The sequence below is a fragment of the Schistocerca serialis genome, chromosome 4, assembly GCF_023864345.2.
Source record: "Schistocerca serialis cubense isolate TAMUIC-IGC-003099 chromosome 4, iqSchSeri2.2, whole genome shotgun sequence".
Lineage (NCBI taxonomy): Eukaryota > Metazoa > Arthropoda > Insecta > Orthoptera > Acrididae > Schistocerca > Schistocerca serialis.
The window spans coordinates 11,551,805-11,695,983 of NC_064641.1; the positions used below are offsets into that span (position 1 = coordinate 11,551,805).

At 43.3% G+C, this 144,179-nt stretch overlaps 1 protein-coding gene across 1 annotated transcript; it reads right to left on the reverse strand.

Annotated features, from left to right (window-relative positions):
* Nucleotides 1–1,675: 1,675 nt before the first annotated feature.
* LOC126473709 (troponin C, isoallergen Bla g 6.0101-like) lies at nucleotides 1,676–91,842 on the reverse strand. Its single transcript, XM_050100951.1, has 6 exons — nucleotides 91,785–91,842; nucleotides 75,024–75,051; nucleotides 73,982–74,125; nucleotides 51,553–51,672; nucleotides 42,315–42,446; nucleotides 1,676–1,871 (listed from the first exon to the last, which is right to left on the reverse strand). Exons 1-6 carry the CDS (start codon nucleotides 91,785–91,787, stop codon nucleotides 1,843–1,845), a joined length of 456 nt encoding a protein of 151 aa, XP_049956908.1. The 5' UTR covers nucleotides 91,788–91,842; the 3' UTR covers nucleotides 1,676–1,842.
* Between the last annotated feature and the right edge of the window lie 52,337 nt (nucleotides 91,843–144,179).

Sequence of the window (144,179 nt, forward strand, 5' to 3'; positions counted from 1 at the left end):
GAGAATGGCGATGTACTTCCAACATGATGGATGTCCGGTTCAAATGGTTCAAATGGCTCTGAGCACTATGGGACTTAACTTCTGAGGTCATCAGTCCCCTAGAACTTAAAACTATTTAAACCTAACTAATCTAAGGACATGACACACATCAATGCCCGAGGCAGGATTTGAACCTGCGACCGTAGCGGTCCCGCGGTTCCAGACTGTAGCGCCTAGAACCGCTCGGCCACCCCAGCCGGCTTAGATGTCCGGCACATAGCTCGCGTGCGGTTGAAGCGGTTCGTCCCCGGATTTCTTTCTGTTGGGAAAGTTGAAGGATATTTGCTATCGTGATCCACCGACAACGCCTGACAACATGCGTCAGCGCATTGTCAATGCATGTGCGAACATTACGGAAGACGAAATACTCGCCGTTGAGAGGAATGTCCTTACACGTATTGCCAAATGCATTGAGGTTGACGGACATCATTTTGAGCATTTATTGCATTAATGTGGTATTTACAGGTAATCACGCTGTAACAGCATGCGTACTCAGATATGATAAGTTCAGAAAGGTACATGTATCACATTGGAACAACCGAAATAAAGTGTTCAAACGTACCTACGTTCTGTATTTTAATTTAAAAAACCTGCCTGTTACCAACTGTTCGTCTAAAATTGTGAGCCATATGTTTGTGACTATTACAGCGCCATCTATCACAAAGCGAAAAAAGTGGTCCAACTAAAACATTTCTTTACGTACTACACGAATATGTAATAAAAAATGGGGGCACCTATTTAAAAACAAACGCTGTTGATACCCGTTTGACCTATGGCAGCGCCATCTAGCGGGTCAACCATAGCGCCATCTGGTTTCCCCCTTCAAGCTAGACAGGTTTCGTTCTTTGTAGTTTTTTCGTTTGACGCTTATTTCGCTTGATATTTGGACCGGTCACGATCAATGGACCACCCTGTAGATGTGTGGTAGAAGCAGGTGTAGATGCGCGCTGGATGTAAGGTGCACGTGTGGATGTAGCTCTAGCTGTAGATGTGCATATTTGTGCAGATGTAAGTGCTTGCTGGTTCAGATAATCTGAACAGACAGCCTCTACATGATGGACCATAGTCCTTCTTGATGCAACATCATGTGTCATACTCCACTCTTCGAGGAATGTGCCAGTCTTCTCAGGATAAAGAACGGCACCATTGCTTCTCTGGATCCCACATTAGCTTGACTCACCATCCAAAGAACTGCTCTAGGATTTGGTGGTTGACAGCTTTCTCGTCAGAGTCGTCCACCTACAATTATTTATTGTTTGTCGGCTCGCATACGCAAGGCGTGGATCAGTCCTCCTCAGGATACGTGTCACAGCTGTACTTGGCTCCTGCATCAATATATAGACGCATGGGAGCATCACACAATTTTGTATTTCCAAAGTCAGAGATCGTGTTCAGTTCTAAGTTCCTAGTCACTTTTACAGTGGAGTGTACCTACTATGGTACAGGTCATTTCCGACACGCATATTCTTTAATTCTGTTGCATTTGTCACACAGTTGGGAAACAAATGATAAAATAGGATTGTAGTCGGTTCGGAAACATTAACAATACAGTGTATTTGACGGTTAGAATAAGTAAAACAAGAATTTGTATAAGAAAATGCTTATTTTCATAACTGTGTTACACAGTGAAGTCACCAGCACAAGAATAGACACTATATGGTTCTGCTGATTAACAAAGTAAAAAAATAATGAAATATCTCGTGTTTCCTGGTAGTAGGGTGTACTGCAGTGCTTCATACAGTTGTGACCGTAGACCCTGGAACAGGACGACCACAGACGCCGCCCGGAATGTGTTTCGTGTAATTACTCTCCCGTCATCACCTCCATAAACTCTGCAACCAGACAGACAAAAAAAATCATTAAAATATGTTCCACAAAAGTGAGCCTAACTCTCATGAGTAGAGAATGACAAATTCACAATGTTAAAGAAAATACACACGAGTGCACACATACACATTTTTATTTTTGTGTGCGAAATGGGCATATTTGTCATGGAAAAAAAAATTAAAATAGCTGGTACATTCCGGTTCCGCCGGAAGTCTTCTGGAGGTTTCCTTGGTTGTAAGGTATACGCTGAAGCTGGTAATTCCCTACCGACTACTCCTAACTGGGAGCCAAATAGCGCCATTTCCAGCTCTTGGGGATTTGTCTGAAAAGACTCAGCCCATCCTGCTGTCATGAGAAGGAAATGAAACATGGTAACACCATCAGAAAGCGGAATAGAATGCGCCACACGATTTACATGGGCAGATCTCAATGGACTGTCCTGAAGTTTGGACAGGACAGCTGAATCACAAACATAATACGTGCAATGAGATGATATTCAGACTATGTCGCGTATTTCCCATGGTCAGTGATTGGCTACTTCAGCCGCGCGTGTTACGTTTATAAACCTTTGATAGAGTAAATAGCTTGCGTATCAATAAAATTCGGATGCTTCTATTAAAGCGAAACGTTCACTTTAAACCTTGCTGTCGACAAGACATTCAATGCTACAGTAACCAGCAACTAATTAGTACGCTTTCAGCTTTTTCTCTACACTCACAGCAAGAATACCATTTTCCCAGTAAGCACGAAATATCATCTGCAACAAATGCCAAAGCTCGAGCGAAGAACAAATACCAGAAAAAGCGCCGTTATAGTCTTTTATAGTCCTTCTGAACAGTACAACATTTGGGGATTAATTTTTCGGGTTAGTGTAGTTGAGATCTGCAATCAACCGCTGTCAAATATGACCATTCCTTCATTCTTGGTTGTGGTTTTTACTGGTGTTCGAGTTTTGATCACGCTGATTGTCGAGTTGGTGCCCAGTCTACAACTCAGATACCCATCACGTCACGAGTTAAAATAAGGAAGTATGCAGGAAGTTTTGTTAATAATGGCCACACATTATTTCTTCTTCTTAGCTGATATTTTACAAGTAAGATAACACTCGAGGCGAATAAACATACGAAATCGTTTATAATTACCGACTCATCATAAGACATACAATTAAGACAAGGGATAATCATGCAAAGAAGTCATATTATAAATGTCTCCAGTGCATCAAGTCCGTCGGAATGCACAATGGACATGAATGAATGGATGCAGGTGATCAGACAGGATGCTTACGTACGTGTCACCTGTCAGAGTCGAATCTAGACGTATCAGGGGTCCCATATCACTCCAACTGCACACGCCCCACACCATTACAGAGCCTCCACTAGCTTTAACAGTCCACTACTGACATGCAGGCTTCATGGATTCATGAGGTTGTCTCCATACACGTCCAACCACTCCATTAAATTTGAAACGAAACTCGACCGGCCAGGCAACATGTTTCCAGTCATAAACAGTCCAATATCGCTGTTGACAGGGACGGGCGAGGCGTAAAGCTTTGTGTCGTGCAGTCATCAAGGGTACACGAGGGGGCCTTCGGCTCCGAAAGCCCATATCGATAATGTTCCGTTCAACGCTTTGCACGCTGACGTTTGTTGATGCCCCACCATTTAAATCTAAAGCAATTTGCGGAAGGGTTGCACTTCTATCATGTTGAACGCTTCTCTTCAGTCGTCGTTGGTCCCCTTCTTGCAGGATCTCTTTCCGGCCGCAGCGATGTCGGAGATCTGATGTTTTACCGGATTACTTATATTCACGGTACACTAGTGAAACGGTCGTACGAGAAAATTCCCAATTCATTGCTGCCTCGGAGATGCTGTGGCTCATCGGTCGCGCACCGACTATAACACCACGTTCAAATCCACTTAAATCTTTGACAACCTGCCACTGTAGCGGCAGTAACCTATCTAAAAACTGCAGCAGACACTTGTTGTCTTATACAGGCGTCGCCGACCGCAGCGCCGTATTCTGCCTGTTTACATATCTCTGCCTACACCAGTTTCTTTGGCGCTTGAGTGTATAACGGGACTAATTCGATTCGTAATTTTAAAAATGGTTCAAATGGGTCTGAGCACTATGGGACTTAACATCTATGGTCATCAGTCCCCTAGAACTTAGAACTACTTAAACCTAACTAACCTAAGGACATCACACAACACCCAGCCATCACGAGGCAGAGAAAATCCCTGACCCCGCCGGGAATCGAACCCGGGAACCAGGGCGTGGGAAGCGAGAACGCTACCGCACGACCACGAGATGCGGGCTCGTAATTTTAACTAGGACGGTATGAATCATTTTGCTGGTCTCTGGATGGAAGATAAATGACACATGACAGGTTCTTCCTACTACGTCTATGTTCACATTGAGTGGAAATGTTTTAACTAGTAGGAAATATTCTCAGTGAGACAAGCGCGAAGTAACTAAATGCAATCGTGACGATATTTTCATTTAAACAACTCAGGGCGAGGTTCTGTTTACTAATGTGGCACTCGCCGCAGTTGAGTACACCTAGAGCACGAAATGGTTCATTTGGCTCTAAGCACAATGGAACTTAACATCTGATGTCATCAGTGCCCTAGACTTAGAACTACTTAAACGTAACTAACATAAGGACATCACACACATCGATGCCCGAGGCAGGATTCGAAACTGCGACGTAGCAGCAGCGCGGTTGCGGATGCAAGCGCCTAGAACTGCTCGGCCATAGCGGCCGGCCTATAGCACGAATGATCACATTAAAATCGCATGAATTGCGAAAGGAAAGAAGTTTATAATTTCATGAACAAACACTTTGCCTACTGACCATTAAAATTGCTACATTAAGAAAAAATACAGATGATAAACGGGTATTCATTGGACAAAAATGTTATACTAGAACTGATACGTGATTACATTTTCACGCAATTTGGGTACGTAGATCCTGAGAAATGAGTACCCAGAACAACTACCTCTGGCCGTAATAACGCCCTTGATACGCCTAGGCATTGAGTCAAACAGAGCTTGGATGGCGTGTACAGGTACAGATCCCTATGCAGCTTCAACACGATACCACAGTTCATCAAGAGTAGTGACTGGCGTATTATGACGAGCCAGTTGCTCGACCACCATTGACCAGATGTTTTCAATTGGTGAGAGATCTGGAGAATGTGCTGGCCAGTGCAGCAGTCGAACATTTTCTGTGTCCAGAAAGGTCCGTACAGGACCTGCAACATGCGGTCGTGCATTATCCTTCTGAAACCTAGGGTTTCGCAGGGGGAACTGGTACTCACTGCCAAGTTGTGGACAGCGAGGCTGAAAAGGAACGGAAGGTAGCTGACACACCCTGTGTTTATCGCTAGTGCCAAACACTGTAAGGTTCGCACAACTGATGCGTTCCGATGTAGGTTGTCTTATTTCCCAGCGGAACTTTCAAAACAAACTGATTCATCCATTAGTCACTCAAGAAAAGTTCCAGGATGGGAGGTGGATGAGAAAGATGGCTTTGTATAATAAGTAAACACATTCTGCCGTTCATCCTTCCCCCCGGAGGTTCCTCGTAAGAGAGTAAGGTTGAATGTGACTCACGCATTAATACCATGCTTGGAGATGCCGAGCGACAAATCTTATGAAACGAAACTAACAGTACCGTTTCAGTAGATTACGGTATAACTTTTCACAGTGATGACCGGAATACTCTCTTTGAAATTGTGAAGAGAACAGGGACGAAATACAGGGAGCGAAAGGTTACCTACGAGTTAAATAGAATCCCGACAGCGGTTTTATAGTCGAAAGACATGAAAGGGAGGCAGTAGTCGAGAATGGAGTAAGGGTTGTAGCCTCTCCCATTGTTATTCAATCTTTATATTGTGCAAACTGTGAAGGACGTCATGTAACGTTTTGGAAAGAGAAAATATGGTTCAAATGGCTCTGATCACTATGGGACTTAACTTCGGAGGTCATCAGTCCCCTAGAACTTAGAACTACTTTAACCTAAGGACATCACACACAGTCATGCCCGAGGCAGGATTCGAACCTGCGACCATCGCGGTCGCGCGGTTCCAGACTGAAGCGCCTAGAACCGCTCGGCCACCCCGGCCGGGTTGGAAAGAGAATTGAAGTTCAAGAAGAAGGAATAAAAAAAAAACTCTGAGGTTCGCTGATAACTCTGTAATTATGTTAGAGAAGTCAAATAACTTCGAAGAGCAGTCGAATGGAATGAATAATGTCTTGAAAAGCAAGTATAACATAATCATCCTAAAATATAAAACAGGTTTCACGTAATGCAGTCAAATTAATTCATAAATGCTTTTCTTGCTGTTCATCTGAAAAGACCGCCCATCGCCACTCAGTGGGAGCGCAGTTGCCTCATTGGCGTGCAAATTCCAGCGTGTGAACAGCAGTCGTCATTGGTATAGAAGCCAGGCACCTGGTGCAGGAGCCCATACGCAGTAGCGTGTGTTGAGCGATCGTTGAACATTCACTGTTGGCAGCCATTTGGTTCGTCTGGCGGTCGGTTGCTCAACAGCTGCACCTCTGCACATCTCCGCAGCTGCCATTCACCCCTGTGCACCACAGTTACTTCGGCGCCGTTTTTGGATAGCGCCATTTTTTCATCCACGGTAAATGTAACCCAAAGCGGCACGTTGTTTACAGACTTCACCGTTTGGAAAATTCTTCCACTGTAGGCGCGAAAGCCAATGATTGTCTCCTTTTAGACGTCAGATAGCTCGCTCCGTTTCCAAAATACGACAACGACTGCACTGTTTTCTGCGTCTCCCCGACATACTTCACACAGCTTCCACTGCTAGTGCTTGCGCCTGCCGTTTGTGAGTGGCTATTGAACGTTGACGTCGATCATAGGCAGTGGCCACGTTAATGTGACTGGACCGTGTGTTTACGTAACGTGACACGAAAAGACGTGCTTCGTTTAAAAATCTTCCTTTTTTTCTCACAACAGTAAAAATACACTGAAGCGCCAAACAAACTGGTATAGGCATGCGAATTCAAATAGCAACGCCTGCATAAGACAACGAATGTCTGGTGCAGTTGTTACGTCGGTTACTGCTGGTACAATGGCCGGTTATCAAGATTACTGAGTTTGAACTTGGTGTGAAGTTGGCGCACGAGCTACGGGACACAGCATCTCCGAGGTAGCGATGAAGTGGGGATTTTCCCATGCGATCATTTCACGAGTGTAGCGTTAATATCAGGAATCCCGTAAAACATCAAATCGCCGACATCGCTGCGGCCGCAGAAAGATCCTGCAAGAACGGGACCGACGATTACAGAAGAGAATCGTTCACCGTGACAGAAGTGCAGCCCTTCCGCGAATGCTGCAGATATCTATGCTGGGCCGTCAACAAGTGTTTGCCTGCGAACCATTTAACGCAACGTCATCGATATGGGCTTTCTGAGCCGAAGGTCCACCGGTGTACCCTATATCACTAACGTCGATTTGCAGTAGGGTTTTCAAAAATGGATCAAATGGCTCTGAGCACTATGGGACTTAACATCTATGGTCATCAGTTCCCTAGAACTTAGAACTACTTAAACCTAACTAACCTAAGAACATCACCCAACACCCAGTCATCTCGAGGCAGAGAAAATCCCTGACCCCGCCGGGAATCGAACCCGGGCGCGGGAAGCGAGAACGCTACCGCACGACCACGAGCTGCGGACATTAGGGTTTTGGAACATATACTGTATTCAAACATTATGAAGTACCTCGAACAAAACGATTTATTGACATATAGTCTGCACGGATTCAGAAAATATCGTTCTTTTGAAACACGACTGGCTCTTTATACTCATGAAGTAATAAGTGCTAACGACAGGTGATGTGAAATTGATTCCGTATTTTTAGATTTCCAGAAGGCTTTCGATACCGTTCCTCACAAGCGTCTTCTAACTAAACTAAGTGCCTACGGAGTATCGCCTCAGTTGTGCGACTGGATTCGTGATGTCGTGTCAGAAAGGTCACAGTTCATAGTAATAGACAGAAAGTCATCGAGTAAAACAGAAGTAGTATCCGGCGTTCCCCAAGGAAGTGTTATAGGCCCTCTATTGTTCGTGATCTATATTTACGACATAGGAGACAATCTGACAAGCCGTCTACGATTGTTTGCAGATGATGCTGTGATTTACCGTCTTGTAAAGTCATCAGATGGTCAAAGCGACTTGCAAAATGATTTAGATAAGATATCTTATGGTGCGAAAAAAGTGGCAATTGACCCTGAATGAGGAAAAGTGTGAAGTTATTCACATGAGTACTACAAGAAATCAGCTAAATTACGATTACGCGATAAGTCACACAAATCTGAAGGCTGTAAATTCAGCTAAATACTTAGGGATTACAATTACAAATAACCTAAATTAGAACGATCACATAGATAATATTGTGGGTTGAGCAAACGAAAGACGGCGATTCATTGGCAGAACACTTAGAAGGTGCAACAGGTCTACTAAAGAGACTGCTTAAACCCCGCTTGTCCGCCCTATTCTGGAGTAATGCGATGCGGTGTGGGATCCGTATCAGATGGGTCTGACAGATGACATCGAAAAAGTACGAAGAAGACAGCTCGTTTTGTATTATCGCGAAGTAGGGGAGATAGTGCCACAGACATGATACGTGAATTGGAGTGGCAATCATTAAAACAAAGGCGTTTTTCGTTGCGACGGGATCTTCTAATGCAATTTCAAAGACCAATTTTCTCCTCCGATAGCGGAAACATTCTGTTGCCACCCACCTACATAGGGACAAATGATCATCACGATAAAATAAGAGAAATCAGAGCTCCCACAGAAAAATTTAAGTGCTCGTTTTTCCTGCGTGCCGTTCGAGAGTGGAACGGTAGAGAGACAGCTAGAAGGTGGTTCACTGAACACTCTGCCAGGCACTGTATTGTGAATAGCAGAGTAATCACGTAGGTGTAGATGACTGCGCGACACAAAGCTTTACGCCTCACCTGGGCCCGTCAACACCGATATTGGACTGTCGATGTCTGGAAACATTTTCCCTGGCGGGGTTATTGTCGCTTCAAATTGTATCGAGCAGACGGAGGTGTGCGGGTATGGAGACAGCCTCATCCTGCCTGATCACCTGCACCCATGCATGTCCACTGTGCATTCCGACGGCACTTGGGCTATTCCAGCAGGACAATGCTACACCCCACACATCCATAATTGCTACAGAATGGCTCCAGGAACAGTGCTTTGAGTTTAAACACTTCCGCTGGCCACCAAACTCCCCCAGACATGAACATTATTTGAGCGTATCTGGGACGCCTTGCAACGTACTGTTCAGAAGAGATCTCGACCTCCCTCGTACTCTTACGGATTTATGGACAGCCCTGCAGGATTCATGGTGTCAGTTCCCTGCAGCACTACTTCAGACATTAGTCGAGTCCATGCTACGTCGTGTTGCGGCACTTCTGCCTGCTCGCCGGGGCCGTACACGGTATTAGGAAGCTGTACCGGTTTCTTTGGCTCTTCAGTGTATATGATTTAAAAGAAATACTGCTGTCAACCGGTGCTGTACATTGAATTAAATTCAGTGGCAACAAGTGAAATACTATCCTGAACCGGGGCTCGATCCCAAATTTCCCGTTTTACGCGAGCGGTTGCCTCAGTCGCTTCGGCTATCCGGACATGCTTCCCTTCCAATCCTAATTCCAAACCTATCCCTCACTTAATGCAGGGTGTTTATAAATGAATATTGGGGTTTTAACGCTTTATAATATTTATTGTATTAAACTTACCGTTATAAATGATGTGTGAAATGAAAGAGCAACTCAAACAGTTTTACGAAGAACCTTATAAACCTCACTGGCATAGCGAAGTGCGCGATTGGTTGAACTTCACTGTAGCCAAGCGCTGGATAGGCCGCAAGGGGCCCAGTGACAGGGCTGGCATTGCATGGCCTCCACGTTCACCCGACCTAACGCCATCCGATTTTCTACATCTACATTTATACTTCGCAAGCCACCGAACGGTGTGTGGCGGAGGGCACTTTACGTGCCACTGTCTTTACCTCCCTTTCCTGTTCCAGTCGCGTATGGTTCGCGGGAAGAACGACTGTCTGAAAGCCTCCGTGCGCGCTCTAATCTCTCTAATTTTACATTCGTGATCTCCTCGGGAGGTATAAGTAGGGGGAAGCAATATATTCGATACCTCATCCAGAAACGCACCCTCTCGAAACCTGGCGAGCAAGCTACACCGCGATGCAGAGCGCCTCTCTTGCAGAGTCTGCCACTTGAGTTTATTAAACACCTCCGTAACGCTATCACGCTTACCAAATAACCCTGTGACGAAACGCGCCGCTCTTCTTTGGATCTTCTCTATCTCCTCTGTCGACCCGACCTGGTACAGATCCCACACTGATGAGCAATACTCAAGTATAGGTCGAACGAGTGTTTTGTAAGCCACCTCCTTTGTTGATGGACTACATTTTCTAAGGACTCTCCCAATGAATCTCAACCTGGTACCCGCCTTACCAACAATTAATTTTATATGATCGTTCCACTTCAAATCGTTCCGCACGCATACTCCCAGATATTTTACAGAAGTAACTGCTACCAGTGTTTGTTCCGCTATCATATAATCATACAATAAAGGATCCTTCTTTCTACGTATTCGCAATACATTACATTTGTCTGTGTTAAGGGTCAGTTGCCACTCCCTGCACCAAGTGCCTATCCGCTGCAGATCTTCCTGCACTTCGCTGCAATTTTCTAATGCTGCAACTTCTCTGTATACTACAGCATCATCCGCGAAAATCCGCATGGAACTTCCGACACTATCTACTAGGTCATTTATATATATTGTGAAAAGCAATGGTCCCATAACACTCCCCTGTGGCACGCCAGAGATTACTTTAACGTCTGTAGACGTCTCTCCATTGAGAACAACATGCTGTGTTCTGTTTGCTAAAAACTCTTCAATCCAGCCACATAGCTGGTCTGATATTCCGTAGGCTCTTACTTTGTTTATCAGGCGACAGTGCGGAACTGTATCGAACGCCTTCCGGAAGTCAAGAAAAATAGCATCTACCTGGGAGCCTGTATCTAATAGTTTCTGAGTCTCATGAACAAATAAAGCGAGTTGGGTCTCACACGATCGCTGTTTCCTGAATCCATTTTGATTCCTACAGAGTAGATTCTGGGTTTCCAGAAATGACATGATACGCGAGCAAAAAACATGTTCTAAAATTCTACAACAGATCGACGTCAGAGATATAGGTCTATAGTTTTGCGCATCTGCTCGACGACCCTTCTTGAAGACTGGGACTACCTGTACTCTTTTCCAATCATTTGGAACCTTCCTTTCCTCTAGAGACTTGGGGTACACGGCTGTTAGAAGGGGGGCAAGTTCTTTTCCTTCGGGGCTTCATCAAGGATCGTGTGTACGTGCCTCCACTACCAGCAGACCTCCCTGAATTAAGAAACCAAACTGAAGCAGCTGTTGCTACAATCACTGAAGACACACTTATCAACTTTTAGGAAGAACTCGGCTATAGACTTGATGTGTGCCGTATGACAAATGGTGCTCACATTGAACATTTATAAGGTTCTTGGCAAAACTGTTTGAGTTGCTCTTTCATTTGACATATCATTTATAACTATAAGTTTTATACGATAAACATTATAAAGCGTTAAAACGCCGATATTCATTTAAAAACACCCTGTATGTAGCGTCCGTCGTCCAATATTCTCATAGCACATAGTGCGCATCTACACTACATCTACATACATCTACATAATACTCCGCAATGCGTGGCGGAGGGTACCTCGTACCACAACTAGCATCTTCTCTCCCTTTTCCACTCCCAAACAGAACGAGGGAAAAATTACTGCCTGTATGCCTGTGTACGAGCCCTAATCTCTCTTATCTTATCTTTGTAGCCTTTCCGCGAAATGTAAGTTGGTGGCAGTAAAATTGTACTGCAGTCAGCCTCAAATGCTGGTTCTCTAAATTTGCTCAGTAGCGATTCACGAAAAGAACACCTCCTTTCCTCTAGAGACTCCCACCCGAGTTCCTGAAGCATTTCCGTAACGCTCGCGTGATGATAAAACCTACCAGTAACAAATCTAGCAGCCCGCCTCTGAATTGCTTCTATGTCCTCCCTCAATCCGACCTGACAGGGATCCCAAACGCTCCAGCAGTAATCAAGAATAGGTCGTATTAGTGTTTTATAAGCGGTCTCCTTTACAGATGAACCACATCTTCCCAAAATTCTACCAATGAACCGAAGACGACTATCCGCCTTCCCCACAACTGCCATTACATGCTTGTCCCACTACGTATCGCTCTGCAATGTTTCGCCCAAATATTTAATCAACGTGGCTGTGTCAGGCGCTACAATACTAATGGAGTATTCAAACATTACAGGATTATTTTTCCTATTCATCTGCGTTAATTTACATTTATCTATATTTAGAGTTAGCTTCCATTCCCTACACCAATCACAAATCCTGTCCAAGTCTACACTGAAGTTATCGTTATCGTCAAGGTACATGTATCTTATTATATACGTGGCGCCTGTTTTCTCGAACATGTGCGACGGAACAGACACTACAAACGTCATAATCAAACTACATGTTCTGTAGTTCTTCCCTTTTTGACCGTTTGATGTCATCAACTTCCATAGTTTCTTAATGTATCAGATAGAGACACGACCGAAAGGATTTAAAAAGGCAGATCGTATCACTATTCAAGGTTAAATCTAACTTTTGCTCAGAAGGGGCTAAATTATGCTGCACAGAAGTCTTTTGTCACTTACCTAATAGCAGCAATAGTCTGACAGATAGCCATATAGCATTTAAAAGGAAGTTAAAAGAATTTCTTAATGGCAACTCCTTCTACTCATTAGATGAATTTTTGGATATAGTAAGTGGGTAATTTCCCCATCCCCTACAAAAAAAATTAAAAATATTAAGTGTCATGTAATATTTTGTGTAATGTAATATCTTGTATAGACACCTTTTATTAACCTGACACGTTCCACATTATTACGAAGTGTCGTATTCATGCTCGATGGGACAAGTACTAATCTAATCTAATCTAATCACTACAAATCTTCTCGTGGGACCAGTGACAACTCGGTAGGCTGCTATTGAATCGTGTCCTGGTTTTCTCAGCCTTGCACCGGAGTGAATGTAAGGACTTCGGTGGCGATCTCAATACGTTTGCGAAATACAGTAACGAATGAAATAACTGCACCGACGACCTCCGAAAATTACTGGATGTGTTCTCCAAGCAGTCGAATATCAAATGTCACCACGGTATATTTCTTTCGAACGATTTAGTATGTGTGGTATCGAGGACATAAGAAACGAATTGCCCAACGCACATTAGCCTCAATCGAAAGTAGGAAAGCTTTCAGCGCCATACGAGGACACCTTTGAAAAATAGCTCGTCTTTTGTATTTGCATTTGGACTATACAAACAGAAATACTGCCGCATTGTCCATGTTGATACACCCGAAAGCGAAAAATCATTATAGAAACGCTCACGAACATAATGACACGTCAGATGGCATACTAAGCCAGTTAATGCTGGATCGTCAAAGGTCGATGAGACGAACATTGTTTCATAGACGTCGAAATACAGAAATGAAAGCATGGCTTGAAATATTATAAATAAAAATAAGGGCCACCTAGAACTAATACTGAATGATGAAATAGATTTTTCTTCCTCCCTGTTTTCGGATTCTCCTAGATTGGCTACCGTGAAACCAGATTGGTTTTTCCCCTACTCAAACTCTATTTTCTATCATAATTATGTGGTTTGTGCCAAAAATTCACTTCTTGAACACTGTGAGAATTGTAGCAATCCATTGACTTCCTGTTGTGCAGTACATAATGCAACACAGACAATACTGTAAAGTGGGAAAAAATATATTTACTCTGAAAATTTTAGTTAAATATTACGCCAACAATCTTTCTCGTCTTTCATTTTATTTCTTTTGTACTGAAATATCTCGTTGTACTCCTACCTGCCAATACCTTTTTAATGGTAGTATAACGGAAGCTATAAGACTCAGTAAATGAAGATGGCCTAGTAAGCCGAAGACCGGTTAACAATAAAAGTAATATTGTAGAACAAAAGCAAACTGGTGCTTTTCATTTGTTATGAAAGAAAACTTTGAAATATTAACAGAAGTAAATGAGTTTGCGATCAGAGGCCTAGATCACGTGAAATAAAACGTTGGTAAACATAGGCAAGATTTTATTTATGGTGCAATAATTATCATGTTTCGCCAGCAACCCAATGTCACGTCAATTTAAATGCAACTTTTTTTAGTGTATCGTTTCTTGCAAGTCTTAAATACCCTAAGAAAGAAATTTCCATATGTGAAACAAACTTGCATTAATTTTACTGACTGACTAGCTTCGGGCGTAAGTCACTTTTACAAGTCAAATGTTTTTTATTCCAGTCTTTGATCACAATATCAATTCCTTAAACGATGACCGGTTTCAGTCCGTAATGACCATCCTCGGATCTTTTTTACACCATGTAATCAGCACAGCATCGTCACATAGATCTAAAATAAGCTGTAGAATAGGTTCTGTTTTTGTAATTGTGCGTACCTTGTATGGACAGTTATATTTCTGACACGGTACTTTAAGCTCAGATATCAAAACATATAGAGAACTATGTATCCTAGTACAAAATAACAAAGACGATTTCTTTAATAATGCAACGATTCGTAAAAGTTGATTCATCTCAGAACAATACACGGCGGAAGAAATGTTTGAACAGAATCCCATTGTAGAACCATGAGGCAGTTCATTTGAAATGGGATGATAAAATAACAGTTGTCCACACAAATTACACATAGTTTCAAATACAGACTATTTGTCTTGTCAAAATATATTACGCCTGAAATCAGCCACCTTAAAAAATAAATAATGGAGTCGGTTCACACGTGAAAATATCTTCTTCATCTGTGATCGCATTACAGTTTTATCCAGTGTTTGTCGTAAAGGATGAGCTATACCGAACACGAACAGGTACACAAGAATTTGGCCAAAACACAGCATTCCTCTAATTATTAAGTTTCATAAAATCTAGGATGAACAGTAGAGTCAGATTTAAGAGGGTCTTGAGGAAGTGCGTTCAGAGTTATCTGAAACTATAGATAATGCGATACTCAATCCCACAGTAGCTAGTTCAGTTCAGTAGGAGTGAACATCTCTGAAAAGAGTAATAACAGAAGTTGTAAGGTCAGACATAGTTATAAGAAGGTTAAATGCAAAGCAAGTGAGAGTAATACGGCATGTAACTCACATATGAAAGCGATCAATAGTGCAAGGAAGCTTAAATCGAATGGCTGCAGGAAAAGTGTGAGGAAATCTAAAAGGTCGTTGGACAGATAGATTCGGCATACGGAAAAGCCAAAATAATTCTCGGCGAATTTAAAAGCAAACATGTCAACACTGGCACTGCAAAATCCCCTACAATTGCGCAGCGCAATCTGAGTGGGGCTGTTCCCATGTCCTCCACTTGGGAGGAAAAGACGAAAGGTGAACGTGTTCAAAGCAGTCGATATCTGTAAACATCTAACAATCATTGTTTGGTTTTAAATGCTCGAACGCAGTTTGCAGTTCCGATCTCTTAGACTTTATCGAAACAACTACCTCTCTGTTCTTTCCAGCCTACTTACCCCTTTGAATTTGCATTTGTTTTTCTTTAATTTTTTAATGTACTAGAAATCACTAAACAGTTTTCTGAGGGCATGTGCAATACTTTAATTATTTTACAGCATCTGTCCTAAATATATAACATGGGGAATAATTGTATAAATTCAACATAGTTGCAGTAGAATTTTTAGCTACGTACCAGTTTCACCGTTCACATGCACTCTACTTCCCCAGAAAAAAAAAAATCGCTACACTTTCTACTTGACTTATTTTGAACAGGTTCTGATCTCTCTGTTGACCTATCTTCTATGGTTTCATTCTACGAATATTTGCAATATGCTAGGTTTGGTGAAAAATAACGTGAATAATTGTATTAGATACAAAGTAATTAGCTTACATAGAATTTCATTTAATCTCCTTCAAAGTTTTGTCTTTGGCTAGTAATGCACTTATCCCAATGTTGAATTCATGACTGGAAACATTTCTGGAAGGCTTCTTTTTGGAAGGGCTTTCAGCAACTCTGTGGTGGCCCTCACAGTGTCAGGAATGGTGTCAAAACATTGTCCTTAAGGAACGGTTTTAATTTTTGGGAAGAGCCGGAAGTCGCATAGTGCTAAATCGGGTAAGGCGGATTTGGACCGACAGGAACACACTTTCCGGCCCAAAACTGGCGAATTAAAAGCGAGATCTGGAACGATGCTTTGTCTTCATGAAGAAGGAACACATTGGTCCTTTTTCCGGTACATCGTCTCGCAAACGTTGCAGTACGTCCTTGAAAAATTCGGCGTTTACAGTTGTTTCACTTGGAACGAATTCTCGTCGCACTATGCCCTCTGTATCGAAAAAACGAATGAGTTTGACTTTGATATCCGTTTCAGACCGACGTACATGTTTAGGGCGAGAAGATTCACTGGTTTCCCATTGAGAAATGAATTTTCGTCTCAAGGTCATACCCACAGACTGAAGTTCATCTTCAGTTCCGGCCGAAGTGGCCGCGCGGTTCTGGCGCTGCAGTCTGGAACCGCGAGACCGCTAAGGTCGCAGGTTCGAATCCTGCCTCGGGCATGGATGTGTGTGATGTCCTTAGGTTAGTTAGGTTTAACTAGTTCTAAGTTCTAGGGGACTAATGACCTCAGCAGTTGAGTCCCACAGTGCTCAGAGCCATTTGAACCATTTTTCAGTTAAAATTTTCAACATGAAGTGCGGATCTGAATGAAGACGATCCTTCAATTCTGTGAAAACTGACACACGATTATTCTTCTGTCTGGAAACAAATTTGGCACTAACTCGTGTGATTTGCAATTTATCGATTTTGCACGAATCCATACAAGATGCTAAGTTCTTCGATAAGCTCTCGAGCAGTCATTCGCCTGCTTGAACGATCAATTTTTGTGTTTTTTTTTGGCACGTTTTCTTCTGTTTGTTATGTTAATGGACATCCAGAACGTTGCTATTTATATTAAAACATCTACATTGTACTCGTACCTTTTGATGATTCCAGGTCCTTTGGAAAATACTTAAAGAACTCATGCAAACAATTCTTCCTGAATTAATAACTGCAAGAAGTTATTTAGCATTTTTTCAGTCTCTGCAAAGCGAGCAACGGTGATCTTTGACTGGCAACAATTGGCCGGCATTACGTTGCGTATTTAAATTTATTTTTTTGTGTAACATATCACCACAGCCGGAGCAGAAAGAATCGTTTCAAGTTATTCAATTAACTAAAGTGCAAAGCTTCACTAATTTTATTTCGTCGAAAAATGCATGCTTTCCAAGATACGATTTATTCGAGGTCAGTGAACTTAGCCTGCACTATATTTCGCCGAAAGCATTTGAAATAATTTTTAGGGAGCCTGGTGCCCATTTGAAAAATAATTTAATGTTTATTTTGGCCACCTACAAATCAATATATATATATATATATATATATATATATATATATATATATATATATATTTCTTATATTATCTTTTTCTTATGTTTCACTTAATAATAATAATAATAATAATAATAATAATAATAACAATTAATAACTACAGAAAGGAAGGGATAGTAACTGTCCTCCATTTCAACTATGGACGTACGAAGAACGTTGCTCGTCTCCTAACGGCTCATTTCCATTGTTAATTCGCTCATATCACTTAGAAACAGTCTTTAGAGTTACAGAATTATCGCTATACACCAATTTCAACATTTCATGACTTTATTTGGCACTTTCTTGCAAGCTGAAACAGGATATATTGTCCTCGCGTTGTCCGAAATTCACGATGCGCGCCAGAAACGGTCAAGTCGTTTAAATATTTGCACAAACCGCTACAAAGCAATACGAAATGGAACGAGCGTGTGATAACTGTGGTAGGGAAGGTGAATGTCGACTTCGGTTTACTGGGAGAATTTTAGGAGAGAGTGGTTCACCTGTAAAGGAGACCGCATATAGGACGCCAGTGCGACCTATTCCTGAGTACTGCTCTTTTGTTTGGGATCATTACGAGGTCGGATTGAAGGGAGACGTCAAGGAGTTCAGAGGCGGGCTGCTAGATTTGTTACCGGTAGGTTCGAAGTGCTATGGAGCTGCTTCGGGAACTCAAATGGGAATCCCTGGATGGCGGGCGACCTTCTTTTCGAGAATCATTTTTGAGAAAATTTATGGAACCGGCATTTGAAGCTGACAACCAAATGATTCTACTGCCGGCAACATACGAGTACACTGCGCGTAAGGAGCACGAATGTTAAGATACGAGAAATTTGGGCTCTTACGGCGGCATGCAGACAGTCGTTTTTCCCTCGCTCTGTTTGCAAGTGGAACTGGAAAGGAAATGACAAGTTGTGGTACAGGGTACCCTCCACCACGCACCGTACGGTGGCTTGTGGAGTATCGATGTAGATGTAGAACAGAACGTTGCTCTAGCGTCGCAGGTTCGAATCCTGCTTCGGGCATGGATTTGTGTGATGTTCTTAGGTTAGTTAGGTTTAAGTAGTTCTACATCTACATCTACATCCATACTCCGCAAGCCACCTGACGGTGTGTGGCGGAGGGTACCCTGAGTACCTCTATCGGTTCTCCCTTCTATTCCAGTCTCGTATTGTTCGTGGAAAGAAGGATTGTCGGTATGCTTCTGTGTGGGCTCTAATCTCTCCGATTTTATCCTCATGGTCTCTTCGCGAGATATACGTAGGAGGGAGCAATATACTGCTTGACTCCTCGGGGCAGGTATGTTCTCTAAACTTCAACAAAAGCCCGTACCGAGCTACTGAGCGTCTCTCCTGCAGAGTCTTCCACTGGAGTTTATCTATCATCTCCGTAACGCTTTCGCGATTACTAAATGATCCTAAGTATGATTCTAAGTTCAATGGGACTGATGACCTCAGATGTTTACTCCTATAGTGCTCAGAGCCATTTGAACCGTTTTGAAATCTAGCGTCCCCGGACGCTGACTGAGAAATATGAAAGTGTTCCAACTTGACACTGCCTGTCTCAACCGGTCAGACTATCGGACAAATGACATCAAACGGTTGTAGCGTCAGCAGTTGCTGCTAAAGAAATTCATTCGCCCTATTTTTTTTTATCATAACACGTATCTGTAGACGTTAACATATGTTCCAAAGTTGTTCAGTTGAGCATCGTCTTTTACGCTATAGTCATTTATTGAATGCCCACGAACTTTTAATCAAAACATTAAACACTCCACAACAATCACAGCTTGCGTTTTGAGCATTAATACTTAGTAAAATGTTTTCTCCATAAAAGTGTGTATACTACGTTTTGTATACATATGGTCTTTACGGGCCTTTCGCTGTCCACTTCTTTGTATTATATTAGCGCTGTCTGTACAACGTTCCCAATCTGTCCTGACGGAAAATTATACGCCGAGTCTGTAAAATGCTCCACATTTGTCAAGTACGTCATTCGGACGTGTTTCAACACAGACGATGTAAACGTTTTTCGTGCTGCCCTGGCGTTATTTGCAGTAGGCACACATAATTCGTCTCGAACCTCCGAGGAATGCGTTTAGCGCCAGCAAAATGGAAGACGTAAATGTCGCCGTCTGCAATTTCGAGAACCGTTGGCAGGGACTCGAGCCGGTGCAGGAGTGACTGTTATTGGCAGGTATTATGAGAGGACCGCCCTCTAATTCTCGCAGGAGGAACTGGTTCCCTAGCACTCCTTTATATAGCACGCTCATACGGCTGTAGCTGCTGAAATAATTTAGTGCAAGAGAAAAACGACGTCACCTCGAGGCTACAGAAGGCGGGCAGTATTATGACAGTGGATGCTTTGTGTTTTGAGACATCTCTCGTCGCATTAGCATCAGTAAGCAAAATAAATTATCCAGCCATGGTCATGTTTGCCATATTTGGCGAAGGCATCGATTCCCAACTGGGGAGTTTAGTTTAGTGCAGTCAAAACTATCGCGATAGTAGCCACATTATTATTACAGGAGTTTTGATTACAGTACACTTTATTTCCCTGTTATAACCTCTAAGATTAACCTAGAGCTTCGCTGCTAGTCTTATGAAATAATAATTCGGAAAATGTATTTCGTCCTCTTTTGATGAAGCGGAGAGCCAACAAAGTTCAGGACACGTGTCTTCTAGTAACACATGGTAACATGTGGTTGTCGAGGCCCACTGTACAGGGTGGTTATAATTAAACTTTCGGTACTTGAGGCAGTGTAGACTGAAAACTATTTACCCTTGCGTACCCAGACTGTGCGCTTCAGGATTTGCGTTGCTAGTAATGATAGAGTCATTACTTACCGTTAGGCTGAAACACAAGTATCAGCGTGCATTTACAATTGCAGACAGTGAACATGGGTCTGGACAAGGTGAACACGGCTTTATTCGTAAAGCTGTTTTACCAAAACCACAGCTATAGTGCTGTTCCATGAGTATCGACACGACCTCTTTTGGCACCGGAGTTGAAGAATGTGATTCGGAGGTTCGAGTTAACTGGCGACTTGGGAAGTTCTCCCAGGACAGACAGACCGTTGCCCAATTGCGCCTCAACTTACTGGAGACGTACTGTTGCCAAGGCTAACAATGCTGGACGCAATGTGCGAAAAAGCAGTGCACCGGCTGTGTCACGACACCTGAGTATTCCGTGGCCCACCGTTGCTTCGGGCAGCAATAGAGCTATCTCTAGTGCAATTTCAGGCTTCGTTGATGCAAATGGTCGTCACATTGTAACCTCGAACGTAAAGATGGTACGCAATTAAACAATGTTACCCTTTCATGTGGAAGTTAAAATGTGTTTCTTTCAGTGGTTTATTCGTTACTTCTCTTCCACACGTCTTTGCAAACGTTTGGAAAACGTTTCTTTGTCGTATTATCACCAGTTTGTCTTGGGAACCCTCTCACGTTGAGAAAATTTAATTCTAATCACAATATATATGCTCTAAGCTTTACAGCCGTGCTCAGCTTATTAGTTTCAGTGTTTAAAATACACTAGAGCGCCAAAGAAACTGGTATAACATGCGTATTCAAATCCAGAGATATGTAAACAGGCAGAATACGGCGCTGTGGTCGGCAACCCCTGTATACGACAGCAAGTGTCTGGCGCAGTTGTTACATCGGTTACTGCTGCTACAATTGCAGATCATCAAGAGTTAAGTGAGCTTTAACGTGGTGTTATAGTCGGGGCACGAGGTAGCGATGAAGTGGAGATTTTTCCGTACGACCATTTCACAAGTTTACCGTGAATGTCAGGCATTGTTCCAATGGCTCTAAGCACTATAGGACTTAACATCTGAGGTCATCAGTCCCCTAGACTTATAACTACTTAATCCTAAGGACACCACACACATCCATGCCCGAGGCAGGATTCGAACTTGCGACCGTAGCAGCAGCGTGGTTCCGGACTGAAATAATCAGGCATCCGGTAAAACATCAATTCTCCGTCAACGGTGTGGCCGGAAAAAGATCCTGCACTAACGGTACCAAAGAAGAACGAAGAGAATCGTTCACCGTGACAGAAGTGCAACCGTTCCGCTGATTGCTGCAGATTTCAATACTGGATCATCAACATTTGTCAGCTTGCGAACCATTCCACGAAACATAATGGGCTTTGGGAGCCGAAGGCAGACGCGTTTACCCTTGATGACTGCACGACACAGAGCTTTACGCCTCGTCTGGGCCCGTCAACACTGACATTGGACTGTTGATGACTGGAAACATGTTGCTTGGTCGGACGAGTCTCATTTCGAATTGTATCGCGTGGATGGACTTGTACGGGTATGGGGACAACCTCATGAATCCATGGATTCTGCATGTCAGCAGAGGATTGCTCAAGCTGGTGGAGGCTCTGTAATGGTATGGGGCTTATGCAGTTGGAGTCATATGTGACCCTTGATACGTCTAGATACGACTCTGACTGATGACAAGCCCGTAAGGATCCTGCCTGATTACATGCATCCATTCATATCCACTGTGCATTCCGACGGACTTCGGCAATTCCAGCAGGACAATGCGACACCCCACACGTCCAGAACTGTTACAGAGTGGCTCCAGGAACACTCTTCTGAGTTTGAGCACTTCCGCTGGCCACCAAACTCCCCAGGTATGAAAATGTGGAAGTGCTGTTCAGAAGAGATCTCCACCCCCTCGTGCTCTCACGGATTTATGGACAGTCCTGCAGTATTCAAGGTGTCAGTTGCCTCCGGCCGTACTTCAGACATGAGTCGAGTCCATGCCATCCCGTGTCCTTCGCGCTCGCGGGGGTCCTACGTGATATTAGGCGGGTCTACCAGTTTCCTTGGCTCTGCAGTGTGACACTGCAAGTCAGAATCGTTACCGGTCTCATTACAACAACGTTCAAAGACTGCTGACAGATTTAGGTCACACAGCAACACATCTTTGTTGCCGCATCTTCCCATCATATCATTGTGTAACAGCTTGTGTGTGAGAGCTCGACTTATTTCGAAGCGCGGTGATGGAAGTAATTTCTTCGTCAGTACCTGAGTGGCCGGTGGAGGAGGGATGGTGGCGAACAGTTCGTAACCGCCGGACACGGTGATTGTGCATTGTTACGGAGTTGTTCCTAGTCTCTGATGGAGCGAAGATATGTGTCACTGTCGATGTTTATCCGTGCATCGATTGGGGTATTAAACTCGGCAGCCATTTGGTGTTATTCAAGTAGCGCACAGGTAGACTGTGTGATGATGCATAGGGTCATCCTCCGTCTTCTCTCATCACAGTCAACAACGAAAAAAACACATTATTCTTCCCACGCACCTCTACCTGTCACAGGCAGCAGCTACGTTGAAACGTTTAATCAATACACGAGCAGATATGGTAGCGTTAAGCGAAAGTCTTGCACCAGGCAATGAACCACAGGAAGGAGATCCATTATATCCACAACAGACTGATAATGGATAACTTCAGTCAATGAAAACACACAACCACTTAGTGTCTTTCACTTTTTCTGGAGCACTGATTTTTGTTTCCCTGTGCTTTTCTTCCAGACTGTCCTCACTGCTTGTTAACGTTTATATTTTTTTGAACTATGACTCCCTCAGGAGTTGCGTGCATCACGACTGCCACAACAGAATCAGTAACGGAAGGAGGTTTAGCACTGGTCGTTGAAGTAGAAACGTTTATTTCTGTTGCAAATCGATTTCAGTCACAACGTGACCATCATCAGTGATGTAGATGACACAAGAATAAAAAGAACGAGACTTCACTATTACATAGTACTATATCTGCCCAACTATACAAGTAAGAACTTACGGAAGAGACCATTTGCATCAACAACCTAGTGTTGAAGTCCTGTGGACTTACAAACACACGCAGTGAAACTGCAATGTGCGCATACACCAATGAAGAGCACTTGTCACACCCAAGGTGCGAATTCAGCTGGGCTACCTGCTTACAATGTTAATTGCCAGACTTGGACGCAACAGCGCCCTCTTTAATGACCATTATTGCAAAATCTTTTGTTAGTAAAATGAGGAGACATAATGAAATGTAGTACCTAATCCACGCACGCAACAAGAACATTAAACATGAAATCTGTAGGATGAACAGCAAAATCATAAAACTGAATTGCTCACGCCCACTAGTGTGTGTTTCAGGAAACACGTCCCAACGTACATGGTGTGGCAAGAACCATTCTAGAACATAGTATTGCAATTATTATATTAAGACAACACTGAAATAAATCCAGCTAAACCAAAAGAATTGTTTACATAGTTATACTCTTACAATCCCAACTGTCTACAAGACAGACAATTTTTAAAATATACGTCATTTAAAAGTTATATGTATAATCTTTTAAAAAACAAAAAGAAAATTCTATTAACCATATTTAGATAAAGTGACATTGGCATCATGTGTTGCCATATCGCGCTCTTGGCGTTTGAAGAATGATTACTCCCGTTTCAAAGCAATATATATATATATATATATATATATATATATATATATATATATATATATATATATATAACTCCGCTAAAGCCGATCCCAAGCCCCTGTTGAAAAAGGAGGAGGGGGAGGGGTAACACCTCGTTAAAAAACCTTGGTTCACCTTGCATGAAAGTTGGAAAACTAAAACAACTAACAGACACTCTCAATCAACGCAACATACTAATATTAGCACTTCAAGAAACAAGGTATCTGGATGAAAATGCATTTGAGAGTCAGGTGCATACAGGATCTACGAAGGAAAACCAGCCATTAAAAATTCCAATAATACGACTATATTAGGGACCGCATTTAAGGTCAAACAGCAATTTACGGAATCAATAACTAATTTTAGCTCCCCATCAGAACGAATTTCATTTCTGTCGTTCAAGTCAGGCAATAAACGTTACCCTATTATTAATGCACCTATCAACCAACACAACAGAACAAATTTTGACAAAGTGGAAGATTTTTGGGAAATGTTAGAACACGAAAGATCCATATTACCAAAAGAACATATAAAAATTTTAGTGGGTGACTTTAATGCACAAGTTGGCAAATAAATAAAATTTAAATCAGTAGTTGGAGATTATTCAGTACATGCAAGAACCGACAGAAATGGGGATGACTCACAGATTTTTGATCTAAAACTAATGTCGACATGTTTCAGGAAATTTGCAAGAAAGAAAAAAATGTGGGTATCACCTAATCCAAACCAAGGTGAATATCAATTGGACCATATGGCAATAACGACACGCAACTATAAGGAAATCTTGGACGTCAGAGTGGGGAAGGGCCGATACACAGACTCAGCCCATTATCTGACTGAAATAAAGACAATGTTCCAACCGAACAAATCTAAACCAAAACCAAGAAGATTTCCAAGAGTAGACACTAAATTTGTCATGCAAAATCAGAACAAATTCTGTGATTTACTAAACACAAGAAAAATGGATGATTGGGAAGAAATCAAAGAAACAATACTAGAGTCAGTTAAAGAAATCGGACAACCACGAAGAATACCTAGACACAGATGGTGGAACGAGCTGTGTGATGAAGCAATTGGCAATCGATTTAAGGCATGGAAAAAATGGAACAGTAATAAGAAACATGAATACTGGGAAGAGTTTAAAGAAGAAAGGAAAAAGACAGGAAAAATCATCAGTTCAGTGAAAAGAAAATATAAAAAAGACAGATTAGAAGAAATGGATTCAGACTTTAAATGGAACAACACTAGAGACTTCTATAAGACTTTCAGAGAGGTTTTAACAGGATTCCAGTCACCAAGGTTACATTTTAAAGATAAAAATGGAAAAATGTTTTTAAGCAATAAAGAGAACTACCAAATTTTAGCTGAATACTTTGAAACTCTATTAAATTGTGAAGAGCCTAATGACGATTACAATTACAAAAACCACAACATGAAAATCGGAACCACCTACAGTAGAAGAAATACAGAAGTTTATCAAAGCATTGAAGAATAATAAAGCACCAGGAGAGGATGGGATAGTAGCAGAAATGTGGAAACTAGGGGGCTTATCCGCATGGCAGAAACTTCACAAAGTAATTAAAGACATTTGGACAAAAGGAATCATACCCAGTGACTGGAAACAAGCATTGATCCATCCTCTCCATAAAGTAGGAGATAAAACAGACACCAACAACTACAGGGGTATATCCTTGTTACCAGTGAGATACAAAATACTTTCTAAAGCAGAGAAAGAGAAACAAGCGGGACCTAATATAGGGGATTATCAAGCAAGATTTAGAAAAGGTAGATCATGTGCAGAACAGATTCTTAATTTAAAAACAATTTTGAGAGTGAGAGCTATACAAAATAAAAATACAGTAGTTACTTTCATAGACTTCAAGAAGGCCTACTCAGTTGACAGACAAACACTATTCCAGATACTTTGCGAATCAGGGATAGACGAAAACACCAGAAGACTTGTTGAACAAACGCTCACAGATACAATATCAAGAATTAAGTTTCAAGGCGAAATTTCTGAACCATTCAAAATCAAAACAGGAGTTCGACAAGGAGATGGACTGTCCCCAATTCTCTTTAACTTGGTTTTAGATAACATAGTAAAAACATGGGAAAGCACATTGTAAAACAGAGGCACAAAGGCTATAAGCATGGGCCAAGGAAAGAACAAATTTGAAGTGAAATGTTTAGCCTTTGTGGATGATACGGCATTGATAACTGAAAACTGAACAGAGGCAACAGTTATGCTTGACCTGTTACACGAGACTGCTGAAAAGACTGGGCTAAAAATATCCTATGAAAAAACAGTATACAGAACACAAACATAATACAGAAAAGTTTATGAAAACAAAGCATGGAAAAATTAAAAGAGTTGATAGGTTCAAATACCTGGGGGAGTGGATCCAAGCCAATGGACTGGATAACACAACAAATAAAGAAAGAATAAAAAAGTTAGAATTTGCATATAAATGAACACAAAACGACTACAATAAGAAATCAATATCCATACAAGCGAAAATTAGACAAATAATGCCTAACATTGAATAAGAAAGGTGAATTAAGAGAACTAGAAAAAAGAGAAAAATACTAAGAAAAATTCTAGGTCCTGAGAAAAACAAGGAAAATAGGTGGATTAAAAGGAGAAATGAAGACTTGTACAAAAATACAGAAAAGATCACAGATACAATGAGGATGAGACGGCTAAAATTTTATGGACATTTAAAAAGAATGGAAGATACACAGATTACAAAGAAAATTTCTAATTACGTTTGTAAGCTGAAAAAAGCTGTAGGATGGATTGAAGCAGTAAAGAAAGACGCCAACAAAATAGGTGTTACAGAAGAAATAATACGTGACAGGAATCACTTCAGGCTACTGATAGAAAACGCAAACTATGAAGAAGATGAGCCAAAACCGGAAGCCAGAAGAGTGTGGACATACGAGCAGAGACGAGAAGTTGGCGAGAAAATGAAGAAGTACTGGGAAGAACGGAAGAATATGCGGTCCATAGCTGGCCAAATTCATATATGTATATATGATTTTCTACGTCATTTCAAAATGTATGAGTGTCAGAATTAATGACAGAAGATGTGAGTACAGTCAGTCTACCAAGATACGAGGGGCGTTCAGAAAGTAAGCTCCGATCGGTCGCGAAATGGAAACGACTATGAAAATCCGATAAAGCTTTGCACAGATGTGTTGGGTAGTGTCTCTAGTATAACCCCAGTTAGCATCACGTCGCTCTTCTCATTTCTGAGCTCGCAGTGAGTGCGTAAAGATGTCTAGAAAATAGTGTCTGCCGCCAAGTACGAGGGCCTGGTGAGAAATTTCGCCTGAAGCTATGCAGCTAACATTACATAACTGTCGTGCTGTTTCGTCTTCACGACAATTCTCAGCCGCATTCTGCAGGGGCAATGAAGATGCTCCTGCATCGTTTTCAAATGGAAATGCTAGATTACCCACAATACAGTCCGCAATTGTCTCCCCCTGAGTTTCATCTCTGGTCACATGAACCGCTGTCTTTGAAGACAACATTTTGACACAGACAACGAGGTGTAGGCCAGCGTGGAGAATTGGCGGAAAGCACTGGCGGCTGCCTTCTATGATGAGGCTATTGAAAAGTTGGTACAACGCTATGACAAAAGTCTAAGTCAGAACGGCGACTACGTAGAGAAGTAGCTGAAAGGTGTAGCTAATTGTTACAAGTAAAACATTTCTGATGTTCACTGTGGTTTCAATTTGGCAATCAATCGGAGCTTACTTTCTGAACAGGCCTCGTATGAATAATGACGAATTTGTCATTTGGTTTCCAAAATTTTTTACACGGTGTTGTATACTTTTTCATACTTACATTATATTTTAAACATTGTCTGTCATATAGGCAGTTGGAACTGTATGAGTATAAAAAGGCAATGTCAAAGAGATTAACGGTATAACCCAATTCTTTTGGTTCAGCTGGAATTATTTCAGTGTTATGTTAATATAATAGTTGCAGTGCTATTGTAATCTAGTACGTTCCTTGCTACACCATTTACGGTGGGACATGGATCCTGAAACACACGCTAGAGGGCGTGAGCACCACCAGTTTCATGATTTTGCAATTCATCCTAGAGATTTTACGTTTAATGTTCTTGTTGTGTGCGTGAATTAGGTACTACATTTCATTATGTTTTTTATTTCATTAATAAAAGATTTTGCAGTAATGGTCATTAAAGAGGGCACTGTTGCGTCTAAGTCTGGCAATTAACATAGCTGCATAGGTCCTTGTAAGCAGGTAGCCCAGCTGAATTCGTACCTTGGGTGTGACAAGTATTCCTCATTGTCATGTGTAGTCCGCAGCCGGTGGTCATGAGGTAGCGTTCTCGCTTCCTGCGCACGGGGTCCCGGGTTCGATTCCCGGCGGGGAATCTATCTCGTGATGACTTTTTGTGTTTTTGTGCTTTTTTTTTGTTTTCTACCCTCCATCGTGTGCAATCGAGAGGTGTGCGTAACTGTGAGTACCACAAAACTATTACAGGTCTATCAGTACAACAAACTAGTGATTCACATGCTTATATATGTCTGTCGTTCCACCACGATTAGTTTCCTCCTTTCAGTCTTCTTTACTCTCACGCACCACCTATAATAAACTAGCTCTAAAATTGCACTATATAATGCTTCCTAGTGTATTGCTCTTTTCTCAATCGAAAAAAAATTGGTTTAATAATTCGCTAAAATAGTAATGTCCTTTTTCTTTTGTCATGGATTGTTTAATATGTTAAGATAGTTTTTCATGAGTGTTTCCCCTTTGGATAACCACTTAACTCATCAAACAACAGCTGACAACTGATACACTCGTTAATGTTTCTGTCAAACAGATTTCATGCCTAGTGCATGTCCCACTAAGGTCTCGTTTTCAAGACCCAACGTAAAATGCCTCCCCCTTGTTTTCTAACACAAGATTTAATAAGAATATAGTAATAACTCAACATTATTTTAAAATCAATAGAGCACATCCACAACTTAAAATATCTACAAAAATAATAACAACAATAATAATACCATAACTAGCAATAAGTAAAATTCCATAAAATAACCTTTTTATACTAATTATTCTCTGTAAATAACTAGATCGTACAATCAATGCTTATTCCAAATTCACTCTGCCATATGTACAAATGTAGCGTACAAAAACTCAGAAAAGCTAAACTGCTAAACTACAACAATAAACGGTGCAAGAAACAACTAACAATCTCTGACTGACAGACTCTCGAAAAATATTTAAAAAAAAAGCACCAAATGAAATAATTACCAGAACAGTACAGTAACAGAAAAATAAGAGCAAAGAATGGACTTTCTCGTCTTTAAAAGTAAAATGTAAACTGTATCTGTAAAACGAAATTGGTATTTTGTAAATAAAAGTCTATATACGTTAAAAAAACTGGGTGTTGTGTGTTCATCATCATTTCATCATCATTGACTCGCAAGTGGCCGAAGTGGCGTCAACTAAAAAGGACTTGCAATACGGCGGCCGAACTCCCTCCCAGCCAACAATGCCATACGATCATTTCATTTCATTGGTATATGCAGATCTTGCAGTTTTACTGCTTGTAAGTCCACAGGTCTTTAATAGTAGGTTGTTGATACAAACGATATTTTCTGTATGTTCTTACTTGTATGGTTGGGCAGATGTAGTACCTGTGTAATAGTGCAGTCTGATTATTTTATTCTTGTTTTATCGATAACACTGATGAGGGTCATGCTGACTCAAATCGATTTGCAACTGAATAAATACCTACTTCATCGACCAATGCTGAGCCTCCTTTCGTTATTAATTTCTATATTTCTTTCCAGCAGTATGTGATACTAACTTCCAGATATATCTTGGCCTAAGCTATCTCGTTCAGCCATTTATTTTTTGGGATGTCATGGTAAAGGAGTCACATCAAGTATGTTTAGTGCTCGAAGATTATACGGGAGTATCGTTTTCTTCATACAGAATCACAAATATTATAAATTTACTCGGTTGCAAACCACTGCCGGCCGGAGTGGCCGAGCGGTTCTAGGCGCTTCAGTCTGGAACCGCGCGACCGCTGCGGTCGCAGGTTCGAATCCTGCCTCGGGCATGGATGTGTGTGGTGTCCTTAGGTTAGTTATGTTTAAGTAGTTCTAAGTTCTAGAGGACTGATGACCTCTGATGTTAAGTCCCATTTGAACCATTTTTGGCAACCACTTATGGCCTTTGATGCTTTTACACCAAGGAAAACAGTGAATTTAGCTAACCTTCATTACATTGTTGTTCCAGTTACGATGGTCTCATTATTTCATCCCTCACTAGCTAAAATTGAACAGATAATTCACTATCAAATGACAACTTTTTTAACAGAACAGATAATTCAATATGAAATTACATTTTTTTTCTATACTTCCACTGTACAAACCAACACTCGTCACATTTCCTGTCGCCATGGGACGGTTTTTAATATGTACTTTCCACAGATTCCCTGTTTTCGAGGTATCTACACAACTGCTTCCAGGGCGACTCGCATTAAATAATGCTCTTCTCCAGTATCCTTTTCCCAGTCAGTCTAAATTGCCCGCACAGAACTGGTGGTGACATTCGAGCTTCTTAAAACTCTTACTAGTCGCCCTTAAATGGAGAGCATGTTGCAGAGTGACTGTTATAACAGATAATAACAAATAGGAGAACAAAATAATGAATTATGCCTGCGCTCAATGAAAGAATAATAACTGTGAGATGAAGAATTATAGGGCCCTTCTAACAAGGGAAGCTCCCCATCACAACCCCCTCAGGTTTCATGGTGAGATGACCCAGTGGGTAGGAGGTGTGCTGAACTGTGAAAAAAAGGCGAAATACAAACAGAGAATAGTCCAAGAACAAGATGTGCAATTTAGAGTACCGGAAAAAGAAATGGCGTCATGGCTAAGTGGTTATGGTGATGGATTGTGAAATTGGCGAGCCATGTTCAATCTTCCCTTTTGCATTTTCTTTTTCTTCGCTCTTCGCTTTATTCAGATTTGTGCCTGTGTCGTGGTGTAACGTCCATTTGCAGCAGCGAGGTAGGAATCTATAATGACAGTTGATTCTGCAAAACTATCTATTAGCAGCCGAAAGGAAGTGGTTTTCGAATGGGAACCGCAAGCGTTTGATGATGAGGCGACAATTCAACAGAATCCTCCACCGGAAAACCTGTATGGTGTGTCACACACAGCATTAGTGACAGCACGTGTGTCACATAATGGGAATCTCTTATCGACGCACCTAATTTGTACGCCTGGAAAGTGAGTGATATATGCCTCCTTGCCCGATATAGCTGTTCGTATGGATGTGAATGTGATCACTCCCAAGGAAATGATGAAAACATAATAGTTTGTCACATAGGCTGCAACAAATAAACGCAACTGTTTCACTATCACACAGCTTCTCTGTGCTCTGTCAAAACATGTTTTTAAAATTTTTGAAGTTGCGTTCGGTTTTGGAAGTCTTGACTCTTGAATTGCTTTCTTTAACATAGTTCACATCCTTGATTTGTTATTTTCATTTCATCGAGATGTCCATGTGACATCTCGGCTGCTCTCACTATTCACCACATTTACAGGCGACGGTAACGCATTCTGACCACATGATTCATATTCTATAACCAATGTATAATGTAACAACTGTCAATACTACAGGAAGAGAATAAACATTTCAATGACCGGACGGACAGTTCATAATGTCGTGAAAAAAAAGTTAAAAATAAATGGCACTAGAGGGTTTTGAATCCCGATCAACCGCTTCGCAGTCCACCACCGTTAATACCATTTTTTTTTAATCTCATTTTGTTGTTTATTGTTCGTTCCATTAGTTCCTGGCAGACATCCCCTGCCACCCATTACTTTTTTTTTCTTATGGCGACTGAACCTCTGACGGAACACGCTGAGCTACCGTGCCAGCGTTAACCACGGGACCATGGCTTCAAAACTCCACTCAATGTTTCACTTGTTCAGCTTGGACCGTTCACCATCTGTAATTTGCTTTTTTTTTTCACAGTACAGAACACCTTCTCCATGTTTTCATGCTTGATCTGTGTTCAGCTTTTGACGGGCTGTCCATCTTATCACTAAATCTGAGGGGGGTGCCATGATGTGAAGTTTCCCTTGTAAGCAACATTTGTGCACACGCCCCAGAAGAATGAAGAAAGGAACATACAGCTTCGTTCTATGACCAACTGTGAGAAACAATCAACAAAACAACAGACCATTCTTTTTCATTTGCAGGGATCTAGATCCCCATCTTAGAAATCTTCCAATACCAGAAATAATGGGAAACTTAGGAGAAAATCGAGTGAACGATAGTGGAACTAAAACTCTCTTCCACAAAAAAGATGCGTATAATACACATGTTCAACAGGCAGGTATAAGACGACTCTGATCATTTGAAAATGTAGTCACGGTTTTCGTGCTATTTCCAATAAAAGGATAATATTTACCTGAGCATTCAACTCGTGGTATAGCCTTTTGTCCACAATGAAGACCCGAAATCTCTTGGATTTTCATAAGTGCAGGAGAGTAATGAAAAGATACCGGCTTTGGTATCCAGTTGCCTCGGAAGAACTGTTCAGCATCAGATAACGTGAACTTGAAGTATATGTCAGTAAAATTAGAGCCGGCTAGTCGCGGCGGAGGTTCGAGTCCTCCCTCGGGCATGGGTGTGTGTGTTTGTCCTTAGGATAATTTAGGTTAAGTAGTGTGTAAGCTTAGGAACTGATGACCTTGTAACGCCGGAAATGCATATCCTCCTATTTCCATCTATTGTACTATACATTTTTTCCTTATTTTGTTACCTGAATATATGACATTTCTGTGCCTTTATATATTGTAATTGTTTTACTATTTGTATATATATATATTTATGCATCTATGTCGATGTATAATTGGTTTGTTTTGTAAATATTATTTGTATTTTACGCTGGGTCTTGCCTAGGGAAAACTATGCTGTCGAACGAATACATCGATAGGTCGTGTGGAGAACCAAAGTGTTTAGGATCTTTGGTAGTGTTAACTCTGCCGCGTGGAGCGCGGGCAGAGAGAGAGAGAGAGAGGGTCTGGCTGAAGTAGTGCAGTGGAGCAGGTGTGTTGTGTGACGCTCCCGCGAGTTGCCGCGCTTTCGGGGTTTGGCAGCATGTAATTGCGCTCGACTTGCTATGTCAGTTTCTGACATGGTGTCGCGGACGGAAGGCGTTAGCAGGCACACATGAAGAGCCCGTTTCGGCTGGAGACCGTGTCGAGAAGAAGGCGCGCCAACATCCAGCTTCTGCAACAGCGACGACCGACAATAAGTGACTGTCGCCACCTCCTCGATCGACGACTTCAAACCTTCAATCAACCAGCAAGGAAGACTGGAAGCACGTAGAGTTTTAGAACTGTATGGCAGACCTCAGCTTTTAAAATTGTTCAAATCACAAAATTACAGCAACGTAGCCTGAACCTTTGTTGCTCATTGTCCCAATTGCATTACCAAGCAGGGTCCCTTCCTTTTCCGGAATGAACCCGAGTGTCGTTGAAATTCATACGCCAGCATTAAAGTAATATCATTCCATTTCACTACTTTAAGTTCAAAGTTCAGTTAAAGTATTCATAGCTGGCTACAATATTTAGATTACTCAAGCACAAATTAAGAGTGCGAGTTTTGTTACCATATTTTAGCTTACCTGTGACTGCAGCTCAGCTTGGTACGTACTAAATTTTACAATTTTTATTTGTTCAGAATCATTTAACTCAAGTTCAAAGTTAAATCTCTTATTTCTAAATTGCGTAGATTCAAGTAGCTTTTGAAATGATTGTTGAGGTAGCCCAAGACTGACCGTATTTTACTGAATTTCGATGTGCTTCAGAAACAAAGCTCACTATTAATTTCAGTCACTAAATTAACTTTCAATTTTCCGGTTTTATTAATTCTTTTGCTAAATTAAGTCAGAGTGTAGCGAAATTTATTACTTCTTACAAACTTTCAGTTTTCACACTACACGTGTCAACCTTCAGTTGCCATGCTTCTAGTGCTAATTATATGTGTAATAACCTTTCTTTTTCAGTTACTATAGTAATTGTACATAGGACTGGCGACCGTAATTTCCCCCAAATCTCAAATATCTAATTACCGCTAGTTAATTGTTAACGTAACGGCCACACATTTACTTTCTTTATTAACTTTACCCCTTTTCAAAATTAATTTCCACCAGTTTGATTTGCATTTTTCCTTTCATTTAGATGTAACCCTTTCCTCTCTCTTTACCGACAAATTAACTTCGGTGACGATTGTTTTTCCCAAATTTCCATTAGGTGCACGCGGTTTAATTTTTCACTGTCATTAAGGTCGATAAGTGAGGGGGAGGGTACAACCTTAGCAATTAAGTCCCATAAGATTAAAAAAAAAAATTGAGCGTAGTGTTCTGTCGATGGCAGAGTCCTTGGAGCACTAACTCGGCTTGGACAACGATGGACAGAGAAAACATTTTTGCTCTTGTTGTAAAAAGAGATCCTCACATTTCCCTCATTCGATTTAGGGAAACAAAAGAAAAGCGAAATCATGGTTTTCGTTCGGATAGTTGAATTGCTCGCCTCACGAATATTAGTCCACTTTCTTAACCACTGTGCTTCCATGCTCGGCCACCTCTACTCTGGTCCTTCTAAAGACTCCTTGGGGAATGTTAATACCACGCTTATTCAAAGACCTTCACTTTATTGAAGTTGACAAAAATATTGTCTCTATTGGATTGCGACAGTGAGGTCGTCTGGTTGCGTATAACGGATGTAGGTGAAACCAAGTCAAGTGTTGGATGTTTTTACCGGCCACCCAATTCCGCTGTGAAAATTCTAGAATAATTCAAAGAAAGTCTGCAGTCAGCAGCACGTTAACACAGATCATGCAAAACCAGTTGAAGACGACGTTAAGCTATCAGGTATAGACTGGGGTATCTATGGACTCATTGAGGGGGGGGTTACATACGGAAAGTCATACGAAATAATTTTGAACACGTTTTCTGAACATTGTCTTGGGTAGCTAGCTCGGCAGCCCACACGCAATGGAAATATTTAGGCCTTGTAGCTACAAATAGGCCAGATTTTACCGACAATGTCAGTATAGACACGGGTATTAGCGATCACAATGTCTTTATAGCAGGCTACTGTTACGAAAGTTAATAAATCAGTCAAGAAGGCTAGGAGAGTGTTTCTGGTAGACAGAGCTGGTAAGAAGTTCTTAGCATCTCACTTAGAGAGTGAACTGAAGTCACTTAGTTCCAGTAACAGGGACTAAAGTGATTATGGACAAAGTTGAAGCAAATTGTAAATCGTCGTCTGGAGAAGTATGTGCCTAGTAAGTGGATAAAGGGTGGAAAAGATCCACCATGGTCTCATAACGAAATTCGGAAGCCGATGACGAAGCAGAGGCTGTTACCACCCTCGGTTCAAATGAGAACGCACAAATGACAACAAGCGACGGTTAGCGTCTGTGAAAAGATATATGCGCGAAGCATACAGCTACCACCGTCATACTTTAGCAAAAGATCACCCAGAGAACACGAGAAAATTCTGGTTCGATGTAAAATCGTTAAGTCGATCTAATGTTTCCATTCAGTCCCTTGTTGACCACGCTAGTGTGGCAGTTGAAGATAGCAAAACGAAAGCCGAAGTTTTAAATTTCGCGTTCAAGAAATCGTTCACACAGGAGAATCGTACAAACATACCATCATTTGAAACTTCCTGGCAGATTAAACTGTGTGCCCGACCGAGACTCGAACTCGGGACCTTTGCCTTTCGCGGACAAGTGCTCTACCATCTGAGCTACCGAAGCACGACTCACGCCCGGTACTCACAGCTCTACTTCTGCCAGTAACTCGTCTCCTACCTTCCAAACTTTACAGAAGCTCTCCTGCAAAACTTGCAGAACTAGCACTCCCGAAAGAAAGGATATTGCGGAGACATGGCTTAGCCACAGCCTGGGGGATGTTTGCAGAATGAGATTTTCACTCTGCAGCGGAGTGTGCGCTGATATGAAACTTCCTGGCATATTAAAACTGTGTGCCCGACCGAGACTCGAACTCGGGACCTTTGCCCTTCGCGGACAAGTGCTCTACCATCTGAGCTATCGAAGCACGACTCACGCCCGGTACTCACAGCTCTACTTCTGCCAGTATCTCGTCTCCTATCTTCCAAACTTTACAGAAGCTCTCCTGCGAAACTTGCAGTTCTGCACTTGCCCGCGAAAGGCAAAGGTCCCGAGTTCGAGTCTCGGTCGGGCACACAGTTTTAATCTGCCAGGAAGTTTCATATCAGCGCACACTCCGCTGCAGAGTGAAAATCTCATTCTGATACCATCATTTGATCATAGGACAGACTATTTGGTTTTACAAAGAGTACTCTATGGCATTGGCCCTTACCTAGCTTGCATGTATAACGAATGTCTCACCCAACACAAAGCCCCACAAGCGACTGGAAGAAAGCGCAGGTGACTCCTCTATATAAGAAGCGTAAAAGAACGGACCAGCAAAATTACAGACCAATATCATTAACTTCGGTTTGCAGCGGAGTCCTTAAACATATTCTCTGTTCGAATATAATAAATTTTCTTGAGACTAAGAGCTTATGTCCACGAATCATCATGATTTTAGAAAGCGTTGCTCGTGCGAAACTCAGCTTGACCATTTCTCACATGATATGCTGCGAGCTATGCAACAGGCAGATACCATACTTTCATATTTTTAGATTTCCGGAAAGTATTTGAGACGGTGCCCCATTTGCAGACTGTTAAAGAAGGTACGAGCATACGGAATAAGTTCACAGATATGTGAGTGGCTCGAAGACTACGTAGGTAATAGAATCCAGTACGTTGTCCTCGACAGCGAGTGTTCATCAGAGACAAGTCTGCCCCCGGTAGCTGAGTGGTCAGCGCGACAGACTGTCAATCCAAAGGGCGCGGGTTCGATTCCCGGCTGGGTCGGAGATTTTCTCCGCTCAGGGACTGGGTGTTGTGTTGTCCTAATCATCATCATTTCATCCCCATCGACGCGCAAGTCGCCGAAGTGGCGTCAAATAGAAAGACTTGCACCAGGCGAACGGTCTACCCGACCGGAGGCCCTCGTCACACGACATTTCATTTCATCAGAGACAAGGAAATCGTCAGGAGTGCCCCATGGAAGTGTGATAGTACCGCTGCTGTCCTCTGTATATACAAATGATTTGGCGTAAATGATGGGCAACAATCTGCGGTTGTTTGCTGATGATGCTGTGGTGTGCGGTAAGGTGTCGAAGTTGAGTGAGTGTAGGAAAATAGAAGACGAAGTAGACAAAATTTGTAGTTGGTGTGATTAATGGCAGATAGCATTAAATGTGAGAAAGTGTGAGTTAATGCGGCTGAGCCGGCTGGGGTGGCCGAGCGCTTCTAGGCGCTACAGTCTGGAACCGCGCGACCGCTACGGTCGCAGGTTCGAATCCTGCCTCGGGCACGGATGTGTCTGATGTCCTTAGGTTAGTTAGGTTTAAGTAGTTCTAAGTTCTAGGGGACTGATGACCTCAGAAGTTAAGTCTCATAGCGCTCAGAGCATTTTTTTAATGCGGCTGAGTAGAAAAAACCAACCGGTAATGTTCCGATACTGCATTAGTAGTGTCCCGCTTGACACAGTCATGTGGTTTAAATATCTGGTCGTAATGTAGCAAAGCGATGTGACATGGTACGAGCATGTGAAAGACTGTGTAAGGGAAGACGAATAGTCGACTTCAGTTATTGGGAGAATTTTAGAAAAGTGTTGTTCGTTTGTAAAGGAGACCGTATATAGGACGCTGGTGCAACCTACTCTTGAATACTACTCAAGTGTTAGGCATCCGTACCAGGTCGGATTGATGGTGGACATCAAAGCAATTCAGAGGCGGAGTACTACATTTGTTACCGGTAGTTTCGAACAATACGTAAGTCTTACGGAGATGGTTCAGGAACTCAGATGGGAATCCCTGGAGGGAGAGTGACGTTCTTTTCGAAGAACAATTCTGAGAAAATTTACAGACCCAGTATTTCAATCTTACTGACGAAAGATTCTACTTCCGTCAACGTGCATTGCGAGGAAGCTCCACAAACGTACGATACGGGAAATTAGGATTCATTCGGAGGCATACATACAATCGTTCTCCCCCGCTCTATTTGCGAGTGGAACAGGAAAGGAAATGACTAGTATTGGTACAGGATACCCTGCGCCACGCACTGCACTTGGCTTGCGGAGTATCTATGTAGATGTATAAATTCGCACTACTACAGGGAGGTCCAGTGACTGCAAAGAACAAGCACAAACTGTCGTAAAATTACCCTCCTGAGACAATACAACATTGTCTAATACTACTTCGAAATTACTAATATTGCTGTAATTAAACAATTTTCTAACTTCATGATCCTTATAAACATAGTTATCCGTCAGTTAGATAGGAATAAATTGCTCTGTAATGAAAAATGGGTATGAAGACAAATACAGGCGTATTGGAGTGAGTGAAGTATGATCCAGGCAAAACAATGCATAGGGGAAAAAACGGGTGCAACCAGTTTTCCGGAACACGACTTTACACCGTTATTCAGAACGGAATATTATGACCATCATCATCATCTGCATTGGATTTTTAGCATTTTGCTAAATGCCAGAATCATAACCGCCAAAATGGACGTTAAACTTCCTGTAAGTCAGGCTCGTCCAAACTGTGCCCCTGGGGCGCTAGCGCCCGCGATCGCCCGCGGCCAGCGCCCCGGGCGAATTCGTATGTTGTCGCAGTGGCCGAGCCGTCTCGCTTAGCTGGCCGTGCGGACCGCCCGAACGCCAGCCGATAGATATACGAGGGCAGTTCAATAAGTAATGCAACACGTTTTTTTCTCGGCCAATTTTGGTTGAAAAAACCGGAAATTTCTTGTGGAATATTTTCAAACATTCCCTCTTCGTCTCGTATAGTTTCATTGACTTCCGACAGGTGGCAGCGCTGTACGGAGCTGTTAAAATGGCGTCTGTAACGGATGTGCGTTGCAAACAACGGGCAGTGATCGAGTTTCTTTTGGCAGAAAACCAGGGCATCTCAGATATCCATAGGCGCTTGCAGAATGTCTACGGTGATCTGGCAGTGGACAAAAGCACGGTGAGTCGTTGGGCAAAGCGTGTGTCATCATCGCCGCAAGGTCAAGCAAGACTGTCTGATCTCCCGCGTGCGGGCCGGCCGTGCACAGCTGTGACTCCTGCAATGGCGGAGTGTGCGAACACACTCGTTCGAGATGATCGACGGATCACCATCAAACAACTCAGTGCTCAACTTGACATCTCTGTTGGTAGTGCTGTCACAATTGTTCACCAGTTGGGATATTCAAAGGTTTGTTCCCGCTGGGTCCCTCGTTGTCTAACCGAACACCATAAAGAGCAAAGGAGAACCATCTGTGCGGAATTGCTTGCTCGTCATGTGGCTGAGGGTGACAATTTCTTGCCAAAGATTGTTACAGGCGATGAAACATGGGATCATCACTTCGAGCCTGAAACAAAACGGCAATCAATGGAGTGGCGCCACACCCACTCCCCTACGAAGAAAAAGTTTAAAGCCATTCCCTCAGCCGGTAAGGTCATGGTTACAGTCTTCTGGGACGCTGAAGGGGTTATTCTGTTCGATGTCCTTCCCCATGGTCAAACGATCAACTCTGAAGAGTATTGTGCTACTCTTCAGAAATTGAAGAAACGACTTCAGCGTGTTTGTAGGCACAAAAATCTGAACGAACTTCTCCTTCTTCATGACAACGCAAGACCTCACACAAGTCTTCACACCCGAGAGGAGCTCACAAAACTTCAGTGGACTGTTCTTCCTCATGCACCCTACAGCCCCGATCTCGCACCGTCGGATTTCCATATGTTTGGCCCAATGAAGGACGCAATCCGTGGGAGGCACTACGCGGATGATGAAGAAGTTATTGATGCAGTACGACGTTGGCTCCGACATCGACCAGTGGAATGGTACCGTGCAGGCATACAGGTCCTCATTTCAAGGTGGCGTAAGGCCGTAGCATTGAATGGAGATTACGTTGAAAAATAGTGTTGTGTAGCTAAAAGATTGGGGAATAACCTGGTGTATTTCAATGCTGAATGAAACAACCCCTGTTTCAGAAAAAAAAAATGTGTTGCATTACTTATTGAACTGCCCTCGTACTTGTTCGCCCGTTTTCCCTTCGGGCTGAGGACGGGGCAGAGGACGTCTCACAAGAGTTTTAACTAGAGCTGATTTACCTGCAGTGCCATATCCGCCTGACGGACCGCTTTCTCATGTGTTAAACTTTGGGTGACTTTTACAGTTGTCTTCCACGAGAGAAATATCCTCTGTTGCACAAGCACATGGTCAAAGTTCTCTCAATGTTTGGTCTCACGTATATTGGTGAGCGCTTTTTCTCTCTTTTAAAACTTGCTAAAACTAAGAACCGTTCATTCCTTGGCGATAAAAATTTGACCAATTCTTTGAGGTTAGCAGTCCCACAGAATATTGTACCAAGCCTAGACAAAATCGTTTCCTCGAAAAAGAAAAACGTGTAAAATGTTAATTGTCATCTTTAACAATGTTGACTGTAAGAATTAAGGAGCTTTATAACCTTAATTCTATTTTAATAAGTTTTCAAACTTGGTCAGTTAAAATTATTACGTACAAAACAGCAAACTAAGGATCCGATTTCTAAACTGTGAAAAGGGATACAAAGAATTGTAGCACGAAGTATAACAAAAAATACTTACTTGTAACCACCAACAGTAACAATGAGACTCTGTATCCCGTACATAAAATTAATTCTAAAAGAGAATATTTTGTTTACGTTAGATCTGACCGCGTGACAGTCCAGCGCAGAGCAGTGCTGTGCGGTCTCACTCGCTCTGCAGCTCTCTCTCTCTCTCTCTCTCTCTCCCTCCCCTCTCCTATGGCGACACTAGCGACAAACGGTGGCGGACGGGGCGTTGAACTACATTGTATTGCGCCCGCTGGGCGCAATTCTTGGATGAGCTTGCTGTAAGTACGAGGTGCATTCAAGTTCTAAGGCCTCCGATTTTTTTTCTCCGGACTGGAAAGAGATAGAAACATGCGCATTGTATTAAAATGAGGCCGCATTCATTGTCAATACGTCCCAGAGATGGCAGCACCGTACGGCAGATGGAATTTTACCGCCAGCGGCGAGAATGAGAACTGTTTTAAGTACTTAAAATGGCGACGTTTTCCTTACTTGAACAGCGTGCAATCATTCGTTTTCTGAATTTGCGCGGTATTAAACCAATTGAAATTCATCGACAGTTGAAGGAGACATGTACTGATGGAGTTATGGATGTGTCGAAAGTGCGTTTGTGGGTGCGACAGTTTAATGAAGGCAGAACATCGTGTGACAAGAAAGCGAAACAACCTCGGGCTCGCACAAGCCGGTCTGACGACACGATCGAGAAAGTGGAGAGAATTGTTTTGGGGGATCGCCGAATGACTGTTGAACAGATCGCCTCCAGAGTTGGCATTTCTGTGGGTTCTGTGCACACAATCCTGCATGACGACCTGAAAATGCGAAAAGTGTCATCCAGGTGGGTGCCACGAATGCTGACGGACAGCCACATGGCTGCCCGTGTGGCACGTTGCCGAGCAATGTTGACGCGCAACGACAGCACGAATGGGACTTTCTTTTCGTCGGTTGTGACAATGGATGAGACGTGGATGCCATTTTTCAATCAGAAACAAATCGCCAGTCAGCTCAACGGAAGCACACAGATTCACCACCACCAAAAAAACTTGGGGTAACCGCCAGTGCTGAATAAATGATGGTGTCCATGTTCTGGGACAGCGAGGGCGTAATCCTTACCCATTGCGTTCCAAAGGGCACTATGGTAACAGATGCATCCTACGAAAATGTTTTGAAGAACAAATTCCTTCCTGCACTGGAACAAAAACGTCCGGGAAGGGCTGCGCGTGTGCTGTTACACCGAGACAACACACCCGCACATCGAGCTAACGTTACACAACAGTTTCTTCGTGATAACAACTTTGAAGTGATTCCTCATGCTCCCTACTCACCTGACCTGGCTCCTAGTGACTTTTGGCTTTTTCCAACAATGAAAGACACTCTCCGTGGCCGCACATTCACCAGCCGTGCTGCTATTGCCTCAGCGATTTTCCAGTGGTCAAAACAGACTCCTAAAGAAACATTCGCCGCTGCCATGGAATCATGGCGTCAGCGTTGTGAAAAATGTGTACGTCGGCAGGACGATTACGTCGAGAAGTAACGCCAGTTTCATAGATTTCGGGTGAGTAGTTAATTAGAAAAAAAAATGGGAGGCCTTAGAACTTAAATGCACCTCGTACTTTGATAATGGCGCAAAAGTCCATACCTTCGAAATCAACGGTCCCGGAGCCGTCCGAGTCGATCTCCTCGATCATCATGTCGAGCTCTTCCTGCGTGATCTTGTCGTCCAGCTCTCGCAGGATCTCCCTCAGGACTCCGGTCGTGATGTAGCCGTTACCTGCAAACAAAAGGACTCTGTGACCTCGGTACACGGCGATGCGTAGAAGCACTGGAAAATGCACTGTGTGTAATTTGATGGACCGTATTGACAGTATTTTCTGCATCAACAAATTTGTTCAGCAAATCGCAGAAACAGCACGTGGCGATGGGTACTTTACATGCCTACCAAGATTTACTACTATAGATCGTCGATGTTTAGGCATCGAACTGTTTAACTAAACGAGTGTGTCCAATAGCAAGTAAACTTCAGAAAATCGCTTGCAAAAACTACTTCTGAAAAGTTGTTTGACATAGAAACATCCCCGGCAAGCCGACTTCGCGCAAAATTCGTCAACTTGCAAAAGTAAGTTCCGTAAGCTTCTTGCTACAAGTACTTGACGAACTGGCCAGCTACTGGAAGTTTTTCTCAAACTTGCAGAAGTTTAGTGTGCTCATTACCGGCAAGAAAATGTCAGTGTCGAAAAGGAGAAGGGCGCAAGGACTGACGGCCCAAAACAGATGTACCACTGCAACCCCTAAACGTATATAATCGACCACCACAATCAAAGAAGCCCGAAATTAATTTACAGATTTCCTTCTTTCACGAGAAGGGGAAGCAGAATGGCAGTAGAGAAGTCTTTAAATTTTGGCTGATTTTTAATTGTAGCATAAGCAAATATGCATTGCGTTTGTAATAAAAGTAATAGGCGAAGAGAAATTAAAAGGCCACATATTAAAGGCCATCTCTTGGTGGTACAAGTTGCCGCGTTTTTGTATCCTGTTATCAAATATTTGATTCCACAATTAACAAAGGATGGTCGAAACTAGCATACTACATTCTCAGAAAGATTTTAGTCTGATCGAATTTCTCTGATTTCGCCAGCACGAGTCGCTGGCATTCTCAAAGGTTCATCCTCCATCAACAGTCTGCCACCGGCGATGGAGCGTGGATCTCTGACAAACTGCTGGCTAAACAGTAGAAAAATCGTTATACACCGTCCGAAAATCGCGAGACAGAAGCCAACAGGCAACACATCAAACTAAATCATTTTCATGTATCTTACACACTGAAGTGCCAAAGACACTGCTATAGACATGCGTATTCAAAGAGAGAGATTTGCAAACAGGCAAAATACGGCATTGCGGTCGGAAACGCCTATATAAGACAAGAAGGGCCTGGCGCAGTTGTTCGATCGGCTACTGCTGTTACAATGGCAGGTTAGATTTAAGTGAGCTTGAACGTGGTGTTATAGTCGGCGCATGTGCGATGGGACACAGCATCTCCCAAGCAGCGATGAAGTGGGGATTTTCCAGTACGACCATTCCACGAGTCTACTGTGAATACCAGGAATCCAGTAAAACATCTAATCTCCGACATCGCTGCGGCCTCAGAAAGAACCTCCAAGAACGGGACCAACGACGACTGAAGAGAATCCTTCAACGTGACAGAATTGCGACCATTCCCCAAATTGTTGAGGATTTCAACACTGGGCCATTAACAAGTGTCAGCTTGCGAGCCGTTTAACGAAACATCATCAATATCGCCATTCCGAGCCGAAGGTCCACTCGAGCACACTTGATGACTGCGCGACACAAAGCTTTACGCCTCGCCTGGGCCCGTCAACACCGACATTGGACTGTTGATGACTGGAAACTTGTTGCCTGGTTGAACAAGTCTCGTTTCAAATTGAATCTAGCGGATGGACGTGTACGGCTACGAAGACATGGAGCCTGCATGTCAGCAAGGGACTGTTCCAGTTGGTGGAGGCTCTGTAATAGTGTGGGGCGTGTGTAATTGAAGTGATATGGGATCCCTGATACGTGTACATAAGACTATGACAGGTGATACGTACTTACGCATCCTGTCCGATTATCTGCATCCATTCATGTCCATTGTACATTCCGATGGACTTGGGCAATTCCAGCAGGACAATGCGACACCCGACACGTCCAGAACTGTTACAGAGTGGCTCCAGGAACACTATCCTGACAAGGGAACCTCCCCATCGCACCCCCCTCAGATTTAGTTATAAGTTGGCACAGTGGATAGGCCTTGAAAAACTGTACACAGATCAATCGAGAAAACAGGAAGAAGTTGTGTGGAACTATGAAAAAATAAGCAAAATATATACAAACTGAGTAGTCCATGTGTATCATAAGCAATATCAAGGATAGCGATAGCTCAAGAGCGCCGTGGTCCCGTGGTTAGCGTGAGCAGCTGCGGAGCGAGAGGCCCTTGGTTCAAGTCGTAGTCTGCCTTCGGCAGTGACACAGTGCGGACCGTGTTGCCTGCCGGCCGCGCTGTGGTGCGCGCGCCTGTTTGTTTACGTCGGAGCAGCTTCGCGTGTGCGGTGTTGTGAGTCTAGAACGAGATGGCACACTCGTACAGAAAAACGACTTTGAAGTTCAGTTTTGCGAACGACTATACACGACCAAAGGCACACGAGATTGAACGTTTCTTCAGAGAAGAGGTAAAAATCGATCCACAGGAAATCGTGGGAATCAATTTATCGCTCGTTTCAAGCGTCGTCTATGTCAAGCTTGTTGACGAGGCTGCTTGCGAAAGACTTCTACAACGATCACCGAACGGGTATCGTTTCTGTCATGCCGATGGGAATGTTGGTGCAGTTACAGTCGATCACGCGGGAATGGGGATCCGCACTATACGAGTCTTCGAACTTCCGTTTGAGGTACCGTCTGAACTTGTTACCGACGCCTTTCGACCATACGGTACAGTTCTATCCCATGTGGCCGAAAAATGGACGAGTTTTACCACGTACCCCGTTTTAAATAGGGGTGAGACAAATACGGATAGAACTGCGCAAGCACGTCCCCTCTTATTTGTACATTGGAGGTTGTCGTGCGATTATAATCTATGATGGGCAACCTCGCACTTGATCGGGGTGCGGGAAAGAAGGTCACGTCCGCTCGGAATGCCTCCAGCGACGTTTAGTGCAAACTCCACGGGATGACGTTCAGGCGCCACAACAGACGACTGTCTTACCATTGACCTTTGTGGAAGCCCTGAGAGGCGACGGGAGGGAGATTTCCGATGGGCACCAGCAGCTGCCCCCTATAGAGAACATGGACACCAACGGACTGGAACCCCGACCACCGGTTCCACCACAGCAGACACAGGACACCACACAAGAGACGCAGCTGACGGCCGCTCCAGGCTCATCCGTGGTGGCTGCCAGTGCTTCCACCGAGAGCGTGATAGGCCAGGCCCAAGACGGAGGATACGCAATCCAAACAGCCGATGCGGAAGCAAGGCAACGGAAACAGCGTTCGCCGAAGAGAAGAAAGAAGCGTCGACTGACTTCTGCTGACGATAGCCATAGTCCCGAGGGGACAGTGGACGACAACGACAGTATCGACCTGAGACCAGTGGATTCAACGGATACCGAGATGACGATGCAGGAACTACACAGCGACGATAACTTGAACTCTCCTTCTGGTGACCGGAAGGCGGAAGTGGAGATGACAACTGTCCGACATCAGAGCGATGACAACGTTACCTCCCATCCTTCGACCAGTTCCGGAAATATGCTGGGGGACTGGGAGCAAGAAATGGACCAACAGGAACAGGATGAAAATACGAACGCGACGTTTGAGGATAGTCCTGGCCAGAGGCCGGGAGGGGTCGGGAAATGTTGACCAACTTTGTGTGTTGAGGAGCGCCGGGGGTGCAGATGGACGCTTAATGACACCGCCCTACAACTGATGAACACAAGCCAAGCGTACCGCATTGCCACGATAAACATTAATGGCATACGGACACCGCTTAAAATTCAAATGCTGAAAGATATGTTACGCGCTGCGGACGTGGATATTGTACTCCTACAAGAAGTGCGTTTCACATCGCCGCCAGAGTTCTACGGTTACGAGGCACATTATTCAGTGCACGATGAAAGTGGATGCGGTGTGGCGATTCTCACCAGGGAAGGAATAGGAGTGGAGGACGTCAGGTCTCTCCCTTCGGCACGTGGCATAGCGATCACTGTCGACGGCGTTCGTTTCATCAATTTATACGCACCATCTGGCTCCACAAAACGAAGAGAAAGGGCGACTTTCTACACCGAAGAGATAGCACCGTTGTTCGTTGGACGCTTTGATAACCATATAGTGGGCGGCGACTTTAATTGTGTCGTCGACAAAAGGGACCAAGTACCTCATTATGTGCCATGCATGGAACTGCGTGCGTTGATTACCGAAATGGCGCTTCTGGATACCTGGGAACTGCAGCACGGTGACAGACCGGGTTATACGTTTGTCACGGGACACTCGGCCAGTAGACTTGATAGAGTGTACGTGACACGAGCTCTACGGACGACGATACTGGATGCCGAAATCTGGCCAGTGGCTTTTACGGATCAGAAGATATGGCGGAGTAAGGGTCACTGGAAAATGAATTGTGCACTTTTACGTGACACTGAATGTCACCGGTCGATAGAGGCGGCCTGGGAGACCTGCGTTCGCCGCCAACGAGCATACACCTCGGTTCTCCAGTGGTGGATTAAATGCGCAAAACCAACGTTACGGAGAACGTTGATACGATACGGGCAGGACAAATCGCAGTGGAACCGCACGACGGCTGATTTTTATTTTACAGCCCTGAGGGAGCTGATGACCCAACAACCATCGCCGGAAAGGCACACGGCCATGCGCAGGATAAAAGCCAAGTTATTACAGCTGACGAGACTAAGAATGGAAGGTATAATGGTCCGGGCGAGATTGGCGGACACAGTTGCTGCCGAAACCCCCTCCATGCACCACGTGGTACGTGAACGCCAACGACGACGCAGGACATTGATCAGGGAACTAATCTCTGAAACTGGCCAGCAAGTTGTGCACCAGCGTGATATTGCGCATGTGTTTACCGACTATTTCCGCCAGTTATATGGACCTGTACATGTGAACCACGAGACACTACATGATGTCATCTCGGAAATGCCAGATAGAGGACCACCACTGGATGCAGAGACTTTCATCACAGCGATAACAGAGGACGAGCTGACAGACGCAATTGCCAGGGGGGCTCCGAACAAGTCCCCAGGACAGGACGGCTTCCCAATTGAATTTTACCGCGCCTTTGCATACCTCATGGGACGGACCTGGATTCAGATGTACAACGAACTCCTGTTACCGAAGACTGAGATACCTGCCGAATTCACGGAGGGTATCATCGTCCCAATACCCAAACCACGCGGTGGCAGAAATCCAGGAGATTATAGACCACTCACTCTCTTGAACTGCGACTATAAGATTTTCGCGCGCATCCCTGGGGGCTCGCCTGCGGTCTTCACTTTCTGATAGACTCCTCATAGATCAAACTTGCCTCAGCGGTAAGAGTAACGTACATACGGCGCTCGGTGACTACCGCGATATCATCGCATTAGCAGCGGCATGCCGAGTGCGTGGGGCGCTCGTCGCTATTGACTTCGATCATGCGTTCGACAGAGTGGATCATACCTTTTTGCGTGCGGTGATGGGCAGATTGGGAATCCCACAGGCCTTCATCCTAGTGATCATGCGACTGTTACACGGCGTACGATCAAAGGTCTCGGTGAATGGGCGGGGCACTGACTACATTGTTATTTCAAGGTCAGTTCGTCAAGGTTGCCCCCTTTCGATATTTTTGTATGCAATGGCTTTGGAACCCTGTCTATATGGTCTTCGAAGACGGTTGGAGGGAGTGCCGTTGCCACAACTGACCTTTCATTGCCGCGCTTATGCTGACGATGTGATGCTGGTGGCACGGACAGGCGAAGAAGTACGTACGGCGTTGGCATGGATACAGCGATACGGGATAGCGGCAGGAAGCGTGCTTAATCTACAAAAATCACGCTGCATGAATGTCGGTCGAGGATTACAACCGGGGGAGGAAGGCCCGCTCATCTTAGTTAAGACCATAAAATGCCTAGGCATTACGTTCCACACGGATGTGCAGCGGACAGCAGCGGATAACTACCGACGCATATTGAAGCTGATGCGGACAATGGTGCTGTTACAGAAATTAAGAGCGTTGGATATGATTCAGAGGGTGACCTATGTTAACGTATACCTAGTACCGAGACTCATCCACGTAGCGCATGTCCTGCCTTTAACGCGCACAATGGCATCACGGACACAAGCAACTTTCGGAACCTACGTGAGTGTCGAACACCTGTTTAAGATCCAATACACAACGCTTACGCTACGATCTGGAGAGGGTGGACTTGGTCTAGTGAACGTATATGAAAAGGCACGGGCGTTATTCGTCAGTACGATTTTCCGACAGTGGCGCGGTCAATTTCGCAATATCTAGGGTGCGTTGGCCGATGTACTAGAGCCCACTTCAATGCTGCCCCCAGTCAATGTGGGCCATATTTCACCGAAGCTGTCACATTTCAAGTATTTTTTTTTTTTTGGAGCTTAGCTATGTCAGAGATTCCTTCCCAACAACACGACTACCGACGACGCGAGACGTATACCAACTCTTACTGCGCCGGTGCCCCAGGAATACCCTGGAAAAGAAGTACCCAGACAAGAACTGGCGACAGATATGACGCGTTATACGGAACGTTTATCTCCCAACGTCGGTACGCTCAACATGGTATGTGGTGATAAATAGGAAGTTCGCAACGAATCAACGGCGGCACGCGATTCATTTGGCAGACACTCCACTATGTTTAGGTTGCGCAACAGTGGACACTGATGAACATCGTTTAGCATGTAGTGGGACGGCTCCAGTGTGGCACTTGGCACAACAGATATTGGCGTTCCTGTTACGCTCCGCCCCTCACACAATTTCATCAGACACACTTTTTTTCCCCCGAGAATCTTATTTCACGGTCCAAAAAACCAATGCAGTGACATGGGTGCGGGGAATGGTGGTGGGCTACGTGTATAACGAATCGGAAAAGGACAAAATTGATTTTTGGCATTTTCTCCTGGATGGACACACGAAGCTGCAACGGCATAAGAAATATAGGCAAGACTTCGCTAATTACTTGCGACTTACATTTACCGACCCGCCGGCCAGATGGGGTGTGACGGGTGAGAGATGAGATAGACGAAGAAGCCGAGATAGACATCGATCACACTTACGGACCCTTAGTTAATTTTGAGAAGACGACCCAGTATTACACCAACGTCTAGAGAACGAGTCGATAGATGGCTCTCTTGCTCTATCGAACGTCGGGTCGTGAGCAGGTGTCGCCCCCGACAAGAATTTCATTTCATTGCTACAGGAGCATGTTTCTTTTGTATTTGTACTATCCGCAATGTCTTCATGTCTTTCATTTGGGCATTTTCAGTTTTATTCATTTCCTTAATTACTTAATTTTCTAATTAGCCACTATTTGTCAACATATGGACTTTGTAGACACTATTTATGCGATAGTACAACAAAATGTATGTCAGCAAAGGTGGTAAGCCTGACATAGGATACAAAAATAAAATAAAGAAAAAAGGATGGATAGAGTGTCTGCCATGTAACCAGGAGATCAAAAAACCCCGAGTGAAAATTTTAATTTTTTGTTTTCAGACAGTTATTATCTGTCAGTCCGTCCGTCCGATGCGAGGTAACTGCGCCGTAGTATGCGGACGCTACACCTAAACAAACATCGAAACATACGACGTCAGTCGACTACAGCGCACGGAAGGGAGAGTGTTGCTGCTAACGAGGATCCCTCCCTGGCTGGCAGTTGACTGTTCGCTACTTTGGACGAGAGTGCATTAAATACGTGAGGTGTATTCAGTGGGCAATATGAATCCAGCAAATATAGCTCGCGACTTCAATAACAATCGCACGGTTTTGCGGTGCGGTAGCAAAACACAGGCGCTAAACTTATTACAATGAACAGAGACGTCAATAAACGAACGGACAGGTCATAGCTTTGCGAAAATTAAGAATGTAAACTTTTCGCTCGAGCGAAGACTTGAACCTAGGACCTCTCGTTCCACAGCTGCTCACGCTAACCACGGGACCACGGCGCGCCTGAGGTCAGACTGTCCTTCATGTTGCCTATCTTGCACATGGACTACTCAGTTTGTATTTTTGCTTATTTTTTTTCATAGTTCCACACAACTTCTTCGTGTTTTCTCGATTGATCTGTGTTCAGTGTTTCAAGGCCTATCGACTGTGCCAACTTATAACTAAATCTGAGGGGGGTGCGATGGGGAGGTTCCCTTGTGAGAGCGGCGCGGGGTAGCCGCGCGGTCTTGGGCGCCTTGTCACGGTCCGTGTGGCGCCCCCCGTCGTAAGATCGGGTCCTCCGTCGGGTATGGTTGTGTGTGTTGTCCTTAGCGTAAGTTAGTTTAAGTTAGATGAAGTAGTGCGTAAGCTTAGGGACCGATGACCTCAGCAGGGTGGTCCCATAAGCACTTACTACAGATTTCCAAATTTTTTACTCTTCTGAGTTTAAACACTTCCACTGGCCACCAAACCCCCCAGACATGAACATTATTGAGCATATCTGAGATGCCTTGCAGCGTGCTGTTCAGAAGAGATCTCCATTCCCTCGAACTTTTGCGGGTTTATGTACAGCCCTGCAGGATTCATGGTGTTTATTCCCTCCAGTACTACTTCAGACATTAGTCGAGTCCATGCCATATCGAGTTGCGGCACTTCTGCCTGCTTTCTGGGGCCCTACACGATTTTAGGCATTTGTACCAGTTTAATTGGCTCCTCAGTGTACATACAATGGATTTCGTAATTGATTTACTTAAAGTCTAATGTAACAAACAACAAGTCACTTTTGTCTGACTTCCGCACAATATTTCAGTAATTAATTGAAGGGCTTATTTCAATAGTGGTACAAGTCCATTACCTCCACGTTTCTGCCTATAATGCTTCTGAAATTAATGATCCAAACAAACAGAAAGAAAGGTTCATCTCCAGCAGGAAGCCATATGCTCGAATATTTCTGGTATGTCAACTGCAGGTGTTTCAGCGCTCGTTTAACTTTAGGACTCTGTATCTCAAAATGAACAAAAATGGTCTTGTACCACTATTGAAGTAAGCTCTTCAATTGTCCCTTTGTGTTGAATTTGAATGCAGTCTTTGAACACAGTGTCTGCACATCGAAAATAAACTAGGTTGATTCCTGAGGGTGGGCGCGCCGTTGCGGTGCACAACTCACCCTCCTTGTCGTACAGGCGGAATGCCTCCCGCAGCTCCTCTTGCATCGCCTCCGCGTCCTCCTCAACCAGGAACCTGGCCGCCAGGATGACGAACTCGTCAAAGCCCAGCTGGCCCAAGCCTGCAACCACAGGAGGGGTCACTCTAGCTGAGGAGAGACCAGCAAATCATGCAGCCGCGCGTGTGTGTGTGTGTGTTACTGGAATGTAAACATTGGTGAAAATTACCGAACTATCAGTTTAATAAGTCACAGCTGCAAAATACTAACGCGAATTCTTTACTGACGAATGGAAAAACTGATAGAAGCGGACCTCGGGGAAGATCAGTTTGGATACCGTAGAAATGTTGGAACACGTGAGGCAATACTAACCTCACGACTTATCTTAGAAGAAAGATTAAGAAAAGGCAAACCTACGTTTCTAGCATTTGTAGACTTAGAGAAAGCTTTTGACAACGTTAACTGGAATACTCTCTTTCAAATTCTGAAGGTGGCAGGTGTAAAATACAGGGAGCGAAAGGCTATTTACAATTTGTACAGAAACCAGATGGCAGTTATAAGAGTCGAGGGACGTGAAAGGGAAGCAGTAGTTTGGAAAGGAGTGAGACAGGGTTGTAGCCTCTCCCCGATGTTATTCAATCTGTATATTGAGCAAGCAGTAAAGGAAACAAAAGAAAAATTCGGAGTAGGTATTAAAATCCATGGAGAAGAAATAAAAACTTTGAGGTTCGCCGATGACATTGTAATTCTGTCAGAGACAGCAAAGGACTTGGAAGAGCAGTTGAACGGAATGGACAGTGTCTTGAAAGGAGGATATAAGATGAACATCAACAAAAGAAAAACGAGGATAATGGAATGTAGTCAAATTAAATCGGGTGATGCTGAGGGAATTAGATTAGGAAATGAGACACTTGAAGTAGTAAAGGAGTTTTGCTATTTAGGGAGTAAAATAACTGATGATGGTCGAAGTAGAGAGGATATAAAATGTAGACTGGCAATGGCAAGGAAATCGTTTCTGAAGAAGAGAAATTTGTTAACATCGAGTATAGATTTAAGTGTCAGGAAGTCGTTTCTGAAAGTATTTGTATGGAGTGTAGCCATGTATGGAAGTGAAACATGGACAATAACCAGTTTGGACAAGATGAGAATAGAAGCTTTCGAAATGTGGTGCTACAGAAGAATGCTGAAGATAAGGTGGGTAGATCACGTAACTAATGAGGAGGTATTGAATAGGATTGGGGAGAAGAGAAGTTTCTGGCACAACTTGACTAGAAGAAGGGCTCGGTTGGTAGGACATGTTTTGAGGCATGAAGGGATCACAAATTTAGCATTGGAGGGCAGCGTGAAGGGTAAAAGTCGTAGAGGGAGACCAAGAGATGAATACACTAAGCAGATTCAGAAGGATGTAGGTTGCAGTAGGTACTGGGAGATGAAGAAGCTTGCACAGGATAGAGTAGCATGGAGAGCTGCATCAAACCAGTCTCAGGACTGAAGACCACAACAACAACAACAAACATTGGTTGGCTAGCGGGTAAGCAGGGGTGATGCTACAGATACGAAGAGCTGAGGGTCATTTCTCGGTCGGTTCTGCGATTTTATTGAGAGTTACTTTTTGCTTCTTTCACCTGAGGCCATGGTTTCTTAGTGCGAAAAATCTGATTCCTCTGTGTTTCGGAGTCCACGTTTAATTTTATGTTTCCACGTAACTAACTATATACTCTTTATCGACTAGATTTGCTATTTACAGAATAAGATTTTCACTCTGCAGCGGAGTGTGCGCTGATATGAAACTTCCTGGCAGATTAAAACTGTGTGCCCGGACCGAGACTCAAACTCGGGAGCTTTGCCTTTCGCGGGCAAGTGCTCTACCAACTGACCTATCCACGCACGACACACACCCCGTCCTCATAGCTTTACTTCTGCCAGTACCTCGTCTCCTACCTTCCAAACTTTACAGAACCTCGCAGAACATCCCCCACGCTGTGGCTAAGCCATGTCTCCGCAATATTCTGTCTTTCAGGAGTGCTAGTTCTGCAAGGTTTGCAGGAGAGCTTCTGTAAAGTTTGGAAGGTAGGAGACGAGGTACTGGCAGAAGTAAAGCTGTGAGGACGGGCCGTGGGTCGTGCTTGGGTAGCTCAGTTGGTGGAGCACTTGCCTGCGAAAGGCAAAGGTCCCGAGTTCGAGTCCGGCACACAGTTTTAATGTGCCAGGAAGTTTCATAGATTTGCTATTATTCCTACCTTTCTCACCTCAAAGTGATTTCCTGAATTACCATCCTCGACGAAACATCCGTACCCAAAGACTAGAAAGTTGCACAGGTCACACCAATATTCAAGAAAGGCATTATGAGTAATCCACTAAGTTACAAGCCCATATCATTAACGTCGACATGGAGCAGGCTTTTAGAACATATATTGCGTTCGAACATTATGAATTACCTCGAAGAGAACGGTCTATTGAGACATAGTCACACGGATTTACAAAACATTGTTCCTGCGAAACACAAGTATCTCTTTACTCACACAAACTTTTGAGTGCTATCGACAAGGGATTTCAAATTGATTCCGTATTTCTAGATTTCCAGAAGACTTTGGACACTGTACTCAGCGGCTTGTAATCAAATTGCGTGCTTATGAAATATCATCTCAGTTATGCTACTGGATTCCTGATTTCCTGTCAGAGAGGTCACAGTTAGTAGTAACGGGCGGACAATCGTAAAACAGGAGTCATATCTGGCGTTCCCCGAGCTAGTGTTGTAGGCCCTGTGCTGTTCCTTATTTATGTAAACGATTTAGGGTACAAATGGTTCTGAGCACTATGGGACTTAACATCTGTGGCCATCAGTCCCCTAGGACTTACAACTACTTAAACCTAACTAACCTAAGGACATCACACACATCCATGTCCGAGGCTGGATTCGAACCTGCGACGGTAGTAGTCGGGCGGTTCCGGACTGAAGCGCGTAGAACTGCTCGGCCACTGCGGCCGGCTAGTGTGAGGTCATCCACATCAGTCCTAAAAGCAATCCGTTGACCTTCCGTTATTATTATGAAGGTGGTGCGACGGAGTATCTGCCGGGCACTTATGTGTCCTTCTTTCCTCGTAATTCAGTTTTTGCATTACATCTCGAAGTATCATTTTCCTTAGAAATATCGCACTCATCTGCCCCTCGTAATATTGTCGTATTTCATGGAAGATGCCTTCATTTAGAATGTTGTACATGTAAACAATTTTTAACGTTGAACTGTAATATCATAATTGTCTGGAAAAATCCTTCCGGAAATTTCGACGGAGATGTGTAACTTAAGACTGCGTCCCCATGAGCAACAGTGACTTATATTTATCGTAAGTATTATATGTCATTTCACTTTCTGACCTCCCTCTATACAGAAAAACTTTTTCCACCATACTACGAATAACTTTAAGCAAAAGTAACATCGGCGATTAGTAACATGCAGTAGAGCTACTTAGGAACATTCTAACAGTGCACCAGGTGCAATATAAATTATCATTATTGTTTCGAAAGTGCTGAGGTACTGAATGTGGAAATCACTGTTTGGTTACAGAATGAAATCTTCACCCCGCACCGGTGTGTACGCTGATGTGAAATTTCCCGATAGCCTAAAACTTTGCGGGACCGAAACTCGAATTCGGGACCTTTGTCTTTCGCGGGCATACGTCCTACCGACAGTGGTACGCAAGCACGACTCACACAGCCTTAACCTGCCCCAAGTTCCATATCATAGCACACTCTGCTACAGAGTGAAAATTTCATTCTGGAAACATTCCGCAGGCTATGGCTAAGTTATGTCTCCCAAATGTCCTTTCTTCCAGGAGTTTTGGAAGTATGAGATGAGCTATTGGGGGAAGTAAAGCTGTGAAGACAGGTCGTGAGTCGGACTTGGGTAGCTCAGATGTTGGCTATGAGGATTCAGGCGGTTTTTGGGTGCTATGTAAGCTTGGGACAGCTATTTAAGGTACGAGGTGCATTCAAGTTCTAAGGCCTCCGATTTTTTTTTCTAATTAACTACTCACCCGAAATCGATGAAACTGGCGTTACTTCTCGACGTAATCGCCCTGCAGACGTACACATTTTTCACAACGCTGACGCCATGATTCCATGGCAGCGGCGAAGGCTTCTTTAAGAGTCTGTTTTGACCACTGGAAAATCCCTGAGGCAATAGCAGCACGGCTGGTGAATGTGCGGCCACGGAGAGTGTCTTTCATTGTTGGAAAAAGCCAAAAGTCACTAGGAGCCAGGTCAGGCGAGTAGGGAGCATGAGGAATCACTTCAAAGTTGTTATCACGAAGAAACTGTTGTGTAACGTTAGTTCGATGTGCGGGTGCGTTGTCTCGGTGAAACAGCACACGCGCAGCCCTTCCCGGACGACGTTTTTGTTGCAGTGCAGGAAGGAATTTGTTCTTCAAACCATTTTCGTAGAATCCACCTGTTACCGTACTGCCCTTTGGAACGCAATGGGTAAGGATTACGCCCTCGCTGTCCCAGAACATGGACACCATCATTCTTTCAGCACTGGCGGTTACCCGAAATTGTTTTGGTGGCGGTGAATCTGTGTGCTTCCATTGAGCTGACTGGCGCTTTGTTTCTGGATTGAAAAATGGCATCCACGTCTCATCCATTGTCACAACCGACGAAAAGAAAGTCCCATTCATACTGTCGTTGCGCGTCAACATTGCTTGGCAACGTGCCACACGGGCAGCCGTGTGGTCGTCCGTCAGCACTCGTGGCACCCACCTGGATGACACTTTTCGCATTTTCAGGTCGTCATGCAGGATTGTGTGCACAGAACCCACAGAAATGCCAACTCTGGAGGCGATCTGTTCAACAGTCATTCGGCGATCCCCCAAAACAATTCTCTCCACTTTCTCGATCGTGTCGTCAGACCGGCTTGTGCGAGCCCGAGGTTGTTTCGGTTTGTTGTCACACGATGTTCTGCTGTCATTAAACTGTTGCACACACGAACGCACTTTCGACACATCCATAACTCCATCACCACATGTCTCCTTCAACCGTCGATGAATTTCAATTGGTTTCACACCATGCAAATTCAGAAAACGAATGATTGCACACTGTTCAAGTAAGGAAAACGTCGCCATTTTAAGTATTTAAAACAGTTCTCATTCTCGCCGCTGGCGGTAAAATTCCATCTGCCGTACGGTGCTGCCATCTCTGGGACGTATAGACAATGAACACGGCCTCATTTTAAAACAATGCGCATGTTTCTATCTCTTTCCAGTCCGGAGAAAAAATATCGGAGGCCTTAGAACTTGAATGCACCTCGTACAGTACAACACGCTTACCCTCCCAACACTAGTAGGGGGCGTTTAGTCAACGACCAGATGAGGCGAATGCCATGTGTATTAATACCATGCTAGAACGGTGGCAGGGCAGGAATCACTGCCTTACGGGGACGATTATCGAAGAACTAGTACCAACATTGCATCTTCCCCCAGTCAGTGTCGGCCATATATCTCCCCCCGTTAACGTACGTGCGCACGTCCATCGCTGGACGTAGTTGCTGCGTTCTGGAGCATTTACCGACGTCCCGAGAGCAGACATCGAAGGATGTGCACCATCTGCTTCTTCGACAGATCTGCAAACCGGAAATGCAACGAATGACAGAAAGAACGCAAAACATTTGGCGGATTCGCCCATGTGTCACGGACGACCACCAGCGAGGAGTTGGCTGTCAGGATTCTGGCGAGGAAGATCATAGCGTTCATGCGGCGCACTGTACTTACAGCAATATCTTTCGAGACTCTACGTTTTCCAGAGGAAACGAATTTTCCGCATTATAAGACGAACGCAGTCGTGTGGATCACTGGTATGACGGTCCATTACGTATATAGAGATACACATATGAACGTACTGGATTACTGGCAATACTTGCAGGATGGACACACAAAAATCTTACGGCTACGAAAGTACAAGAACTGGTAAGCAAATTTCCTAGGAACGGTTTTTGCGGACCCTCCAGGTAGTTGGGGTGTGCCGGGTGCCCAAAGATGAGCGGCGGTGCTGTCGTTTGTGGAACCGAGCAAGATGAGTGATCAGCTAAGGAAAACTGCGCGAGTATGCGCCAGGAAGAACTAACAGTTGCACAGCTAGCAATGGGATGTTTCTTTAAATTTTGTTTTAATACACGAGGGCTATCCGGAAAGTAAGGAACGATAGGTCACCGAAATGGAAACCACAGTGAAAATCAAAACTGTTTTATTTGCAACGGTTAGCTACACCTCCCAGCTACTTCTATAAACAGTCGCCGCTCAGACTTAGACATCCGTCGTAGCGTTGTACGAATTTTTCAATTCCCTCGTTATAGGAGACAGCCGCCAGTACTGTTCGACAATTTTCTACTGTGGACTGCAGCCCGTTTTCTGTGTCAAAATATTGTCTTTATAGCCAGCGGTTCATTTGAGCAGAGATGGACCTCAGGGGTAGCCAATTACGGACTGTATTGTGGGTGATCAAACACTTCCCACCGAAAACGCTGCTGGATTATCTTCATTGCCCCTGCAGAGTGCGGCCGAGAATTGTCGTGTAGAACGAACTGCATGACGGATACGTTATGTGGATTGCATTTCCAGGAATCTTTACGTTATCACTGTCAGCTCAGAACTGAAAAGAGCGACATGAAGCGATCGTCGGGCGTTCTAGACACAGTGCCCAACGCATCTGTGCAAAGCTTCATCAGATTTTCACTGTATTTTCCATTTCGCGGCCGATCATTCCTTACTTTCCGAATAACCCTCGTGTATAAACAAGTTTTTAAAGGTGCCGGAGGTGCCCTACTTTGACTTTGTTGTTATTTCCTGCTGCATTTTCGGACTGCAGCAAGGTTCCATCCAGGACTTATAATGTTATAACAACATATTATGGTTTTGTGAATAATAAAGCTTTTTGTTTCTCCTACATTTCTTAAAAAATAAAATAAAAAAAGTCAGCAGAGCTCTTCCTCACGAGGGGCAAAGAGGCTGAGTTCGAGCCTCGTTCAGCACATAGTTTTTATCTGCCAAGAAGTTTCACTGTGTAGTTAGTCAATATAAAGAATTTAGATGCATCTTGTGGACTGGTATTTGCTTAAAGATTGTATGTATGTATCTTTGCTTAAAGATTGTATGTAGTGTGAGTACAAATTCATAATGGAAAAATTGTCTATAAAATATTACTGACCAAGAAATTTTTTCTTCACATTAATTCCTTCTATACTGTTGTCATACATTTCTGTTAGAGGTCGCTTATTCATTACCATAGATATTATTATTATACCACACAAATTTCAGTGTTTATCAACTGAGGATGTCTGGTTAGAGGTTGAAGGCCTTAATATTGCCATCTGAAACAATTGTATAAATAAGTAAATGATGCTTCATCTGATCAGCATATAACACTTTTTAAAGAGGAATCTCAATGCACCGTTAGGAGACAATGCTATAACAGTTTATAAGCTAAACAAAAAGATAAGTCCGAAGAAATAATCCAATCCTAAAAAAGAAGATCGAAACAGCTGTGAGAACTAAAGAATAAATAGTATAGATATTGCAAAGATTATAAACAATAGACTGAAAGTAGTGGCTGTCGTATTATGAAGGTCACAGATTAGTTTTACAGAAGGAAGATGGATTTCCTGACGTACGCAAGTAGTTTTTAAAGTTTTTACGAGTAGCTGTGGAATTGTGACACCATTCTTTTTTTAATGGAACTTATGTTTTGCAGTACCGAAATGAGACATCGAAGAGTAATTCAACGACATAACATATGTGAAACTTGTTCATATTGTAGCGCAAAGTTTCTATATTTGCAAAGACAGCCGCGCGGTTTGAGGCGCCATGTCACGGATTTGCACGGCCACTCGCGCCGGAGGTCCGAGTCCTCCCTCGGGCATGGATGTGTGTATTGTTCTCAGTATGAGTTCATTTAAGTAGTGTGTAAGTCTAGGGACCGATGACCTGAGCAGTTTGGTCCCTTAGGAATTCACATTTGAACATTTGTAAAGACAGATCACCAGGGCTTGGCAGTATCTCAAAGCCTTTCCGCAATACAAAATTTACGACATTCGCGTCAATCGAATAGTGCTCCACTTTTTCGTCTGCCTTTTACACTGCCGGCCAGGGTGGCCGAGCGGTTCTAGGTGCTACATTCTTGAACCGCGCGACCGCTACGGTCGCAGGTTCGAATCCTGCCTCGGGCTTGGATGTGTGTGATGTCCTTAGGTTAGTTAGGTTTAAGTAGCTCTACGTTCTAGGGGACTGACGACTTCAGTTGTGAAGTCCTAGGAACCGCGCGACCGCTACGGTCGCGGGTTCGAATCCTGCCTCGGGCATGGATGTGTGTGATGTCCTTAGGTTAGTTAGGTTTAAGTAGTTCTATGTTCTAGGGGACTGATGACCTCAGATGTTAAGTCCCATAGTGCTCAGAGCCATTTGAACGATTTTTTGTTAAGTCCCACAGTGCTCAGAGCCATTTGAAGCATTTTGAACCTTGTACATTGCGAATGAATAACTAAGCTGTCTGATCGCTAAAACAGCAGAAGACCGACCTACGGGCTTCAAGCGCACATGTGAACATATGAAACATATGAGAGTCACGTGTTCTCTTACATTTCATTCTGTAGGGGATACTGCGGAAGGGCGTGTGAGACGCTGTTACCTTGTTACTTTGTAAGGTAGTAGTTGGTTGGTTGTTTCGGGGAAGGAGACCAGACAGCGAGGTCATCGGTCTCATCGGATTAGGGAAGGATGGGGAAGGAAGTCGGCCGTGCCCTTTCAGAGGAACCATCCCGGCATTTGCCTGGAGCGGTTTAGGGAAATCACGGGAAAGCTAAATCAGGATGGCCGGACGCGGGATTGAACCGTCGTCCTCCCGAATGCGAGTCCAGTGTGCTAACCACTGCGCCACCTCGTTCGGTGTAAGGTAGTAGTACTTTGTACCTTACATGGAGCCTTTCCCTCCAATATTACATGATTAAGCGACTACAAGGAGGTATGAAATAGGTACTAATTCATTATTGATTAATTCATATTGTTTGTGCATTTTGGGTGACTGGGTAGAAGCAATTCCGTACTAGCTCAGTGTAAGAGAGAGTGGGAGCGTGTGGTTATACCAAGCTGTTTCCCTTCCGCGAAATTCTTAAGACGCACAGCTGACGGCGTGACTATCGGTCCGTGGTGGCAATCTTTGTAGAGTTCGGCGACGAATAGGGCAGCAGTTTAAATGTAGAGCACACACGCATGGCGTGATCCTGCGCAACGTGTAACCAACTTGACGCACATTGTTAGGTTATATTTCGTCGATGAAGTAGGGAGATATTCCAAGAACTTCGGCGCCAAAACCGAAATCTAAGTCGGAGATTGGTCGAAACGCGGAAGAAAGCGACTTCCAGAAACATGATTCGCCACCCACGTTTAAAGAGGAGGGGAACCGAGACTTGGTAGACGAAACGCAGGATCAGTCTGCCACCTTCGTCTTAGAGCTCGTTCAGATCGGACGGGCTACGTGCAGATGACATTTTTTTTTTTTCTTTATTGTGATTTCATGCCCCCGCCCCTTATGGGTAGGGGAGGGCTGTCAGCAGCACAATCCGCCGCTCTTCAGCCGAGTGACATGACAACTAAAACAAGAATAAAATAATACATACATAAGGAGGTAAAAAAGGGGAACATAAAACAGAGTAAGGGGAGAAAATGGAGGTAAAAATACACTGACATGTAGACGTTCATTGGGGACAGTTAAAAAAGTCACCAGAAAGGTAAAAAAACACAGTTGGCGATTCTTAAAACACAGAGAAGACACTGGATGCGCATGCATAGGTTAAAAGTTGGCCACAGTATTAAAAACACTCCGAAACAACACACTTAAAACCCACTGGGAACACACACGACGAAGAATAAAACTACCAGGCGGGACCTGCCGAGGGAAAGGTCAGAGAGGATGGAAAAGGAGGGGAGAGCATGGGGCAGCTGGGGAAGCGGCGGGATGAAGAAAGGAGGGGCAACCGTGGGTTCACGAAGAGGCAGGAGACACATGGGGCGGGAGAGGAAAAGGGAAGACAGGGCAGTAGGGAGCGCAGAGACACTGAAAGAAGGCACAAGAGATGGACGGGGAGTAGGAGGGGAAATCCGCTCAGAAGGAGGGAGGGGGAGAAGAGGGAGCCCTGAGGAGGAGGCAGGAAGAGGGGGTTAGAGTTGGTAGGAAGGGTAGATGTCAGGGCGAAGCTCATCATCCGGGAGTGGTAGACGGTGGAAGTTGTGTTGGGAAAGGAGATGGAGGGTGTGGAGATGGAGAGAGGGAGGGACACAACGGTAAAGGCGCGGCAACTGGTTGGGAGTGGAGAGGAAGGGAGACACCGGGGGGTGAGGGGGATCAAGGCGGCGGACAATATATAGTGTGCGGATGTGTTCAAGGAAAAGGAGAAGGTGGGGGAAGGGGATGAGGTCATAGAGGATGCGCATGGGGGACGGAAGGCGGATGCGGAAGGCGAGGCGGAGTGCATGGCGTTCGAGGATTTGGAGGGCGTTATAGAACCGGGGAGGGGCGGAAATCCAAGCGATGCTGGCATAACAAAGGATGGGGCGGATCATGGATTTGTAGGTGTGAAGGATGGTGGAAGGATGCAGACCCCACGTCCGGCCGGACAGGAGTTTCAGGAGGCGGAGGCGGTTGTGAGCTTTGTTTTGGATGGTAAGGAGATGGGGAGTCCAGGTGAGGTGGCGGTCGAGTGTGAGACCAAGGTATCAGAGGATAGGAGTGAGGTGGATAGGACGGCCGTAAATGGTGAGGTAGAAATCATGGAGGCGGAAGGAGCGGGTGGTGCGGCCTATGATGATCGCCTGCGTGCAGACAGGCTTGCCGCCTTGTGCTCTTTTGTAGTAGATAGCTGTTACGACACTGTACTTGCGGCTGTACTTGGCATTACCCGAACTTCACCCCACGGGCTGAGTTCGCGTCTGGTTCAGCAAAGAGTGATAGAGGGCGCTTCAGCTGTTGTAGAGATGGGTCGAACTCGTTCATTCCCGTGAACTACTTCATTCATTTCACTCTTTGCCGTGAAGCGTTCAAATGAAGTAGTTCATTCATGAAGTATGGAAGCCTGGCGAAGTTGCCCAGTTCGCCGCTCAGCCGCGGCTACGCTCGCTTCGCCTCGCTCGTACAATAAAGCTTCGTAATACTTCATAATTTTACCAACAGATGGCCGACTATGCAGTAACGTGCACGCAACGTTTTACGCTCTTACAGCGTCTGAGTTAACTTAAATAGAGCATGGTCGAGAGGGACAAATGAAAGATAAACAGAGGAGCCTGTCACATATAAAGAAGGTATTACATTTAATCTTGCTAGACATTTTCTCATGAAGCGCCCAAAAAAGTCTTTATCTGCCAAATTAAACATTATTTGTTGTATTCATGGACCTGAAAACTAGGGCAACCAACGAAATGCAGTCCAATTTTATGTTCCTTTTAAAACTTTATCCAAAATAGAATGAGTATGTTTACCACTGTCACAAAGTCTATATACCTACGTTAATTAATTATTCAGAAGTTTTCCTGTAGATTTTATTTTTGTTCAGAATAATAACCCTCCAGATTCAAAACGTAAACTGTCACATGTAGTAATTGGTACGATTTCACGTAAAATCCCTCTTTCAGTGTTATTAACAAAGCTCTTATTTTCATGTTGGCTGTGCGTGCTCACACAGACAGCCTCTTCTTTTGTATTTTAATATTCATTTGTCTGCAAGCGCTGCCAACGGTATCTTACCCGTAGACGCGAAGTATAACTCCACAAATAGTCGCTGGTTATGATGTCAGCACTGCAGGAAGCAGCTGACGCTGCCTTCCCCTCGCCCCTCATCGGCTGTACCCCTCCTAACCCTATCGTTCCCCAGAAACACCGCGCGATTCGTCGACAGGCAGTAGAGGGAGGACTGAAGTGAAGGGAGAATGAGTGACGTAGCGCCGATGTACTGGGGGAGGGAGAGGGGAAGAGAGTGAGTGAACTAGAAAAAAGTGTGGAGTGTGCTATCTGTGAAGAGTTTGAAGTTCCAGTTCATTGAAATTGAGTGGTTAGTTCACACTTCACTGGATTGAAGCGTTCATTTGAACGACTCATTCACGAGCTCCCCATCACTAATCTGTTGTACAGTGAAGTTATAAGGCAGTATTGGTTGAGCAGTATTCGGACCGCAGTCAACCATTCAGGATTTCCGAGTCATGTTCCAGAGATCTGAGAGGCTTCAGCAGAGCTGTTGGCGCCGAGGAGGAGCCTTCTGTATTGCCGCATTTCTACGATACCTGTGATATGCATACGGTCTGACGATGATTAATCTGATGTTCAAAGCTGGGCACACGTGGCAAGGGCTAGAACGTTGTATTTCACTTTTGACTTGCTGTTTAGCAATGTAGTTTTGCGATTTGTGAAAATTTCATGCTGATGAAGGCACCCTAAGTAGGTGTCGAAATGTAGGTCAATGTACCTACCAATCATGTGCAACCAGTTGGCTGTAAACTACTATGTTGAAAGTAGTATACGGTTGCTAAGTAACAGCCATGTTTAAAACTATAACTATTCTTTCGGCACTCACATTTCACATTGCTTACCAGGGTATATTTCTTACATTGGGTGTGATGTCAGTCATTCCATGTGTATTATCAGCAGATTGCAAGCGTTAAACAGAGCAGGGCTAAGCAGTGAAGGACCAATACCAAGGCAGCGAAAATCTGTACTTTATATTATTTCAGAGAATATTAATTTTGTCAGTGATTTCAATATCTACGGGTTCAGTATTAAAAAGATGTGATGAAGATAACAGCATCGGTTCTTTCGTAGGTAGTAATTTACCCTGCTTGAGGGGCATGAAAGGGAAGCAGTGGTTGGGAAGGGAGTGAGACAGGGTTGTAGCCTCTCCCCAATGTTATTCAATCTGTATATTGAGCAAGCAGTAAAGTAAACAAAAGAAACATTCGGAACAGGTATTAAAATCCATGGAGAAGAAATAAAAACTTTGAGGTTTGCCGATGACATTGTAATTCTGTCAGAGACAGCAAAGGACTTAGAAAAGCAGTTGAACGGAACGGATAGTGTCTTGAAAGGAGGATATAAGGTGAACATCAACAAAAGCAAAACGAGGGTAATGGAATGAAGTCGATTTAAGTCGGGTGATGCTGAGGGAATTAGATTAGGAAATGAGACACTTAAAGTAGTAAAGGAGTTTTGCTATTTGGGGAGCAAAATAACTGATGATGGTGGAAGTAGAGAGGATATAAAATGTAGACTGGCAATGGCAAGGAAAGCATTTCTGAAGAAGAGAAATTTGTTAATATCGAGTATAGATTTAAATGTCAGGAAGCTGTTTCTGAAAGTATTTGTATGGAGTGTAGCCATGTATGGGAGTGAAACATGGACGATAAATAGTTTGGACAAGAAGAGAATAGAAGCCTTTGAAATGTGGTGCTACAAAAGAATGCTGAAGATTAGATGGGTAGATCACGTAACTAATGAGGAAGTATCGAATAGGATTGGGGAGAAGAGGAGTTTGTGGCACAACTTGACAAGAAGAAGGGATCGGTTGGTAGGACATGTTCTGAGTCATCAAGGGATCACCAATTTAGTATTGGAGGGCAGCGTTGAGGGTAAAAATCGTAGAGGAAGACCAAGAGATGAATACACTAAACAGATTCAGAAGGATGTAGGCTGCAGTACGTATTGGGAGATGAAGAAGCTTGCACAGGATAGAGTAGCATGGAGAGCTGCATCAAGCCACTCTCAGGACTGAAGACCACAACAACAACAATTTACCCTGATCATTTAATTTACTTGTGTTTGATTTTTTGATGCAGTATGACTTTTGAGTCAGTTTGAAGGGGACAGGCAACTTGTCTGCTTATCCTCAATAACTAATTTTCCGCAGGATAATTCTAGGTAACGGATGGGCAAACAATTGGCATTTTGCCAGATTAATGCAAATAAGATTAATGAGCTCTTACTGGGGGTACATATATCTGTCAAGGCACTCATCACATTGCATTATGAAATCTATTGCGTTAAAGAAGCACTCCGTCTTGAGGCCACAAGTGGACCATCGGGACCATCCGACCGCCGTGTCCTCCTCAATGAGGATGCGGATAGGAGGGGCGTGTGGTCAGCACACCGCTCTCCCGGTCGTCATGATGGTTTTCTTTGACCGGAGCCGCTACTATTCGGTCGAGTAGCTCCTCAATGGGCATCACGAGGCTGATTGCACCCCGAAAAATGGCAACAGCGCATGGTCACCCATCCAAGTGCTGGCCACGCCCGACAGCCCTTAACTGCGGTGATCTGACGGGAACCGGTGTATCCACTGCGACAAGGCCGTTGCCATTGCGTTAAATAGATCACTAATAATATACCTATGGCCAGACCCCACCATCACTAGCCAGTGGAGTGAACGTTAGAGCCATTGGAGACGATCAGAAAGTTTCAGTTCGAAGACTGTACAGTTCAGAAGGTCGTACAGTCCAGAATCGGTATTGCCAATGTGGCAAAATCTCAGTGAGCATTGAGACAATTATCCCACCAACGCACCAGTTTGATGATAAACATTTGGTAAAACACCGTATCCTGCTGCGTGAAGGAATCCGTATCTGCCTACTGCATATCCTCGTCCAAAATGAATCTTCGACACTTAAGGCCTTTTTTAAGTTGCCGATGGTGTGATAATTGCATGGAGAGAGATCAGTATTATAGGGCGGGTGTTCGACTGCCTCCCATTTGAGTTGGCGTAACGTCTGCCTTACGATATCTGCGATATGGGAATATGCATTATATACTTGTCGCACCATTCCACAACGGTGGTTTCCGACAGATACGCTGCCCCGTACACATTATTCATCCTCCAGTGGATGTCTGTCAGTGTTTATCATTCGACAGCCAAGAAAAGAATAACAGCATGTTGGTCCTGTTTGGACCCGTTCGGTAATAACGTCGCTATAGTTCACGCTTCCGCATTTACGACAGACACGCCCGAAAAGCACGAATGCCACACTAATTCCTTACCTGAATGTTGGTGCTTATATACCCGCATCGGAGTCGCGCTGCGTTGTGTATAAGCTGTAGCAACGACGTACATCGGAAATTTTTGATCCAGACTCGCAAATGTTGTGTCATTTAAGTTCCCAGTGCCACAGAAAAGTATAAAGTTCCATAAAATAAAAAATTCAGTGTCATAATTAGGTGTCTATCAAGGCCAGAAAGCTTATTGCCCCCTATAACTTATGGAAATGAAATGAAATGAGCGTATGGCATTGTTGGCTGGGAGGCCCCACCCGTGGAAGTTTGGCCGCCGAGTGCAAGTCTTAATTTCAGTCGACGCCACACTGGCTGACTTGCGTGCCGGTGATGGAGATGAATTGATTGTGAGGACAACACAACACCCAGTCCACGAGTAAACGTGGGTCTACAGTGCATATCTGAAGAGCTGAGGGCGCCTGTTCAGTAGAAGAGATGAGTTTGACAGTACCGAAGGTGAACAAGAGCACTCAGCTGTCAGGGAATGCACTTTAAAAACCAACTTCATTAGACTTTTTTTTCGTGTTTTGGTCCATACTACCATCTCTCAAAATATGGAAAGCAAAGATTTTGCAGTAGAACAGATTTGTTTCACAGCGTCGAAGCTGAGGAAGTGCTTATAGCTCTTAAGGCATGGATTGTTGAGCACATGTTTAGTAAAATTTTTGCCTTAGAATGGTCGTGTTGACAGATGTGAGAATTACCGAACAATCAGTTTAACAAGCCACAGCTGCAAAATACTAACACGAATTCTTTACAGACGAATGGAAAAACTAGTAGAAGCCAACCTCGGGGAAGATCAGTTTGGATTCCGTAGAAACACTGGAACACGTGAGGCAATACTGACCTTACGACTTATCTTAGAAGAAAGATTAAGGAAAGGCAAACCTACGTTTCTAGCATTTGTAGACTTAGAGAAAGCTTTTGACAATGCTGACTGGAATACTCTCTTTCAAATTCTAAAGGTGGCAGGGGTAAAATACAGGGAGCCAAAGGCTATTTACAATTTGTACAGAAACCAGATGGCAGTTATAAGAGTCGAGGGACATGAAGGGGAAGCAGTGGTTGGGAAGGGAGTAAGACAGGGTTGTAGCCTCTCCCCGATGTTATTCAATCTGTATATTGAGCATGCAGTAAAGGAAACAAAAGAAAAATTCGGAGTAGGTATTAAAATCCATGGAGAAGAAATAAAAACTTTGAGGTTCGCCGATGACATTGTAATTCTGACAGAGACAGCGAAGGACTTGGAAGAGCAGTTGAACGGAATGGATGGTGTCTTAAAGGGAGGATATAAGATGAACATCAACAAACGCAAAACGACGATAATGGAATGTAGTCGAATTAAGTCGGGTGATGTTGAGGGTATTAGATTAGGAAATGAGACACTTAAAGTAGTAAAGGAGTTTTGCTATTTGGGGAGCAAAATAGATGATGATGGTCGAAGTAGAGAGGATATAAAATGTAGACTGGCTATGGCAAGGAAAGCGTTTCTGAAGAAGAGAAATTTGTTAACATTGAGTATAGATTTAAGTGTGAGGAAGTCATTTCTGAAAGTATTTGTATGGAGTGTAGCCGTGTATGGAAGTGAAACATGGACGGTAAATAGTTTGGACAAGAAGAGAATAGAAGCTTTCGAAATGTGGTGCTACATAAGAATGCTGAAGATTAGATGGGTAGATCACATAACTAATGAGGAGGTACTGAATAGGATTGGGGAGAAGAGTTTGTGGCACAACTTGACTAGAAGAAGGGATCGGTTGGTAGGACATGTTCTGAGGCATCGAGGGATCACAAATTTAGCATTGGAGGGCAGCGTGGAGGGTAAAAATCGTAGAGGGAGACCAAGAGATGAATACACTAAGCAGATTCAGAAGGATGTAGGTTGCAGTAGGTACTGGGAGATGAAGTAGCTTGCACAGGATAGAGTAGCATGGAGAGCTGCATCAAGCCAGTCTCAGGACTGAAGACCACAACAACAACAACAACAACATGGTCATTCATGTCATACCTCTACTGACTATTCCTGCTGGGACACCGTGCAGATATTGCGTTCCCTAACAAAATACAAAATGAGTTACTGCGATCGTTTCATACCTATGGTAACTGATAATAACTTGACACCATTGCCTATGAGTTTTAATTCCTACATTACAGTACTGAAGACGATCATTATGTGATTGAAAATCGATTTTGTTGTCAATAAACCATCAAAATTACGGCCAACGCTGACCTTCCTTCTAAAAGACAAAACGTCAAATACACAGGAATCTGAAACGAAGATCCTCGACTAAGCCGGCCGGAGTGGCCGTGCGGTTCTAGGCGCTGCAGTCTGGAGCCGAGCCACGGCTACGGTCGCAGGTTCGAATCCTGCCTCGGGCATGGATGTGTGTGATGTCCTTAGGTTAGTTAGGTTTAATTAGTTCTAAGTTCTAGGCAACTGATGACCTCAGAAGTTACATCGCATAGTGCCCAGAGCCTCGACTAAGTGAAAGCGTGCATGCTACTGTACAGTTAGAGTAAAGAAGACACAAAACAGAAGTAGACCTCACACAGGTCAATTTGTTGCCTCATTTGGCGATTTCTCACCCTTCGTGTGGCCGTGAAAAAACTGACAAAAATTTTCCCTCAAATATCTTATTAATCTCTTTCAAGCAAATAAACCCTTTTTTGCAGAACTAGACTTCACACTGCTCAACTTGATACCCCATTTGTCCACTTCCGGCTCTTCGTTTGATTATGAAACTTCGGACAAAAATCTACTGTGCAATATATTGGGAGTCTTATTTTCGTACCATTCAATCATTTGACCAACCACATCTGCTTAAATACACTGTAATTGATGAAGTGTAGCAATATAGACAAAAACGGTAAACTCATTTGAAGTAAATTGATGATGTCAGACTACATAAACAAGTAAATCAATATTATGCAACAGGAAAGAGGATTGGCTATGAGCACTATGCGACTTAACTTCCGAGGTCATCAGTCGCCTAGAACTTAGAACTAATTAAACCTAACTAACCTAAGGACATCACATACATCCATGCCCGAGGCAGGATTCGAACCTGCGACCGTAGCGGTCACGCGGTTCCAGAAAAGAGGATTGTAGGAAGACTACGTACAAGAAAGACTGTAGAGCGAGCTGCTCATATATCTCGCCTTATTCGTGTTGTACAGTAAAGAAGAACAACCTGAAGACAAATATTGGAATATTTATTATTATTTTGTCTTGGATATGAACTAAACTTTTCAACATTAATGGAAATAGAGGCAAAAAATTTGCTGTGATAGAGCCTTAACCAAAATCATTTTGAATATCGTGTCAGATAGCACATAAGAAAAGTGCTTAGATTTTAGAACAAATAATGTCACTTATTTTTGGTATCTATTGCAGAGCGTAATTCATGCGTCATGTTTCTTAACAAAAAAAGCCGTTATCTAAGAAAATTATTACGAATCTGTCCCACTGTATCTATTTGTCATCTTCATTTCCATCTCTCTTCCCTCTTTCATCACCGGAGCTGTTTTATTTCCCCCTTATCCTCTCTCTCTCTCTCTCTCTTTCTTAACTTTCTCTTTCGTGTGTCTCATTTTCTCTCACTATGATTTTCTGTCTGAAGTCATGTCTCTCTGTATCGCACACACTCACACATTCATACACACTACAAACAAACATATCCTTTCTCTCTTTCTGTATCTCGTTAACTCACTCTATCCCCTCTGACGTGACACTTCACTTCATTTATAGTTTCCTGACACGTGTGTATTAGACACGTCATTTACAGTTTTAGAGCTGGGAGATACTGAATAAATCTTAAATGAATGTGGTTCTGTTAATCGCACGCAGCTTTATCATAATGTAGTTTTCGATAGCAGTTGTTGAGCCTTGTGCATCAGTTTCTGAAGCTACGTATAGCATTTCTGTTAAATACAGGGCTATTACAAATTATTGAAGCGATTTCATAAATTCACTGTAGCTCCATTCATTGACATATGGTCACTACACACTACAGATACGTAGAAAAACTCATAAAGTTTTTTCGGCTGAAGCTGCACTTCAGGTTTCTGCCGCCAGAGCGCTCGAAAGCGCAATGAGACAAAATGGCGACAGGAGCCGAGAAAGCGTATGTCGTGCTTGAAATGCACTCACATCAGTCAGTCATAACAGTGCAACGACACTTCAGGACGAAGTTCAACAAAGATCCACCAACTGCTAACTCCATTCGGCGATGGTACGCGCAGTTTAAAGCTTCTGGGTGCCTCTGTAAGGGGAAATCAATGGGTCGGCCTGCAGTGAGCGAAGAAACAGTTGAACGCGTGCGGGCAAGTTTCACGCGTAGCCCGCGGAAATTGGCTCATTCCACAACTGGAGATCGAAAGCGCCGACTCCATCTTTCAACAGGATGGTGCTCCACCGCACTTCCATCATGATGTTCGGCATTTCTTAAACAGGAGATTGGAAAACCGATGGATCGGTCGTAGTGGAGATCATGATCAGCAATTCATGTCATGGCCTCCACGCTCTCCCGATTTAACACCATGCGATTTCTTTCTGTGGGGTTATGTGAAAGATTCAGTGTTTAAACCTCCTCTACCAAGAAACGTGCCAGAACTGCGAGCTCGCATCAACGATGCTTTCGAACTGCGCCGAGTGTGGGAGGAACTTGATTATCGGCTTGATGTCTGCCGAATCACTAAAGGGGCACATATCGAACATTTGTGAATGCCTAAAAAAACTTTTCGAGTTTTTGTATGTGTGTGCAAAGCATTGTGAAATTATCTCAAATAATAAAGTTATTGTAGAGCTGTGAAATCGCTTCAATCATTTGTAATAACCCTGTAATAATTTCTCACAATTCTGTTCAAAAATTCGTAGATTCTAAAGAGATATTCGGCAGCGATGGAAACAGAAATCAAATTAACATCTCACAACAATCATATAAGAACAATACAAATTTTATAGTAATGAATTTAACAAAGAGTGTTTGTAGGGCGCAACATTTTGTTGAAACGAAAAAGTTTGTAAATTACAAAATTATCTCAGAGACTCAATCACTCTTTTATGTCTGTTGTCTTTGTTTTGTCCGCAACGTTGGCGGACCCGTGATTACAGAGGGGTAGTTCTTCGTGCAGGTTCATGGAGAGTGAATGTATTAACGTGGGAATGGTCGCTAGTGTACTATAAAAATGGTTCAAATTGCTCTGAGCACTATGCGACTTAACTTCTGAGGTCATCAGTCGCCTAGAAATTAGAACTAATTAAACCTAACTAACCTAAGGACACCACACACATCCATGCCCGAGGCAGGATTCGAACCTGCGACCGTAGCAGACACGCGGTTCCAGACTGAAGCGCCTTTAACCGCACGGCCACACCGGCCGGCAGTGTACTATTACATGTATATAATTTTAAACATCGATAAACAACAGTAACTGGTATGAAAAGCCATTTGAAAAAATTTATTTCTTTGCAGAAGCAACAACCTAAGGATCATTCTTTTGAATTAGGAAAATGGATCTAAGAAAAAACTATAATGCAACACAAACAATAAAGATTGCAAGATTAATATAAAATCTTAGTATTGTTTTCACTTAACACTGAAATCCGTATTTGTTGAGACTGTTTCTTCTTAAGCTTATCCATTACAGATCTTTAAGGACTCGCGACTGTTTAGTAAAGATAAATACAGAAAACTGCAACCAGTCACTTTTTTGAATTATTTATTTATTGCATGAACCGGTTTTCGAATGTTTGTAGGCTCATCCTCAAACGGTGCATATGAGTTGTTCTGTGGAATGGAGAACCTCAATGTGACAGTGGAGAAAACTATTCGTACAGATCCTTCATCACTGAAGACATGTGGGATGTAATGGATATAATGACTCTAGGAACAGGTGATACATAAAAGTATATCCAGACTTTTGTTGTGTATTTTATGTTAAGGCAGAATTCGTTATCGTGCATACTCGTAGGAGGGTACAAATTGTAGATGTTTCAAAGTGGCCCTGAGGCAAAAAGCATGTTCCACCGACACGTCACAGAGCATTACATTTTGAAATAGCTACAGTATGCACCCTCTTGAAGGTGAGTCTGTGATGACTCGAAAAACGGTTCATGCAATCAATAACTATTTCAAAAAAAGCGACGGGTTGGAGTTTTCTGTATTGAAATTTTTTTTTACATAAGGTGCTTACAAGGGAACCTCCCCATCGCACACCCCTCAGATTCAGTTATAAGTTGGCACAGTGGATAGGCCTTGAAAAACTGAACACAGATCAATCGAGAAAACAGGAAGAAGTTGTATGGAACTCTGAAAAATTAAGCAAAATATACAAACTGAGTAATTCATGCGAATGATAGGGAACATCATCTGGGGTAGACTCCACTCAGGAGCGCCGTGGATAGCGTGAGCAACTGCGGAGCGAGAGATCCTTGGTTCAAATCTTCCTTCGAGCGAAAATTTTAATTTTTTATTTTCAGACAATTATCAAAGTTCAGGCACTCACACATAATCAACTTCGCTCTCCAAAATGCCAGGACATGTTCAGTTTTGCTTGGACATATGCAGGATTTGACGGTCTACACACGGAAAAATTTGAAAACGTTAAAAACATATGTTTTAACAGAGCACAGGGAAAAGTGAGCGACTGTGAAACTGTTGGATTCATTTATTGCAGTTTATGTGACAAAGTCTTATGTTTTCATCACTTTTTTGGGAGTAATTATCACATCCACAAGAAAACCTAAATCGGGCAAGGTGGAAGAATGTTTTTTCCCATTCGCCAAGTGTACAAGTTATGTGGGTCGACAACATATTCCTGTCATGTGACGCACATGCCGTCACCAGTGTCGTATAGAATATATCAGACGTGTTTTCCTGTGGAGGAATCTGTTGACCTATGACCTTGCGATCAAAAGTTTTCGGTTCTCATTGAAGAGTCACGTCCTTTCGTCTACTAATCGCACGGTTTTGCGGTGCGGTCGAAAAACACAGACACTAAACTTATTACAGTGAACAGAGACGTCAATGAACGAATGGACAATTCATAACTTTGCGAAAATAAAGAAAAATTTTTCGTTCGAGGGAGATTTGAACCAAGGACCCCTCGTTCCGCAGCTGCTCACGCTAACCACGGGACCACGGCGCTCCTGCGATCAGATTATGCTTGGACTACTCAGTTTGTATATTTTGCTTATTTTTTCCATAGTTCCACACAACTTCTTCCTGTTTTCTCTATTGATCTGTGTTCAGGTTTTCAAGGCCTATCCACTGTGCCAACTTATAACGAAATCTGAGGGGGGTGCGATGGGGAGGTTCCCTTGTTAGTGTCCGTTAAGTGTCGGGATACTGTAGTACTTTTGCTCACCGTCTTCGTCCAGCTCGTCGACGACCTCCTGCAGCGTGTCCGCGTCCAGCTTGATGCCCAGCATGTCCAGGATGGTCTGCACCGTGTCTATGGTGATGTAGCCCTTCTTCTCGTGGTCAAAGGCATCGAACGCCTTTTTCAGGACTGGAGCAGAAAACGAATGGCCGTTATGACAACTACATTTCAGCATTCCTTTCGCAAGCTATGAATAAAATGTAGCAATTGGATTGGAATCTTTGCTCTGTGGAATGGAAAACCTCAATCTGACCGCGAAGAAAACTGTTCATACAAACTCTCAATCACTAAATACTTGGGGGAACTTACATGTGGTGGATATAATGACTTCAGTGTCAAGTATTAGATAAAAGTATATTTTAGGTTAATGTTGAATTCGTTATCGCGTAAATTGCACCAACCGAAAAGTTTCTCTGAAGCAACATATTTGTTTCGCATGCTGTTGTAGAGAATGCTCGCATCTAGATATCTCCTACACCGTCTTGTCACCTAATGGTAAAAAAGTCAGCGACTGATCATGGTGATCAAACGGTTTCAGTTGAAGTGCTTTGACGTTGGGCAGCTTGAAAATGGTTGTCAGAGGATTGAAGACTGCGACAGCTGGATACTAAATTCCAAGTTTGATATGCGCAATTATTTGGTGCTACGTTTTCAGTAATTGGGAAGTCAACGACTCTAATGTTTGACGAGCGTAACCTGTCAGATCCATAGTCAATGACCAGTTTCGTGTCCATTTGTATAATAAGAAAAATATAATAAGAAGAACTGATTATTTTTTTCCTCCATTAGTGCAAGCAGATTCCCACACGTACGTGCCCGCAACTTCAAAATGGACGTTTACTTAAAGCAAGTCGAGACTTAAAACAAAATTAAATTTAAAATTCAGCAGTGATAGAATTTGGCCCTGTGGCATCCTCTTTCTTATTGATGTTACGGCTACTGCTCTCAAAATAGGTTTTTTCCCTTGGCCAGCAATTCCATTCGATAAGTGACGTTGATGGATCAGCAAGATTTGTGTTCTACTCACCTTGTATCTGTTCTGGAGGAAGGTCATCCTGAAATAAGAAATAACAGAATTAGTGACGGGTGCGTAAAATCCAAAGTGTTTATAGCGACTGAAAATCAAGGCAATAGCTGAGAAATATTTTAGCCTGAAAAACTGCCTTGAAATGATAAATTATAAATAAATATAAGTTATGTAAATTAAATACTGTTTTTTTCGACGGCAATGAACGGGTTATTAGCTTTTATCTTTATTTGAAAGCATCTTCAGTGGTCACTGTAACCAAATGGTTTTTTCTTACAGTTTTGTTTGCTAGGATCGTGAACAGTTCACATGTTTTAAGTTACTTCTATAAAAAGTATTAAATTTTACATGTACTGACAGTATTCTGTTGCTTACGTCATTCTTCCTGTTCTTCTACCTGTATGTTGTAGATTTTAGCACACAGAACTTTCACTGACACTAAATACATTCACGGTTTTGTGTTGTGGCGAACGACTGCCATCTCTCCTTTTCGAGTGATTTTGTTTTGCTATTGCGGGATGCATTCGTCATTTGCTTTCATAGCAGCTTGATCGTCTGCTGCTGCTCTGTATGTACGAGTGTTTATATTTTTTGGCTAGTGTATGTGTTTATATTTTCCGACAGGTTTGTGTGTGTGTGTGTGTGTGTGTGTGTGTGTGTGTGTGTGTGTGTGTGTGTGTCTGTCTGTGTGTGTGTCCGTGTGTGTCTGTGTCTGTGTATTTGAAGGTAGCTAACATGTTCTAACTATTGTGTGTGTAAATTATTAGCCGGCCTGGGTGGCCGAGCGGTTCTAGGCGCTACAGTCTGGAACCGCGCGACCGCTACGGTCGCAGGTTCGAATCCTGCCTCGGGCATGGATGTGTGTGATGTACTTAGGTTAGTTACGTTTCAGTAGTTCTAAGTTCTAGGGGACTGATAACCTCAGAAATTAAGTCCCATAGTGCTCAGAGCCATTTGAATCTTTCTTTTTTTTTTTTTTTTGTAAATTATTCCTTTGCTATGGTACAGTAGTAGGTGATATAGGGTGGGGATACTACCAAGTTCGTGGTCTTATTTTGTGATGTCTATGAGGGTTTCTCTTTATCTATAATATGTTTTATTAATTCAAATAACGTTTGGTTGCTGGTGTTTATCTGGTAATTTATTATGTGTTTCCTCTCTGTTATAGCTGTTTGGACTTGGAAGTTCTATTGTAGGGATAGCACATGCTTTTTGTTACTAAATCTGACTGTTTTCATTCCCTGTTCAGCTGTGGTGGGGTGGAGGTTTTATTGCTGAAGGTGCTCTGCAAATATTGAATGGCTGGTATCATACTTCAAGGCCTTTTTATATTCTTTATACCTTATTTCAAGGGTCTGTTGATCTGCCCTGAGTACAGAGCATCGCATCTGTCACACTAGAGTTGGTAGATGCCAGATTTTTGGTGTATATCAGTGTGATCTTCCTTCTTTAGACATTTCTGTATTGAGTTATAACAACTCAATACAAAAAAGTGCAAAGAACTAGATGACACTGACGTACACCAAAAATCTCGGTGCAGAAAGGTGTAAAGAAGGAAGATGACACTGATGTATACAAAAAATCTCACTGCAAAAAAGTCTAAAGAAGGAATATGACACCGACATATACCAAAAATTTGCCATTTATAATAACTCAGTACAAAAGTAGCCAAAGAAGGAAGATGATACTGACATATACCAAAAATCTGGCATGTATAATAACTCAGTACTTGAATATTTAAACAATGTGTAATTTAAGTATCTAGTGGTACAGCTACGAATTGGTAAATGAAATGGGACAAACAAAATAAATCAAAAGCACAGAAGGCGACTCCAACATTGATGCATCTTTTATCTCGTATAGGGACCGTGAGAATAAGATTTGAGAGATCATAAAGTCTACTGAGTCACATAAACAGCCGTTTTTCTCTCGCTGAGTAAGTAGATAAAAGAGGACTGAAACTGGCAATGTTGGTAGGAAGTGTTTTCAGTTATGTTGTGTACAATGGGCTGCAGAATACAAAAGTTAAAAGCCGTGAAACTAACAACATTTCCATCGAATTCTTGCCCAGCCTTTGCGAAAACTGATCGAGCGGTCTGCGTTTCCGGACTGTTTTCCACACTCACACAAATCTCCATTTCGGCAACATACGGAACATGAAAATGAGACGTTTAAAGTACTAAATGAGTTTTGCTATTTGGGGAGCAAAATAGCTGATGATTGTCGAAGTAGAGAGGACATAAAATGTAGACCGGCAATGGCACGCAAAGCGTTTCTGAAGAAGAGAAATTTGTTAACATCGAGTATAGATTCAAGTGTCAGGAAGTCGTTTCTGAAAGTATTTGTATGGAGCGTAGCCATGTATGGAAGTGAAACATGGACGATAAATAGTTAGGACAAGAAGAGAATAGAAGCTTTCGAAATGTGGTGCTACAGACGAATGCTGAAGATTAGATGGGTAGATCACATAACTAATGAGGAGGTATTGAATAGGATTGCGGAGAAGAGAAGTTTGTGGCACAACTTGACTAGAAGAAGGGATCGGTTGGTAGGACATATTCTGAGGTATCAAGGGACCACCAATTTAGTATTCGAGGGCAGCGTGGAGAGTAAAAATCGTAGAGGGAGACCAAGAGATGAATACACAAAGCAGATTCAGAAGGATGTAGGTTGCAGTAGGTACTGGGAGATGAAGAAGCTTGCACAGGATAGAGTAGCATGGAGAGCTGCATCAAACCAGTCTCTGGACTGAAGATTACAACAACAACAGTATGGTACATGTGGTTTATTTATTTATTGCCATCAGTCTTCTCACTGGTTTGATGACCCGACACAATTTTCTATCCCTGTACTTCAGAGTACTGCTTGCACTCATCGTCCTCAATTATTTGCTGGATGTATTCCAAGCTCTGCGTTCCGCTACAGTTTTTACCCTCTACAAATCACTCTAGAACCATGGTAGTTATTCCCCGATGTTTAACAGACATCATAACATCTTAGCATTCTGTCCCTTCTTCTCAGTGTTTCCCATATGACCCTTTCTTCGTCGATTCAGCAGAGGGCCACTTCAGATTGTACCTTCGTACTGAGATCAACATATCCTGTGTTAGATATATATATATATATATATATATATATATATATATATATATATATATATATCGGGCTTCAACCCGTGCGGGAAGACGTCAGATGTGCAACGTAATCTACAGAGGCGTCATTGTGTGATGTCATTTGGTCGTTTCATGTACAGGGTATAGGCAAAATAATGTGGACAGTGGTAGTAATGGGATGGTTGTGTTTGATAGTCAACAACGCATGTAAAGTACGTGTCGTGGTGGACTGTGCGTGTTCACTACGGACTAGGCATGAGTTGACGTTGTTTAGAGTGGTGCACACACTTCGTATTTGCACTCAGAGGCCGAGGTCGACACTCAATGAAAGACCTAACAGAGCTCCAAAGATGGCAGATTGTGGGGGCCCGATTAGCTGGAGCATCAGTAACCAAGGAAGACAACTTATTGAACGTTTCAAGAGCAACTGTATCCACAGTCATCACAGCCTACACAAAACATGGAAAGACATCATCGTGTAAACATAATAGTTGGGCGTAGATCATAACTAAATGACAGAGACTGCTGTAAACACGAATTGTGTCAAAACAACACAAAACTGCAGCGGCTAAAATGACTGCAGAGCTCAATGTCCATCTCTGAGACTCCGTATCTATCAACACTGTGCGCCGAGAGCTCCATGAAGCGAATGTTCATAGGCGAGCTGCTATAGCAAAATCTTTACTGAGGACAACCAATGCAAAGAAGCGTAAAACACAGTGTTAGGAGCATAAATCCTGGACAGTTGATCAGTAGAAACACGTCATATGGTCCGACGAGTCTACGTCTTACTTATTTGCAACATCGGGCCGGGTTTATGTCTGGAGAACACCAGAAGAAGCGTACAATCCTGGCTGCTTGATTCCTGTGGTTGAGCATGGAGGTGGAAGTGTGATGGTGTGGGCAGCCATATCATGGTATTCTGCTGTTCCCATCATTAATCTCAAAGGCCGTGTTAAGCCAGGGATTATGTGAACATTTCAGGCAATCAGTTGCACCTCGTGATTCATCATGATTCCAATGTTCTTCCCCAAGAATTATGCCATATTTCACTAAGATAATACACCCCTTCGCACAGGACAAAAATCGTGGTGTGAGGAGCATGCAACTGAACTGCAGAGTCTTCCCTGGCCGGCACAGTCCCCGGGCTTGATCATTATGGAACACTTGTGGGCGGTAGTGGAGCGCAGACTCCAGAGCAGATATCCGCCTCCATCGTCACTACAGGAGTTAGAAGAAGTTCTGATCGAAGAGTGGCATAACATGCCACTGGTGACTATACAATCATTGTATGCCAGTATTCCAAGAAGAATCGCAGCTGCATTATGGGGGCCCAATCCTTTATTAATTAACCATTCCCAAGTATAGGTGTTCACATTATTTTCCCTATCCCCTGTAAGTACTGAATTTTGAAAACTTACTGTCCTGCAGAAATATGTAGTAAGTCACTATTAGTGTCCTCGTCCAAAATTTGAGTCGCTTTGATTTCCTAGTAACGTAGAAACGGGACCGTATGAGTACACAGTGTTCTTGTGTAAAACGTTATCTTCGGAGGCCCGTCTACAAAGACTAGAAGAAAATAACAGCAATCGCCGAACAGCGTGTGTTCAGAGTCTTGCAACGCTGTGCTCAGGTCTAAGGTCGTTTTGAACACTGCAGTGTTTCACAAGGCTTAATCCTACCAAACGCGGTAGCCAGTTACTTCCCTTCGAACTTTGGACTGGCTTAACCAGCCAGTAACAAAGGAATCTACTGTTTGCCTTGGATTCTGATCCACTTTTTCAAATTGGCATTCATCTCAAACGTATATCACTGTCAAAGGTGGAAAAAGCGATGTAGTTGCTACTGTTGTTGTTCTTGTTGTTGTTACCATTGTTGTTTGTATGTGGTCTCAAGTCCGTTTCTATGCAGCTGTTCACGCTACTCTAGCCTTTGCAAGTCTCTTCTCCTCTGGATTAATACTGCAACCTACATCTACTTCAGTACTTGTATGATTTTTGTTATCAGTTCGTACTCTATGTCTACATTTTTTCAACGTCACACAATTCTCTCCATTACTGACCTAACTATTCCTTGATGCTTCAAGACGTGGCCTATCATGGTATCTCTTCTCTCAGTCAAATTGTGCCGTAAAACTGCCCGTGAACCGTGGAGTGTGCTGCGATGGGTTGGCCTGAGTGACTAAACGATTCACAGATAGCCTGCCGTACCGTAGGTGCAACCTCATCAAAGCAGTGTCAGACAAGAGCCTAAGAAATGATTCTTGAACAGGGGTACCGACATTTTCTGTAGTTAACAGCGCAACAGTCTGGCCGACTGACTGATCTGGCCATGTATTATCAGCTAACGTTGTCTTGCTATGTTGGTACTGCGGACTGCTAAAAGCAAGACAACACCCAGTATACTTCTCGAGGATATACAACTTTGGTTTTATGATAATGTCGTCCTCCAGTGTTTTCCGGAGAGAAAATAGTCCTCTATTTTGATATCCGGACGGGGACTACTTATCATTTTTTTTATAAAAAATAAAAAATCTAGCTTTGGATGAAAGGAACGTTAGATCTCTTAACCGAGTAGGCAGGTAGACAATCTGAAAAGAGAAATGAATAGATAAGATATGGGCTGGTGAGACTCAGTGAAGTGCGGAAGCAGGAACTACGTGGGTTCTGGCCAGGTGACTCCCGAGTTACCAACACGAAATCGAATAGGCGTCCTAACACGAAGAGCGTAGCGGATAGGTCGCCACAGCCAAAAGGACAAAAAGCCGCGACACACCACAGCAGTACATGAATACAGAATGAACCAGAACTGTACTGACAAACCATTAGAGGTTGCTCGGGGATATTTCCTGACAAGAACCGTCACCAAATTGACCTCATGTTTTAAGGAGAAAAAAGGAAATTTGAAAGATTTCAGCCCCAGCAATCGGTCTCGTGCGGAAGTCTGGGTCATAATTCTGATATTACGTAGTTAAGACCTTCTGGAAGTACAGCTTTTAAATTTTCGCGCATACGGTTTATCACTCGCTTTTCCCCACGGCAGCCACCTAATGTCAGAGTGTGCGAAGTACTGTACGGCGGAGCCACGACCAGAGTCCTCCTATTCATGGGATCTTGAAGGTGAAGAAGTAGGAGAAGGGAGATGGACATATTTGCCCAACATTGTTTGAAATCTTGTTCCAGGACATTCTATTCTATGCCAAAAGTAATAATTAATGTATTTAGTATGTCAACCTCAGCACATACATGTTCAACATTCTCATATTGGTATTCTACCCGCCAGGTTAGCCAAGAGCGCTAACGCGCTGCTTCATGGACTCGAGTAGGCGCGGCGGCCCCGGGTCGAATCCGCCTGGCGGACTAACGACTTGGACGTGGTTTTTAGGCGGTTTTCCACATCCCACTAGCTGAATACTGGGCTGGTCCCCACGTCCCGCCTCAGTTACACGACTCGCACCATTTCATGGCTTATGCTAGACGCAGGCAGCTGGGGTACGCTAATTCCACCCCAAGGGGTACAGGGTGGCGCCAGAAAGGGCATCTGGCCACCCTCTAACATCGCCAAATCTCGCAACAAGGCTTGACGCTACTGCATTTGTAGAATACGTTGTTACTTGACGCTACTGCATTTGTAGAATACGTTGTTGGTTGGTGTACGCGTGTTAAAGCGCGTGACCTTGATTGGGACTTAGTCTCTGGCGCTGTACGCGTCTCTCTGTGCGTGACCTTCATTCGGACTTGGAAATTTTCAGCGTGCCGTATATTTACTTGATCCGTGTTGCAGAATAATTCACTTCCGTCAATGTTATTCTTATGGAGTTTTGGCGCTGGGAGATTGCTGCAGAGCTGAGAACTACATCCGGTTCTTGTCAGTGGTGATAAGGACTTCCGCCGCGCTGCTCGCGGCTTGGAGTCACCGTGCGCCCAGCAGGCGGGACTGCAACACAACACGGGTCCTAGTCTTACGATACCCGTGTTGCAGATTAATTGATTTTCGGTCGTTTTTTGTCGTGAGGGTTGCAGGGGTTACGTCCCCTGGGGAGGTGGGCGGGTTGTGTACTTGTTCTCGCTGTATTATAGTTGTTCTTCATTAATTTCTCATCTTTAAATTAAATTATTTATCTTTAAAGTTTGATTGTGGTGGTTATTGGTCGCGCCAGACCGCTCGTGAAATTTTTTTTTTTTAATGAATTAAAATAAATTAACATCTTGTTGATTTTTAGGTTAAGATCTTATAACCTCAATAGAATAAAAACCTCAAAGTCCTTCTCAGACACACAGCCGAAGGCCATCCTATGAAACCTCAAAGTCCTTCTCAGTGGGACAAAAGTCCTAAGGAAATGATGATGATGATTCTCATATTGATATTCTGCAGCTACGTGTATGCCTCAAAATCAAAATGAAGCAACCCAAGAAACTGAAGAATTATTATGAAGTAAAGTTAACGATTTTCGACTTACAATTTAATCACGTCAACGTATTGAATAATAGCACATCTCCTGCAAATGCAATCCACTTTAACGTGCCAGCTTTAAAATACAAAGAAAATAACGCACAGCAGTGATGTTAATAATTAAATGGCGCTGCACTGCGTCTTTAATGAAGCACTCATTCGTTTCATTCAGTCATACTGCAGTTGTGAATCGCAGCATCTAAACGTTCAAAGCCAAAAGATCTCTGGCACCAGCTGCAGGTTAGAAACTGCGCCCGTTGCTGTTGACACACTGAAAAAAGTATGTTACGAATGTCAAAACAGTATTTCACAAACCTCTTACTCCACTGCACAGTACTTGGCGACCGGCATTAAGTGGCTGCAACGGGACTGAACGAGTGACAAGTTGCGCATGCGCATGTTTAAAGGCTGTACTTTCAGAAGGTCGTAACTGCGTTCTGTCAGAATTACGGCCCAAATGTTCGCGTGGTATCGGTTGCTTTTTCCTCCTTAAAATACGAGGTTAGGTTGGTGATCTTTTCTTGTGATCTCGGGCGACTCGTTACGGAGTGACAACGTAGTTATAAGTTTTTTCGGTTTGGTACTACAGTCAACCTTGTTTCTGCGAGAGAACCTTCGTAAAAGTGAAGAGACCAGCTATATGCAACAGCCAAAACGTGCACCACACAACACAGAGTAATGCGACAACTCTAACGACGCACGCGGAGCAACTGAAAAGGAACGCAACGGGCAGGCGATTTACCAGTATCGGCAACTGGTTGCTGACTAGCTGGTAACGCTGTTCCGCGCATGGACTAGCTCTGAAACGAGAACTTTCACTTGCCGTGTGGAAGAGCGTGGAAGACAGGGAGTATTGTTTGTCGTACCCGAGATTCTTTTGGCTACACTCTGCATGTCGAGCACAGATTCAGGCTCAGAGGGAGATACGCTTCTGTATTAATTACTACACACGATTAAGAAAACGAAGGGAGTTCTGGATTGATACGTACATCGAAACAAACAAACTATAGGCTGTATCTAGCAGTCAAGTAGACAGGCAGAATCGAAATTCGTAGCTGTTTATAGAACGACTAAACAGTGCTACGGTCATTTGGCGCAGTTAATTTCTTCCGCCATAGCACATGGTTACTTTTATTTTGAAAACCCAGATAATGTATCTTGAGTTTTACATACACGGAAATTTGTCGATGGTGGTTTGTGCTCGCTATATCATTTGTATATGAGCACAATTGTATTTACAAGTATCGGAGATCTCTTCCGCTCGAGAATTTAATTTTACGGTACGAAAAAGGCTGTCACGCAAGTCACACAAGAGAATACAGGGTGAGTCAGAAAGGACTGTACAACTTTGACATGATATAGAAATTTATTGAGACAACTTACAGAACTGGTAGATGTGTCATTTTGCAGCAAAAAAAATTTAAGTTTAAATCATGTAGTGCATCAGTACCCCATTCCGCCACCAGGAGCGCCAGTGTAGTGGACAGTTACACTGGCTCTTTCTTCTTCGTGGAAAAAACTGTCCCTGCTATTGATTATCTCTGTCCGCCTCCGTAGCGTAGCGGTAGCTTTACCGCCTACCACGCAGGAGCCGGGTTCGATTCCCGGCAGGGGACTGGGTGTTGTGTGTCCTTCATCATCATTGACACGCAAGTCCTCAAAGTGGCGTCAACTAAAAAGGACTTGCAATACGGAGGCCGAACTCCCCTGAAAGGGGCCTCTCGGCCAACAATGCCATCCGATCGTTTTTTCATTTCTCTATTTCTATAGGCTTCAAAATTTTTTAATTCCTCAGATCGATGAAGATGACCGAGATGTGATAGTTTACTACCACCAGCAAGACGGCGCTACACCTCACTTCCTCAAGGAGGATCAAAATTTCCTCGGTAATCCCTTCAGCCGGCCGGTGTGGCCGAGCGGTTCTAGGCGCTTCAGTCTGGAACCGCGTGACCGCTATGGTCGCAGGTTCGAATACTGCCTCGGGCATGGCTGTATGTGATGTCCTTAGGTTAGTTAGGTTCAAGTAGGTCTATGTTCTAGGGGACTGATGACCTCAGAAGTTAAGCCCCATAGTGCTCAGAGCCATTTGAACCATTTTTCGGTAATCCCTTCCCAGGTCGGTGTATTGACTGTGAAGGGCCAGTCGCACGGCCATCTCGCTCCCCAGACATGACACAGTCGATTTTTTTTCTCTGGTGTTTCATTAAAGACCTTGTGAATATTCCTCCCCTACCAAACAATTTAGCCGACCTGAAAAATCGAATCTACGCTACCGCTGCACAAGTTACGCCGGATTTGCTGCGACAATTGTGGGAAGAAATTGATTATCGGTGGAATGTTTGCCATATCATAAATGATACTCACATCGAACCAAAATGAGACCTCACACTTTTACGTTCAAATTCAAATGGCTCTAAGCACTATGGGACTTAACATCTGATGTCATCAGTCAAAAATGGCTCTGAGCACTATGGGACTCAACTGCTGTGGTTATCAGTCCCCTAGAACTTAGAACTACTTAAACCTAACTAACCTAAGGACATCACACACATCCATGCCCGAAGCAGGATTCGAACCTGCAATAGTAGCAGCAGCGCTGTTCCGGACTGAAGCGCCTAGAACCGCTCGGTCACAGCGGCGGGCCACTTTTACGTGAAAGTTGAGGTTGTTTGCTACAAAATGACACATTACCAATTGTGTATGTTATCTGAATGAATTTCTACATCACTCCAAAGTGATAAACTCCTTTTTGACTCATCTTGCACTAATGGTACAATTTGCAGTTTTTTTTTGGTTCATTTGCTGCCACTGACATACCGATAAATTTATTTGAAGCAATTCATGTACAGGATACTACACACGTCATATAAAATTCTTTTCCCACTTCACATCCCGCTTTTTCAGTCAGATCTCTTCTGTAGTAGCCTGGGAGCTTCTAGTTGTATATTACGGAATGTTTTTCGATTTTTCGTACAAACGTAATGTTCACAATCTTCTTGTTGACCTTTAAAGTAAACCAATACTCAACTGGTATGTAGAAGAGCTTCTGCGAAGTTTGGAAGGTGGCAGACGAGGTACTGGCTGAATTAAAACTGTGTGGACGGGTCGTGAGTCGTGCTTGGGTAGCTCGGTTGGTAGAGCACTTGCCTGCGAAAGGCAAAGGTCCCGAGTTCGAGTCTCGGTCCGACACACAGTTTTAATCTGCCAGGAAGTTTCATATCAGCGCACACTCCGCTGTAGAGTGAAAATCGCATTCTCTAAACCAAACTCAACTGTTTTCGAGGACACGACGCATCTCGGATCGCTTAGCAACACGGGCGCCGAATCTCTGGCAACCGTTTGCCAACGCGTTTAAGCGAACGACTGGGTAATTACTCAGTAGGCGCGCTGTCTGGGGAGCATTGTTTAGCTACACAGGAAGTGATTCGGTGCGACCCGCTAGCAACACACACACATCGGCAAAGAGTTGCCTGTGAGTCGCTCCGAGTGCGGAAACACTGAACTGCAATATGGCTGCCTCGACGCGCGGACAGTTGAACATAGCGTCATCGCGGCGCTGTTCCATTGTTTTCATCGAACCTACACCCGAGGCGCATATCGACAAAGTCCACACAGCTGTATATATTAACGTACAACTAACATTGTTGTAAAAACAAAGCCAAGACAGAACCGAGCAGTACCGAATGCACGTTTGAAGGCGAAGAGTAAAACGTCTACTACTGTTGTCAACAGCTGGAAGCGCGAGCGAATGGAAACAGGACACACCGCATACTGTCGACATTTTCACTATAACGCACTGTTTTAACTGTTTACCGAGCCGCTGGAGACGGTGGGTCTTGTAAGGGGTCCGTAGGCCCTTACTATCTACATCTACATCTACATCTATACTCCGCGAGCCACCTTACGGTGTGTGGCGGAGGGTACTTATTGTACCACTATCTGATCCCCCCTTCCCTGTTCCATTCACGAATTGTGCGTGGAAAGAACGACTGCTTGTAAGTCCCCGTATTTGCTCTAATTTCTCGGATCTTTTCGTTGTGATCATTACGCGAGATATATGTGGGCGGTAGTAATATGTTGCCCATCTCTTCCCGGAATGTGCTCTCTCGTAATTTCGATAATAAACCTCTCCGTATTGCGTAACGCCTTTCTTGAAGTGTCCGCCACTGGAGCTTGTTCAGCATCTCCGTAACGCTCTCGCGCTGACTAAATGTCCCCATGACGAATCGCGCTGCTTTTCGCTGGATCATGTCTATCTCTTCTATTAATCCAACCTGGTAAGGGTCCCATACTGATGAGCAATACTCAAGAATCGGACGAACAAGCGTTTTGTAAGCTACTTCTTTCGTCGATGAGTCACATTTTCTTAGAATTCTTCCTATGAATCTCAACCTGGCGCCTGCTTTTCCCACTATTTGTTTTATGTGATCATTCCACTTCAGATCGCTCCGGATAGTAACTCCTAAGTATTTTACGGTCGTTACCGCTTCCAATGATTTACCACCTATGGCATAATCGTACTGGAATGGATTTCTGCCCCTATGTATGCGCATTATATAACATTTATCTACGTTTAGGGAAAGCTGCCAGCTGTCGCACCATGCATTAATCCTCTGCAGGTCCTCCTGGAGTACGTACGAGTCTTCTGATGTTGCTACTTTCTTATAGACAACCGTGTCATCTGCAAATAGCCTCACGGAGCTACCGATGTTGTCAACTATGTCATTTATGTATATTGTAAACAATAAAGGTCCTATCACGCTTCCCTGCGGTACTCCCGAAATTACCTCTACATCTGCAGATTTTGAACCGTTAAGAATGACATGTTGTGTTCTTTCTTCTAGGAAATCCTGAATCCAATCACAAACCTGGTCCGATATTCCGTAAGCTCGTATTTTTTTCACTAAACGCAAGTGCGGAACCGTATCAAATGCCTTCCTGAAGTCCAGGAATACGGCATCAATCTGCTCGCCAGTGTCTACGGCACTGTGAATTTCTTGGGCAAATAGGGCGAGCTGAGTTTCACATGATCTCTGTTTGCGGAATCCATGTTGGTTATGATGAAGGAGATTTGTATTATCTAAGAACGTCATAATACGAGAACACAAAACATGTTCCATTATTCTACAACAGATTGACGTAAGCGAAATAGGCCTATAATTATTCGCATCTGATTTATGACCCTTCTTGAAAATGGGAACGACCTGCGCTTTCTTCCAGTCGCTAGGTACTTTACGTTCTTCCAGCGATCTACGATAAATTGCTGATAGAAAGGGGGCAAGTTCTTTAGCATAATCACTGTAGAATCTTAAGGGTATCTCGTCTGGTCCGGATGCTTTTCCGCTACTAAGTGATAGCAGTTGTTTTTCAATTCCGATATCGTTTATTTCAATATTTTCCATTTTGGCGTCCGTGCGACGGCTGAAGTCAGGGACCGTGTTACGATTTTCCGCAGTGAAACAGTTTCGGAACACTGAATTCAGTATTTCTGCCTTTCTTCGGTCGTCCTCTGTTTCGGTGCCATCGTGGTCAACGAGTGACTGAATAGGGGATTTAGATCCGCTTACCGATTTTACATATGACCAAAACTTTTTAGGGTTCTTGTTTAGATTGTTTGCCAATGTTTTATGTTCGAATTCGTTGAATGCTTCTCTCATTGCTCTCTTTACGCTCTTTTTCGCTTCGTTCAGCTTTTCCTTATCAGCTATGATTCGACTACTCTTAAACCTATGATGAAGCTTTCTTTGTTTCCGTAGTACCTTTCGTACATGATTGTTATACCACGGTGGATCTTTCCCCTCGCTTTGGACCTTAGTCGGTACGAACTTATCTAAGGCGTACTGGACGATGTTTCTGAATTTTTTCCATTTTTGTTCCACATCCTCTTCCTCCGAAATGAACGTTTGATGGTGGTCACTCAGATATTCTGCGATTTGTGCCCTATCACTCTTGTTAAGCAAATATATTTTCCTTCCTTTCTTGGCATTTCTTATTACACTTGTAGTCATTGATGCAACCACTGACTTATGATCACTGATACCCTCTTCTACATTCACGGAGTCGAAAAGTTCCGGTCTATTTGTTGCTATGAGGTCTAAAACGTTAGCTTCACGAGTTGGTTCTCTAACTATCTGCTCGAAGTAATTCTCGGACAAGGCAGTCAGGATAATGTCACAAGAGTCTCTGTCCCTGGCTCCAGTTCTGATTGTGTGACTATCCCATTCTATACCTGGTAGATTGAAGTCTCCCCCTATTACAATAGTATGATCACGAAACTTCTTCACGACGTTCTGCAGGTTCTCTCTGAGGCGCTCAACTACTACGGTTGCTGATGCAGGTGGTCTATAGAAGCATCCGACTATCATATCTGACCCACCTTTGATACTTAACTTAACCCAGATTATTTCACATTCGCATTCGCTAATAACTTCACTGGATATTATTGAATTCTTTACTGCTATAAATACTCCTCCACCATTGGCGTTTATCCTATCCTTGCGGTATATATTCCATTCTGTGTCTAGGATTTCGTTACTGTTCACTTCCGGTTTTAACCAACTTTCCGTTCCTAATACTATATGCGCACTATTTCCTTCAATAAGAGATACTAATTCAGGAACCTTGCCCTGGATACTCCTGCAGTTTACCAATATTACGTTGACTTTTCCTGTTTTTGGTCTCTGAGGACGGACGTTCTTTATCAACGATGATAATGTCCTCTCTGGTAAGCCGTCAGGTATTTTATCGTTTCACCCAAGGGGGGGTCCCTCTAACCTAAAAAACCCCCGTGTGCACGCCACACGTACTCTGCTACCCTAGTAGCTGCTTCCGGTGTGTAGTGCACGCCTGACCTGTCTAGGGGGGCCCTACAGTTCTCCACCCAATAACGGAGGTCGATGAATTTGCAACCATTATAGTCGCAGAGTCGTCTGAGCCTCTGGTTTAGACCCTCCACACGGCTCCAAACCAGAGGACCGCGATCGACTCTGGGCACTATGCTGCAGATATTAAGCTCAGCTTGCACTCCGCGTGCGATGCTGGTTGTCTTCACCAAATCAGCCAGCCGCCGGAAGGAACCAAGGATGGCCTCAGAACCCAAGCGGCAGGCGTCATTCGTTCCGACATGTGCTACTATCTGCAGCCGGTCACACCCAGTGCGTTCAATAGCTGCCGGAAGGGCCTCCTCCACATTACGGACGAGACCCCCCGGCAAGCACACCGAGTGCACACTGGCATTCTTCCCCGACCTACCCGCTATTTTCCTAAGGGGCTCCATAACCCGCCTAACGTTGGAGCTCCCTATAACTAATAGGCCCGCCCTCTGTGACTGTCGGGACCTTGCCGGAGAATCGGCCACTGGCCCAACAGGCGAGGCATCCTGTGGTGGCTCGGAAACGATGTCATCACCACTAGGAAGCACCCCGTACCTGTTGGAAAGGGGTAAGGCAGCTGCCACGCGGCCAGATCCCACCTTTGCCTTTCGGCCAGGCACGCGCGAGCCCACCACTGTCCGCCATTCACCCTGGAGTGATGGCTGACCGGTAAGATGCTCACTGCCGGAAGACGCAGCGACATCAGGGGTTCCATGCGATTCCAAGGCCACCGAAGTAGGCATAGGTCTCACCACAGTTGCCCCAACGCCACTACGAGCCGACGCCTGCGCCTCGAGCTCGATGAGCCTAACAGACAAAGCCTCCACCTGCCCCCGAAGAGTGGCCAATTCTCCTTGCGTCCGCTCACAACAACCACAGTCCCTACACATGGCTATGTTTACCCTACAAGCGAACGATGTACTCGCCTTATTAGCAGCAGGAAATCGAAGTGCTCTCTCACTGACGGTCTAACCGACACTGAGCTGTTCTAACCAAACAAACAAAAGCCTGTACGATACAAGGGTCGATAGCAACGGCGATACTGTACACTACACTGTTATTAAAATAAACGGTTGTGTCTAGTAGGCACTCAAACACGCAAGAAATTACAAAAATAAAATAGTAACTACCCAGATAACTGAAAATAAGTTGTACCTGTTTGAAGCTCGTAAAAATGTGTAACAAGCGAACGGTGTACTCGCCTTATTAGCAGCAGGAAATCGAAGTGCTCTCTCACTGACGGTCTAACCGACACTTTGCTCTCGGCACAGGTCGATAGGGCGAACAATCGATTGTGACGTGTTGCGAGAGCGAGTGTCGAGATGCGCCAGAGTGGTTGGCGGGAATGGTGTGCGTGTGTGTGTGTGTGTGTGCGTGTGTGTGGAGGCCATTATTGGAATACAGGGTTTTTAACCGAGAAGGGTGTCACCATCGCCGTGGTTAGACCCCTAAATAATAAATAAATACCGGGAAAGTGGTGAAGTATCTTTATAAAAGTGTTCAGTGACGTTACTAGTGCCGATATTTAGTTTCGCGTCTACCGCGCCGGCCTAACCTTGGATTGCAGTGTTGGATGCAGTGGTGGATTAGCGTGTGACGATAATGGTAAATGAAGAAAGCCTGTGCTGAGATTAGCCGTAATTAGATATGTGTGACGAAGGCAGTGGCTGTCTCCTTATTGTGTTTTGAGAAGAATATAAGTTCGTAATTAGTAAAACTGTGTTGGTGTTCCTTATTACCATACATTCAGTGTTATAGTATTGAACAGGACGAACTGGAAACTTCCGTAGCAGTCAATTCCGATTACCAGCCCCATTAGGTTCACGGTCATGTTAACAATAAATATTGGGCTGCTATTCGATCAGATCAGGTCGGGATAAAAACGGAGGTGTTACAGTCTCTTACCTCAAAATGTTCAGAAGCTATCCCTGAACAACGTCTTGTATATGCCTACTAGTACAGCGGATGATGAAGGAATTTAAATGCGTCATTCATTTCCTTGTTTCAGTTCAACATTACGATATGAAGAAAAGCAGCACAGTACTCAAACCAATCCTACTATTAACAGAGTATTTACTTCAAGAATCGTCGTATGATACTTATCCAATTAGCCTCCGAACCACACCGTATCCGTCATAATGCTGCGTTATTGCCGAGCAAGCTTGAGTACAATAAAATTTGATGTGGTCGCACACATACAATAATTTTAATCAGACTGAGTAGAAACGCCACGGATATACACACACACTGTGGAGCGCACAGTTCCCTGAAATCGCGTCAGCATGCACGAGAATCCGTTGTACGGTACTCATCGTCAGACGTACCATGATGTCCGGTGGCGATGGTGCAGCGTTCTGTCGCACTCAACTACTGGGGCCGTTCGGTTGCGCGCACGTGGTTACTTAAACACTCTAATTTTATGACCGCCGTCGAAATAAGCGGCAGTAACTCAGCACGCGCTCTGCAATGCACTGTATTGTACCCGTGGCACAGCGTGTTGCGCCCGATATAGCGCTCGCATGACTGACATTTGACGCAGTCGTAAGCGTCCGCAGGGCACATTCCTCGCCCACTGCATGCCGAGCGCGGAGCACCGGCCGGCCTTACCAGCCAAGTTCGCCAACTGCATCGTGTTAACTCGCTCGTGGACCGTTTTCTTCCATCCGCAAAAGAAAATAAAAGAAATTCCTGTCTTCACTAATCTACATCTAGATCTACATGATTACTCTGCAATTCATATTTAAGTGCTTGGCAGAGGGTTCATCGAACCACAACCATACTATCTCTCTACCATTCCACTCCCGAACAGCGCGCGGGAAAAACGAACACCTAAACCTTTCTGTTCGAGCTCTGATTTCTCTTATTTTATTTTGATGATCATTCCTACCTATGTAGGTTGGGCTCAACAAAATATTTTCGCATTCGGAAGAGAAAGTTGGTGACTTAAATTTCGTAAATAGATCTCGCCGTGACGAAAAGCGTCTTTGCTTTAATGACTTCCATCCCAACTCGCGTATCATATCTGCCACACTCTCTCCCTTTTACGTGATAATACAAAACTAGCTGCCCTTTTTTGCACCCTTTCGATGTCCTCCGTCAATCCCACCTGGTAAGGATTCTACACCGCGCAGCAATATTCTAACAGAGGACGAACGAGTGTAGTGTAAGCTGTCTCTTTAGTGGACTTGTTGCAGCTTCTAAGTGTCCTGCCAATGAAACGCAACCTTTGGCTCGCCTTCCCCTCAATATTATCTATGTGGTCTTTCCAACTGAAGTTGTTCGTAATTTTAACACCCAGGTACTTAGTTGAATTGACAGCCTTGAGAATTGTACTATTTATCGAGTTATCGAATTCCAACGAATTTCTTTTGGAATTCATGTGGATATGAGATTAGCACGCCATTCGTCCGTTTTCAAAACTTTTACCGATGAATATTGATATCATGAGGAAATTATTTTCCGTAACATCTCCGGAAAGAGTGCTCAGTAATCAAGGGTACCTAGATGTAAATGCATAAATACGCAGTGACGGCAACTGAAAACGTGACTCCTTTGATATCTTCATTGAGGGCTACAAGACTGACACTCCAGTGTTTTTCCAAACATGTGGAATACGTTGATAAACCGTTAATCCTTATGCGAGCTTATTTTCAGTACTTCCAGTACAGAAACGAAAACATTCTTACAAATGATTAATGGTTTAGGTGCGTGACGGTTGCTCTGCGTGTAATGTTAGATGATTCGAGAATGAGATTTTCACTCTGCAGCGGAGTGTGCGCTGTTATGAAACTTCCTGGCAGATTAAAACTGTGTGCCGGAGCGAGACTCGAACTCGGGACCTTTGTCTTTCGCGGGCAAGTGCTCTACCATCTCTTTTTTGTGTGTGTGTTTGGTCGTTGCGGACGTCACATGACATCCGGTCAAGTTCGTTTGTAGATCCTTCCACTCAGTATTTTATTACAGAGGCCAACCAGCTCTCTGACCGAACACGCTGAGCTACCGGGCCGGCTATCTGAGCTACCCAAGCACGTCTCACGCCCCGTCCTCACAGCTTTACTTCTGCCAGTACCTCGCCTCCTATCTTCCAAACTTCGCAGAAGATCTCCTGCGAACCTTGCAGAACTAGCACTGCTGAAAGAAAGGATACTGCGGAGACATGGCTTAGCCACAGCATGGGGGATGTTTCCAGAATGAGATTTTCACTCTGCAGCGGAGTGTGCGCTGATATGAATGTTAGATGAGTTTTTTCAGAAGGAGCCTACAACGCAGCGTGCCTAGAAGAGACAAAGCGGACATGCTGCTTGTCCTAGTCTTTTGGACTTTGAGAAAGGTAGAATCATTGGTATGAGGGACGGGGCAGCATCATACCGACCGATCGCTCAGATTTCAGAACGAGTGGTGACGAGACGTACTCAGGAAAAGAGTGTGGCAAAAAGAGTAGGCCCAGGTCCCAGAAGGACAACAATGTAAGGAATTCGTGGGATTGCTGCACTGACTCTGACGAACAGACGTGTAATAACAGCGGAAATCAGGCTGGAGGCTATAGTCGGCGGTGTCAGGTGTAATACATCACACCACCCCTGGCAGCGACATTTAATTGTTATCACTGTGGTGTTAAATAACGTTCCTTCTCTTTGTTTTCTTTTGTTTTGAGTAACTGTTCCTTATTATTGACCAGGAGCTCACATGAGTGATTTTAGCTCTGCTGCTATTTCATTTTCACTTACTTCAAAACAAATGTAGGAGGCCCATCCTAATAGTTGTGTAGTAGGGTATTTTCCGCGTCATTTTGTAGCCTGATACACCACTCGGGCAATTGCGAGTGGTATATTGAGATTAGGATGTAACCTGATACCAGTCGCGCGTCGGGGTAAGCCCTCCTTCCATCTTTCACGCCTCTAGGGCATTTGTGTGGCTAAAAAAATTGATGAAAAATGAAGATGACACATCCACTGCGCCGGAACATGAACCACAATGAAGGTCACCCACCCTGCATTGATCGAGGCCAATAGCAGTGCATAAAAATGGTGGAAAAACAAGTCCCCCATCTCCTCTTCCTCTTTCAAGGCGAACTGAGTGTCGTCATTCGAGCTCTGTGCTCCATATTGAAAGGATCACTTAAATGTGTCGGTAAATATTATCCTAACTTATTATCCAAAATTACGTAAGATACTTTGACATTACAGTGACTACCAAACGGCAAATATTCGAAGAGTTGCATTGCCCTATTGGCTGCATTACTCTAATTCAATTACCTCATCGCATATTCTGTAAACACACCTAAGTGTGACCGCCTTCCATCGCTGTTTACAATTTTATAGCAATCTGTTGCATTTCTAGTCGATTTCTCCCAAACACCAAACTTTCCAGTATCATAATCCAAACACTCACGTAAATGCGACACTTGTAATGTTGCACAATTACGATACTGAGTAATTACCATACACCAAGTCTACATTACACTATAAGGAAGTTGTCACTGCATTATTAATATCTGAAGCCTGCGTACTCGAATGTATAATTCACTGCTAATTACAGTTATGGGGTAATTTGTTGAGACGTCATCCATTTTCTCCAGCTTTCCGTAATCATCATCCTAAGACACACATGAACACCAGACTTTAAATATTAAACAATATCTACAGTGTAATACTTTAAACAAATTCACCGATATCCCATGACATACAATTAGCACAGAGTGATATTCTAACAAATAAGCTGCTATCCAAGTTAAATAATTAGCAAATTGCTACAAATATGCTCTTGCTATGTGCCAAGATAACATTTCACGCAACAAAATTATCCCACAATTATTAGTGTCTTAAAACATCAAAGACATCGTTGTAAGACCCCCATAGAGGAGACTGATCCTACAGGTGTACGGTGGACTTGTAAATAACGGCGGAAAATCCAAATACGTAGAAACCCACACCCACGACATCGTTAAATTTACGACGTAAACGATCACCTGAACCTACTTGTGCTGCTAACCACCACCAACAACATATAAATTACTTCATAGTAGGTTAAAAACAATGACACCACTAACAGGAATCTCTCAGTTGTGGTACTGGCCACTGACTGTGTCGCCTCTCAACACCAGAGGTAATGCTACGTGAGTGAGTGTGGCAGAGGTGGAGAATGATCTCTCTGTCACACCAGCTGGTGCATCCAGGATGGAAAATACACTCCTGGAAATGGAAAAAAGAACACATTGACACTGGTGTGTCAGACCCACCATACTTGCTCCGGACACTGCGAGAGGGCTGTACAAGCAATGATCACACGCACGGCACAGCGGACACACCAGGAACCGCGGTGTTGGCCGTCGAATGGCGCTAGCTGCGCAGCATTTGTGCACCGCCGCCGTCAGTGTCAGCCAGTTTGCCGTGGCATACGGAGCTCCATCGCAGTCTTTAACACTGGTAGCATGCCGCGACAGCGTGGACGTGAACCGTATGTGCAGTTGACGGACTTTGAGCGAGGGCGTATAGTGGGCATGCGGGAGGCCGGGTGGACGTACCGCCGAATTGCTCAACACGTGGGGCGTGAGGTCTCCACAGTACATCGATGTTGTCGCCAGTGGTCGGCGGAAGGTGCACGTGCCCGTCGACTTGGGACCGGACCGCAGCGACGCACGGATGCACGCCAAGACCGTAGGATCCTACGCAGTGCCTTAGGGGACCGCACCGCCACTTCCCAGCAAATTAGGGACACTGTTGCTCCTGGGGTATCGGCGAGGACCATTCGCAACCGTCTCCATGAAGCTGGGCTACGGTCCCGCACACCGTTAGGCCGTCTTCCGCTCACGCCCCAACATCGTGCAGCCCGCCTCCAGTGGTGTCGCGACAGGCGTGAATGGAGGGACGAATGGAGACATGTCGTCTTCAGCGATGAGATTCGCTTCTGCCTTGGTGCCAATGATGGTCGTATGCGTGTTTGGCGCCGTGCAGGTGAGCGCCACAATCAGGACTGCATACGACCGAGGCACACAGGGCCAACACCCGGCATCATGGTGTGGGGAGCGATCTCCTACACTGGCCGTACACCACTGGTGATCGTCGAGGGGACACTGAATAGTGCACGGTACATCCAAACCGTCATCGAACCCATCGTTCTACCATTCCTAGACCGGCAAGGGAACTTGCTGTTCCAACAGGACAATGCACGTCCGCATTTATCCCGTGCTACCCAACGTGCTCTAGAAGGTGTAAGTCAACTACCCTGGCCAGCAAGATCTCCGGATCTGTCCCCCATTGAGCATGTTTGGGACTGGATGAAGCGTCGTCTCACGCGGTCTGCACGTCCAGCACGAACGCTGGTCCAACTGAGGCGCCAGGTGGAAATGGCATGGCAAGCCGTTCCACAGGACTACATCCAGCATCTCTACGATCGTCTCCATGGGAGAATAGCAGCCTGCATTGCTGCGAAAGGTGGATATACACTGTACTAGTGCCGACATTGTGCATGCTCTGTTGGCTGTGTCTATGTGCCTGTGGTTCTGTCAGTGCGATCATGTGATGTATCTGACCCCAGGAATGTGTCAATAAAGTTTCCCCTTCCTGGGACAATGAATTCACGGTGTTCTTATTTCAATTTCCAGGAGTGTAGTTGTGTGTCCCGCACAGCTGACAGACAACGCTTTAGGAGAAAGCAGGTGAGATGACCTCTTCGGGGCTCTCGGCTTCACCAGCCACCAATCATCAAAAAAAACTCGCACTCGACAAATGACAGCAGGTTGTCATAGCAGAGTTAAAGAGACCACACGCCACCACCCATATTGTACGAGGGATATTCGGAAAGTAAATTCCGATCGGTCAAGAAATGGAAACCACTGTGAAAATCTAATAAATATTTGCGCATATGTGTTCGACAGTGTCTCAAATATGCCTTTCGGTTACATCACTTCGCTCTTTCCAGTTCTGAGCGCATGGTGAGCACATAAAGATGCGTAGAAAATAGCGTCTCCCGCCAAGCATGAGGTCCTGGTGAGAGATTTCGCCTGATGTTATGCAGCCCACAAACAGAACTGTCATGCTGTTCCTACTTTTCTCGGTCGCAATCTGCAGGGGCAATGAAAATGCTCCTACAGCGTTTTCGATGGGAAGTGTTTGATCACAGCCCATAATTGGCTCCCTCTGTGTTTCATCTCTGTTCACATTAGCTACTGGCTATGAAGACAACATTTTCACACAGATAACGGGCTATAGATGAGCGTAGATAATTGGCGGGAAGCACAGGCGGCTGCCTTCTATGACGAGTGTATTGGAAAGTTGGTATAACGCTAGGACAAATGTCTAAGTCGGAGTGGTTCCTATGTAGAGCAGTGGCTGGAAGCAGTAGCTAACTGTTGCAGATAAAATATTTCTGATCTTCAAAGTGGTTTCCATTTCGCGATCAATCGTAACTTATTTTCCGGATAGCCCTATTATAATACGGATCCAGCAGCGACAAGAACTGCAGCTTGAGGACACAACATGCCCCCTGTGTTAAAACAGTCTAATATTTTATTTTATTAAGTGTCTTTCTAATTCCCTGGAAATATTTCCAGTAGTGAGTTGTTATTAGCATTCCACATACTAATAAAGATCACTAGTACAGCAATCTTTTTTTTTTTTTTTTTTTTTTTTTTTTTGCTGACTGCAGTAAACATATTCTGGGGCATTAGTAATGACAATTATACAATGAGTTAGATCATAGTGACAGCCCGACCATGATTAACAACTGTGATGGTATCATTGAATGTACGCTTTTTTATGTATATAGTGGTTAACCAAGATAGGTGTGTCTGGTGGGGGTAATATACTATGGGACTAAACTGCGAAGGTCATCGGTCCCTAGGCTTACGCACTACTTAATCTAACTTAAAGTAACCTACTCTAAGGACAACACACACAGCCATGCCTCAGGGAGGTCTCGAACCTCCAACGTGGGGTAGCCGCGCCATGCGTGGCAAGGCCCCCTAGACCGCACGGCTACCCCGCGTGGCTAGGTGTGTCTAATGAACTGTCTCATGATAGTGACTTGTATCACGTGACATAATTACGTCACTTGCAGTACACGTCCTCACATTGGTTCCTTGTGTAACTTTTTCCCACCTCTCATTTCCTAACATACGGAGTGGACAGTCAATTACCAGCTAGTTGGGAAAAGGTGGCTCGCAATTGGGAGTAAAAGAAACGTGATGCACACGTACCTTGTTAAGTAGTGGCAAGCTTACAGCTCTAGTTACTTGGCATTTTTTATCAATCATTTTGAGCGTGCTTCTTTTCTCATAATGTCTCGTAACCTGTTGTATTTTTGCACAAACAGAGAAATTACGAGGCCTACAACTTTGATTCCGCCGATTTTATCGAAGTTCGGAGCTTTATTGTGAAAAACTTACAAATAATTATGATTCATAGTACTGCCCATCGCTGGCCACTACATTCTCCAATCTTTCGGATGGCGTACGATTTCCGTGGCGAAAGAACTGGGCGTCTTTTGTGGGCATCCATGAATCGATTTAATCTTGCCATTGTTCATTATGATCGGAAGTGCTGGCCAGCCAGACTATGCCACTGATCGAAAGAGGTGGTACTCAGTGTGGTGTCACCGCCAGACACCACACTTGCTAGGTGGTAGCTTAAATCGGCCGCGGTCCATTTAGTACATGTCGGACCCGCGTGTCGCCACTGTGTGATCGCAGACCGAGCGCTACCACAAGGCAGGTCTCGAGATACGGACTAGCACTCGCCCCAGTTGTACGGACGACTTAGCTAGCGACTACACGGACGAAGCATCGCTCATTAGCTGAGCAGATAGTTAGAATAGCCTTCAGCTAAGTCAATGGCTACGACCTAGCAAGGCGCCATTAGCCTTAGATAGTTTGATAGTTATCGTATGAAACGTCTCATCAAGAACGTTGTAAACCAATGAGGAATTAAAAGTTAAGTATTCGAGGAGCTGCATACTTTTCTTATTAGCATTCACTACTTATCCTGTTCCAGAATTCACGCCCGTCTGCGTTAGATAGCGTGCATTTCGGCCTCCTCTATCTACAAGGTGTTGGCACATTTGCCAACACATCACTCAGCAACGTATGGAGAATACGGCGGGAGGTATAGGACTTCCCATTTCAACGTTTCCATGTATATTTTGACGGGTTTTACAACATGGGGTTGAGCACTCACCTGCTGCTAAATTACCTTTACGCGTCTGTCGCTGCATTGTGGCCGTTTGTGTTTCAGTGCTGGGCCCGAACGCATCAATTGCTTTCGATAATGATGTCCTGTGACTGTCTTCGTCTGTTTCAGTAGCTACGTAAACGTTCTGTCTTCCCCCACCATGTCGGTCTTCGACATCAAAATCACCGCTCTTAAGGCGTTGAAAACATTCTCTGCACATTCTTCCACTAACAGTTCCCTCACCATTGGTCTTACCCAGCATTTTAAGAGCCACAGCCACAGATTTCTTCATGTTAGAGCAGAAAATTAAAACTTCCCGTAAATGGCGAGAAACGGGTACGTAAGTTGACGTACTTAATCGAGAATAACCTTATGATCCAATCACAAGTTGACTAATACTTTTATGGCATTATGTTTACAGATGCCTAAGTTTGTTGTATTGTAGCTATGACCAACCACCCGAACCCCACTTACCGCTACTGCCGTCTATTGCAAAACGACGGAAGCAAAGTTGTAGACCTAACAGTTTCACACTGAGCGGTATTTGAAGTGTGTTGCCTAAGTGGCGCAAACTGGCATGGTAGTTTTGTTTTTTGGATACTTTTTGTCCCACTCGGATGACACTGACTAATTTTGTCTTTCTGTCACTGAAAGTACTCTGTGAGAAACGAAGTCAGGAACCGATGGTCTTGGTCTATGAATCACACTGAGATATTTGGACATGCACAGCATATCCTATGTTCGACAAGAAACTGAAATGATACCGAAACTTAGTTGAGGACTAGAAGGATTTCTTATTCTATGTCAATATGTATTTGCATACTGTCTCGTGTGACAAACTAATGGACACCGTCATATTATACGATAGTGCCTGAACTCGGTCTTAGATGTCTGAAGACCGTCAGCAGTGAATGCTATTTTGTAAAATTCAGCATTACGCCAATTCATAGCGATTGTTTCACTCGTGCGAGGGAGGAGAACCACTCACTCATTGTGTGGCGACTGACATTGGACACTGTTTTGAGGGAGGGTTAAAAAATGTAAGGAGTATTGTAGGTCAACATCCTGTCTCCGACATCGACTTTGAAGACGAAGCACAGATCAGGTAATATAGCAGATATCTCGTCCATCTGTTGCAGGAACCTGTAAGTAAATTCTTTAATGGGAACCTACCTAAGCCTACTCGATATACGGCATCATTTTCTTAAGACCTGCAGCATAATGATATTTGTGGGAGCACCAGCAGCTAAGGCACTTTTTTCCTCAAGGCCCATGGGATAGCAACAATGACCATTTCTATCTTCTTCTTCTTTCTTGGTTTTACAGCTCATGATGTGCCTTGGCCTCTTCTACAACTTCCTTCCATCTATATCAGTACTTTGGCAATACTCTCCAGTTTCTACAGCCCATGTTTCTAAGATCTTCGATTACTCCATCTTCCCATCTGGCTCTTGGTCGACCACGTCCTCTCTGCCCTCCTGGCTTCCCTTGTAATATTCTTTTTGGTACTTCTGTATCATTCATGCGAGCCACATGTCGCGCCCACCTCCGTCTGGATGACTTCGCTATCCTTCTGATGGGTTGGTCTTTGTATATGGCATACAACTCATGGTTGTATCTCCTCGTCCATCTTCCTCTTTCACAGATTGGGTCGATAATTCGTCCAAGTACCTTTCTTTCAAATGCATCCAGTGTTTCTATATCTTTAGCTGTTAATGTCCAGGTTTCAGAGGCATATGTAAGCACCTACCGGGGGAACGCCATTTCACTACATGCTGACACAATATACAGGGTGGTCCAGTGATAGTGGTTCAAATGGCTCTGAGCACTATGGGACTCAACTGCTGTGGTCATAAGTCCCCTAGAACTTAGAACTAATTAAACCTAACTAACCTAAGGACAGCACACAACACCCAGCCATCACGAGGCAGAGAAAATCCCTGACCCCGCCGGGAATCGAACCCGGGAACCCGGGCATGGGAAGCGAGAACGCTACCGCACGACCACGAGATGCGGGCCCAGTGATAGTGACCGGGCCATATATCTCACGAAATAAGCATCAAACGAAAAAACTACAAAGAACGAAATTCGTCTAACTTGAAGGGGGAAACCAGATGGCGCTATGGTTGGTCCGCTAGATGGCGCTGCCATAGGTCAAACGGATATCAACTGCGTTTTTTAAAATAGGAACCCTCATTTTTATTACATATTCGTGTAGTACGTAAATAAATATGAATGTTTTAGTTGGACCACTTTTTTCGCTTTGTGATAGATGGCGCTGTAATAGTCACAAACGTATAAGTACGTGCTATCACGTAACATTCCGTCAGTGCGGACGGTATTTGCTTCGTGATACATTACCCGTGTTAAAATGGACCGTTTACCAACTGCGGAAAAGGTAGATATCGTGTTGATGTATGGCTATTGTGATCAAAATGCCCAACGGGCGTGTGCTATGTACGCTGCTCGGTATCCTGGACGACCTCATCCAAGTGTCCGGACCGTTCGCCGGAAAGTTACGTTATTTAAGGAAACAGGAAGTGTTCAGCCACATGTGAAACGTCAACCACGACCTGCAACAAATGATGATGCCTAAGAAGTTGTTTTCGCTGCTGTCACGGCTAATCCGCACGTCACCAGCAGACAAATTGCGCGAGAATCGGGAATCTCAAAAACATCGGTGTTGAGAATGCTACATCAACATTGATTGCACCCGTACCATATTTCTATGCACCAGGAATTGCATGGCGACGACTTTGAACGTCGTGTACAGTTCTGCCACTAGGCACAAGAGAAATTACGGGACGATGACACATTTTTTGCACGAGTTCTATTTAGCGACGAAGCGTCATTCACGAACAGCGGTAACGTAAACCGGCATAATATGCACTATTGGGCAACGGAAAATCCACGATGGCTGCGACAAGTGGAACATCAGTGACCTTGGCGGATTAATGTATGGTGCGGCATTATGGGAGGAAGGATAATTGGCCCCCATTTTATCGATGGCAATCTAAATGGTGCAATGTATGCTGATTTCCTACGTAATGTTCTACCGATGTTACTACAAGATGTTTCACTGCATGAGAGAATGGCGATGTACTTCCAACATGATGGATGTCCGGTTCAAATGGTTCAAATGGCTCTGAGCACTATGGGACTTAACTTCTGAGGTCGTCAGTCCCCTAGAACTTAAAACTATTTAAACCTAACTAATCTAAGGACATCACACACATCCATGCCCGAGGCAGGATTTGAACCTGCGACCGTAGCGGTCGCGCGGTTCCAGACTGTAGTGCCTAGAACCGCTCGCCCACCCCGGCCGGGCTGGATGTCCGGCACATAGCTCGCGTGCGGTTGAAGCGGTTCGTCCCCGGATTTCTTTCTGTTGGGAAAGTTGAAGAATATTTGCTATCGTGAACCACCAACAACGCCTGACAACATGCGTCAGCGCATTGTCAATGCATGTGCGAACATTACGGAAGGCGAACTAGTCGCTGTTGAGAGGAATGTCGTTACATGTATTGCCAAATGCATTGAGGTTGACGGAAATCATTTTGAGCATTTATTCCATTAATGTGGTATTTACAGGTACTGACGCTGTAACAGCATTGGTTCTCAGAAATGATAAGTTCACAAAGGTACATGTATCACATTGGAACAACCGAAATAAACTGTTCAAACGTACCTACGTTCTGTATTTTAATTTAAAAAACCTACCTGTTGCCAACTGTTCGTCTAAAATTGTGAGCCATATGTTTATGATTATTAGAGCGCCATCTATCACAAAGCGAAAAAAGTGGTACAACTAAAACATTCATATTTCCTTACGTACTACACGAATATGTAATAAAAATGGTTCAAATGGCTCTGAGCACTATGGGACTTAACTTCTGAGGTCGTCAGTCCCCTAGAACTTAAAACTATTTAAACCTAACTAATCTAAACGCAGTTGATATCAGTTTGAGCTATGGCAGCGCCATATAGCGGGCCAACCACAGTGCCATCTGGTTTCCCCCTTCAAGCTAGACAAGTTTCGTTCTTTGCAGTTTTTTCGTTTGACGCTTTTTTCATGAGATATTTGACCCGGTGACGATCAGTGGACCACCCTGTATATGTAGATGTGGTTGTGTGGAGAAGTGGATTCAATAGACCAAAGTTTGCATCTCTTCACGGTATTACTCAGAACAATGAGATTACTGCATTCGTAATTCACATGCATACAGGACCGTTATTCAGATCCTTTGGGTGAGCAATCATATTAGCTGTAATTTCTTGAGACGTGTGTGTGGCAGAATGCCATCAGTTGAAGAGGTATTTCTCAAGTTGTATATTCTTTAGATGAAGAACTGAATTTTCTTAAGATTCTAGCATCGAAGCTCTGCATGCATCTGGTTCTCCTAAAACATGTAAGCATTCTACGTGAGACATGATATGCTTGTTACCGATCCCTATAGCGTTCTACGAATAGCGTAACAGAAGACAAATCGTTGTTTCACCTCTTTATATACATATTACGTTACATTTATTTACAGTCAGTACTTTCATCAATCATCGATCCTATGTGTAGTTTTTATTCGTACCTTTCTCTGTATCTTGATGGCGTTGCAACCCCCCCTGTACATCCAATGGGATATTCTACAAGGTGCTTTGAGTGCATGGCAGAGGGTACAATGTAGCAGCAGTATCAGTTTTCTTTCCTATTACACTGCGACATACTAACTGAGGGAAAATGATTATCTGTATGTCTTCGTACATGCCCGTATCTGTCCTACGATCGCTGCTCCATATATATATCATGGTGTTGCAGTCCTCATTGTATACATTTTGTCAGAGTAGCATCTCGCGAGAAATATGTCGTCGTTAAAGTGACACATATTACATCCTTGTGCAGTAATGCGATACCTACAACAATGCCCCATGTATCTCCAATGTTTTTCTTTGGTGGTCGTGATTTGCCTTGTTACATGGTATCCTTACAAAATGCATGGAGCACTTGTGTGTGTGTGTGTGTGTGTGTGTGTGTGTGTGTGTGTGTGTGTGCCTAAGATAAGCCATATGCTCCAAGACGAGATACCACCTTCTGCGCAACAGTGTCCAACTCATGTGGAAGAGCAAACCAAAGACTGCAGAACAGAAGATGTACAAATCACTGATATCGTCTAGTCTACTGCTGTGCGGTATGGGATCCTTATCTGTTAGATTAGACAGAGAAGGACTCAGCTGATTTAGACACCCAGCCTTACCTAACAAGTTGTTCATGTTTCCTCTGTAGTAAATGTCCAGAATGCGTTTTTCATACAGGTAAACCAACTGTATGAGTTTGTGCAATAGATTTCCTGGTTAAATAATTAAAACTAGGCAGACAGAAAATAGTTTATAACCTTTCCTCAGTGTTGATTGTCTGGAAGGTGTGCTTTTACATCAGTCAGACATATTGCAAAACAAAATCCTTAGAATTGTTGTAGTCTGCTCTACGCACTGATGTTTTTAGATATTATCCATCTCAATATTGTATTTCGATGTGTGGTGCATCGCTTAAACCGACTTTCTCCTTCATAAGCACCTAGTCGACATGCAGCGTTCGGGCCTTTTGCTGGTGGATCCACCTTTGATCAGTACCCCAACCTACCGCTACTGTATCCACCTCTGAACACTATCCAGGTTATAGCACAGGTGTATCGACCTCTGAAAGTTTCACAGGTGGATCCATCTCTTAACCCTACCCCTCAGCCTATCCTCGATAGGGAGGGGGGGAGGGCGATTAAATGTTTACTAGAGGATAAAGCCAGTTTTTGAACATCATTCTCATAAGTGACATACAACCTGGATCTTTAGCGTATGTGAGAAGCTTTGACAGCTGCAGCTGATCAGCGTTCTGAATGTTACTTGCACCGGTTAGATGCATCTTGTAACTTTACTGTATGTAACTGGATATCATCGTTGTTAGGTGGTCAGTGGGCGATTTTTTGCAGGAATCAGTAGGCATAAAGCTGTATTTAAGATATCTGAAGTCAATACTTGACCTCATCTGCAACCCATACGTGTTTCACTGTGTATAAGGAGTTATAATCGTGTGTTGACAAAGCTTTTTTTTTTCTGCGTTGACGTCTGGATGAAGTAGAAGAACAAGCGATCTTGCAAATAAATTCTAAATTCTCTCTGGCTCGTTAGAGGAATCTGAATCACTGATGGATACTAAAGAAACCTAGTGGGGTAAACGATAAAATCGTAGATATTCTTGTCTGTAAAAATGAGTAAAAATTTGGAAAAAAATATTTAAATATGAAAATATTGCTGACGAGCGACCAAAGAAATTTGATGCTAATAATCACATTGTAATAGCTGTCACTGGCCACCTGTGAAAAGATACAACATTTCCACAAGGACTGTAAATATGTGTGGAATTTATAGCTCTACTGGTAAGATACTAGATTGTAAAGCAAATATAATGTATCTCCGTTACCATACCGCAATTGATGGTAATAAATCAAAATGAATTCGTACAGAAAATAGATTACTGTTCCCCCAACCAGCAGCGTTGTAATGACTGCACAAATTTGGTATACATTCAAGATTAGCAACTAATATTATTATTCAACATGTGCCTAATTGTAAGTCAGATATTAGAATTGCAGTTATCTTTTCTGCTGGTATCTTTGGCAGTATTAGTGATAGAAAATTCACTGCTTTCATATAAAACTAACCGACTCCAAGACAAAATTTATAGTTTCGGCATACAAATGATTTCAACACAAAGTTCGATTATTTCGATCCATCCTAACTGATTTTGACATAAATACAATTGACTAGTTTTGACATGAAAATGACTGCTTTTGATGGCATACTTGCATGAAAATGATGGATTTGATGCTCTTTACTATACCCACATTACTTTACATGATACTTCAGATATAAGGGATATCAAAGATAAATTGGTGTTTTGGATTCTAAAGTCAGTTCCACGGACATAGCCACCTGCAGTCCGAGTGAACCTTGAAACCTGACCACTGTGCGGTGGGCCTTGCTGCCGCTGCTGACTCATCAGAGTGGCAACACCAGCAGTCAGCAACTGCCTGTTAGCTTCTTAAGAGTTATCGTACTGGATTATTCAAACAAATACACTGTAAGTACAAACTGGAACTGGATGGAGTTAAAATTAGTATCCAAATGGATCGACTGTCTGAACTATGAACTAGTGCCACAGTTCCACGTCACACGACATAAGTATAGGATGTCCACAAAGTTCCAGTTTCAAAACACTCTAGAAAGAGAACAACTGCTCAGGAGGTCGTCAAATTTGTAAAGGGTATTGCTGACGTGGGACGAAACGTCGTGGTAAAAAATAACTTAAACAAAATTTCACTAAAAGATACCGCTGTAGGTGGCTTAATGTAAGTGGGGTCAGCTGTAAAAGACTAATAAATCGCAATATTTATGGCTATGGCCTGAGTTGCACCTTACACCATGCATACTGTTGAATGTGCATGACTGCATAAGTTTGGTAGTCGACGGTTACTGCACTGTTAGGTAAGCCCAGCCACCACAGCAAAGTCAAACAACATCCATTGGATATAAATCTGTATTTTATTGACGTGAGGCCAAAAACAGGATAAAGAACGAAATGACGTCGGTTCCTAGTTGTACTGTGGCCGAAAGACGAAATTACACCGGCTTTTAAATGTCCTGCGCCCAAAAACTGAATAAAAAAGCAAAAAGACATCGGTTTTTAATTGTTGTGAGACTGGCGCAAGACTTGTTCAATGCTATTCACCGTTTTCTTACACAATTTGAAATCGAGAAACAGCGTGTTTAGCAACAGATCGAGGTGTCTCAGGGGTCACTTTCAGAATCGATTGCGCAACGCGTGCGTCCAATTCAGCTACGTTCGTAATTGGACCACTTATTGCAACATCTTTCAGATAAGACCACGGCCAGAAATCGCATTAAAATCAGGTAATCTGGACGGCCAGGCTGTAGGTAAATGATGGCTGTTAAGCGTTGCTTTTCTGGAACGCCTCTGCAGCAGATGCTTCACTGGTTGTCCAAACGGCACAGATGGGCCATTTTGCGTAAAAATAATCCTACCCACACAACAACACTGTTGAGGAGTTGGCATGATATTGGTATGAAAAACACTCTCATAGCGTATACCAGTGGCGGTACACGTAAAAGGATCTGCAGGACTCATCTCCTCGAAAAAATACTGCCCTGTGGTAAAAGATGTACCCATTGTTACGTTACACCTATTTAGGCTAGCTAACAGGCCGCCCAGTGCTGGTACGAGGGAAGGTGAACTTTTTTGCACAAGCGAACTCCAGTGGTCCCACGGCCCAGGCTGCACCGCGGCCGTCCTGGCTAGTTGACCGGTTCCGGCCAGTTTGGTACAGAGAAGAGCAGTGTCACTGGATATGGCCGTATCCTTACGCTGGAAATCTGGATGGCTGTCAGTCGCATGGCCTTTGTGCAGGAGACAATGCTCCAAAAAATGGCGGAGTGTCAGACAAGCTGAAAGACGGCTTCTTCCATCTCTCTGAGAATCTATATCATTTACAGCCAAATATTAATGTGAATCTGAATTGCTATCTGTGATAAATGTGGCGCATCCAGTGACACAATAACACACAGTAACATTTCAATATATTTGAAACTAAGGAAATAACATTTCACAGAGAATCAATATTTTCAAAATTAATCTCTGAATTCAGAACTTTTAAACTCTTCATGCGATTTCAGCATTTGATGCCTCAGATGATAGCATTGCACGATAGCTATCGTTCCTGAAAACCATTCATCTGTACCTATCTTATGTATTGATGTATGACGTCTTTTATGACTTTTTTGTTACGTAAATGTTTGTCAGAACATTTCCACAGCCAGTCAGTACAGCACGAATACCTCACATATTGCCATACTTGCGCACTTATTTAATGAACAATTTACTACACTCATGCTCATAAATTAAGGATAATTGCAGAATGTGGTGCTACACAACGTGGCACTAAACAAATCTGGTGCTAATAGCATCTGTAAGTCCACGGTATTGGTGATAAGTTGAGAAAACCGTCCCGAAACACATGTGCTACAAAACGCCACTGTTTCCTGCGCATGTAGCCCGACATCAATAAGGGATATGATCACCATGCACACGTAAACAGGCCACACAACGGGTTGGCATACTCTGGATCAGGTGGTCGAGCAGCTGCTGGGGTATAGCCTCCCATTCTTGCGCCAGTGCCTGTCGGAGCTCCTGAAGTGTCGTATGGGTTTGAAGACGTGCAGCGATACGTCGAACGAGAGCATCCCAAAGGTGCTCGATGGGGTTTAGGTCTGGAGAACAGGCAGGCCACTCCATTCGCCTGATATCTCCTGTTTCAAGGGACTCCTCCACGATCGCAGCTCGGTAGGGCCGTGCGTTATCATCCACCAGGAGGAAGGTGGGACCCACTGCACCCCTGAAAAGGCGGACATACTAGTGAAAACTGATGTCGCTATACACCTGACCTGTTATAGTTTCTCTGTCAAAGACATGCAGGTGTGTACGTGCACCAATCATAATTCCACCCCACACGATCAAAACACGGCCTCCATACAGGTCCCTTTCAAGGTCATTAAGGGGTTGGTATCTGGTTCCTGGTTCACGACAGATGAAAACCCAGCGAGAATCACTGTTCAGACTATACCTGGACTCGTTCGTGAACATAACCTGGAACCACTGTTCTAATGACCATGTACTGTGTTCTTGACACCAGGCTTTACGCGCTCTCCTGTGACCAGGGGTCAGTGAAATGCACCTTGTAGGTCTCCGGGCGAAAGAACCATGTTTGTTGAGTCGCCTGTAGACTGTGTGTCTGGAGACAACTGTTCCAGTGGCTGTGGTAAGGCCCCGAGCAAGGCAACCTGCAGTACTCCGTGGCTGTCTACGGGCAATGATGGTGAGATATCGGTCTTCTTGTGGCGTTGTACACTGAGGACGTCCCGTACTGTAGCGCCTGGACACGTTTCCTGTCTGCTGGAAAAGTTGCCATAATCTTGAGATCACACTTTCTGTCACACGGAGGGCCCGTGCTACGACCTGCTGTGTTTGACCAGCCTCTAGTCCCCCTAGTATTCTACCCCTCATAACGTCATCAATAAGTGTTCTTTGAGCCAGTTTCAACATACAGTCACCATTAGCACGTCTGAAAACGTCTGCACACTTATTCGCTGCACCGTACTCTGACATGCACCAACACACCTTTGCGTATGTGGACTGCTGCCAGCACCACCGTGCGACGACCGCAGGTCCAAAGCACCCTATTGCCATACACCGAGGTGATTTAAACCCGCAAGCCGCCCACCAGAGCGTTATTTCACCATGTATCAGCATTATCCTTAATTTATGAGCTTGAGTGTATTTTGTTACTAACTTTATTTAAATGTTTCTTACAAGCGCTGTTATCAAACTGTGGTAATTTAAAAGTGGCCAGTCGCATGTGTTAGCAGACACCACAGATGGAAAGAGAAAAAAAGACGGTTCTGTCAAGAAGGCATAAATAATTGTTTAAATAACACAGAGTGGTGCAAATTAAAGTGTCCTGGTCGAGTGGCTACGATTGGAGGTCAATGTATACAAATGTCAGCCCATGACGCATACACTATGTATACGCCCACCACGTGATCCACGCCGGTTCAGAGTGTAGTGTGGACAACGTCAGGGTGAGTGGAGCAGTGGAAAGGGAACGGTGGTACTCACAGTGCAGCAGCGGATGTTCATTGTGAAAAGTTATGTGACAACAAAGTCCTGGAAGTTATGTGACAACAAAGTCCTGGAAAATCTTTGATCTGTTGTTTGCTGACAAGGTTAATGGTGTCAAAAGTGCCAGCAACGAGTGTCAGGCAATGCTTTGTCTGAAAATGGTGTCAGACAGGATCTGTTTTGTAAAAAACAAAAAAAAAAAAAACAAAAAAATTACGTAACATCCCCACACACCAGAAAATGTGATTGCAGTTCACCATAAAGTGACGCCTGTTGCAAGAGACCGGCACATCACGTCGATCATGTTCACTATACTGCGCCTGGACCTGCACATGTATCCTTACCGAATGTCTGTGCCATGCATTAAATCCAGCAAATGTTCATCAGCACCTCCAGATCTATGAGTGGCTGTTCAATGAGATAACAATGAATGGCTTGGACACGGGTCTGTTCTTTATGTCTGATGAAGCCTGGTTGAACCAGAGTGGTCATGTCTGCTCACAGAATCGCAGAGAATCCACATAACTTACACGAAGCACCACTGCATGATCGCAAGGCTAGGTATTGGTCTGCAGTGTCTGCACGCTGCTTAATGATGCGTCCCATCTTCTTGTCTCGGACTCTGACTTCAGCGCGTTACATTGCCACATTTTGAAACCACCTGTAGCAGTGTTAACAGAGGAGGAAAGACCTACAGTTTCCCCCAACAGGATGGATAAACTGCCCATACATCCAGCCTAACCTTGGAGAGCATTTACGTAATCTTCACGTTTGACAGTTGTTATGAAAGGTCAGTCTGGTTGCCGCCCAGTTCACCTGATCTGTAAGTGTGTGACTGCTTTGTGTGTGGAGTCCTCAAGTCTGAGGTGTATCGCAACAACTCTCGTAGTCTTGGAGAACTGCAGCGGGACATTTCAGATGAGGCTGCAGCAATTTCAGTAGTCGAGCTTCGATCCGGCTTCAGCACCACCACACTTTAGGCTCTCTTGGCATCAGAGCATGCAGCCATTTATTAATAAAGAATCCCCTATTTGGAGATTTGTGATGATGATTTCATCACACTGGAGTCTTGGTTATTCTAAATGTCAAAAAAAAAGCAAGTTACATTAACGAGGCCATATGTGTCGTATTACGAGGTGCATTCAAGTTCTAAGGCCTCCGATTTTTTTTTTCTAATTAACTACTCACCCGAAATCGATGAAACTGGCGTTACTTCGCGACGTAATCGCCCTGCAGACGTACACATTTTTCACAACGCTGACGCCATGATTCTATGGCAGTGGCGAGGGCTTCTTTAGGAGTCTGTTTTGACCACTGGAAAATCGCTGAGGCAATAGCAGCACGGCTGGTGAGTGTGCGGCCACGGAGAGTGTCTTTCATTGTTGGAAAAAGCCAAAAGTCACTAGGAGCCAGGTCAGGTCAGTAGGGAGCATGAGGAATCACTTCAAAGTTGTCATCACGAAGAAACTGTTGTGTAACGTTAGCTCGATGTGCGAGTGCGTTGTCTTGGTGAAACAGCACACGCACAGCCCTTCCCGGACGTTTTTGTTGCAGTGCAGGAAGGAATTTGTTCTTCAAAACATTTTCGTAGGATGCACCTGTTACCGTAGTGCCCTTTGGAACGCAATGGGTAAGGATTACGTCATCGCTGTCCCAGAACATGGACACCATCAATTTTTCAGCACTGGCGGTTACCCGAATTTTTTTTGGTGGCGGTGAATCTGTGTGCTTCCGTTGAGCTGACTGGCGCTTTGTTTCTGGATTGAAAAATGGCATCCACGTCTCATCCATTGTCATAACCGACGAAAAGAAAGTCCCATTCATGCTGTCGTTGCGTGTCAACATTGCTTGGCAACACGCCACACGGGCAGCCGTGTGGTCGTCCGTCAGCATTCGTGGCACCCACCTGGATGACACTTTTCGCATTTTCAGGTCGTCATGCAGGATTGTGTGCACAGAACCCACAGAAATACCAACTCTGGTGGCGATCTGTTCGACAGTCATTCGGCGATCCCCCAAAACAATTCTCTCCACTTTCTCGATCATGTCGTCAAACCGGCTTGTGCGAGCCCGAGGTTGTTTCGGTTTGTTGTCACACGATGTTCTGCCTTCATTAAACTGTCGCACCCACGAACACACTTTCGACACATCCATAACTCCATCACTACATGTCTCCTTCAACTGTCGATGAATTTCAATTGGTTTCACACCACGCAAATTCAGAAAACGAATGATTGCACGCTGTTCAAGTAAGGAAAACGTCGCCATTTTAAGTATTTAAAAAAGTTCTCATTCTCGCCGCTGGCGGTAAAATTCCATCTGCCATACGGTGCTGCCATCTCTGGGACGTATTGACAATGAATGCGGCCTCATTTTAAAACAATGCGGATGTGTCTATCTCTTTCCAGTCCGGAGAAAAAAAATCGGAGGCCTTAGAACTTGAATGCACCTCGTACTTGAGCAAAACGTCGGTTTTTTCCCCGTTACCAGAAAAAAATCATCTTTAAAGCGGAATTTAACGTTATCATTTGATAGAGCGATTCAAAATTAGTCTAGTGCGATATTCCTCTTACCCATAAGTATTAACGGGACAGTAAAACAGGAAGAATAACCAGTATTGTAGCAGTGACTGAATAGCGCAATGACCCCCCCCCCCCCACCCCCCACCGCTGACTGCTACCGCTGCTGAGTACTGGTTATTGTTTGCGTTTTCCTTAATTTTAGCCGCGTCTGGTTGTAAGAGCAACAGCGGTTTTCCTGCTGCATGCACTGGCTTGCCGATGTTGTCGCATGCGAGTCTATGTTGCTTGCTGTAGGTGGTTATGACGTAGCTACGTGTTTCCCCGTTGCTGCTCATACATATCGATAAATGAATATCGCGCTAGACTAATATGAAATCGTTCGATCGAATAAGCGCATACAGTTCCGCTTTAAAAATCATTTTGTTCATAACGGGAAACAAACTGAGGCCTTCCGTCGGCGCTGGTCATCGCAAAACTTCACTGTCTCATAATTTACTGCTAAACGCTATGCGGCAGGAGTCCAAAATCAAGATTCGATCTGAAGTACTAGTTCAGATCACTGGATAGGTCTATGTGTGCGTAAAATGGGCTTATCGTTCCGCTAATTACTGATGTGGGAAATTTTATGGCTTTATTAGATACTGACCTTCCTTTTAAGAACCCAAGTGTCAGTTACGCTATTATATATGTGCTGCTGTTCGTCATGCTCTTCTTATCTGCATGTCCAAATGACTGCATCAAAAATTTCTTCGTTAAACTGAACTCACTTTCACAATGTTTAACTCTAAAAACGAAGTCAGGTGGTGGAGTAGTTAAGACATGAAGCAGATCCCTGAGTGGCAGTGCTGATTTAGGTTTCCTGAAGTTTCTCCAAGTCACTGCTAGCTACCGGTTGCCGGAAGGATGTATTTATTGCGTTCACGGCCTTTTTTCGTCCCCACTCTCGTTCACCCAAAGTGTTGTTAACACCTTTAATAACATCAACGTAAACCGGACTTTCAACTCTGCCCTTCCTTGCACTAAGTTTGGAAGCGCAATATTTTAGTTAGCAACGCCACCATGCAATAAGAATGCTACAACGTGAATTGTATCCAATCCCTGAGCGCTCTTGTGTAGTTTGTTTGGAGAAGTTACTTTACCTGATACGTGGTAACTAAACTGGTCAGTTTCTTATTGTATGTAAATGGGAATGATACAGTACCATTTGATAAGGGTGGAAAAAAGACTTCAGAAAAATCATCATGTCCTCACTTGCATAGCTTCATGTAAAAAACAATGCCAATTACTATGTCAGAACAGCTGTAACTGCATTTGAAGCACGGACAGTCGTCACCACTGTGATGACCTCAACCCACAGGAAAAATAATTATCAAAATCTGAACTGTCAAGTCATCCAAAATTCTAATTGGGAAACCACACTCTTTGTTATAATTCTCAATTGGTCACGATCCCACTTTGTTTATGAACTGAAAACTCTAATATTCACGAGAAACTGCTCTGAAATTAACCTCCACCGACAAAATTGTGTATATATTCTCCGAAACTTCAAAGACATCAAAGACAATATTTGAAAGGAATTAGAAAAAGCGAAAAAATTTCGTGAATCACACACAATACAGTTAATAATTGCATGAACACTGGGGGGAGTTCACCATACATCTACCCACTTTTGAGTATAACCAGTGTCTCTTAATACTACGACTCGTAGCAATACAATATCATAAACTTTTATTACTGGGTAAACAGTCCCTACGGGATTTGACAGCTAACATTTATAAATCAAGCTCACGTCAGGAAATGCACCAATACGGGAATAGCAGCTTTTATGTTATTGGTCAGAACGCAAGCAATTATGGCGGTCGCCGTAATTTTCGCGCGACGCCATATTTCGCGACAAAAGTCCCATAAGTCCAACCCCTCGTCCAAGTCGTGGGAGATGGGCAACGGCACAAAGTAGGGGACTGCCTATAGGGGCGATGTACAGCGGGGACTTCGTGTGCCCCAGGACCGCTACGGTAGCTGGGAAGGCCCTATGGGAACCCTGAAACGTGACGGCTAACGGGGCTCTGGTGAAGCTGCGATAGGCCTAGCAAGCCAGTAGTGGATAAATCAACTGCTTTCAAAAAGGGAACATGCCTCGGATCACGGAACGGATTTAAAGGAAACCGACCTTGCAATGGAAAAGGATTACGAGATGATTTACGACTGGGCACCTTAAACGTAAGGACTCTAACTGGGAAGTTAGAAGAAATTGTAGAAATGATGGAAAGGAGGAAATTGGACATCTTGGGACTTGCTGAGACTAGGTGGAGAGGAGTTGGTGAAAAACCACTAAGTAAAGGATGTAAACTGTACTGGATAGGGAATGAGAGGGGAAGAAATGGAGTGGCAATAGTGGTCAGAGAGGGTCTGCAGGAGGAGGTGGAAGGTATCAATGATCGAATGATAAAAGCCAGAACACGAGTGAAAGGAAAAAGCATTGAAATCATCCAAGCATATGCCCCACAGGTGGGGTGTACAAAAAAGGAGAAGGAGGAATTTGAAGATGACATGCAAAAGCAGCTAAATGGAGGTAATCAGATTATAATAGGGGACCTCAATGCACATGTTGGCACAGACAGGAAAGGATTCGAGGAGATAATGGGACCAGAGGGCTGGGGGAACCGAAATAGAGAAGTAAAATTGTTGCTGGAATTCTGCAAGAGGAATGGGCTGGCGATCGCAAATTCCTGGTACAAGAAGAGAAGTAGCCACAAAATAACTTGGTACAGTGGAGACTGGTCCCAAACTTCAGTAGTAGACTATGTACTAGTGGATAGGCAGATGATGAGCAGCCTCACAGATGTTAAGGTCATTCCATCTGAGGCCTTAGACAGTGACCATCGGCTGTTGGTAGCCACCCTGAGAGAGAAAAAAGATAGGAGGGCAACAGGCATACAGGAGAAAAGGTTGAAGACATGGATGCTGAAAGAGGATGAACGGAGGACCCAGTACCAGACACTGATCAGGAAGAAGCTGCCAAAGGAAGATCAGAGAACAGTGGAAGAAGAATGGGGAGATTTTAAGAGGGCTCTAGTTGAGGCAGCTGAGACTGTGTGCGGAAGAACTAGCACAAAGAGGAGAAGTAAGGAAACCCCATGGTGGAACAACATATGTAAAGAGGCAGTACTTCGAAAGAACAAAGCCTTCAGAGAATGGTTCCAGACCCGAACAGAGGAAGCTAGGGTAAAATATAAGGGAAGCAAGAAAGCGGCACAGACCATAGTAAGGGCGGAGAAGAAGAAGTGGATGGAAAAATGGACAAGAATGTTAGAAGAGGACAGTGAAGGGAACAAAAAAGTACTTTACACCATGGTAAGAAATAAGAGGAACGACAGAAGCGAGTGCCTGAGGATCATGGATAATAATGGAAGAGTTGTAGAGGAAATGCATGAGCTCAAAAAGATTTGGAAGGAGTACTTTGAAGATCTGTTGAATGCCGTCAAGCGGGTAACTAACAGCGATGGAGAGCCTAAGGCAGTAGACGATTATAATAGTGGGGAAATTGATGATCTAACTTGGAATGAAGTGGAAGAAGCCATAAAGAGGATGAAAGGGGGCAAGGCACCAGGTTGGGACGAAGTAACAGTGGATATGATACGAGCAGCAGGAGAAGTAGGAACCCAGTGGCTATACAGAGTGCTGAGGGTGGTGTGGAAGGAGAACAGAATTCCTGAGGATTGGAAGAAAGGAATTATAGTCCCGATCTTCAAGAAAGGGGATAAAAGGAGATGTGAGAACTACAGAGGAATCACCCTGCTATGCCACTGTGGAAAAATCTATGAAAAGATCCTGGAGAAGAGAATAAGAAGCAGTATTGAAAGTAGACTGCAAGAGGAGCAGTATGGGTTCAGACCGGGAAGATCAACAACGGACCTCATATTTGCGGTAAGGCAACTGCAGGAAAGGCACTATGAGTACGGGAAGGACTTAATAATGGCCTTTTTAGATATTGAGAAGGCGTATGACAGTATCTATAGGGACAAGCTCTGGGATGTGCTGAACGCAAAAGGGATAGATGAAGAGATAACACAAAAAGTCAGAAAAATGTATGAGGGAAGTGAGAGTTGTGTGAAAGTGGGGAGGGAACGTACTGCATGGTTCAAGCTGGAAAATGGGCTGCGACAGGGAAGTGCACTTTCGCCTTTATTGTTTATTATTGTTATGGATGAAATCCTACAGCAAGTATCAGATGCAATTGGAGATCATAAAATGAAAGCAGTGCTTTTTGCCGATGACCTGATGTTATGGGGAAATTGCGAGAAGGAGGTGCAAGAGCAGTTAGATGTATGGGAGGCAACGGCAGCACAATATGGAATGCATTTCTCTGCAAAGAAAAGTGAAATAATTGTCACAACAAGGAAGAAGAATAGGCCAAATGTGGATATAACTTGTGGAGGGGAAAAACTACAAGTGGTAGAGAACTTCAAGTACCTGGGAAGCATGATTGAAAGTAAGGGGGGAAACGCAATGGAAATAAATGAAAGGTGCAGAAAAGCAGGGCAGTTCTTCAAATGCATTAGGGGGCTTATTTGGAGCAAGGAGGTGCCACATAAATCCAAGGGAATTATATACCGAACCTACTTTGTCCCCATATTGGCATACGGAAGTGAGACATGGGTAATGCACAAAAGCGACAAAAGTAGAATACAAGCTAGTGAAATGAAGTTCCAGAGGAGCAGGTTGAGTGTAACAAGACGAGACAGATTGCGAAATGTGTATGTGAGGGAAAGACTAAAGGAGGAACCAGTACAGGACAGGATAGAAAAATCAAGACTGCAGTGGTATGGACACATGAAGAGAATGGATGAGGGAAGAATTCCAAAGAGGATGTTTGATCTGCAACTGGAGGGGAAGAGGCCCAGGGGAAGACCAAGAGATAGATGGGTGAAGGGAATGAAGGAATGTGTGACGAGAAGAGGAGAGAACTGGACGAAGGTGGAAGAGGGGGAATGGTGGAAAGACAGAACACGATGGAGAGGCTTGTGTTCCCGACAGACCCAGCCAGTGGCTGGAAACTGTCCAAGATGGTGGTGAATAGGCTACTCTTATTATCACATGTCTAGTCTCATAAAACTACATAAAATAACTACAATAATTTTGACATGCAAGGAGAATTAGTTCTAATGAGAGGAAGAAGTTTATATTTACTCGTGTTTCAACAATGACTACCAGGCAACTTTTAATTCACTGATTGTAGTTTTATTTTCGTTAGCAGAAAGTAAACATAAACTAAACTAAGAATTTATCTGAATAGTCTGTAATTCTTATACTTTTAATAGAGAAAGAAAGTTTCTAGGTCAGGGGATAGCGTTCGGCGAAGTCCCTTAACTTTTTGCTGCACACGAAGCGTTGCGTTGGGCAGCACGGTGTGGGCGGGTTACGAGGATGAGAGCAGGGTACAGGCAGTTCCGCTGGTTAATCTTCTCCGGCGAAACGCAAATAAAGTTCAGGCACAGCTGTATCATTAACCCCGTGGTGATTAACAAACCACAAGACGCCAGTATACGAACGCTGTTGACATGTCCTCTCTTTCAAAGTACATGACGCAGACATCGCTCGTTTTTACACTTTATTCACTGTCCGTCACGCTATCGTCCATAATCACACAGTTCGTCACATTCATATAGTCTTAGCTACAAATACACAGTTCATAGAATTGTTCTTGTGTGAGAGGCACACCGTAAAAAATGTCCACTCTGTTCTCGCATTTCACACTTAGACAACGTCACTGAAAGCTATTTATATTGCACAGTTAATTAAAGACTTCACTTTCACGGCTTTATAGAATGTGACAGACAACAGTTCCACCAACCAAAACCAATACCAGCAAAGTTCATTCGCGTAAAAGCACTGTTCGTGTCGGCCACAACAAAGTATTGTTAGCGGCACTTCCACAGTCCGGTTTATTTGCTCTTAAAGTTCGCTGGCGATGGCATTACATACCGCAGTGGTAAAGAGAATTAACAATCTGATAGTTCGGTATCACTGTCCATACAATTACGTATGCTTTTCATAAAACACAGTACTATTCTCCCGCGCACGCTTCACAGACACCGCCCACCATCCACCATCCTCTCTACTACACAACAACATTTCGACTATCGATATCACTATCGCTGTCCCCTGTCTATAGATGTTATATCGCTGTCGTAAATTACATAAACCAATATAAATGTTATTGACTGCATTTTTCACAATTAATAATATTTCAAAAGAGAACTTTACAAACTTAACCACAGGTACAAAGCAATAAACGTATTTATCCATTGGCAAACGAAATAATCACAATTACAGCTTTACATTTTAAAAACCACAGTAGAATGTTACATAATCACAATTAGAAATACCCATATGAACAAAAGAAAAAGAATAGAAATCTAAAGAAATTCACGAAAAAATTTTTATATGCGTAATTAACAATGCCTTCACAGTACCCAGGCAGCTTTGGAAATTTTTTCGAAGTTTACGTGTGTACATAAACTTCCCCGTTTCTCTGTATGCAAAAATAATTAAGTTGAATGTCTGCAGATCCACATCAAAATAATGGTATACAGGGCGTTTCCGCAAGATCGTGCAATAATTTAACAGGACATACAGGATGCTCCACTGAACAATTTAGGGTAGGGAACCTAGGGGTCGGAGAAGACAGCTTAAGGAAATAATAGGAATAAATTTACATTAGTGCGTACTTTCTTATTTCCATTAGTTAAAGTTAACTGTAAATACCATCACTGACACAATGAACATACCATTTGTACTGTATCTCACAAAGTGTTCTGAAACTAACAGCTGTCAACCCCAATGCAAGCACGTCATCGGCGAAAATGTTTCTGATACACCCTGTCAAACATCCCTGTCTTGCTTCAAACCACATCACAGGCAGCTACAATTCTGTCAAATAATTCCATCTCCGTATCCACTGGAGTCTCATACACAAGTGACTGTAGATATCCCCATAGAAAATGATCAAGGGGATTCTGGTCAGGCCTGCTAATATGGTCTCCCCTTCAAATCCAGCTACCAGGAAATACAGCATTGAGATGGTTGAGGACATCCACACTGAAGTGCGGCGGTGCCCCATGGTGTTGAACGCAAATCGTCTCACGAGCAGCCAACGTTACGTTCTCCAACAACTCAGGTAGAACAGAGCCACCTTGGGGCCAAATAAAGTAAACAAAACCTGCAGCATGACTTCCTAGTAATCAGGCTCGACCGCCTTGTTTCTTTGCAGGAAATAAACAACGCACATGTAAATAAATAGCACACTGTGTGTAAACTTGCACGCATGTTAGTTGTAAATAAGCCGGAAAATAGTAATGCTAGACAAAGCAGTAGACGAGTATACTTCCATAGCTCTTTAAGGTGGCTTCTACCACCCCAACTTCCCTTCCTCAAATTTTTCAGTGAAGCATTCTCTGTGTCCTGTTACATTTTTGCACGCTCTTACGGAAACACCCTGTATATTGAAATGTGCGATTCCACTCTTCAGTATTTATTTCAAGATTTGAATGTAAGGTAAATTGTTCATTTGTGTGTCCATATTGTCCGTAATTGCTTTACAATATCCGAGGGTATTTTCGTTCTGTCGTCGCAACTTCATGAAAATGCGTGTTTTTTTCTCCAGACGCGATTCGCTTTATTGAGGTAAAGCATCATCTGTGGTCTGTAATTAAAGATATTTACAATGTGATTTGTCTTAAAAATCGAAAAACAGTTTTTACTTACGGTATTTCCTCTTGGTTTCTCCGCTACATCGGGAAATGCCGTCTGCTAGCAAGTCTTTGATGTTTTTCTTCATGAGACACTGATACTTGTAGTCTAATTTTTAGTTGCTCAGCAGAACTATTGTGAAAAATATGCGTTGGAATGACTGGCAAGACGTTGGAGACAAGATATAAAGAACATGTCGGAAGATTTAAATATGGGACAAACCATTCAACATTTGGAGATCATCTAAAACAAGAATATCATACACCAAGCAATATCGAAAGAGAAGTGAACATCGTAAGAATCTGTAAAGACAGACACGTCCTCTCTTTCCAAGAAAATTTCTAAATATACAAGTCATTAACACTAAATAAACAGTTGCTCAATGAGGAAATAAATATTGGAAACCAGACACCATATAAAATAACTGAAGAAATTACAGGACAAAGAAATGAGCCTTTTCAATCCTTCACCCTCTCCCAATTTCCCCCCCCCCCCCATTTCACTTCACTTCTTGCTCCTTACCTTCTCCTACGACTCACACTCCATCACACTACTATACACTTACGACACTCGCTATGTCTTCGTCCTCTCCCACCAAAAAAGTGCCTCTCCATCACTACTTCACTTCTCTTACACAATATTAAATAGAATTACATATATACAACTAACTAAAATAAAAAAGTATAGGTCGTAGATAAACCAGTGGCAATGTTATGTTGACAACACTACAAAACACAAACCACAATACACACTTAGTCGTATAAAAATTAGCAGAAAACAATGGTGTGCGAAAGAGTGTTTGATTGGTCGACGTACTGCTATAGATGTGTGAAATCTTATGGGACTTAACTGCTAAGGTCAACAGTCCATAAGCTTACACACTACGTAACCTAAATTATCCTAAGGACAAACACACACGCCCATGCCCATGGGAGGACTCGAACCTCCGCCGGGACCAGCCGACGTACTGCTCCTGGCTACTCATAATAGATATCTCATATGGCATTTGTACGTATTTGGGTTTTCACAGGTTTACTCATTGCTAGTGTAAACTCCATCAATTCATACAGTCTTCAATTTCTTGTCTAAGGCAACGATAGGGCTACAAACATTTGATATGGTTTTCAGGTACATGACCATAATTTTAAGCGATGTTTAAAGGAAATATAATCGCATTTTCTTAGACTAGGTGACAATGGAGATATAAAAAAAACTGGTAACTTTTGCTTACCATTACTCTTTGCTGACATGCGGTATCAAATTTTGCGGTAACTCCACAAACTGACAGGAAGTTGTTAGAGAGCAGATGCATGTAACAAGACTCATTTGTGATGTAAATTCAGGAGAAACCTATTCAAAGAATTGTATATACTAACTACTGTTCCTCTGTATATTTACTTCTTAATAATGATTGTTTAAGTAACATGTCTCTTTTTGCAACCAATAGCTTAGTTCACAATTTCAATGCTAGGAATAAAAACAATCTACATAAAGACTTGAATTCGCCTACTTTGGTGCAAGAAGGGGCCTAATATTCAGCAACATATATTTTCAATGAGCAGCAAGCATTTGTGATGAGCTTAGTGTCAGACGAAGCACAGTTTTAACAGTGCTCGAAAGACGTTTTGCTGGCCAGGTCATGCTCCGTAGATGAATGACTTAACACAAACTGTTAGACGAATTTAGGCAACAATACCTAATAGATTACATTTTTTTTATAAAATTTAGTTGCAGTAGTCAGGCAATTAGGTGCTTTTGCATGTGATCAATATATTAAAAATGTATTATGTTTCGTTCTGATATTATATTAATGATCACCATGCAAAGATAAGGGAAATTAGAGCTCGTACCGAGGCGTTCAGACAGTCGTTTTTCCCTCGCGCGATCCGATAGTGGAACAGAGGGAAGAGGGGAAATATGACTTCGGCGCGAATTGTGCCCTCCGCCACATACAGCTTAGTGGCTACCGGTGTATATGTGTAGATGTAGATGTAGATGTAGAATTATGTAAATATTAGACATTCCAACTTAACAGCTTCCAACTAAAGATCAGCGTAACGAGTATTAGATAAAATTTCTAAAAGTGTTTGATTATGTTTTCTGACATGTTCCACAACTACGAGGATCTCTTCATCTTTGGGTCCATCAAATGCAAAATACATCTAATCTAATGTAAACAATTGACTCACATTGAGAAATTTAAAGTCTTATGGATATCATAGCTGCTGATCGGTACGAGGAGAGACCATCCATCGAGTTGATTGTACTGACTCGAGAAACAAGTAAACGTTCGTCCCCTGTCGGCCCCTCTAGACTTGTAGGCCATGTCGTTCTCTCTCCGCGCTTCACATTCCCTTGAAGCAACCTGTCTTCTTTCCGTAGAAGCACGAATAGAAAAAAGACTGTATGTCGGTAATAGTATCGATTACTATACGAAGACTTTTCGAGATATGACGGCCATGGAATTTCAGTTGTCAACAGTGATCAATGACGAGATATGTGGGACAAACAGGCAGTAAAAAGGGAGTTGGGGGGATTTTTAAAAAATGCTATAATATGAGAGTCGCGGAATGTACATGAGAGATGGTCGCCCTAGTCAGCGACGTTTGGCAGACCGCTGTCACATCTGCGTTTAACATCTTTTTATCACTCAAAGTCCCCAGCCACTCCTTCTTTCCAGTTACTGCGAAAATTCGTGACAAAAACTCCGCCATACGTGCGACGAAAGTTCGATGTTGTGTGCGTGGAGGCGTCGTACAGTTTATTGTCTCCTATTTGTGTAGGAGAACGGCCTGCAGCTCCAAGTTTAGACAGATTAATGTCCGCTTCGCCCCATTGAGAAAGCGTCAGTCGGAAGCTATGCAATGAGTGTGGTCAATACCTGGAGTACAGCCATGAGACGCGCTGTAGCAACCCGTCACATGGCCAGTGCACTGCATGGGTGGCGCCCATCTATTTAGAGTCGGCCGTTGCTGGCCGCGGACCACTCAGCCGCCAACACTCACTCCCTCAAGGTACCCATCCAACAGACTGCCCGCAATGTACGCCACGCAACGAGCAGTATGTTGTTTCAGTAAATGGGTTGGTCGGGTTGTTTGGGGGAAGAGACCAAACAGCGAGGTCATCGGATTAGGGAAGGACGGGGAAGGAAGTCGGACGTGCCCTTTCAAAGGAACCATCCCGGCATTTGCCTGGAGCGATTTAAGGGAAATCACGGAAAACCTAAATCAGGATGGCCGGACGCGGGATTGAACCGTCGTCCTCCCGAATGCGAGTCCAGTGTGCTAACCACTGCGCCACCTCGCTCGGTGTGTTTCAGTAAATGACGACTGCCAGTGCAGTCGGAGATAGCAAAGTGAGTCCAGACAGTAGCATTTTTCGCGGAGAAGCTATCGTCAGTCGTTCCGCCATTGCGTATCTCGTGCATCCGAACTGAAAATTTGTGGTCGGATTTCCTGCTTTTGGCAATCAGACGCCTTACCATTAGGCTAAATACGTCAGTTGGCGTGGCATAAACTTTCAATGTAGAGATGGGCAAACTGAAACACTTAACTGTTTCGAAACAAATGAAACAGTACAATGTAATGTTTCGATACGCTGTTTCGAAACAATGAAACAGTTTGTGTTTAGTAATCTAATAAACCTACACATTTTATCATCTCGAATGTCTACTGTATAAGTATGTCCATATAAACACAAATGAGGTGCGAGAGCGCTAATCATTTCGCAGAAAGTATGAAACTATCACTTGGGCGTCTTGGCAGTTTCGTATTTCCTGCAGCAAATGCGCTGCTTTCGTGTCGTGTGACTTTCATACTTTTCAATTGGCTGAGGACAGCCTTAGCTGAAGACAGAAGAACCACCACGAACGGAACTGGAGGTGGGAGCAAACTGCAGAAACAACGGATATGCTACTGGGATTCCCACATTCCGTTAGTATGGGTATTATACCCATCCTGCTAATTTCCATGCACACAAAGGGAATCATTGTGGATAATAGGCACAGCGACTATAGACTCACAAATAACGCCAAATAATTCGAAAAAATGACAAAATACAACAGAAAAAAAATTTGTCTTTCATGGTGTTTCCCGTACACCACTACACTATAAGTGTTATGTCAAACAGATTGCTTGCAGTTATACCTACATCAGATTTATGTATATGTCTAATAACTGTCACTCTACGCCTTTTTTTATTCAAAGTGTTGTAGGCTTACTTGCGTTTCTTAATACGATTACTGTACATGAAAAGAGAAGCGTATGTTATAAAAAAAAGTGTAATTTAATCGAATGATTTTTCACATATTTATTATTTTGAATATGAATAGTATGCGTTGTTTTATTGTTTGGTTAGTGTTTATAAAGCAGATGTTACGCCATTTCGTAATAGGACAGTCAGCTAGAAACGAAGCTTTATTTTCGGATATCTTAAGCTTCATTCTATTGCTTGTCAAAAATATTTCGCCACTCTTGAAAGTGTTTCATTAAGTGTTATGTTGTGTTTCAGTATCTGTGCCGAGCCCGAATCTCGTCCGACACAGAGCGGAATGAAACATCACTGTTTCGATACAATTAGTCCGTTCCAAGCGCAGATGGACTGAAACAGCCTTATTTTGAAACAACGATACAGTTTCTGTGTCTGGCTCGAGATCGAATCTGGTGCGGTTATCCGAGAGAGAGGCGGAATGAAACACCAGTGTTTCGAAACAGTGAACCACAGCCGTTCCGAAACACTGAAACAGTTCCACGTATCGATACACTGTATCGAAACATAGAAACAGTGGCCAAGTCTATTTCAATGTATAAGAATACCTACCAGTTGTACCGGAGACAGACATTCGTTGAGCGTTATCGTGTTGGCAATGCGACTCTTACAACTCAAGCGCGCGGAAGTTTCTCTAGTCAGCTGAGAACGGGAAATCGAGTGTGGAAGAGTGAGCCAGTAGGTCACGTTGTGAAGAGAGGTAGGCATAATACCGAGTAAAAGAAAGTCATATTGAATACTGTGAATATTGAAAGTGAAATAAATATCCACGGGAAGTGAGAAGAATAACAGGTAGAAGATTATTTAAGAATTCAGTGCAGTGGTATCATAAGAAGTCATTGAGAAACAGCGTTCACATTTAAGTGGCTCACGTGTTTGTGATTAATAATCGCGTGTGCGTGATGAGAAGCGGTCATTGTGCTGTAAGAGGTTTCAACTGTAACAATCGTCTTTTGTATTATTTATTTCTACATTGTTTGCATTTCGCTAGCACGTCTCAAAGACTATTCACTGTTTTCATCTACTAGGGAACTCACATCTCCAGTTGTATAGTCGAGCGTATCTTCAAAAAAATGGTTCAAATGGCTCTGAGCACTATGGGACTTAACTGCTGAGGTCATCAGTCCCCTAGAACTTAAAACTACTTAAACCTAACTAACCTAAGAACATCAAACACATCCATGCCCGAGACAGGTTTCGAACCTGCGACCGTAGCGGTCGCGCGGTTCCAGACTGTAGCGCCTAGAACCGCTCGGCCACTCCGACCGGCTCAACTTATAACATGATAACTTACATTGCGTGGGCGAGGGCCACTTGTTAACTATTGTCGGGCCCGTGTGTGGCATCGCCGTTATATGTAAAATGGAGTAAGTTGGTTGTGTGAAGTTAACGTAAACAGTCTGGTCAGATGCATTCTAACATCAAACAGCAAGATATAGCATTTCCTGTTGGTAGAGTCAGAGCCCTGGCGTTACGCTCTTGCGTTGAAACTACTTCATGAAATCTTATGTAAAGCTATGTGATACAGAAAACACAAATATCACTAAACGATGGCATATATCCGCCACTTTTTCGGGCGTTCACACATAAAAGTCTAAAAAACATACGCAGTTACAAAACTAATTCTAAAGCGACATAATAAATAAAATTACAAGTTATAAATGGCACATAAAGCCGTAATACACATGTTACGTAAATAACAGGTTATTAATAGCATTAAAACTTACCTATGATAACGTATATTAAACATACCATTTATTTGTGGTGGCACAGTCCCTCTTACATTTACGACCATTTGAGTGCACTGTGCAGAGAGGAAGGTGTTTACAAGATACAGCTCCATTTACAAAGCCCAAATTTGCTACATATACGTATTTTGTGCATCAAACGTTTTGTGCATGAAACTTTTTTGCACATCTAACAAGGAATCACGGAGTAAAAATACATTGAATATCGGGATTTTTGTGCTGTTGCTGCCACTGTTGAATGATCCGCCGGGTTAAGGCGGAATGACATATTTCTCCACCAGACTTCACAAGGGTTTAAATGTGCTTCGTATCAAAGACCATTGGATTCTATGTACTTCTAGTAGCTACTAGAATATTTCAGTGCTTTCTAATTATACTAATGAAACTGACTACAATGTGAATGTTTGTTTTGTTTCTAGAGCTGATCATACAAAAATTATGCACCTTTCGTAAATGTTTGCACAAAACTTACTGCTTCACGAAAACAATGCAGAATACTATACGTTTACAGATATTAAACTGTTGTAGACTTTTGGCTGCGATTTTCATTACGAATTAAATATGTTTCTCGATAAGTATCGGCGGTTTCATTTCAGATATTTAAGTTTCTGGGATAGACTAATTGGTCAAATTTGAAGCGCAATTAATTACCCGCAGTTAAGCATCTCGGATAACAGTTGTAGATAATGACAAACGAGTTGCAATAAACGATTTACATAAATCTCAGATTAGAATGACATTAATTGCGACTTGAAATCTTCTTCGGCAAGATGACTATCGTGGTATATTAAAACCGAAACACGACAGCTAACTTAACTGATGGATAACTGGAGTGTCAGATGCCAATACGTCATTTATATAAACGAAGTGTGAGGTCGTTATTGGGACGGAAGAGTGTGTAACTGCAGAACAAATCTACGACCACCTGCTGGAAGGAGGAACGACTTACACACCCACAAAACAACGAGAGTGGTACTACGTTTTACAGGGCTCAAGCGCAGTATTTCTACATCTACATCTACATGGTTAATCTGCAATTCACACTTAAGCGCCTGGCAGAGGGTATATCGGAACATTTTCATACTATTTCTCTACCATTCCACTCTTGAATGGCGAGTGGGAAAAAGGAACATCTAAATCTTTCCGTTCGAGCTTTGATTTCTCTTATTTTATTATGATGATCTTTTCTCCCAACGTAGGTGGGTGTCAACAAAATATTTACGCATTCGGAAGAGAAAGTTGGTGATTGAAATTTCGTAAATAGGTCTCGCCGCTAAGAAAACAGCCTTTTTTCAGTGACTGCCACCCCAACTCGCGAATCATATCAGTGACACTCTCACCCCTACTGCGCGATAACGTGAAACGAGCTGTCCTTCTTTGCACTTTTTCGATGTCCTCCGTCAATCCTACCTGGTAAGGATCCCACACCGCGCAGCAATATTCCAGCAGAGGACGGACAAGTATAATGTAGGCTGTCTCTTTAGTGGGTTTGTCGCATCTTCTAAGTGTTCTGCCAACAAAGCGCAGTATTTTTTTGCCATCCCCACAATATTATCTATGTCGTCTTTCCAGCTTAAGTTGCTGGTAATTTTAATTCCTAAGTATGAGTCGAGAGACATGAAAGGGAAGCAGTGGTTGGGAAGGGAGTGAGACAGGGTTGTAGCCTCTCCCCGATGTTATTCAGTCTGTATATTGAGCAAGCAGTAAAGGAAACAAAAGAAAAATGCGGAGTAAGTATTAACATCCATGAAGAAGAAATAAAAACTTCGAGGCTCGCCGATGACATTGTAATTCTGTCAGAGACAGCAAAGGACTTGGAAGAGCGGTTGAACGGAATGGACTGTGTCTTGAAAGGAGGATATAAGATGACCCTCAACAAAAGCAAAAGAAGGATAATGGAATGTGGTCGAATTAAGTCGGGTAATGCTGAGGGAATTACATTAGGAAATGAGACACTTAAAAGTAGTAAAGAAGTTTTGCTACTTGGGGAGCAAAATAACTGATGATGGTCGAAATAGAGAGGATATAAAAGGTAGACTGGCAATGGCAAGGAAAAAGTTTCTGAAGAAGAGAAATTTGTTGACCTTGAGTATAGATTTAAGTGTCAGGAACTCGTTTCTGAAAGTATTTGTATGGAGTGTAGCCATGTATGGAAGTGAAACATGGACGATAAATAGTTTGGACAAGTAGAGGATAGAAGCTTTCGCAATGTGGTGTTACAGAAGAATGCTGAAGATTAGATGGGTAGATCACATAACTAATGAGGAGGTATTGAATAGGATCGGAGAGAAGAGAAATTTGTGGCACAAATTGACTAGAAGAAGGGATCGGTTGGTAGGACATATTCTGAGGCATCAAGGGATCAGCAATTTAGTGTTGGATGGCAGTGTGGAGGGTAAAAATCGTAGAGGGAGACCAAGAGATGAATACACTAAACAGATTCAGAAGGATGTAGGCTGCAGTAGGTACTGGGAGATGAAGAAGCTTGCACAGGATAGAGTGGCATGGAGAGTTGCATCAAACCAGTCTCAGGACTGAAGACCACAACAACAACAGGTATTTAGTCGAATCGACAGCCCTTAGACTTGTGCGATTTATCATATACCCAAAATTTATCGGATTCTATTAGTACCCATGTGGATGACCTCGCACTTTTCTTTGTTTAGTGCTTTTAGTGCCAATTGCCACTTTTCGCACCATACAGAAATTCTCTCTAGATCATTTTGTAATTGGAATTGATCGGCTGATGATTTTACTAGACGGTAAATTACAGCAAACATTCTAAGGGGGCTGCTCAGATTATCACCTAGATCATTTCTATAAATGAGGAACAGCAGAGGGCCTGTGACACTACCTTGCGGAACGCCGGGTATCACTTCTGGTTACTCGAAGATTTACCGTCTATCACTACGAACTGTGATCTCACTGAGAGGAAATCACGAATCCAGTCACACAACTGAGACGATACTCCATATGCACGCAATTTGATTAATAGTCGCTTGTGAGGAACGGTATCAAAAGCATTCTGGAAATCTAGGAATATGGAATCGATCTGAGATCCCTTGTCGACAGCACTCATTACTTCATGGGAATAAAGAGCTAGCTGCGTTGCACAAGAACGATATTTTCTGAATCCGTGTTGGTTATGTATCAATAAGTCTTTTTCTTCAATGTGATTCATAATGTTCGAGTATAGTATTTGCTCCAAACTCCTACTGCAAATTGAGGTCAGCGATATGAGACTGAAATTCAATGAGTTACTCCTTTTTCCCTTCTTGAATATTGGTGTGACCTGTGCTACTTTCCAGTCCTTAGGAACAGACCTTTCGTCAAGTGAGCGGTTGTATATGATTGCTAAGAAAGGCGCTGTTGTGTCTGCATGCTCTGAAAGGAACCTGTTGGGTATACCATCTGGACCGGAAGACTTGCCTTTCTTAAGTGATATGAGTTGTTTCGCAACATCTAATATATCTACTTTTATGTCACGCATGCTAACAGCTGTTCTGGTTTCGAATTCTGGAATATTTACTTTGTCTTCTTTCGTGAAGGAATTACGGAAAACTGTGTTTAGTAACTCCGCTTTAGTGGCACCATCATCGGTAACATTTCCATTGGTATAGCGCAGTAACGGTATTGACTGTTTTTTGACACTGGTGTACTTTACATAAGACCAGAATGTCTTTAGGTTTTCGACGATATTTTGAGACCACATTTCATTGCGGAAACTATTAAAAGCATCTCGCATTGATGTACACACTAAATTTCGAGCTTCCGTCATTTTGTTGAAACTTGCTATACACTTTGAACATTTTCTCCTGAATAATCCTAAAGATTGATCTTGTGGAAAAGTAATATTGTCCTCTGTTGAATACTAAATGTCCTGCAGATTATTACTTGATTTTAGCTTTGATTATGGTACCACAGGTGGTGTGCACCAAATATGCTCCTAAATGACGTTTTTACAATTCACTTGTCGTAGCAACCTGATATGTAAATAGCATATATTTGCGTCACAACGGAAAAAAATTTTGATTCACAAGTCACTACCGTATTACGTCCTCCTCCAAATTTGTTTAAGGTGGCTTTACATCACAACAATCTGCGTATATGTACTAGTACCACAACGTAGGTTAATTTTTGATACGTTCAGCATTCACGATATTGCTCATGATTCTCTCTATTTCTCCTTCTCTTCTCTCTTTCCGTTTCTCTCTGTCATCAACCAAGAAGTTAAAGTGGATTCACCTTTACGTCTTCCATCATGCAACCAGGCGCCGTAACACTGTTGCAAAGCCGAGTTCCCACAGCAAGTGTCGTCATACCTTTCACAGTAGGACATTTGGCTCACACCCACTCACAAATGCTACATCCTGCAGTGATGTCGCAGAATGGCACGATGAATTGCAGCATAATGAATTGAGATTGCCTGTAGCAGTGAATTCACGCACAGTTAAATTAATCATTTGGAGGCAATCGTGTGAATAAGACATACCAGCTTAACCATTTTCATAACTTCAGGTACTAGGACCAACACATCTCGAACATTGCGTAGAATTCGTGAAATACGTACTTGCTCAGAATAGTAACTATTCTACATTAGTCACAGGTGCGATGATGAAGCTTGCGTTACGGATGCTAGTTATTTTAGGAGGCATTTTAGTCAAACATTAAAATACACGACTTTGGGGGACGCTGGTTAGGGCGAGCAGGCTCTTTTGGGTGGCTAACGCATATTCCTGATTTACGCCCTTTACCCTTTCGCTTTGGGGTCATGTCAGGAGTGTGGCGTACATCATTCCGATTGCCACAACAGCAGACTTAATATTCCGGATCAACTATCCGTTACACGACGTGAAACCGAAAACTTGCCATGCTTGGCAGAGTGGAACTGTCATTGCTGTGAAGGTATCAGGTATGTAATGACGCTCCAGGCAGACTGTTTGAATATCCGTTGCAAATTTATTGAAACAAGCGTGTACTAAAATGTAATACGTTCACAGTTGTTAATCATACCACCAGTGTAGTTTGGAGCCCACCTGGAATCTCTCCACTTTTTGATGTTGCTAGCGGTGTTCGTCAGAGCCGTCACCCATCCCCTGTAAGGACGAGAGGTGGGTCGTTCGCGAACGAAAGAGTACAAAGGGGCTTTTCACTGAATTGAACGAAAAGACCGAGGCGCCTTCTGAGACTTAAGGTTCCTCTTAGTTTTCAAGTTTGGCTTCTTGTGGTATACCCTAGTTTGGTTTCTTTGCACAAAAAATTAATTGGGCAAAATTTCGGATCAGTACGAAAAGTGGAAGTGGTGCCTCTCCATTTCAAAAATCGTGGAATGGCGTAAAATCGTATTTACTTTTTATCTCGAAAATATTGTTCAGAAGTAGCTTTATAACAAAATACTTTTTGTGATTTCAACTTAACTATTACTGTATTTGTGCATTAACTTCAGTAATACAACCTATAAAGCTACAATTTACTAACCGTGTCAGGCAAATACGATGTGAAAAACACATTTTATTTTAAGCATACCTATTCTTCGATAAAGTTTCTTTGCTCTGGAACCTTGAGGAAATACTCAGATAAAACCTAAAATATATATACTGTAGCTTCTGTTCTTCGTTGTTTGTTGTAAATCATTTGTTACTGTTTTCCATGAGCTTGGCGCCTGTCTGAACCGGATGATTTGCAACATTTAGTTCAACAACTAGATGCAGGCCGTTAGTGACATCTTAATTTTCATGTCACCGTGAAGAATCTGTCTTAAGGAACTTATCACTCAACTTGAATCTGTTTAAACATGCCCTGTTATGTCACATAAGTCATAATGTTTGGGGTTTAATCGATACCTACTTGAATCCTTAAGTATTTACTTCTGTTGGTTCTGCTTAATGATTCAGTGTAGTGACAGTTTTCATTTTTAATTTAGAAGATTAAGGCGAGAGAACAGGAGACAGGAACCATAAACGATTTTTCAATTTCTCTAAAGCCACAAGCCGAGTAACACTTTTTACGACCTTATACAGGGTGGCCAATTGATCGTGACCGGGCCAAATATCTCACGAAATAAGCGTCAAACGCAAAAACTACAAAGAAAGAAACTTGTCTAGCTTGAAGGGGGAAACCAGATGGCGCTATGGTTGACCCGCTAGATAGCCCTTGCCATAGGTCAAACGGATCTCAACTGCGTTTTTTTAAATAGGAACCCCCATTTTTTATTACATATTCGTTTAGTACGTAAAGAAATATGAATGTTTTAGTTGTACCACTTTTTTCGCTTTGTGATAGATGGCGCTGTAATAGTCACAAACATATAAGTACGTGCTATCACGTAACATTCCGCCAGTGCGGACGGTATTTGCGTCGTGATACATTACCCGTGTTAAAATAGACCGTTTACCAATTGCGGAAAAGCTCGATATCGTGATGATGTATGGCTATTGTGATCAAAATGCCCAACGGGCGTGTGCTATGTATGTTGCTTGGTATCCTGGACGACATCATCCAAGTGTCCGGACCGTTCGCCGGAAAGTTACGTTATTTAAGGAAACAGGAAGTGTTCAGCCACATGTGAAACGTCAACCACGACCTGCAGCAAATGATGATGCCCAAGTAAGTGTTTTAGCTGCTGTCGCGGCTAATCCGCACATCACTAGCAGACAATCGGGAATCTCAAAAACGTCGGTGTTGAGAATGCTACATCAACATCGATTGCACCCGTACCATATTTCTATGCGCCAGGAATTGCATGGCGACGACTTTGATCGTCGTGTACAGTTCTGCCACTGGGCACAAGAGAAGTTAAGGGACGATGACAGATTTTTTTGCACGTGTTCTATTTAGCGACGAAGCGCCATTCACCAACAGCGGTAAACTAAACCGGCATAATATGAACTATTGGGTAACAGAGAATCCACAATGGGTGCGACAACTGGAACATCAGCGACCTTGGAGGGTTAATGTATGGTGCGGCATTATGGGAGGAAGGATAATTGGCCCCCATTTTATCGATGGCAATCTAAATGGTGCAATGTATGCTGATTTCCTACGTAATGTTCTACCGATGTTACTACAAGATGTTTCAGTGCATGACAGAATGGCGATGTACTTCCAACGTGACGGATGTCCGGCACATAGCTCGCGTGCGGTTGAAGCGGTATTGAATAGCATATGTCATGACAGCTGGATTGGTCGTCGAAGCAGCATACCACGGCCCGCACGTTCACCGGATCTGACGTCCCCGGATTTCTTTCTGTGGGGAAAGTTGAAGGATGTTTGCCATCGTGATCCACCGACAACGCCTGACAACGTGCGTCAGCGCATTGTCAATGCATGTGCGAACATTACGGAAGGCGAACTACTCGCTGTTGAGAGGAATGTCGTTACACGTACTGCCAAACGCATTGAGGTCGACGGACATCATTTTGAGCATTAATTTTACTAATGTGGTACTTAGAGGTAATCATGTTATGACAGCATGCGTTCGCAGAAATGATAACTACACTAAGGTACATGTATCACATTGGAACAACCGAAATAAAATGTTCAAACGTACCTACGTCCTGTATTTTAATTTAAGAAACCTGCCTGTTACCAGCTGTTGGTCTAAAATTGTGAGCCGTATGTTTGTGCTATTACAGCGCCATCTATCACAAAGCGAAAAAAGTGGTCCAACTAAAACATCGTATTTCCTTACGTACTACACGAATATGTAATAAAAATGGGGGTTCCTATTTTTAAAAAACGCAGTTGATATCCATTTGAGCTATGGCAGCGCCATCTAGCGGGCCAACCATAGTGCCATCTGGTTTCCCCCTTCAAGCTAGACACAACGTAGTGTGTAGTTTTTGTAGTTTTTCGTTTGACGCTTATTTCGTGAGGTATTTGACCCGGTCACGATCAATGGACCACCCTGTATATTTGAAACAATCCTGAAATCCAAATATGGATCTCTGGCTTCTGTAGCGGCACATTATTATGTTTCGACGCACGTACCGGCAAGGAAAATACGAATAGAACAAAATGCAGCTTGTTCTTGTGGTCGTAATACAATTTGATAAGGCAACATAAACGTTTTCGATACATATACGTTTTCACCATCCACCTTGCATAATGGATCCCCTTGGAGTACGAAAAGATAGTCCATGAGATAGTTCTTGTTCGAGATAGTTCGCAGTTTTTAAAAAATTATCGCAATCTATCAATATAATCGTTTCATGCGTGTTATACCTGCAAAGTATGTATGAGAGATATTTTTCCAAAATGTTTCTAATTAAAACACACACATCTCTAAAAGTGGTCATATTTTATGGTGTTGTGAAAGAAAGTAATGATGGAACTAAAAAGCCATTCAGCGCGAGTTTCATGGATAGTTCCTGCTCTTTTCCGTAGTAAGTTAAACGATCGAAATATGAGTAAAATTATGAGCATGAACTAGTGGTGAACTTTAATTGCCTTTTATTTTGAAATACATTTGTGTGTAACATTTCTATTTTAAGTACATTAATACGTATTTAGTAAATTGTTGAATTTCGTATTCGTTTCACTCTCGTCTGTTAATGGCTGCCTGCGACCGCTCAGAAGTTCTTTTTCTCTAAGAAATGATGGCTGATGGCATATCGTGGCGCCCCTTTCAGCTTGTGACTGATCAAAAAGTTATTACCTTTTCCGACTGCAGAGATTTTCAAAGTCATGATCTATGCTACGTCCCGATGGTTTTCGGAAAAAAAGAGCGTTGTTGCTTTTCGCTTGAGGAGTTTCGACGATCTGCGAGCATATTTATGTAGTTGGCACCGTTTCTCATACAATGCTTCTAATTTCAGTACGCAATTTCTTTGCTCTTGTGTCGGAAGTCGTGATTTTGTAAACCCTCACTTCACACGCAGATAGTATGACACTTTGATGTGTACCTAATTTACATACCCACACATTGTTAAAGAAAACTATTATTGTTGAAGAATTGATGGATGACGTTTAACTTTCAGCTGTTTCACGCTAGTAAAGCAGACGCGACTATATAGTGCCTATTATTTTCTATAAACGAACGGAAATCGAAGACACTGGTACTTACTACGATCACGAGGTTACCTCGAAAGTGAATGACGGCTGCGATGGTCAGTGCTGGGTCGTAAGCAAGTTCCATAATCCGTAATTCCGTTCAGCCTGCTCTGGCCTCCCCTTTACTGTCTTTCGTTCTCTAGCCCGTCGTGTCAGCCGATAAACTTGATACTTTCTAAAGATGCACTCTGCTAAGCAAATCGAAGTAAACAACCTGTCTATGTAATCTGTCGTGCAGAAGTAATAGTTATAGGTATTCGATATTTTTTATGGAAATTTATCTAAAATCCATGTAGCGTGCATAATTAGATAAAAAAGAGCGGTGAACGAATTAAAATGAACGTCTTCAACTTTTGTAGTCCTGTCTTCCTCAGTTACGTGTAATATTACGGTATATTGATAATCTTTACTCATGGACCGTCTGACAGCAAGTGAATAAAACACATTTTTAGTGCCATACGCATTTCGCCTTTATTTTCTGTAAGGCATCATCAGTGGCCTGGAATATGTACATATGTTTGCTATTTAATTTACATTTTGGTCACTGTACCTATAGGTTACAAACGGTTCTGGTGGTTGGTATTTCCTATTAAGTAGTAATATTTTGAACCGTACTTACAGGTTGCATGGACGATTGCCTACATATTACGCTCCTGCTGCATTCTTGGCGTTATTCTGCTTCTTATGAATGCCAATTCGCGGTTTTTTCCCCACATTCCACAGCACTATCAACTGAACACTTCTTTCGATGCAAAAAAAAGAGTTATATCACACCAAAACACACACACACACACACGCACAAGCGCAGACCACAAAAAAAGAACCACACACACACACACACAGATACAGATCACAGATAATTCAATAATTACACTCGAAAGTTTGGCAATAACATTCGATCTTTGGCAAAAACATTTGACAGTCGGAAATAGAAACCAAAACATTGCATCGAAACAAGTGTTCAGTTCATAGTGCTGTGGAATGTGCGAAAAAACCGCAAATTGGCATTCATAAGAAGCAGAACAACACCAAGAATGCAACAGGAGCGTAATAAGACGAAACGCGTATGGCACTAAAATTGTGTTTTATTCAGTTGCTTTCAGACGGTCCATAAGTAAAAATTATCAACATACCGTAATGAAATGAACGTTTCCCAAAAAGGAACGATCACCAATGAACTAGTTCCCAAAGGTAGACGAGTTTGCCCAGCTCTAGTAAGGACACAGCAACATGATACACAGCATGATACGCGCTTTGGCTTGGACGTCATTTCTGGTTGCGGCGGGATCTTCTCATGAAATTTCAGTCACCAACTTTTGCCTCCGAATGGAGAACTATTTTGCTGACGTCGACATACATATGGAGAAACGATAATCATAATAAATTAAGGGAAATCATAGCTCACATGGAAAGATGTAGGAGTTCGTTCTTTCCGCGCCCTATACAGATTGCAATAATAGAGAACTGTGAAGGTGGTTCGACGAAGCCTCTGAGAGGCACTTAAACGTGATTTGCAAAGTAGCTATTGTAATAGGACTAGTCACATGGTAGTTAATGAATGCTTCGATACCACTAAAAGCTTAGCAGATTGTACATTACCCGATCCGCAATATATGTAATGAACAAAAATTGGAAAGTTTGCCTTTCCATAATTTCTGCTAGCAAATTAAACTGAATGGTTCATTAATATTCCGAATCAACATGGTTAAAATTATTTCAAATTGTTTAACTGTTATTAACAGAAAGTTATAATTAGTTAGAAAACCTGATGTTGCGAGTTAACATACTATCGTAAATTTCAGGAAAATTTATAATTTCATTCTCGTGGTTACATTATTACATTCCCAAAGGAATGTTACGAGAAATAAACCAATAATTAATTAGCAAAATTCGTTAATTCCAACTTAGCTAAAAGCAGACTTTTGGAACATTTATCAGTCGTCTGATGTATTTAACGTCACTTGTGCGATTTATGTATCATATCATTAATGAAAAATCAATTACACCAGTTGTAATTAACTTTGTCGAATATTCTGATGTGAATACTATTCATTTTCAGTCATTTTGATACTACGAAATTATTATACACAACTTTAACCTGAAATTCCGTTTTGGCATTTTGCACTGTACCTCAATTAATGTAAGTAATACAGTTCAACCTAAAATCAAGATGTAATTAATGATTTTACAATAGCTATCGTCATTGTAGCTTCATTAACAAATATCCACCCGAGTCAGAAGTGCAATATTTAGAAATGTTTTCAGTGTGAATCAACATTTATTGTCTTTAAAATGCTACTAACAGTGTGTTGAAAATCATTAACTTACCATTATAAATCAGTAAATGGAACTGTTTTTTTGACAATAGGCCAAACAACATACATTGCTAAGGTAGGGTGTATTTTAGGCGATGCAAAGCACTGGAAGTCAGTCGCAGTTTCGCCAATGTAATGACGCAAAGTCTGTAACAGTTGCTGTCTTGTCAGTCATGTTGCGTGAAAGCGGTTTATGTGTGAAACACCTTTGTAAATGCTTACGGAAAATACATTTGTTGTTGAAAGGATTCGTCAGCTTGTTGGAAAATAGTATTTTAACTTCCAAGTTTTCATCACGTCCGAAATCCAGGCAAATCTACAGTATACAGACCCTAATGGGCTTCATTGGTGGAGAAGATTCCACACTTCGAAACTAATTATCTACATCTACTTCTACATCCATCTACATCCGTACTCCGCAAGACACCTGACGGTGTGTGGCGGAGGGTACCCTGAGTACCTCTATCGGTTCTCCCTTCTATTCCAGTCTCGTATTGTTCGTGGAAAGAAGGATTGTCGGTATGCCTCCGTGTGGGCTCTAATCTCTCTGATTTTATCCTCATGGTCTCTTCGCGAGATATACGTAGGAGGGAGCAATATACTGCTTGACTCCTCGGTGAAGGTATGTTTTCTAAACTTTAACAAAAGCCCGTACCGAGCTACTGAGCGTTTCTCCTGCAGAGTCTTCCACTGGAGTTTATCTATCATCTCCGTAACGCTTTCGCGATTACTAAACGATCCTGTAACGAAGCGCGCTGCTCTCCGTTGGATCTTCTCTATCTCTTCTATCAACCCTATCTGGTACGGATCCCACACTGCTGAGCAGTATTCAAGCAGTGGGCGAACAAGCGTACTGTAACCTACTTCCTTTGTTTTGGGATTGCATTTCCTTAGGATTCTTCCAATGAATCTCAGTCTGGCATCTGCTTTACCGACGACCAACTTTATATGATCATTCCATTTTAAATCACTCCTAATGCGTACTCCCAGATAATTTATGGAATTAACTGCTTCCAGTTGCTGACCTGCTATTTTGTAGCTAAATGATAAGGGATCTATCTTTCTATGTATTCGCAGCACATTACAGTTGTCTACATTGAGATTCAATTGCCATTCCCTGCACCATGCGTCAATTCGCTGCAGATCCTCCTGCATTTCACTACAATTTTCCATTGTTACAACCTCTCGATACACCACAGCATCATCTGCAAAAAGCCCCAGTGAACTTCCGATGTCATCCACCAGGTCATTTATGTATATTGTGAATAGCAACGGTCCTATGACACTCCCCTGCGGCACACCTGAAATCACTCTTACTTCGGAAGACTTCCCTCCATTGAGAATGACATGCTGCGTTCTGTTATCTAGGAACTCCTCAATCCAATCACACAATTGGTCTGATAGTCCATATGCTCTTCACGACCGCTACGGTCGCAGGTTCGAATCCTGCCTCGGGCATGGATGTTTGTGATGTCCTTAGGTTAGTTAGGTTTAACTAGTTCTAAGTTCTAGGCGACTAATGACCTCAGCAGTTGAGTCCCATAGTGCTCAGAGCCATTTGAACCATATGCTCGTACTTTGTTCATTAAACGACTGTGGGGAACTGTATCGAACGCCTTGCGGAAGTCAAGAAACACGGCATCTACCTGTAAACCCGTGTTATGGCCCTCTGAGTCTCGTGGACGAATAGCGCGAGCTGGGTTTCACACGACCGTCTTTTTCGAAACCCGTGCTGATTCCTACAGAGTAGATTTCTAGTCTCCAGAAAATTTCATTATACTCGAACATAATACGTGTTCCAAAATTCTACAACTGATCGACGTTAGAGATATAGGTCTATAGTTCTGCACATCTGTTCGACGTCCCTTCTTGAAAACGGGGATGACCTGTGCCCTTTTCCAATCCTTTGGAACGCTACGCTCTTCTAGAGACCTACGGTACACCGCTGCAAGAAGGGGGGCAAGATCCTTCGCGTACTCTGTGTAAAATCGAACTGGTATCCCATCAGGTCCAGCGGCCTTTCCTCTTTTGAGCGATTTTAATTGTTTCTCTATCCCTCTGTCGTCTATTTCGATATCTACCATTTTGTCATCTGTGCGACAATCTATAGAAGTAACTAGAGTGCAGTCTTCCTCTGTGAAACAGCTTTGGAAAAAGATATTTAGTATTTCGGCCTTTAGTCTGTCATCCTCTGTTTCAGGGCCATTTTGGTCAAAGAGTGTCTGGACATTTTGTTTTGATCCAACTTTGGCATAAGACAAAAATTTCTTAGGGTTTTCTGCCAAGTCAGTGCATAGAACTTCACTTTCGAATTCATTGAACGCCTTTCGCATAGCCCTCTTCACACTACATTTCGCTTTGTGTAATTTTTGTTTGTCTGCAAGGCTTTGGCTATGTTTCATCCCTCTCCAGGTCGCCGTCAGATCGACCGATGATGGTCGTCCGGGGTAGTGCTGGACGGCGACTCAGCGCTGAACACAGTGCGACCTCATTCACCAGCAATCCTTGCTTCTCGGTCATGGCACAATCCACAAGCAACCGTTCGTCTTGCAGTGTTAACGGCAACATGGGACGGTAGTTCCTTAGTCCAGCTGCTGCTTGTCTCCTACCGAGGGTGCGGGATGACAGAGAAAGTTGCGGGGGAATCCATTACTCCTTCTCGGACGAAAGGCGCAGCTGTGAAATGCCTATGATGTGCTTGCTTGGTGCACAACACGCGGATTGTCTCTTGAGGTGGCCAGATGGGGTCGACCGGAAGTTTCACGAAAGTCCACCTGCCCTCAAATTTCCCGCGCGATACAACATCTGACCACTGTCACATGCAAAGGTCCCACAAAACGATATGTACTACTCGATCAGTCCTCCAATTCAAGACGCTCAATGGGGCTGCTTTCGTCTTCTGTCTGACGGCATGTCGCAGGTATACGTGGCCTCTCCGACTCCTTCACAGTGATACCTGAAAGTCTGACGCTGTCGACACTCCTTATAATCCCTACCAGGTTTGATACCAACGTTAAACAAGAGCTGTGGCTGTTCTATGTTTCACAGAGAACTGCAGCTCTAATCATTTATGTACAAGGTGTACAACTTTGCTTCCGCCGTTCGCCGATATGTGGCGACAGTGGTAAGTAGCGGTCGAAAGAAAAAGATCGCAATTAACTTGGACCTCGGTCAACATAACCTCATTCAGACATTAGTTGATTTATGTCTGCATCATAAAGTTGTTCTTGATTGAAATTGTCAGTTTACGAGCCTAATTCTCGTCATTTGCGAGAGGCGTTACTGTTTTGTTTCAGTATGAAGAAAACAGCGGCTGAGTCTCATCGAACGCTCTCAAGTACGTATGGTGGTTGTTGTTTTGGTCTTCAGTCCTGAGACTGGTTTGATGCAGCTCTCCATGCTACTCTATCCTGTGCAAGCTTCTTCATCTCCTTCTGAATCTGCTTAGTGTATTCATCTCTTGGTCTCCCCCTACGATTTTTACCCTCCACGCTGCCCTCCAATGCTAAATTTGTGATCCCTTGATGCCTCAGAACATGTCCTACCAACCGATCCCTTCTTCTGGTCAAGTTGTGCCACAAACTTCTCTTCTCCCCAATCCTATTCAATACTTCCTCATTAGTTATGTGATCTACCCATCTAATCTTCAGCATTCTTCTGTAGCACCACCTTTCGAAAGCTTCTATTCTCTTCTTGTCCAAACTATTTATCGTCCATGTTTCACTTCCATACATGGCTACACTCCATACGAATACTTTCAGAAATGACTTCCTGACACTTAAATCTATACTCAATGTTAACAAATTTCTCTTCTTCAGAAACGCTTTCCTTGATCTTGCCAGTCTACATTTTATATCCTCTCTACTTCGACCATCATCAGTTATTTTGCTCCCCAAATAGCAAAATTCCTTTACTACTTTAAATGTCTCATTTCCTAATCTAATTCCCTCAGCATCACCCGACTTAATTCGACTACATTCCATTATCCTCGTTTTGCTTTTGTTGATGTTCATTTTATATCCTCCTTTCAAGACGCTATCCATTCCGTTCAACTGCTCTTCCAAGTCCTTTGCTGTCTCTGACAGAATTACAATGTCATCGGCGAACCTCAAAGTTTTTATTTCTTCTCCATGGATTTTAATACGTACTCCGAATTTTTCTTTTGTTTCCTTTACTGCTTGCTCAATATACAGATTGAATAACATCGGGGAGAGGCTAGAACCCTGTCTCACTCCCTTCCCAACCACTGCTTCCCTTTCATGTCCCTCGACTCTTATAACTGCCATCTGGTTCCTGCACAAATTGTAAATAGCCTTTCGCTCCCTGTATTTTACCCCTGCCACCTTCAGAATTTGAAAGAGAGTATTTCAGTTAACATTGTCAAAAGCTTTCTCTAAGTCTACAAATGCTAGAAACGTAGGTTTGCCTTTCCTTAATCTTTCTTCTAAGATAAGTCGTAAGGTCAGTATTGCCTCACGTGTTCCAGTATTTCTACAGAATCCAAACTGACCTTCCCCGAGGTCTGCTTCTACTAGTTTTTCCATTCGTCTGTAAAGAATTCGTGTTAGTATTTTGCAGCTGTGGCTTATTAAGCTGACTGTTCGGCAATTTTCACATCTGTCAACACCTGCTTTCTTTGGTATTGGAATTATTGTATTCTTCTTGAAGTCTGAGGGTATTTCGCCTGTTTCATACATCTTGATCACCAGATGGTAGAGTTTTGTCAGGACTGGCTCTCCCAAGGCCGTCAGTAGTTCTAATGGAATGTTGTCTACTCCTGGGGCCTTGTTTCGACTCAGGTCTTTCAGTGCTCTGTGAAACTGTTCACGCAGTATCATATCTTCATTTCATCTTCATCTACATCCTCTGCCATTTCCATAATATTGTCCTCAAGTACATCGCCCTTGTGTAGACCCTCTATATACTCCTTCCACCTTTCTGCTTTCCCTTCTTTGTTTAGAACTGGGTTTCCATCTGAACTCTTGATGTTCATACAAGTGGTTCTCTTTTCTCCAAAGGTCTCTTTAATTTTCATGTAGGCAGTATCTATCTTACCCCTAGTGAGATAAGACTCTACATTCTTACATTTGTCCTCTAGCCATCCCTGCTTAGCCATTTTGCACTTCCTGTCGATCTCATTTTTGAGACGTTTGTATTCCTTTTTGCCTGCTTCATTTACTGTATTTTTATATTTTCTCCTTTCATCAATTAAATTCAATATTTCTTCTGTTACCCAAGGATTTCTATTAGCCCTCGTCTTTTTACCTACTTGATCCTCTGCTGCCTTCACTACTTCATCCCTCAAAGCTACCCATTCTTCTTCTACTGTATTTCTTTCCCCCATTCCTGTCAATTGTTCCCTTATGCTCTCGGTGAAACTCTGTAGAACCTCTAGTTCTTTCAGTTTATCCATGTCCCATCTCCTTAAGTTCCCACCTTTTTGCAGTTTCTTCAGTTTTAATCTACAGGTCATAACCAATAGATTGTGGTCAGAGTCCACATCTGCCCCTGGAAATGTCTTACAATTTAAAACCTGGTTCCTAAATCTCTGTCTTACCATTATATAATCTGATACCTTTTAGTATCTCCAGGTTTCTTCCATGTATACAGCCTTCTTTCATGATTCTTAAACCAAGTGTTAGCTATGATTAAGTTATGCTCTGTGCAAAATTCTACCAAACGGCTTCCTCTTTCATTTCTCTCCCACAATCCATATTTACCCACTACGTTTCCTTCTCTCCCTTTTCCTACTCTCGAATTCCAGTCACCCATGACTATTAAATCTTCGTCACCCTTCACTATCTGAATAATTTCTTTTATCTCATTATACATTTCTTCAATTTCTTCGTCATCTGCAGAGCTAGTTGGCATATAAACTTGTACTACTGTAGTAGGTGTGGTCTTCGTATCTATCTTGGCCACAATAATGCGTTCACTATGCTGTTTGTAGTAGCTTACCCGCATTCCTATTTTCCTATTCATTATTAAACCTACTCCTGCATTACCCCTATTTGATTTTGTGTTTATAACCCTGTAGACACCTGACCAGAAGTCAGGTAAGGACGCTATTAGTGAAAGAACGTGTCGTGAGTGTTTTCAACGCTTCAAGAACGGTGATTTTAACGTCGTAAACTGGCATAGTGGTGGAAGAGAGAATGTTT

Bases quoted from the DNA above. Each gene is read 5' to 3' on its own strand.
- LOC126473709 (XM_050100951.1), bottom strand. The intron at 74,126-75,023 runs GTGAGTAGAACA...TTTCTGCTCCAG, and splicing joins TCCTCCAGAACAGATACAAG to TCCTGAAAAAGGCGTTCGAT. The intron at 42,447-51,552 runs GTGAGTTGTGCA...TTTTGTTTGCAG, and splicing joins CCGCCTGTACGACAAGGAGG to GTAACGGCTACATCACGACC.